Source organism: Eleutherodactylus coqui, chromosome 1 (assembly GCF_035609145.1).
Source record: "Eleutherodactylus coqui strain aEleCoq1 chromosome 1, aEleCoq1.hap1, whole genome shotgun sequence".
Lineage (NCBI taxonomy): Eukaryota > Metazoa > Chordata > Amphibia > Anura > Eleutherodactylidae > Eleutherodactylus > Eleutherodactylus coqui.
In genome coordinates this window covers 151,930,649-152,074,827 of record NC_089837.1, presented here as the reverse complement: position 1 = coordinate 152,074,827, position 144,179 = coordinate 151,930,649, and the positions used below count along the sequence as shown (strand labels likewise).

Here is a 144,179-nt window from a genome sequence, read left to right as displayed (position 1 = left end):
CCTGGATCTCCTCATAAGGGAGCTAGCTTTGGCTAGTTAACATCTACATTCCCTAAACAAAGTGGGACCACAAGGATCTCTTTATGAGGATTAAGCCATACCTTTTTATGAGCTGTCAGGTGATCTTTGGAGGTGACTTTAAGACAGTCATGAGGATCCATGACAGGGGAGGCTCCCTGGATAGGCTTGCTTACGATAGCATTGTGCTTAATAACATAGCTAGTGAAGCCTGGTAGATGTCCACTTCTGGCATACCCCAGGCCACTTGAGGGTCAGCTATTATAAAAGGTAAACATAGGTCTAGGATAGACAGTTTTTTGTGTTTTGTTTTGTTTTTTCTTTTGAAGGAGGAAGCCATCTCTTCACCAGTGTTCATTGTTGAGATGGAATTCTCAAACCACAGTTTGATTTTGTTTTCTTTGAATGTTCCAGAGATTTGTATGCAGGGGGTGAGACTTTCCCGCTGCTGAACGGTTGGGTTGGCTATCCTTTTGGGCTTGGGTCTGGTGTCCATCAGGGCTGTCCTCTGAACCACTTGATATATGTGTTTGCCTTTGATCCTTTCCTTAAAAGGATTGATTGTGGACCTATGGTGGGGTTGGGATGGATCGGGAGGTGTTAGAAGCCACCGAGGGTGGTAGCATATGCTGCTGATGTAACCGCCTTTGTGTCCAGAGGTGGATTGCTACTTGGAAGCATCTGGGTCCAACATCAACCGGGATAAGTGTGAAAGTCTCTGTTTAGGAAAGGGAGATTCTTCTTTTGATCTCCTGGACATTCTTTCAGTACCCCAGGACTCAGCTAAAGTTCTTGCCATTAAATTTGGCCAGGAAAATTACCCCATACAAAACTTGGTGGATAGGCTTGATGGTGCATGATGCTGGTCTTTGACCCTTTGGGAACGGGTTAATCTGATCAAAACATACCTGCTCCCTTTATTCATCTACCTGAGCAGTGTATGCATTTATTCTGAACCTCTCTGGACTCGTGTCTACAACCTGTTCTTCCTAATCTTGTGGAGGAATAGGTTGAGCCTAATTAGGAAAGATGTCATGTACCACTCAAGGAGACTAGGTAGGTTATCTATGATTTAGCCCATGGTGTTTCTTGTAAACACCTTTGTTAAAACTAACATAGGCAACCTCTGGCAAAAAGGACTCCTCCATGGGTATTCTCCTGTCAGGGATGGTTTTGGCCTTTCTTCCAAGAATGGGAGGGCCTGTAGTACCTTCGATCACCACACAGCTTATGCTACCGTGCTTCTGAAAATGATCTGTCAGTGGGGTCTGGGAATACGAGAGATCAGGACTCTGTCAAGGAAGCTCCTCAACAAGAGGGTCCTGTTGACCTATTTCCAAAAGCCCCTGGCACTCAAAGACTGCCCAATGTTGAGATCTGAGGGTAGGGTTACATTTATTCTAACAGAATCCCCTTGAAGTTTTGGGACTTGGCTTGGTGCTGTTTCCATGGGAGACTGTATGTAAGGGGTAACTTAAAGTACAGATGCTCTGGGGATAGAGGCTGTTCCCGTGTAGAGTGTGGTGGGGTGCTGGAAAGCATGGAGCTTCAGTGCCCCTTTAATACAGAGGTTTACAATCAGGTGGGAGCCTCCATTGGTTAGCCTAGACTGGCAGGCCTTTCCTATGCGAAATGGGCCTATGGGGCATTCAGAGATCTTGGTGGTAGGGACCAGTGCACTTTATTCCTAGTCAGCTTAGTGGTAAGGTTTCATCTTTGGAACGCACAGTGTTTACTGTCAGCAGAACAGAAAGTCCTCCCCATGGATGAGGTGAATAGAAACATCTTGGATGACCTGGTAAAGGTGCGCACGCTGGATTATGCAAGGTTAGCACAGATAAGGTGTCTCTCATGGGGAGGATTTGTCCTACATTAGGAATAGTTTCTTTTATTGTTGGGGTCATTACATGGTCAGAGTAGGGAGAATAAGGAATAGTTATTCTGAGGGTCATTTTTAGGGAAAGAGTAGGGAAATTTTAGGAACAGATAATAATAATCTTAATTTGAGTAGTGCCAACTTATTCCACAGTGCTTAAGCATAGGGATAGGTTCCTTTAATAATCGGTGCAGGGATCATCATATCCAGTCTTGGTGGAGGGCTCTATGTGACACTGATACCGTTTTGTTTTAGATCAAATATGAAGAAGTATGGCTGCAGGTAACTGAACATAGGCTTTCAGGTATCATGTTGTGTAATTTAAAATGTTATAGTTGTAGGCGTTAAGTTGTATTAGGGCTAATACCCATGGATGGATTTCTGCCACGTTTATATGCTGCGGCATTATCCTGCAGCTGTCTAGTTTTATTGAACCTAATAGCTTTCTGCATTTTAATGTTCACTCTGCGAAATTACACCGCAGAATTCCGCAGCATGAAAGAAATCGTGTCATGCTCTAATTGCCGTGGAAAAACGTGCGGCCTGCTTCCATTGTAGTCAATGGAAGCCGTTCGTCATGCGATACTTCCGCTGTTAGCAAAGCGGAAGTAACATATGATTACGCATCACCACCGGCCACGTCATCGCTTACTGCTGGCGTATCATGTGCTGTACTGAGGTGAGTATGGGGTCTTTGGGGGTGGGCGCCGTGTCAGACTCCGCTGTGATATTCCGCTGGCGGAGTCTGACATGGCCGTGGGAGGGGGAATTTATGCCCTAGCCATACTTTACTTATCCCAGACAATGAACACTGGGCACAGACTGTTGGTACAGGCATGGCCCTTTCTGAACAGAGACATTCTGCATGGACTTGGGATGTAGGTGTGTCTCCCAAACTGCACCATATGGGTGGGGTGTGTGGTGGCTTGGGTTTAACCCCTTAACGACTGCCCCATCGGGAAACTACGTCCTCAGTAAGTGGGCTTTAATCCTAGAGGACGTAGTTTTTTGCATCCTCTTTGGATTAATGCCCACTTGCCTGAGGACGTGACAGCTCCATGCTGTCGGTGCCCGCAGGTAGCCGACAGCTATCCAATGGATAGTGCCGATCGCAATAAAGTAAATAAATGTTGTGAAAAACTCAGATATTCAGCTGCCATGATGGATTGGATCCATCAGGGCAGCTGAAAATACTCACCCGGCTTGTCCGCGGTGTGCCACGAAGATCGGGTACTCCCGGACCCGCCGCCGACCTTCTGCGCATGCGTGCCAGACGATGACATCAGGCGCATGCAAAGAAGCCCGGGAGCCCCCGGCAAATTTGAAATCTCCTGGCTCCCGGCTCCTGAAGGTAGCCGGGAACCAGAAGGTGTTACCGGGGATCGCTGTGAGCGGTCCCCGGGCACGCGATCGCCGCTATCCATTGGATAGCGGCGATCGCGAAAAAGTTAAAAAAGTAAAAAAAAGTGTCAGTTTCACCTCCCCTTATGGATTGGATCCATGAGGGGAGGTGAAAATACTCACCTAAGTCCTCCCCGATGTCCCGGGACCCGAAATCCCCATCTGCGCATGCGCGCCCGATGTCAATCATCGGGCGCGTGCACAGAGGGGCTCGAGCCCCGGGAAATTTAAAATCCCTCTGCTCCTGGCTGCCATGTGTAGGCAGGAGCAGAAGGATGTCACTGGAGACATGATCACTGTCATCCAATGGATGACAGTGATCATGTAAAGTAAAAAAAAAAGTGTAAAAAAGTGAAAAAAAGTGAAAACAGTTTAAAAAAAAAGGGTAAAAGTAAAAAAAAAAGTTTTAAAAAGTTTTTAAAAAGTTAAAAAAGCTTGCATTTCATCTGCCCCCACAGATCATATCAGTGAGGGAGGATGAAATGACGTACCTAAGGCCCGTGGATTTATCCGCGGACCTTACCCCAGCTTCTGCGCACGTGCCCGTCGCCACAATGGCAGGTGCATGCGCAAAAGCAGTGGATTGCCAGGATAATTTAAAATCTCCCTGCTCCTGGCTACAAAACTTAGCCGAGAGCCTGGCGATTTTACGGGGGGCCGCAGTGAGCGGTTCCTGATCACGTGTTCGCTGTTATCCAATGGATAATGGCGATCACGTAAAAGTTAAAAAAAAGGTGAAGGTTCATCTCCCCTCACCAATGCGATCGGTGAGAGGAGATGAAACTTTTTACCGGAGGCCTCCGTATTTGCACACCGACGTGAACTTTCTCGGATTCTGCACATGTGACCGCCGGCAAAACACCGGACACATACGTAGGAGCCGGGGAGCCCAGGAAATTTAAAATCTCCTTGCTCCCAGCGACCAACGGTCGCCGAGAGCCTGGAGCAGTGACGGGTGGCCTCGTTGAGCGGTCCCCGGTCACATGAAAAAAAGGTAGCGATCTACCTTTAGCCGGTCTCACACGACCGGATAGGAATTACAGATTCCGCATGCGTCTGATCCGCGGTAATACGCAGATCAATCGCATTGGATTACACAATTCCGCTCACATTAGCGGGTTGGAATTGTGTAATCCACTCGCAGAAAAGAGAACGCAGCAGGTTCTATTTTACTGCGGATATCCGCAACATAGAGCCCATTGTGCTCCATGGTCGCGGATATACCCGCTGCCCATACGCAACTACAATGTGTACAGGCTGCGGGTACCCGTGTCATCGCTAAGCGACGGTGTGGGAAATGCAAACAAAAAAAAAGTACTGCGCATGACCGCCTGTTTGAGTAGGCAGTTATACGCAGTACATTACGCGGCTGTACACAGGGTCACGGACGGCTCACAGCTGCGTGAGCCTGGCGTTATTCAGACCGCTACCTGTAATACATAATTTACAAGAAGCCCCGGGAACGCTCTCCTTCATGCAGTTCCAGGAGCAGCTTGTTAAGCGCCCTCTGTGTGTGACCGCCGCACCTCGGCAAGCTTATGGAGCCTCACAGTGCGCCCCTTTCTACACCCCATACCCACTACTGAGGTCACAAAATACCCCCAAAAAGCATGAGAGGAGGGGGGATGCACGTTTTTATTGCCCGATGTACCCATCCGAACCAGCCTCGGAAATTACCCCTGTCTTAGGAAATACCACACAGTTCACATTATTACTTTTATCTAAGATTTGGGGAACGCCGAAAAGGGCGCGGAGGGGGGGGGGAATTTTTAGGGAGTCAATTTTTATTCCGTACAAATGAACAATGGGGCCTGGGATTTATTCAGTTGTGCCCTGCAATCCAACGGGTATTCCCTGCATTATAGGCCTTGCCATGTGTCCTTTAAGTAGATTAGGGCCACAAGGGGTATGTTTTTGAACACGGGATAAACGGGGGGATCCATTTTGGGGTGAAGGTCTTCCTTCCTATGTACGCTGTACAAAAAAACTGTTTTTAAATTGACAAAATTGACAAAAAAATGAAAATCGTAATTTTTTCCTTCTGCTTTGCTTAGATTTATTCAAATACTGTGGGGTCAAAATACGCAATACACCCCTAGATGAATTCGTTAAGGGGTCTAGTTTTTAAAATGGGGTCATTTGTGGGGGTTCTCTGTCGTTTTGGCCTCTCAAGGGCTCTATAAGTGGACAATGGGGCCTAAATCACCTTCATGCTAAATTTCTGTTTTGAAAGCCACCGATTACTCCTTACATTTTGGGCCCCGTTGTGCATCTACATGTAAGATTAGGGCCACAATGGGTATGTCTCTGAACACGGGACAAACAGGGGTATCTATTTTGTGGTGCAAGTCTTCATTCATGTGTGTGCTGTACAAAAAAAGCAGTTTTTAAAACGACAGAATTGCCAAAAAAACGAAAAACACATTTTTTTCCTTTTGCTTTGCTTGCATTCATTCAAAAACTGTGGGGTCAAAATGGGCAGTACACACCTAGATAAATTCGTTAAGGGGTCTAGTTTTCAAAATGGGGTCACTTGTGGGGGTTCTCTTTGGTTTTGGCCGCTCAAGAGCTCTACAAATGTGCTATGGGGCCTAAAACGCCTTCAAGCAAAATTTATGTTCTGAAAACCACCGACTACTCCTTTCATTTTGGGCCCCGTTGTGCATCCACACATAAGATTAGGGCCACAGTGGGTATGTCTCTGAACACGAGACAAACAGGGGTATCCATTTTGGGGTGCAAGTCTTCATTCATGCCTGTGCTGTCCAAAAAAACAGTTTTTAAAACGACAGAATTGCCAAAAAAACGAAAATCACATTTTTTTCCTTTTGCTTTGCTTGAATTCATTCAAAAACTATTGGGTCAAAATGGGCAGTACACCCCTAGATAAATTCGTTAAGGGGTCTAGTTTTCAAAAAGGGGTCATTTGTGAGGGTTCTCTTTGGTTTTGACCACTCAAGAGCTCTACAAAAGTGCTATGGGGCCTAAAACGCCTTCAAGCAAAATTTATGTTCTGAAAGACACCGACTACTCCTTTCCTTTTAGGCCCTGTTGTGCATCCAGACATAAGATTAGGGCCACAATGGGTATGTCTCTGAACACGAGAGAAACGGGGGTATCCATTTTGGGGTGTAAATCCTCATTTTCATGGGCACTATAGGAAAAAAATATGTCTTTAAAATGACATATTTGCAAAACTATGACATTTTATTTTTTATCCTCTAAATTGAATTAATTCCTGAAAAAAACTGGTGGGGTCAAAACACTCATGACGCCCCTCAGTGAATACATTAAGGGGTGTAGTTTTTAAAATGGGGTCATTTGGGGGGGTATCTATTATTCTGACACTCATGAGCCTTTGCAAACTTGGCTTGGTGCAGGAAAACAAAGTGTTCCTCAAAATGCTGAAAAGTAATGTTAAATTTGTACGTCCTATAAATGGTTAAAAAAAACTCAAAAATTTTTCAAGTGTGCATTCAGAATAAAGTAAACAGATGGAAATATATATCTTATCAAAAATTTGTACAGTATGTTTGGACATATTTGAGATATTACAGTTGAAAATGTGAACAAATGACAATTTTTTCAAAATTTTTCCAATATTGGTACTTTTATTAAATATACACAAATTATATCGGTCTCTTTTTACAACCAAAATGAAGTACAATATGTGGCAAAAAAACAATGTCAGAATCACTTGGATATGTAAAGCCTTTATGGAGTCATGCTACGTTGAACAACGCATGTCAGATTTACAAAATTTGGCTCCGTCACTAAGGCGCAAACAGGCTTCGTCACAAAGGGGTTAATAATAGGAACAGCAAAGTTTTATTTTTAAGTATGTTGTAAAAAAAAAAAATAAAGTAAAAAATGTAAAAATTATATAATGTAAAAAAATTGGTAATGAAATATTAAGATTATGTTGTAATTTTTCTTTAAGTTGTTAAGGTTTCTATTTGGACCAAATATAGGTCTGAATTTGGGTCAGACTGGATCTTTGAGTTTGAATAATGATACGTTATTGTCCAATTTTTCTGTTTTATGTGTTTTTCTAGTTGTTCTTGTACGTGATGCGATGATGGGTATGAGGGAGTGATTATAGTGTAGTGTGTGTGTATTAGGGCTTATACCCACGAACATATCGGTAAAAGGTTGCAGGTCTACCCACAGTGTTTTACTGATTTTGTAAACAGCAGCTCTGCTGGCAGAGAGCTGGCAAAGACCGCATGAGGGCGAGCACCCACTGGCGTTTGCGTTTCCCGCGGTTTTTCCGCCCGCTTTCCGCAGCGTTTTTCGCGGCGTTTTCGCGGCGTTTTCGCGGCTTTTCCATTAATTTCCATGGAGAAAAATAAGGACACATATGCAACTGACAGCTCCTATGTTAAAAACGCAAACGCAACGCAAAAAAAACGCCAGTGGACAGGAACACATGTTATCTCTATGCCTGTGCAGGAAAAACGCAAAACGCAAAACGCAAAACGCAGGTAAAAAAACGCCAGTGGGTGCTCGCCCTAAGGCTGCAATTGCACTGTGCATGCCCGCATATCACATGGACATGCACTGTGTGACTTTAAAAATTGCCACTCTTTCAGAGTGGGGATGCATATGATAACACCGCCCATACACAATGTATTGCATATGGACAGCGTTGTATATGCTGCCTATATCAATGTATAAGGCTGACGCTGCGTGGTATGCAAAGAAATAGAGCCTGCTGCAAACTATTTCTTGTGCGTATGTGCATGGATCAATGAAAGTCCATTGACTTTTATTGACTCTATTCACCACGTATCATGCTTCCGTGCAATGCACACATGATGTGTAGTGAGCAAAAGGTCGTGGACATGAGCCCTTTAGTCTGGACTAGACGGGCCTTTGGTTTCCATTTTTTCCTGAAGTACGTAAGGTAATGTTAGTTGCCTTGTGCCTTAGTTTAGTTTGCATTTAGTATTGTGGCAAGTTGGGGGTCACTCGCCTGCGGATCGCTGACCTCTCAGACAGGAAAATGGCATGCCACACATGTAGAAATGGTTCATGCGACATGGATTCTCTTTAAGACTGGCATCTGCCAACATTTATTTCACAGCAAACAGCATACACAAACACAGTCCATGTGCAATCCTGGGTTCACCACCCACTAGGTCACCGTCACTACCCCGCCCGGGAGTCTGAAAGGTGTCTTTCTCCATCAGACATGCGGCTGACCCAAAACTGGTCCGCACGGATCAGGCTCCCAGTTCCTGACACGGCATCTATACCACTTCCACTGGTCCACACTGGACCTCAGGCTTTCAGCCCTTCCAGCTCACCTGAGCTGTAACTTCCCCCTTGCTTTTGGCAGGAACTGGCTTTTATCTAGTTACTGCTCCACCCCTTGGTGTTACTGCACTACTACTGTTTACGTAATAATTTTGTGTAAGTTTTTTTGTGTTTATATGCTATGTGAGCTATGTCTCTGTTCTTATGTTTTTTTAATCACATAATAAAAAGATCTCCAAAATCTTCCAGGACTTTTTTTGAAACCAAGTCTTGGTGGTCTTTGAATTGTTCTTAAAATTATGGTTCTGTTGGGAGGTCCAATGATGCCCAAGCTTTAGCTTCCTCACAGAAAGCATGGCATTTTCTCCTAGGGTTTCCTGAAACTTGATTATTCCATCCTGCCCGCCATGTGCTGCAGGCTTTCAGTGCCAGATGAAGCAAGGCAGCCCCAGAGCATCACAGAACCATCACCATGCTTCACTGTAGGCAGGGTGTTCTATTCGGAATATGCTTTGTTTTTCCTCCTCCAGCCCTACTGATTATCAACTTGAAGAAGTTCCACTTTTTTATCATTCCTCAGCACAGAATCCAAATACTTCTGAGCTTCTCTATATGGTTTTGAGCATAATGAAGGCTTTACTTATGCTTTTTGGTCAGTAGAGGTGTACATCTTGGAGTTCAGCCATAAAGACCTTCAGCATTTAGTATGTACCTTGCTGCCACCAAATCTGGGTGCTAGTCTTTTGCAGTCATTCAAGGGTTTTTTACCACCTGCCTCCTCAAGAATCTGGTGACAGCTGGTGATAGCTTCCTTCATCAGCCACATGTAGGTAGGCCAGTGTTTGACTTTGAAATTGATAACTATACTGTATCTCTAAGAACATTCAGTGCCTTTGCTATCTTTTTGCATCTTTTTCTTGATTGTTTAAAGGAGATGTCCCGAGGCAGCAAGTGGGGTTATACACTTCTGTATGGCCATAATAATGCACTTTGTAATATACATTGTGCATTAATTATGAGCCATACAGAAGTTATAAAAAGTTTTTTACTTACCTGCTCCGTTGCTAGCGTCCTGGTCTCCATGGTGCCGACTAATTTTTGGCCTCCGATGGCCAAATTAGCCGCGCTTGCGCAGTCCGGGTCTTCTGCTGTTCTCTATGGGGCTCCGTGTAGCTCCGCCCCGTCACGTGCCGATTCCAGCCAATCAGGAGGCTGGAATCGGCAGTGGACCGCACAGAAGAGCTGCGGTCCACGAAGATAGAGGATCCCGGCGGCCATCTTCAGCGGTAAGTATTGAAGTCACCGGACCGCCGGGATTCAGGTAAGCGCTGTGCGGGTGGTTTTTTTAACCCCTGCATCGGGGTTGTCTCGCGCCGAACGGGGGGGGGGGTTTAAAAAAAAAAAAACCCGTTTCGGCGCGGGACATCTCCTTTAAGCAATGATCTCTTATCTTAAAGGGGTTTTCCAGCTTGCCTTAATTTCTATGAGAGCCGTGCCTGCAGTTACAAGCACTGGCCACTACACAGAGGTCGGCACAAAGACTTCCCCTTCCTCCACTCTGACCTCTCTGTATTTGCGGCGCTGAGAGCATGCGCCTGCTCAACTGATCCATCAGGGTCCCAAGCGACGGACCCCAGTCAATCAAAAATTGATGACCTATCCTGAGGATAGGTAATCAGTAATATACTCCCTAGAAAACCCCTTTACCTTTTTGGACCACTCACTTGACTTTGCTGTATTTCTTACATGCAATCCAATGTTGCAGTTAACAAAGTGCTAGTTAGTTAGTTAGTCAGTCTACAAAGCAGTAGGTATTTGAAGGGATTCTATCACCATGTTCAATGCTGTCTGAACCATAGGCAAGAGGCGAGAGAGCAGGCATTCTGCATGATGTGGACAGGAAGAGGCTGGTACAGATCACTTCCGTGATTTGGAGCTCAGCTCCGAGTAATAGTAACATAACATAATATGGTAGGCCAAAAATAAACATGGCGGCACTAGCCAATTTTCCCCATTTAAGGTAAAAAATTACGTCTTGACTGCAATCTAGCAATCAGAATAATTTCTGGATTAACAAGCCTTCTGAAGGAATTAGTGATTATAACTAGAGATGAGCGAGCATACTCGTCCGAGCTTGATACTCGTTCGAGTATTAGGGTGTTCGAGATGCTCGTTACTCGTAACGAGTACCACGCGGTGTTCGGGTTACTTTCATTTTCTTCCCTGAGAAATTTGCACGCTTTTCTGGCCAATAGAAAGACAGGGAAGGCATTACAACTTCCCCCTGCAACGTTCAAGCCCTATACCACCCCCCTGCAGTGAGTGGCTGGCGAGATTAGGTGTCACCCGAGTATTAAAAATCTGCCCTTCTCTATATGCGCTCAATGGGGCCGGCGGCAGCAGCGCCGACCCCATTGAGAACATATAGAAGACAAATCATTCTTCTCTGCCACAGCTGTAACAGCTGTGGCAGAGAAGAACGATGTTTGCCCATTGAATTCAATGGAGCCGGCAATACAGCAGGTTCCACTGAAAGCAATGGGCTGCCGGCGATCGCGGGATGAATTTTCGGGAAGGGCTTAAATATATAAGCCCTTCCCTGCAATTCATCCAGAAATGTGTTACAATAAAAATATATACCGGTGTATAAGGCGACGGGGCGTATAAGACGACCCCCCAACTGTCACCTTATACGCCGGCAATACAGTGGAGCAAAGAATAAAAATCATTACTCACTTCTCCTGGCGTTCTGCGGTGCTGCTGCAGGCTGTCGCTCCCTCCTGGTCCCCGGCAGAGCATTGTTTTCTCTACGAAGGGCTTTAAATCCCCACCTCCAGAAACACACGTGCCTTCAGCCAATCACAGCCAATGACAATGATGTCATTGAATGGCTGTGATTGGCTGAAGGCACGTGTGTTTCTGGAGGCGGGGATTTCAACCACTGCGTCCAGAAAGCAATGCTCTGCCGGGGACCAGGAGGGAGCGACAGCCTGCAGCAGCACCACAGAACGCCCGGTGAAGTGAGTAATGATTTTTATTCTTTGCTCCGCTGTATTCCCGGCGTATAAGGTGACAGTTGGGGGGTCGTCTTATATGCCCCGTCGCCTTATACGCCGGTATATATTTTTATTGTAACACATTTCTGGATGAATTGCAGGGAAGGGCTTATATATTTAAGCCCTTCCCGAAAATTCATCCCGCGATCGCCGGCAGCCCATTGCTTTCAGTGGAACCTGCTGTATTGCTGGCTCCATTGAATTTAATGGGCAAACATCGTTCTTCTCTGCCACAGCTGTTACAGCTATGGCAGAGGAGAACGATCTTTATGCTGACAGTGCGGGGGGGGGGCCACTCTTGCCGCTATTGTGGCTTAATAGTGGGACCTGGGAACTTGAGATGCAGCCCAACATGTAGCCCCTCGCCTGCCCTATCCGTTTCTGTGTCGTTCCCATCACTTTCTTGAATTGCCCAGATTTTCACAAACGAAAACCTTAGCGAGCATCGGCGATATACAAAAATGCTGGGGTCGCCCATTGACTTCAATGGGGTTCGTTACTCGAAACGAACCCTCGAGCATCGCGAAAAGTTCGTCCCGAGTAACGAGCACCCGAGCATTTTGGTGCTCGCTCATCTCTATTAGTTATTCCTTATATATTTAAAAAAATCCATCTCTAATTATAACGTGTAACGATGCAACGCTCAAAGAACGCGTCCAGGCCTCTCTAAAATTATTTAGCGAGCTTGCGATCACCACATCCTCAGGCAGAAAATTCCATAGTCTCACTTCTATAACAGTATGTTCAGTCCCACATGGGTGTATGTTTACAGTGTTTAACGTGTGCTCTGTATGCCTGTCTAATACGTGGGAATTTGTAATCCATTACATTACGTAATATGCAAAACACAAAAAAGAGCACAGCATGTTCTATTTTGCCGCGTATATATGCGAGATAGAACCCATTGTTCTCTATGGGTATATATATATATATATATATATATATATATATATATATATATATATATATATATATATATATATATATATATGGCAAATGATAACTATCAATTATAATTGAGGCTCAAAGGGGTTGTCCCGCGAAACAAAGTTGGGGTATACACTTCTGTATGGCCATATTAATGCACTTTGTAATGTACATTGTGTATTAATTATGAGCCATACAGAAGTTATTCACTTACCTGTTCCGTTGCTAGCGTCCCTGTCTCCATGGTGCCGTCTAATTTTCAGCGTCTAATCACCCGATTAGACGCGCTTGCGCAGTCCGGTCTTCTCCCTTCTGAATGGGGCCGCTCATGCCAGAGAGCTGCTCCTCGTAGCTCCGCCCCGTCACGTGTGCCGATTCCAGCCAATCAGGAGGCTGGAATCGGCAATGGACCGCACAGAAGACCTGCGGTCCACCGAGGGAGAAGATCCCGACGGCCATCTTCACCAGGTAAGTAAGAAGTCACCGGAGCGCGGGGATTCGGGTAAGTACTATCCGTTTTGTTTTTTTTAAACCCCTGCATCGGGTTTGTCTCGCGACGAGCGGGGGGGCTATTGAAAAAAAAGAAAAAAACATTTCGGCGCGGGACAACCCCTTTAAACACATCATCTGAAAAGGGTGCTGGAAGAAGGGGACCTGAGTTATAATATGCCGAATATATTATACATTATCCTCTAGAGGACAACCTTTGCTATTGCCTTTTTCTGTTAAGTGAATATGAAATGTAGAGCAACTGGGTAAAGAGGTGCATTGTGGATGACTTTTCTCTCATCAGCATGAGCTGTATTTTAAAAACTAAAGTACCATGTATACTCGAATATTAGCTGACCTGAGTATAAGCCGAGTCAATACGTTGTACCACAAAAAACTGGTAAAACTTATTGACTTGAGTATAAGCCTGGCTATACTCGAGTATATATTAGGTTAAAAAAAAACGCAATACTCACCTCCCAGCCGGCGTTTGTGTTCCCACCGTGATGCTCTACCCGGCGGTGCGGCAAACTGCTTCAGACTTCTCCCCACTGTCATCTCCCTGGCTCGGTTTTGAATTCCTTCACAGTCAGCGCTGTGTAAGTAAGCGCTGTGATTGGAATGAGCACCTGCCAATCACAACCGGCTCTCGATAAACCAATTACAGCCATTCAGTGATGTAATTCACTGAATGGCTGTGAATGATCGAGCGGCAGCAGTGATTGGCTGGCGCTCGATCCAATCACATCATGTTTGTTTGTTTTTTTACCTCACTCGAGTCCCCCCCCACCCCAAATTTTCAGGGACGAGCTAGCAGTTACTCGAAAAAGGCAATGCTCTCTCGAGCAAATCGCCTTACCAAGTATGCTCGCTCATCTCTAGTAGCATGCCATCCCACCAATGTTGTTGCTGAATTCATTTGTAGTTCATAAAGACTTCATAAATAGGTTTTATACCAAACAAATCCACAACTCTAATATGTACAAACCATTGTATATACTACTCATCACATTCAAGATAGGAATGACTTGGAGAAATCTATTTTCTTGCAAGATGCAATTAAAGTTTTTAATACCATTAAATAGGATTCTCTCAAATTTTATCCACAGGGTACAAATCTTATATTTCTCCCCTAAAGCCAGAATTAAAATTTAATGGTCTATTGTCTGACTTTTGTGTTATATCTAGAAGAACCAAAAATGTGTATTTTCCATATTTTTCCCCAGATGATTTTTGGTTATATATAACAGACATCAGTTATCTGTACCTATAATTCTGATTATTATTAATAGCTTTGAGGACTTTTGGGGCTTGAGAATTAACTGGTCAAATCATCATTATTGATGCTGTAAAGGAATGAGAAATATTTGTTTGAGGATAAAATTATGATTTTGGTTTCCTCAGTTTTAAATGGTATTAGTGTAATATGTCAGGCAGTGGGGGGAGGGGGGGGGGTGCAGTGATGTGTGTGTGTGTGCAATGTCAGGAGACCCGGCTGTCAGAAGTCCCCGGGGGGGAGGGGGAGGGGGAGGGGGGGTGCAGTGATGTGTGTGTGTGTGTGCAATGTCAGGAGACCCGGCTGTCAGAAGTCCTGGGGGGAGGGGGGAGGGGGAGGGGGGGTGCAGTGATGTGTGTGTGTGTGTGTGTGTGTGTGCAATGTCAGGAGACCCGGCTGTCAGAAGTCCCGGGGGGAGGGGGGAGGTGCTGTTAGTGTACTTGTGTGTGGGCACTGTAAAGGGGGACTCTGTGGGAGAGGTCACAGGGGGGGCACTGTATAGGGACGCTGTGGATGGGGGGCATGTGTAGGGGGGGTACTGCGGAGGGCACTGTGGGGGGGGGGAATACTGGGGGGGCACTGTTGAGGGGGGACTGTGGAGAATGCTGTGGTTGGGGGGAATGAGGGGGGCTACTTTGGAGGGCACTGTAGGGGTGACACTGGGGGGCATGTGTAGGGGGTACTGTAGAGGGCACTGTTTGTGGCACTGTGGGGGATCATTAGGGGGGCACTGTGGGGGGGGTCATTGTGAGGGGGGGTCGCTGTGGGAGGGGCACTATGAGGGCATGTGTGTGTGGGGAAATGTTTTGTTTCACTTTAGCAGGGTGGGGGGGCAGTAGGTAGCCTTGCAGTGGGGGGCTGCAGGAGAGTTCTCTCTGGGCTCTCCCCAGCCCCTCTCCATTCACTATACACTGTGCTGCTGTTTACACTCATGCCAGGATTTTATCCTGACATGAGTGTATAACGCAGTCTCCCCTGGCCACACCCCCTCTGATTATAGTATGCAGCAGGGGGCGGGGCCTGGGCGGGGAGAGACTGTAGATCAGTTCAATAGAGGTGGGCGTGTCTTGGGCGGGGCTAGGACGTGAGCTGAGGGAGGCCATGAAATCCTGCCTTTTCATGTCTCTTACTACCATGGGGAGCGCGCACACAGAAGAGGGAGAGCGCAGAGCATGTGAGAAGGCAGCACAGAGGCGCCATCTTTGAAAGCTGCAGTGAAGATCAGATTCTAAGGTAACAAACTGACATTGCAGCTGATCTGCCGGCCGGTTTGAGCCCCTGTATGCTGTCTGTTACTATCCTTACTAAAAGGGAAGCAGCAGCATTATAAAAATTTTTACCCTGTGTGGCCGGACAACCCCTTTAAGGAGAGCACCTAGAAGGTGTGTGGAGACACCTAGGAGGTGAGTGAGGAAACGTATATGGTCACGCTTGTTCCTCTGGGAAATATATGCAAATAAGGAAGATCGAGCAACACCTCTACAGTGAGAGGCCTGAAATGGACCCCAAGGCTTGGCTAAGGTACAAGCACTATTGTGGGGGGGATACAGACCAGTGATTACAGGAGAAGCTGGGACTACTTAAAGTAAGTTACCCTGACTAGGCTGTTGGCAGAGATATACAAGAGACATTCCCTGGGCTGGTGCAGAGATATACAAGCTGGAGAAACTGTAGATTCTATAAGTACTGTGATTGCTGTGGTAAAGATTGACTGCAACTGGTTACCAAATGTGTAGTTTCTACCTTGTCTGTCCTGCCACAATATTGTATCTTGATGCCCCTGGGGCCAAGAGTGTAAGGTTCTAGCAGCCAGCATAGCTTTGTCCCAGCGCTGCAGCCTTCGGCTGGAGGAAACTTTTCTTCTTAGTCTGACATTATTATTTGTAAATACTGCCATGTTTCCGCTGTAACATGACAGTATTAACTTATAATAATGTCAGACTAGGGGAAAAAAGCTTCCTTCAGCCGTAGGCTACAGCGCTGGGAGTAAGCAATGCACAGGCTGCAGAAAGCAGTGTCAGCGGACCAGTCTTCCCCTGTTGGACGTATCGGGTAACACAGATGCGCTCTGTGTGCTGTGTTCCGCAAGCCAGGGTCCCGGCAAGCGGCTCACACATGCGTGACAGCCACTGCCTGTGTGGTCCCCCACAAATGACCCCATTTTGAAAACTGGATCCCTTAACCAATTCATCAACCAAAGATGTACTGGGAATTTTGACCCCACAGTTTTTGAATGGATCTGAGCAAATCAGAAGGAAAAAAAATTACAATTTTCATTTTTGGGCAATTGTGTTATTTTAAAAAGTTTTATTTGTACAGCACACATATGAATGAAGACTTTCATCCCAAAATGGATACCCCTGTTTGTCCTGTGTTCAGAAACATACCCATTGTGGCCCTAATCTTATGTCCATATGCAAAACGGGGCCCAAACCAAACAAAGCATTAAAATTCAGCTGTTTTTTAACTTTTACATGATGGCCATTATCCATTGGATAACGGCAATCACGTGACCACTGACCACTCACCACTCACCGGAGCCCTCAGTCACTGCTCCAGGCTCTCGACTACCATTAGTAGCCACGTGCAAGGAGATTTTAAATCTCTTAGGCCCTCCCCAGCTTTTGCACTTGTGTCTATTGTTTTGCTGACGGGCGCATGTGTCGCACTTGGGGAAAGGTCCGCAGAGGCCTTATGTAAGTAATATCATCTCCCCTCACGGATGGGATCTTACTTTTACATGATGACCGTTAACTAATGTATAATGGCGATCACATGACCGCGTATCACGGCCCCCTGTGAAATCTCCTGGCTCTCTCAGCTACATTTGGTAGCCAAGAGCCGTGAGATTTTAAATTACCCCGGCAATCCGCGGCTTTCGCGCATGCATCCGCTATTTTGGCGACGGGCACAAGCACAGAAGTCGGGGGAAGGTCCGCTGATAAATCCAGGGGCCTCAGGAATGTAATTTCATCTCCCTGCTCTTGGCTCGGCATACAGCGACTCCCGGTGACATCTCCCTGCTCAGCTACTTATGCTAGCCGGGAGCAGTGTGATTTTAAATTTGCCAGGCTTCCTGGCCTTTTGCGCATGTGGCTCATGTTTTACGTTTGATGCGCATGTGCAGAAGATGACGTCAGGTTCTGGAAGGACCAGAACGCCGTGGGACATCACAGGACAGGCGTGAGTACTTTCAGCTCCCCTCATGGATCCAATCCGTGAGGCAAGCTGAATCTTGACCGGGATATAATGGAGTCGTCTCCACTGTAGCCATTCCCCCTTGAAAAACCTCCCTCAACCCACTTACCTAAAGTAACCACTGACACCATTTCATTTTTGGATAGTTTTGGCCACAGCAGCCATATTTATTGACAAACAACATTAACATAAAACAACATTTTATAACCCTCTGGAAAAACTGGGGAGAGATCCTTGGAGCCCTGTACCACTCTGTCACCTCACCACCAGGGAAATAGTTGTAACTGCCGCCTGTCGCATAATAACCAACTCGGGCGACCCTATTTTCCAACACACGCCTCCCGCCGCAAACCAACAAACTCGCCTTACGCTGGCTAGCCACACCCACCAACTTTGCATGGCACTGACCTGGCAAAGCAAAGAGGCGACAGATCCACCACTTAAAGAATCAAAGGGGAAGGTAGCTATCCAGCCCCTGCCTTCCCCCCACCATACTTTTCTGCTGACTCTAAGGACCCCTCCCCTAACCGCCACAGCCAGCACGGCTTGACCCCCTCAAGCCTGTGCCACCCTCCACAACACTAGACCTTGTTCAAAGCCCTCTTGAATTCGATCTCCAGTAATTACCTGTGCCTGCCTCCAAATCTAAATACCTAACCGTCACCCTGCCCTTGTGACCCATACAACAAGAAAACCACCCTGTTTAGCTTTATCTTGGCCTTATTCACACCCTTCACCGACCTCACTCCCCTCCAACTCCTCCTAGGGCCTCTCTCCAACCATACAATTACCAGGCCCCAGTATGACGTTAGCAGCCACCGCATGTCACATTTAATATCCCTCGAGAGGTCCCTGAATGGTCTCCTGCCTAAATCGTTCCCCCCCATGTGCAAAAATAGTATATCCGGCACTCTATCCAGACTCACCATCCTCTCCACTTCTTTTAACATCCTGCACCACCACATCCCCCTCAAGCCCATCCACCAAATGACCGCCTCGCTCCTTCCAAACCTTCACTGCCTCCCTTCCGGTCTAACTGCTGCTCTTACTGTCCCCCACAAAACATAGGAGTGCCCCCAAAATCCCCACTAATGCAGGCTGATGACCTTTAACAAAAACAGAAACACAGAATAATTAATTACCCCGCAAACACCACCTATCCTCACTACTCCTGTAGTCTTCCCACGCCCGTACGGGGCACATCCGCACCCCTTGAACCGGCTGCCTAACTAAAAAATTCTTTGCAACCTTCCTCAAGCCTCTCAACTAACCCCCCCCCCCCCCAAAAAAAAAACCCGCCACTCTACTGATCACTCCTCCTCTGAAACCATACCAAGCCAACTCAACAAGGCTCCCCCCACCCTGTCATCCTCAGAGTCCGCAGCTCCACACAGTAATATCCAGACCTCCCACTCATGCCATGCCGCATCGTATGCCACCCTCGTACCCGAGCCAGTGACCCTCATCAGGTATCCAACTGCACTCTTACAACATTCCAGAGCCAAACCGTGCAGGTCTTCCACTGCACGTCGGCTTCCGTCTTCCCCTGCACGTTGGCTTCCAGAGCCAGCATCCTGAACCGCTCCCACTGTAAACTAGAGAGAGCATCCGCAAGAGAGTTTTCCACCCCCAGGACGTGCACTGCCACTATTCGCACGTTCAATGATAATGCTTCTAGCTCCAGATGGCGCCGCAAAGTCACCACTGGGGAAGATGAGGCCATAAGCGTGTTATCTAACTGAACCACTTTCAGGTTACCATAAAACCTCACCTTCCTGCTCTGGAAGTGAGCACCCCAAAGCACCACGGCCCCCACTATTGGAAAAAAGATCCAATAACACCAGTTTTTGTACCAAGCCAGCCTGTTTCCAAGCCTCGGGCCACTCCTCTGTCCTTGGAAATATGCACCAAACCCAGCACTGCCCGCTGCATCCGTATATAACTCCAAATCAGCATTCTCACTTATTCCCTCCATTCTTACCAATTTGCCATTATACCTTTCCAGGAAGGAGGCCCACACAGCCAGGTCACCTTTGTGACCTTTTCCCAGCCGTGGCTGCTGCCAATCTCCTACATAAGACACAGCCCATGGGCAATATCTTGCACGCGCAGTAAAATTTTCCCAGCTGCGACTGCAGCCCTCGCAAGGAAATTTTCTTTTCCTTTGGGCCTTTTCCACCTCCTTCTTTAAATCCTACAACTTTCCTTGGGCAATCGGCAAACCCATTGCCTCGGTGTCAATGGTTATGCCCAAAAACTTAAACATGTAGTAGGCTCCTCCCTCTTATTTGGGTCAGTGGCACCCCAAAACGCTGAGTAGTCCATTAAAACGTAGTCACCAAAGACGCACACCAGCGACCCGTTCACCCCAAGCACAAACGCTTCAAAAAATATGCGCATGAGATGGAACATCCCATGGGCAAACAACGATCAGCCAAATAACTTCCTTCCCAAAATATTCCAATATCCTAGTGCTCTCCGGCGCCACCAGTAGTAAGCGAAAGGCCAATGCGATATCTACCTTTTCCAGTAAAGCCTTGTGTCCATATGTCAGCACCCAACGCAATGCGGCTTCAAAGGACACATAAACCACCGAACAAATGTCAGGGTCTCTGCCATCATTTACGGATGCCCCTTTGGGGTAGGTCAAGTGATGAATTAACTGATACAATTAAATGATAGGAGCTTGAATGCTTAGAGATAAAACTTTCCTCCATCTTTATTTAATACGTGCCCATCATAACAAGAGAAATACAAACGTCCTGAGGACGCGTTTCGACCTTTTCAGGTCTTTTATTTGAAGATGAATTAACTGAAGCTTGTTTGGTTCCTTCCTTTATGTCTACACCAGTGGGGACACCACCAAATCCTCTTAAGGGGGGTTCCTAAACGGACCCAACATACAGCCTAAGCTAACCTCCTTACCCAGTTTCTCTAACACCACACTCGGGTACTCAAGTGCCGAGTGCAGATTTTCCGTGGAAAATGTGCAGGGGGCGGGATAAGAAACCCCTCGCTAAAAACCCTTAAACAATAACACCTTTTTTCCCCTGTCCAATATGTATTTAGAAACGACACGATCTCTGCCAATTTCACCAGAGTCCTCTCTTTTCTCAAAAACCGTGCCCCCTTTTTTCTGTTTGAAGCATTTTGATGCTTCATGCGACCCTGCGCTACAATTGAAGTAGGCATGCTTAAACTTGCATTGAACTGCCAACAAAAGCCAAATTTGTTTTCCCCCACCTGTCCCCCTTGACCCCTTGCCACGGATGTGGATGCTGAGCCAAAAGACCTGGCTCTCCCCTGCAAGGGCAGCTCAAAACACACTGGGGCCATTACTCTCAGCCCCAACCCAATATTCTCTTGATCCCATTGAATCAATTGATGGACCACTTTCCTCTGCCTGAACAGCTCATAATAGCGCAGCTAGGTCTGACCCCATAAATCCAATAAGCTTCCCCGATCTACTTCAAGTAGCAGAAAGAGGCTGGAACAATTTTCTGGCACCTTTTCATCTATGACGCTAGCCAAAATGGCAAAAACCTGTAACCAGTTTGTGAATGTCCACCTGCCCTTTTCCTTTTCCTCCTTTTTGTACTCTGTCGTTTTTCCCTTGTCCAACTGAATTTTTAAGGGCAAGAGGGAGAATATCTCAGCGTATTCATCGCTCCAAATTTTTTTCCGTACCTCCTACTTCAAATGAGCCGCCAAGAGCCACTCGAAGCAAACATATACCTTGCCTTTTGCCCTATTATCCAGGCAGATCCCGTTCCCACCATTCTCCATCTGGACCGCTACTGCGACTCCCACCCCACTGGCGGAGCTTCTGCCAGGGACACTCTCCCTGCTAGACGACCCACCATCCGGCAGGTTTAATGCCGTAACCAGCCCTGGGGTGGGCCAAGCGTCCATCACACCCACCACCTGCTCTACCCCAGTCCCACCAGCCCAGCTTCTTACAGAAAACTCTCCCTGCTGGATGATGCGCTCCCCGCAGGCGACGACGTTCCCCCTAACTTCTGGCACTGTAAGAACTCCCACATACACCCCACTAAGGCCCTCAGCTGCTCACCAATGTCTGGTGCAGCCGCAAGCGCCTCCCCTCCCCTGAAAAATCCCCCCCAAATACCTGCCGCAGGTGCCAACTGACTAAGCACATTACACATACCAAGCATAGATGGTATCTTTCCTGGCTGCTCAGGGGCTACGAACCCACCAGCCACCAATCCGTCTTCTAGATGATCCATCCGGTCCTCATCGCTGCTTCTCCCTGGCTGCAACTGCTCCACTGTATTCGCAGCTGCCGCTGACCTTTTGAGTGCCGATCTGCACCGGGCCACCGCTGTCGCTCCTGTCTCCCGCCCGCTGACCTTTTCTCCAAGCCTGCCTCCACCTCTGTCTCCCTCTGTACAGTGGCCACTAGCTCCTGCTAGATCAGCCACGTGGCAGGAAGGGGGGGGCTCTTGACCCCAGAAACTCCCATGGGGAGGGCCACCCCCCACCTTATCTCTTCTCTCTGACAACTGTCCGGCGCTAGGCTCTGCCCCCTCGCAGCACAGGGCCCAGTAGTGGACGCAGCGCGTGGAATTTCTCCCGTGCCTGCCTCCCCCTGCTCAGTGGAGAGAGAGGGCCTAACCAGGGGGCCCTGGGATGGACTCCTGATGTGGCGCCTGCAGGAAGGCATATGCCTGGGGCTCAGCTATGCCAGCGCACACGCCCTCCCCTGCCTCCTCTTTCTCACTAGCCGGCTCTTGGCTCATCCTGCAGCCCACCTCTTCAGGCTCTTATGTCTTTTTTCTTCCTCCCTCTTCCACCGGACCTCAGGAACTTCTTCTTTCTCTTGGGACTTCTGCTGCTGCCAGACCCACTGACTTCAATCTTCTTTCTGCAGTTTTCTCACAATCTTCTCTCTTCTTCCATGGCTCTGTCCTTCTTTCTCCTGGTTCTTTAGCCACTGGTCTGGCTACTCCTCTCTTCCTCTCACACTTTCCTGTAAAAACTCCACTCCCTTAGCTTCCAGCATTCCCCTGGGTTAGTTAACCCCTTCACTCCCCGTTAACCCTGTCATGCTGCCTACGCTTATTGCCCTCTGTGCTCAGCTCCGGTATTTCTTTAAGTTTATTTCACTTTCTGTTTACTTTTATGCGATCGCCCTTGCATGACCAGGGGTTGCATTTATGGTCCCCCATGACAGCTCCAGGTTGTTGCCTACCTCTGGCAGCTGACAGCAGGGAGCTGTCACATTCACAGCCCCAGCGGCTTTAATCCCCAGGGTGAGCGTGTTTTTACAGCACTGAGGATTAAAGTCCACAAAGCTAGGACCCTGACTCCTAGACGTCCCTACTCACCTGTTGAGGATGGAAATCCAGGGTCATATGCACCAAGCCATGCAGATATACAGGGGTGAACATAAGCTGGAAACCAGAGACAGTCCTGAGCGGAGATCACAGTTAAAGAATGGACAGATAAGCAAAACTCAGCAGCAAGCACACAGGAAGCTGGGAACACACCAAGGCACAGCTAAAACTGGTTTAGGGAACACAACAACTGAATACAAACTAGAAGGCTGCACCAGCAGCTTGCATGCAGTCATACAGGAAATGACAACACCAGAGTACCCTGAGAAAGGTCTGGGGGGTTAAAATAGGAGGATGATTGCGAATTACCTCCAGCTGAATGGAGAAGCCAGACACAGTAATCCTGCGGATGCTGGAGCAAAGTGAAGCAGACTCAGGAGGCAGCACGATGCCCACGTCTGCCAGACCTGACAATATGAATGGCTAGTAAAGTAAATAATAAATAATAAAGGTATATGTTAGGTATTATTAGAATATTATTATATTATATTTTATTGTAGATGGTTTATGCTGATCATCATCAAAATACCTACCTAAACTGTGATTCACCTAAGTTCTACAAAAAAGTTACACAGTAACATAGTATGTTAGGCTGAAGGGAGACAATGTCCATGAAGTTAAGCCTGTTTTCACCCCTCCTTGTTGGTCCAACGGAAGGCAAAAAAAACTATGAGGCAGAAGCCAATTAGCCCAGCTGGTTTCATATTTTATTTAGGCACAGTAATGTATGCCCATCCCACTGACTGCATATAAATCATACATGCAAATATAAAAATAAAACACTAAAGCTATACCAGTGATAACATTTGGCAGTCCAGCTTTATTGTAAGTATATTTATACCTGCCCATAATTTATTTGTCCATATGCCAGAGTTAATTCTAGTACTTTTCCTATAGACTAGTCAGTTGGCATCTGCAGTGACCTATTTTCTACTGTTTATTCTAATGAGGGTAAGTTGTTGCAGCTTAAACAAGCAACAATTGAGGAATTGATATTGAGAGCACATGTCCTAAAGGGCCATAACAGCAGGTACATATGTATTGTGGGAAGTCCAAAATTGGGTTCTGTAACTGTTAACAATCATACAAGACGGTCCAAAATAAAGAAACTAAGGGACACATTTATAAAAGCATTTGCACCACTGTCTAGCATAATATAAAAAAAAAAAATAAAAAAATAAAAATCGCAAAACTTTTCTACAAATGGGTATTGCAAATTTGTTTGGAAAGTTTGGGGCATTGCAAATGCCAGGCTTGGTAAATTTCCCCCAACGTGTCTAATTATCTTCTGGAGATAATTCCTCTGTACATTCAGAATTCAATAGAGCATATAATAATTATGAGATTTTTTTTTTGTCAAATTCATAGGAAATCGACCAAAAAGACTCCATAAAGCATCTGCATGAAATAGGTGATATATGGAAATACAGTGAAAGTCTTATGTACCAATCAGCCACTGCAAAAGCAAACAGTCTTGGTGTGCAGTGAAAGAGGTATAGGGGCGAGGGACAAGAACATTATTTTTCCACTATATAAGGTTATAAGGCACTTGTCAGGCCTCACATGGAATACTGCGCACAGTTCTGGACACCGGTGCTCAGGTAAGATGTTGCAGGGCTTGAGAGGGTTCAAAGAAGGGTCACTAAATTAATAAATGGAATGAGGGGACTGAAATACCCAGAGGAGCTATCAAAATTGGGATTATTCACCCTAGAAAAAAGACGGCTAAGAGGCGACCAAATAACTATGTATAAATACATGAGGGGACAATACAGGGATCTCTCCCATGATCTGTTTATACCCAGGACTACAACGGTAACAAGAGGGCATCCACTACGTCTAGAAGAAAGCAGGTTTCATCACCAACAGAGAAGGGGGTTCTTTACTGTAAGAGCAATGATACTGTGGAACACTCTGCTCAAGGATGTGGTGATGGCAAAATCCATAGGCGTGTTTAAGAGGGGACTAGATATCTTTCTAGAGAGCTATGATATTACAGAATATAGAAATTAGGTGACCAGTGGGTTGTTGAACTGGGTCTTGGAGTTATATATACATCACAGAAGGGGAAATATAAAAAAAAATTAAAAACAATCACAGAAAGCGGCCAATACTTACTGAGTAAGGAGTGCATATAGATGCATCCTCTCACCATGCAGATAGCAGACCACCAAATGAGGGAGCGAATTACACCTGTGCAGGACACCGATGAGACAGCCACTCACACAGCCTCTTAATATAGAGGGGGGTAGCTGCTTGGTGTATACTCCCACACAGAGTGGATACAAAGTGCCAGACCATTCTGATACATGTAGTTCACCATGCAGACCAGCAACCAATTAATGACGCCGGGTCTTGGACTTAGATAAAAACTCAAATGTTGATCCAGGGATTATTCTGACTGCCATTATGGAGTCAGGAAGGAATTTTTTTCCCCATATGGGCTAAATTGGCTTCTGCCTGAACTAGATGGACATTGTCTTCATTTAGCCCAACATACTATGTTACTGTGTTACCTCTATGGTAGTCCTATTACCAGTCCATTTAAAATGAATTTATAAGACAACCATATGCAGAAGTCCTAGAAACACATTTATCGTTCTGTTAAATTAGATTTAACCACATGTACAGTATCTGTAAATTAGTGTCCTTCAGTGTAGTTACAATATAATGAGACCCAACTACAATACATTATTCTTTCCCAAACTGACAATTGACGTAAGAAGCAGAGTGTAATATTCCGGTACCTGAGCTGTGCCTCTGACTGAGAGATAATAGGACAATTATGTTAGCATTATGCTAGGTGTTGTTTTAATTAAACACTTTGATTTTGCTCTACCCTTGCAAGTATGGAAGATTATGGCAGGCATGATGGGAAAGTTTTACATTGTAGTTTAAAGAAAGTGCAGCCTGTTCTTGTTGCATCATCATGAACGTAATTGATCCTTCCTCATTAATAATAGCAGTATGGTAATGCTACTTACGTGTTTGTTATCTGTAGCTTTGTTCATTCTTGGAGAAGTCAGAATAGTTTTTTTATTCTTCACTGTCCTTTAAATTCCATTGTCTCAAAGCAAATAATACAAGATATGTTGCAAATGAATGAGCGCATGACTATGCTGTAGGATCAGTGCGACCTTCAAACAGAGCACTGCAATTATACTTATTAAAAAAAAAAATCAGTGATCTTCCATCTTCAAGTAAAATAAAATAAAATGAATACAGTTACATTAGGGTATTTCACACAGCCTATTTCTGCCATGCCATTTTTTAAGTGTTCCATTAGTTTTAATGGAAATCCACACCATAGTCAATACAGTGCAGTATTTTTCCATACATGGATTAAGCACAACATATTACTTCCTAAGGCCACCTACACACAAGCAAGCGTAATATCGTGCCGTGAACATGTGATTTCACATGCAATAGTAGGGTTTTCCATTGATTTCAATGAGAAACCTTGCATCGCACTTGCATGCACATCGCACGGCATGCATGAGCCATGAGATGCATTGAAGGTCCTGATGAGAATCCATGGGCGACGTGTTCCAAGGAACTCAACAAGATAGAAGATGCCATGAAAACATTGCTTGTGTATGACTCCATTCAAAAAGTTTTAAGGCCATGTGAAGGCAGCCTCATGCAGATTCAGTGGTGAATCAGTGCAGAATCCTCAATGGGTCATCTGCAATATGTGAACGGATCTGTGGTCTACTGAAGTGTAATACCACAATAGAAATCCATGGTTCAGCTTTGAATTTTTTTCCACGGATTTTGAGGTGGAATCTGCGCAGAAAAATCTGATGCAGATTACATTGTCTGAGTATACCCTTAAAGGGACCCTGGGAGGAGTTTTTGACTTTTTTTTTTTGCGTGGGGGGTTGTAATAAGAGATCCATCAAAAAATCTTCAAGTATTTCAACGTGACCAAGATAACATGATTTACACTGCTATTTATCCCAAATTTCTTCAGATTATGCTATACCTATCTCCATTGTTAGGATACCTCTATGTATGATATACAGATGACAGTTGGCTAAGCAGACCAATTTCAGCAGCATTGCCTAACTATCTTTAAGCAGGTGTCAGAAGAAAGAAGGATCCTTTAGTCCCATGGGAGTTATAACAAGGCAAATAAGACCACTGACTTTACCTTATCGAAATAAACATGCAAACCAAGCCAAGCTTACATGTTCATGGGTAAAACTAGAAGAAAAGCTGTTGGAAGAATGAGCCATCTAGAGTGTATGGCCAACTTTGTTCTATGAGCTCCTCACTTAGCCATCTCAATCAAATATCACCAAGCATTTCATTTCATATAAAATTGTCAGTGCAAGCTAAAAACAAATTACAAAGTCATATAAAACTGTGCTGCACCTCTTATTGCTGATCAAGTTATATTAAAGAGTGCCATTGCTGTGATTCATGTTTTATCTCTTGCCACATCGTTAAAAGCTAATTTTTAAAGTTATCATAGTGCCTCTCTAAACAATGCCATCAGAGTACGTACTCTGATACAGATCTAAGCACCACTGGCAGAGGTCTCCTACAGTACTCGCCCTCTCTGAGGTAGTGAGAACTGACTTAGGGCACAGTAAGAGGTGGAGCAGATCCCTCAATTGTCTGCAGCCTGATACTCGCTGCTAGAGGTACATGGCTGTCATTATTGTCACGTCCGTGCAGCACACGACCACTAAGCTCAGCACGGATGCAGAGTGATGATAACCACGACAGTAGTTGACCGACTGACAAACAGTGCGCACCACAACCGAAGCACGTAACCCAGAAGTAAGGCCCGTGCGACACATAAGTACAACACTCTGCATGGTGACAGGGAACGTACATACAGTAGAATATAACCATGAACCAAGCTATGCGGGATGGTAGCACCACTCCAGGGAAAGGGAAGGAAGCCTGGCCCTAACCTAATTGGGAGGGTGGTGGGTCTCTGCCTAATGGGGGGGGACATCACCTCTATTAAGGCGTCCCAGCAGTCTTCTTTTTGGACCCTGATTGTCCTTATAGGAACCCCTGAAGAGATGCACCGACACGCAAAGAAAAAACAAATCAAAAGCAACAAAACAAACTGGAAAGGAACCAGCAGCTATTTATCTGCCGGTAGAAAACCACCCAGCACAGTGGAGCTCCAACTCCAAATTCTCCACTATGGAACAGAATAAGCAGCACTGCTCACCAGGAGGGGTGAGAATATTTAGCCACTCTGCACCTGAAACAATGGCAGAGTGAATGGAAAACCACACCTCCACCCTACTCTCAGACATGGCTAATCCAGCATGCATCCATGCAACAAGGCAGACAGCACCGACAAACCCTGCACATGATGCATTAACCCTTGACCTGCTTAACCAGGCAACTGGTCTTAGCCTGTGTTGAAGCCACCATGCAACGACGTTGTCGTGACCGACAAGCCGCGACAATTATATAAAGGGAAGAGAGTACTGTGGCTATATGTATATAGGAAAGTGAGAGCTGTGGCTGGTATTATGTGTGTATATACATTGATATGACCAAAGTCATCAGACAAGAACTAATATTGTGTAGGACCCCCTCTAGCCCAGTGAAGTGCAGCAACTTGACGTGGCATCGATTCCACAAGTGTATGGAAGACACCTAGAAGGATGTTGAGTCATACCATCTGGATAGCCACCCACAGCTCTACCCACAGATTCCTCATGTGCAAATGGACCTCTCCACCACATGCCATAAATGCTGGACTGGGCTCACATGGGGTGAACATACAAGCCACATCATTTGCAGGAACTCTTTAGATTGTGCCCCAAACCAGTTCTGGAGAACTTGGGCACAAGTTGGATGGTGCATTATTTTGCTGAAATATCCCATCATTGTGGCAGATATAAAATCCATGAAGGGCTACAAAATGGTCACTAAGCAATGAAATGTAGCAGGCATCAGTCAATGAAATTTTTAGACAGATCAGTAAACCCAACCCATGCCATAAGAATACATACCACACTTCTATGGAACCATCACCAGCCTACACAATGCCTTGTTGACAACTGGAGTAGATAGTTTCATGGGGTCTGCACCACACACAAACCCAACCAAAACAATTGACACCATGACTCATCAGGCCATGCTACATGTTGCCAGTCATATAGGATCCAGTTAGCAACATCACAAACTCATATGAGGCATTGTGTCCAGTTCTGTGGTAACTGAGGCACTTCTGCTCCCACATCCTATGGAATCTAAATAATGCTGCACTGTATGGAACCTTCTGCATTGAGTGTAATTTCTGCTGGAGTTGCTTGTCTTTTCACATGAACAATTCTAGTCAGATGCATCCAGTCATGATCGTGGGGTCGTAATGCCTTCTATGACATCTTCCCATTACATATATGACACTGTGAATCAAGGAATGTTAAATGCCTGCACAACTTTGGAAATCTGTCTGGCACCCACTATCATGCCTTCTTCCGACCCCAATAATTCACGCCACCCCACTGTGGTCCCAGTCATTGTTGTGACAGATGATGTCACAGGAAATTAGGGGGCTACTGCAGCTAATAAGAGGTTGCAACATCACTCCTCATTCACCTCACATCAATGCTTATATCCCGAGTGCCATGATGCCAAGAGTTCAAGAACTTGATGCTGCAGCTGTCACCCTATTTCCTTTGATATCATCTGTCACAATCACTGGGACCACAGCAGGGCTGCAGTGTTGGATCCCAGCAGCCGGAGGAGTAACTATAATTCACATTTTATTTTAACATAGGGGGTTGCATTGAATTGGGGGTGTCTAGTAACAGGACAACCCTTTTAATTAAAATCTATTTAGGGCGCCACTGGCAAGACATCAAATTTCTACATATAACAACCAGGCCGATTTTCTTTACTCACTGTGAATGAACTATACTTTACAATCTTGGCTTCATATCTGTATCAAACAAAGTTTTTAACTATACACATAAAGAACAGTTACAGGAAATAGACCATGTGAAATTGGGTAATTCTGCTAGTTAATACATTTTAGGACTGCCTCCTTTTCTAGCTGTTTTAGGCCTTCTGTTCACGGCCGAGGCGGAATATCGCTAGCGATATTCCGCTACGAAGGACGAGGGGGGAGGGCTGACAGGTCTCATCGGTGAGCCTATCTAACAGATAGGCTCGCAGCAGAGAATCGCAGCAATCACAGCATGCCGTGATTTAAATCCTGCGAGCTGAGAATCGCTATGATTCTCCGCTTGTAGATGCCGGCACTGTGATGAGGTTTGCAGAGCGTGATCCGTGGGCGATTTATCGCTCGTGGACAGGCAGCCTTAGTAAAGTGTCTAGCAAGGAGCAAAAAGGGTCTAAAACAAGTAACATATCTGATGTATAGCATGTACACTGCCATTTGGTTTACTGTGTGTCAGAATTGCAATAGTAAATCTGTCCCAATATAGGCATCATTGTATCTAGAATCAGATGATGGCATCAGTCCGATGCTGAATGCATCATTATACTAATAAAGTAACAAGAAAACTAACTCCACCGTTGTTTGTGGTTTACCTCCATCCTGCCAGCATTCTGTCACAACAATCATCAAGCCGCAGAGATGTAAGTTGACTATCATTTTAATATAGAGGGTCCTATTGAAGCGGCGTTGTCCTGTAAGCAGAGAACCACTTTAATATTTCTTTATATATTCCGATTGTTGTCAATACGTTGAGAATGGTAGAGATCCCAGAGAACTGAAACCTAGTCTAAAACTTTCCAAAGCACCTGATTAGCCTATGCATCTACTCCATTGTATGTCCTTTCGTAACATAATTGCTGAACAACATGTTTATTGCATCACCAATACATTGTGCTTCCATCACAATATTAATTTGGACAAAATGTACATTTGCTTCACTCTTTGTGTCTTCCTAATACTCACGAGAGGCGTAACTTGAAGCTCCTGGCCCCAATGCAAAACTTGTAACAGGGCTCCCAATTATAATAATTCATTCATAGTACTGGGCTCTCTATATGGAGAAGAGAGGCCTTATGGGCCCTCTAAGGCTCCTGGGCCCGGGTGCAACCGCATCCTCTGCAACCCCTACAGTTACACCAGCGCTTAGAACCTTAGAACCCTATTATGTCCACTAGTTTTGTTTATGAAACAGAAAAAAAACAAAAGCCCCACTTACATGAAAGATAATTGCTCAAAATTCGTTCAAAAGATAGGTGAGAATGATAGTTTGAGCGATCATTTTGCATAAGCTGCTAATGGGCAGTAATGCTCATCATTAGCTTATTAGCTTCATTTGCATGTTAATGAGCCTCCAGAGATGTTTGCAGGTGGTCTGTTCTCTGCATACAGCTCCTTTGTTCTCCCGCAGGACTGCGGCTGAATACAATGTTATCAGCACCCCAATGGAGAAACACAGCGTGTGGTCCCTGCTATCAGCACTCTGGCCAAAGGATGGATTTTAAGCTCAACTAAAAATCATTGTTCGGCCGGAAAGCAAACGATGGTAGCATTTACACGCAATGATTATCACCCAAATTGGCATTGTTTGAGTGAATTTCAAGTGATAGTCATACATCCAAAAAGAAAAGACACAGAAATACACACAAGTATAAAAACACATAAAAAAATCGCCACATAATATGAGTCTCTGAGAGCATAACAGAAATCAATATAGATGTATATCATTAGGTATATTCAGGGCATTAGCCATTAATGCATATCTAGTATAAACCCCATCCAGGAGGAAAAACCAAAGTGCGTATCACAGATAATTCAAAAAGTTTTAAATACCTATAAAAATACTACAAAGCTCTCCAGAGTTCCACCATAATGTGGGAAACAGACCCCATGCTCTTTGAAAAATGTACCATATTTTCCGGCGCATAAGATGACTTTTTAACCCTGGAAAATCTTCTCAAAAGTCGTGGGTCGTCTTATAGGTCAGACTGGAGAATCTGCGGTTGCCGCATACTCTGGGGGGAGCTTAAAAACGGCCGCGGCCGCATCCCCGCTGTATGTGGCGACCGTATGAAAGCAGCAAGGGTGGCGCTAAGGTTCGGGGTGGAAATCTATACTCACCTCCCACTACGTATCGTCCTCCCGAAGGTCTGCGGCACTGCTGCAGGCTGTCGCTCCCTCCTCCATGCCGAGAGAGCATTGCTTTCTGGATGTGGTGCTTGAATGCCCCGCCTCCAGAAAGCTAATGCTGTGATTGGCTAACTCAGCGTGTTGTCAGCCAATGAAAGCCGGCGCTGGGTTAACCAATCACAGCCATTCAATGACAGCAATGCTCTGTCGGCATGAAGGAGGGAGCGACAGCCTGCAGCAGTGCTGCAGATCATCGAAGAACACCGCTGGAGGGGAGTATTGATTTTTTTTTCTATATTTCAACTAAAAAAGGTGGGGTTTGTCTTATACGCCTGAAAATACGATACATCAAAAATGGAGGCAAACAGAAGATAACCTTTAATTCAGTCACCCAGTGGATATAATATGAATAAAGAATCCTGTTTGATTTCCATTTTTTTTGTGAGAGCAATATTATTTCGGTTCAAAGAAATGAAAATCAAATGAACAGAATTGACCTGAGCAAGACCGAAGCTCAGGAAATCCCATTGAAATCAATGGAACTTAAAAAATATTTTTTTCCCCTATGTTGCAGTTCCTCAGACAGAAATGCAAAACTGAAATCAAAACCAGTGATGTAAACAAGCCCCAACCTGTCACATGAATGGAATGTCATGAGCTTTAATTTTATTTATGTAATCTGAGGGGAGGGCTTTCCCTTTTCCATTACCATTTAAAAGTGCTATGTAACATAGTATCTTTAATCTGATAAATGCTTCTGTCCGTTGCCAAAATGTATCATTAAACTAATTACAGTAGGTATACAAAGTCTACGCCCCTTGTTATAATCCCATGTTTTTGTCTTGTTAATAAATTTGACAAAGATGAAACATTTTACATTTATTTCCACCTCCAATGTGACCCATTAGATGTACAATTCCACTAAAAACAAACTGAAATCTTTTAGGGTGAAAATATAAAAATAGCCAAACTAAAATATAATGTGGTTTCATAAGTGTGAACACCCTCTTATATTTAGGGATGTGGTTGTGTTCAGCATCAGCCAATCACATTTACACTCACGTTAATAATAGTCAGTACTCCGCTGCCATTATTTACAGTGACTCCGATTTCCCCCATATACGGTTCAGCTCTTCTAGTAGGATTGTCAATAAAAGCCATAAAGATCTTACAGCACATCAAAGGTATCTGATTGTTGAAAGGTATCAGTGGGGAGAAGACTACCAAAACTTTCCAAGGCATTACATATACCATGGAATACAGTGAAGACGGACATCAAGAAGTGTATGACATTTGGTACAACAGTGACATTATCAAGAACTGGACGGCCCTCAAATATTGGTGGAAAAATTAGAACAACATTGGTCTTTTCTAAGAAAAATATCCAAGCCCGGCTATGTTTTGCCACAACCTACATCAAATCTGACAAAAGTATGTGTAAGAACGTTTTATGTCTGATGAGAATGAGGTCGAACCTTTTTGCCATAATTCCATAAGGTAGGTTTGATGCAAAACCAACCACTGCACATCACCACAAGAACACCGTATCTACAGTGATAATGGTGGAGGCAGTATTATGTTTTGGGCTGTTTGCTGTTGGAACTCAGGTGTTAGTCAAGATGGAGGGAATTATGAACAGTTTCAATCAGTCCATTTGGCATAAAACTTTCAGGCCTCTGCTAAAACCATGAAAATATAATCCATCCTCAGCACAACGACTGAAAGCATACCTCCAAATCAACAAAAGAATGGCTTCACTAGAAGATGGTCAAAGTTATGGAATGGCACAGACCTGAAACTTACTGAAAGGCCAAATGCCCACAGCCGTATTTGCACTGCGGGATCCAGAGCGAGTGTTTACCTCCGGATCCCGCAGCAAATACTCACCCATAGGACATGCAAGGAAAATGCCCACAAGCGGAAATCAACTGTGATTTTCAGCTCGTGGGGGAAAATCGGAGCATGTCCTATTCTAGCGTGGGCCTTGCATGGACAGCTTCCATTGCAGTCAATAAAAAAGGCCGTCCGTCCCGCTGTCAGTCATGGCAGATTCGGGTCCTCGCCGGTGCAACTCTTTGCACTGTGCATATATGGCGGCGCACCAGCCGGCACATCCTCAGAGCAGAGAGGGAATACGACTGACAGGTACGCAGGGGTCAATGCCAGGGCACAGGGTCAGACTCTGCTGCGAGATTTTGCAGTCAGATTCCAACCCGGCCGTGGACATTCAGCTAAAATCTGTGAGTTAACCTAAAGATGCCAGATTTTGAAAGGAAGTGTGGGCAAAGTTTGCCAAGTCAAGAAGTGCCATACTGATAGACACCTACCCAATAAGGGTGAATGCTGTCATATGTCATAAGTCAATGGGTACATCAACAAAACTATTAGTTTTAAGGTGTGCATATTTATGAATCACCCAAAATGATTTAAGTTTTTTAATGGTACCGTACAGATAATGGGTCACATTGAAAGTGGAAAAAAAACCTAAAAATTATTCATGTTTGTACAATTTGACATCAGTCATAGTCAATAAGTGACCTGCTTTTGATGTTCCTTCTTATACTGATCGTCATCCAACACTGCATATCCTCCAGGTTCCAGAGCAGTGGCAATTTGTTAACAAGCACTGTAAAGTTGTGCTAGAGTCCATACAACAGTTTTATATTAGATATCTCATCATCTTGCATTCTTGACAAAACTATATTAGGCTCTCCTTACACTTGCACTTGGTGTTTCCATTGTTCAGTTGAGTCTTAGGAAAATGATGAAGGTGCTGGATTCAGCTCAAGACTGATGGCGTATGCGTAAAACACTGTGGGTGGACCATACAATCTGCTGGCAGACACGGCATATGGGGTGTGAGTGCACTGCTAATGGCCGCTCGCACATACACATGCACAGTGTAACTTCTCTTTTTCAAGTTCCCCGCTCTGTTCAGAGCAGTGATGCACAAGGAAACGTTGCCCATATGCAATGCACTGCATATGAACAGAGTATTATAAACTGCCCATACAAGGTATATGGCTTACACGGAGAAATAGAGCATGCTGCAATTTATTTCTCTTGCGTATCCATACGCAGTATCTACACGCAGGTGTGCATGGATCAATGAAAGTCCATAGACTCCATTCACCGCGGATTACCAGCGAGATATACGCGTGCATAATATGCGGTGACAATACTCCCACGTGAACAAGCCCTGACACAAACGCCACCAGCTGGAATCCATAGATTATGATCAGGTCCATGAGATTCCAGTCATACTGCCTGGCATGCTGTGCTATATTGTAATAGTTTTGCAGCCGCAGTCTCCAATACATGTCAACACACATGTCCACACAGCATTAAGCAATAGGAGTGTCACTGAGAATAGTGTTTAATGGCTACAGATTGTGTGCCCCATTGGATATTAAATTCCTTAGCTCAAACACACACACTAGGGAGAAGGACATAGGAAGCCAATGAACCTATTAGTTTATATTTTTCGACTGGGGGCTGCTACCAGCCAACATTTCTAAGCATTGCTTTTATGTAATAAAAGACTTAGAACAGATGGGAAATTAATCCTATTCTTTTGTGAAGTATTTTAATATTCTTTTAAACCAATTTAAGACTTAGAACTGTGAAATAAATAATCAACGGGTAAGTGCAACTTTATAATCTCTGGAACATTTTTGTCTAGCAAGACACACTAGACCCGTATTGACACAATAAGAGTGTAAAGAATTGCTAAATCCACAGATTTAGACATCCTAATAGGAAGAGTAAAGTGAGACCAAATGCAGGTCTAAATTGTAGTCAATGAATGTAAGATCTCACTGCAAAAGTTTAGTGAGACAATTCTACAACATATGAATGGTTGAACCTCCATGGTCTTTTCAGCTTAGGCTGTGGTAGGTTCACACTATGTTTTTGTATCCTCTTAGGCCGAATTCAGACGAGTGTTTTTTTGCGCGCACCTATGTACGCAAGAAACAAAATTGCGTCTATTAGAACCATTAATTCCCTATAAAGTGTTCACATGTCCGTTTCTTACAGGAGCAAAATACTCGCACCTGCAAAAAAAAAAAAAAAAAAGACATGCATGCACCGGCAAGGTCTGTGCTGCGCATAACATCGGGTGAAGTTACAGGGTGTCCCCTAATTACTGAACACTGTGACAGCACTGTCACAGTGTTTAGTGATGAGGAGACTGCAGCGGGGATGAAAAAAAAATCCCCTGCCACAGCTGTCACAGCTATGGTAGAGGATTGCAATGTTCTCCCATTGTTTTCAATGGGGCCGGCTGCTGCCCCATTGAAAGCATTGGGATGAAGGCAACCCCCACTGTGATTTTCGGGGAACGGCTTGAAATATAAGCCCTTCCCTGAAAATAAGCCCAAGCTGCTTGAAAAAATAAAATAAAAATATACATCTACTCTCTGACGCTGTCCAGCACCGGCGCGTCTTCTCCTGGCTCCCCGACACTCTTCTGAAAAATGTTCTCCTGGCCGGGGATATAAAAATCTCGTCTCCAGAAAGCGCCGGGTCTGATTCGCTGAGCGCTGTGTAAATAAAGGTAGCCGAGAGTCTGGAGATGTCACGGGGGCTGCCGTGAGTGGTCCCTGGTCATGTGATGGCCATTATCCATTGGATAATGGCGATCATGTAAAAGAAAAAAAAAGTTGAAGTTTCATTTTCCCTCACCCACGCGATCGGTGAGAGGAGATGAAACTTCTTACCTGAGGCCTCATCATTTGAATCCCGATGTGATCCTCCTCCACAGACCTACATGGCGGACGCATGTGCAAATGTCGAGGATGGCCCGGATCAATCAAATGTACTGGATTACACAATTCCGCTCACAAAACATAATCCACTCGCAGAAAACAACGCAGCAGGTTTTATTTTACCACGGTATATCCGCACATACCCGCAGCCCATATGTAACTACATTGTGTAGGGCTGCGGGTACCCGCGTCATCGCTAAGCGAAGGCGCAGGAAAAATAAACAAAAAAAGGTGTACTGCGCATGACCGCCTGTGTGAGTATGCAGTTATGCACAGTACATTACATGACCGTACGTAGTATCACGGCCGGCTCATAGCTGGGATCCGCAAGCAGATCCCACATCTGGCTGTGTGAGCCCGGCATTATTCAGACCGCTACCAGTAATACGTATTTTACAAGAAGCCCCGGGAACGCTCGCCTTCCTGCAGTTTCAGGAGCAGCTTGTTGAGCGCCTTCTATGTGAGGAAGCTTATGAATCCTCACAGAGTGCCACTTTCTACACCTCATCCCTGCCACTAGGGTCAAGAAGTACCCCCCAAAAAAGCATGGGAGGAGGAGGGATACCCGGTTTTATTGCTGCATGTGTCCATCCTAACGAGCCTCCGTAATTACCCCCGTCTTTTGACAAACCACGCAGTTTACATTATTACTTTTATCTAAGATTTAGGGAACACCGAAAAGGGGGGGGGGGTTATTTTTAGGGAGTCAATTTTTTTTCCGCACAAGTGGGCAACGGGGCCTGGAATTTATTCAGTTGTGCCCTGAAATCCAGTGGGTGTTCCCTCTATTATAGGCCAAGCCATGTGTCCTACAAGTAGATTATGGCCACAATAGGTAGATTTCTGAACACAGGACAAGCAGGGGTATCCATTTATATGTGTGCTGTACAAAAAAACTGTTTTTAAATTGACACAATTGCCAAAAAATGAAAATCATAATTTTTTTTCTTCATTCAAAAACTATGGAGTCAAAATACGCATTACGCCCCTAGAGAAAGTCGTTTATAGGTCTAGTTTTCAAAATGGGGTCATTTGTGGGGGTTTAATATCGCTTTGGCCACTCAAGGGCTCTACAAGTGTGCAATGGGGCCTAAAACACCTTCAAGCAAACTTTCTGTTCTGAAAGCCACGGGCTGCTTCTTTCGGTTTCGACCCGTTGTGCATACAGACAAAATATTAGGGCCACAACAGGTAGGTTTCCGAATACAGATCACAAAGGGGTATCCATTTTGGGGTGTAAATCCTCATTTTTATCTGCACTGTAGATAAAAAAAAAACTGCCTTTAAAATTACGTCTTTGCAAAAATCAGAAATTTTATTTTTTCTTCTCTAAATTGCTTTATTTCCTGAAAAAATATAGGTTAAAAATACTCCCGATCCCCCCTCTGTGAATATATTAAGGAGTGTAGTTTTTAAAATGGAGTCATTTGTGGGAGCATCTATCATTCTGATTCCCATGAGCCTTTGCAAATTTGGCTTGGTGTAGGAAAACAAAGTATTCCTCAAAATGTTGAAAATCAATGTTAAATTTGTACGTCTCCTAAATGGTTAAAAAAAAATTAAAGTTTTTCAAATGAGCTTCCAGAATAAAGTAAACAGATGGAAATATATATAGCTTATCAATTTTTTTCACTGTATGTTTGCACATATTTGAGATATTGCAATTAAAAATGTGAAAAAAAATAATTTTTTGAAACTTTTTCCAATTTTGACGCTTTTAATAAATATACACAAATTCTAAAAATCGGTCTATTTTTACCACCTAAATGAAGTACAAAATGTGGCAAAAAAAATGTCAGAACCACTTGGATATGCAAAACCTTTACGGAGTTATTCTATGTCAAAGTAACATGTCAGATTTCCAAAATTTGGCTCCGTCACTAAGGGGTTAACACCTTCATTCTTTGCCTGATTCTGGTAAATCCCTTTTAAGTTATCAGAACAGGGTAAATGTCAAGGTAATGTTTGCCATGTCTGTAATTCAAGCAAAAGTTTATGATAGACTTAATGGGAAGAACATCCTTTCTAGTCTATAGTGGTTCTAAGGGAAAGAATAGAAGAGTTAAACCGCTTTCAGACGAGTGTCTTGTTACTCTGGACTTGTTCTGCGTTTTGAAGACTATAATACGGAGCCGATTTAAATCCATAAATCCATTTAGATGACCATATTTTTCATGGCTTACTTTTAAGAATACAACATGTGCTACTTTTGACCGCTGTTGCCTCAGTCTTTGTATCCATCGGTATTATTTTCTATTGGGAAAATACACATCAGTCTGAAACTGGCCTTAAGGCCCCTTTGCATGGACAATAGCAATTTGGATGTGAGAAAATCGCTGTTGAGGCTATCGCTTGCAATTTTCTCGCATCAGAGATACGATTTTCTTGCAGAAATTCTAACATCACATGTGATCCTGATTTTCTTGTGCGATTTTATAGCGTGAGAGAATTATCTCTCAGGCAGATGTGAAGTGAACGGTCTCTGACCCATTTTTTTGCATAGATCTCCATAGCAGGCAGAGTTTTCTCGCATAGCATGTGTGTCACTAGTGGCTGCTACGGGATGCTAGAAAATCGCAGACTCCATAGGGAAACACTGGCTACAAAAAGCGCAAATCGTGGCAGTATAGAGATTTTGTTACCTATCTCGCATGCTTCAAAACATTGCATGTGTAGAAAATTGCACAAGGAAATTTCCAGTGCGGAAGAATCGTGGACATTCATAGTGGTCAGTGAACTAGGTAATACACCAAGTCTAAGGTGCTGATGGGGTTAATGGGAATAGGGTGCGGGGGTCCAGGTGTTGGCTCATCTTTTCCAAGTAGCAGGGAGTGCATAGGAAAACCAAAACTAGCTCAGCCTTCGTGTAGTGCACAGATCTCAGTAGGACCTGAGAGGGTGAAGCCACATACAAAAATAAACTTGCTCATCCAGCTCATAGGAGGTGCTAATTACAATCCATATTTATATTCCATCAAATGAAAAAATACACATGCCAGGAACCCATTAGGAAATCCCCAATGCATTACAGAAGCAATATGCATCCTTAGTCATGATTAATCTGCGGCATTTTATACAGTACAGCCCATTCGCTCTGCCAGCAGAGAGCCGTACGTACGGGCTGCAAATGGCACGGACATGCAGTGTGTTTTTGCTTTTTTTTTTTTTTTTTTTAAATTCCTTGTTGTGTTCAGAGCAGGGATGCGTATGGAAATGCTGCCTATAGGCAACGCATGCATATGGATAGCGCTTCCATACAAGAGCTGCATATGACATACAGAGAAACAGCGAATAGAGCATGCGGTCATTTATTTCTCCTGTGTATTGATATGCAGTGCCCACACCCAGGTGTGCATAGAAGAATGAAAGGGTATTAGTGTATTTTGACGCCACCAGCCTTAGGGGCTAAGGAGAAGGGAATACCCAAAGATTCTCATTGGCAGACACAGATATGCTCCCGCTGTCTGCCCACCCTGCCCTGCCGCTGATTAATACAGCCGGTCTCCAGCTAATAGCCGTGGCCGCTGGCTCCCCTGCTCCTGCCATGGTCAGACCTCTGAAGCCGCCGGCTCCCCTGCTCCGGCCGCACCCCCCTTCCTGCCACTGACTGCCGCGCAGGGTCCTCTGAAGTCCGAAAGTATGTGTATTTGTCTGTAAAGCCTGAAGGTGTATCTATGCAACCAGTTAGAAGCTTCCCTCAACCTAGGGGCATATTCCTGAGGGTGTGTATGCATCTGCCAGTGAGAATCTTTTGGGAGTTCCCTTCTCCTCAGCCAATCTCCACCCGTCAGGCTGGTGGCGTCAAGATACACTAATACCGAATGAAAGTCCATTGACTTTTATTGCCTCCATTCACCGCGTATCATGCGTGAATCCAACACATGCGTGATACATGGTAAAAACACAGTCGTGGACATGAGCCCAAGAGCATTGCCAATTTCTTGTAGTCTACCAGCATGCGTATTTTTTATTTTGTTCCAATAAAGATACAGATTTTAGTTAGTATCGCTTGTGTGCTGAATCAACAAGTTTATATTTGTTGCTCTGGAACATATTATTACAATACTGAGGTCTTCCAAAGAATCGCCAAGTGTTCCCATATGATCGGCAGTATGACTTGTATACCACAATCAATAGTAATCATACTTTGTATAAGGAAAACAAAAATGATAGAGCAATTGCTGATGCTGTTCAAGTAAGTATTTTGTATCAAAAGTTATAAATCTTCGCCATTAACCCTTTCCAATCCAATTTTGGATTCAGGGTTTTCTAGGGAGCTCGCTTTCTGACATTATACAACAGCACCATCTGCTGGCTAAAGCCAGTACTGCAGTATGCGATGTGCTAGAGAGGCTCAAACAGTGAAGTGGCCCGCAATACACTGCAACAAATACCCTGTCGGACGTCTTTCAACATCGCAGCTATACAGGCTTCAATTAGAATGTCGGAAGACGGCCAACAGTGGATTGAAAATGTTAAATGGGTTTTCTGAAACTTATAAGTGTACACAATAAAATAAATAAATACGCATAAGACTAGATGGTGAATCACTATAGCAGGAGAGTACCTTTTTTTTGGTTTGTTTTATTTTTCATACTTCTAAGCCTGTGATTTTTTTTTTTTTTTTTGCTTAAATCCTAGAAAACCCCTTTAGTGCTGCTGTTAAAGAAACATCTTGTTCGCGTAAGGGGTTATCAAATAGTTATGTATAAATACATTAGGGGTTAATACAAGGATCTCTCCCATGATCTGTTTATACCCAGGACTGCGTCGGTAACAAGAGCGCATCCTCTATGTCTAGAAGAAAGCAGGTTTCATCACCAACACAGAAGGGGTTCTTTACTGTAAGAGCAGTGAGACTGGAACTCTCTGCCTGAGGAAGTGGTGATGGCAAAATCCATAGAGGAGTTTAAGAGGGGACTAGATGCAATTCTAGAGCGCTGATATTACAGAATACAGACATTAGGTGACCAGCAGGGTTGTTGATCCGGGTCTTGGAGTTAGGTAGAAACCTTCAAAACGCTGATCCAGGGATTATTCAGACTGCCAGTATGGAGGAGTCGGGAAGGAATTTTTCTCCCAAATGTGCCTTAATGGCTTCTGCCTCTTTGGGGGTTTTTTGCCTTCCTCTGGATCAACAAGGGGAGGTGGACACAAGCTGAACTAGATGGATGTTGTCTACTTTCAGCCTAATATATTATGTTACAGTACATGTGCACACCATTCAACTTTTTTGTATTTTTTAATAAAAAAAAACAAAACGAAAAAACCTTCCATATAATTTAGCTTTATTGATGGTCTGACACACACCTGGATGACATTACATATACCATTCACAAACATCTACATCTATATGTACAGATACAATACATTATTTTTACATAATTTCTGGTGGGAAAAAAAAATCTTCTAAAATGACCATTATTGTGTATTAGTTCAGGGCGTGTGTGAAAGCTACACACATGCACCCATAAGAAAAAAATGGGCAGTTATACAACCGTAGAAAGATATGTGGTGTTGACCATAATAGTTCATGGTAGGTTCGGCTTTATTCTCTAACATTGCAAGTGGGCAACTGACATTTAAAGACATTGCTATGAAAAATACCTCGAACCGTTTTAATAGCTGTAATAAAAAGCTGTATAGCCAATGCGAAGTAACAGTGCCAAAATACAACATTATAGAATGCTTTATGAACACCTACCCAACTTTCTTTAATTTGCAAACTCTGGTGAATTTATTTTGTCAATTTTTATGTAACTATTCCCCCAGTATATTGGGTGTGTAGATGTATATTTCTATTTGAAACTCCGGGAGTTCTTCGCATCTCGTGGTCATCATGTGATCAGTTCTGACCAGCTCAGATTTTCTTGGGTTTAGGTTCTCTCAAATGAGTCAGTTTCTTAGTTAGCACAATTTCTGTCTGATATGATGTGAATTGTACCACATATGCGCTTTAGAGAGGGACACAGACACTCCTATTACAGTTCCTGATGATCACACAACTCCTGTCACAGTTATAATAAAGGAGATCACAGCTCATCGTCCTGACTGTATACTTATGGTCTGTAGCTCATTCAGATGAATGCAGAATATAATGGCAGTGTTTTTCCTGTGGGAGAGATTATGCAGTCTCTAGCGGCCATGTAATCCTGTGCTGACACATCATGGGATTAATAGCATAGAATAGTGAAAGCATCCATATGGCATCTGATCAGCATTACCCATGAGGCTACACTGCACGGAAGTGACTGAAATATACATAGGAGACCTCCAGAGTGTGACAGGCAATCAGGCAAGGAGTGCAGAAATAATAAAAAAAAAAAAGGTGTTTTCACCAGAGTGGCCCTTTAAAAGGTAAAAATGGGATAGGAGTTGGCAAATTAAAGATGTTTGGTAATCAAGTTGGGGAGAACGGCTTTATGCAGTTGTTGTTAATCAAGTACTTTAAAGGATAGGCACACAGTGCATGTAATTTTTAAGGAACCTATGTGGAGATGTCTGCAGCAAATATTTGGTCTATTATGTAGGACCTCTCATCTATATTATTGGAAAGGTCTTAATATTGACATCTTCATGTAAACTATGACTTTTTAAGAGTACTTTTCTAATTTTCCAGTGATGGACGCATTAACTGTACTTGGTCAATATTACAAAACAGATCTATAAATGCTACATTCTGAAAGTTGCTTCTATCGTATGACCATTAAAATATCATATAGCCCAATTAATGCTAATTCCATTGAGGAAAATAAATGTAAACTTAAAAACAATTAAAATGCAAATACTCTAATGACCAGGGATGACCACTGATTTACCATGTGGAGCTTTGCAAGGTTTATATTAATTTGGGGGGGGGGGGGGGGGAAGGGAAACATGAACAGAAAGTATTTGAGTCTTAAAACTGGATACTAGACGGGGCTAAAATAAGGCCAATAAACTACTTGCCAATTGTGACATGTCATACGCTCTCACTGATCTCAAAGCTTGGGTTCACATAATCTCCCAGTTCACTTTTTTGTGCTTTGTCTGTAGGAAGTGCGACTTCTTTATGGCTGAGTGGAGGCCAGTCAGAGTCTTTTGATAATAAGTGTTGTAGCTTCTTATACGGACTCTTCGACCTATAGTTAGTCAAACGTTTCATCGAGTTCCAAAGTGTTCTGTTCTCAATTAGCATTTCCTGGAAAAGTAAAACAATGTTTTAATTAATGCAATATGCTCTTGTTAAAAAGAGATTTTAAGAGATTAAGGTCTCTGGTATTGAAGGCTACGTCAATTCAGGTGAAGGGCACCTAACTGCAACACTAGAGGCAGTCCATTAACAAACATTAGGCCTACTGTAGAAAAAAGCAAACCCATGTATCCAATGCCAGCCAACCCCTTTAACTGTATTAGAGAAAACCTGATTATTTTTTCTTTACTGTCGTTTCGCAAACTGACAAAATTCTCTTTATCAATAAGATTATATCACATACTTTCTTTTGGTTTGGTCATGACTATTGGGGGTTCAGGTAGTCTAAAAAAGTTACTAAAAAGTAAAAAAAAAAAGGTATGTTAGTGGCCCCCGTACGGGAGATCCGTGCGTATTGCTGCCTATAGGGATGCATTAGCATCCATAGGGCAGCTAAAAGCATGCAGATGAGATTTCTTTCCGGCATGCGGGTCACACACACACACACGGAAAGAAATCGCAGCATGCTCCATTTTGCTGCGGGTCTCTTATAGGGACGGCTCCCGCGGCTTCCATTGAAGCCTATGGAAGCAGTCGGTATCCGCGGCACAGCTGCAGCTGTGTATTTGCTGTGCTGCAGGAGAGCAGGAGTTCAAAAAAAGAAAGGCTGTGCGCAGTACATGTGCGCGGTACGCTGCCGGCGTGTCGAGGACATCCGCTGGCCGGAAGAAGATCCGGCCTGCACAGAGGGGAGCCCCGCAGCGTCCGGAGAGGTAAGTTTATTGTATATTCCCTCTCCATGGCTGCAGGCACGCACAAATTTCACTGCGGGATTCACCAAAGAAGTCTATGCGTGCAAGTGGGCATGAGGCCTAAGAATGTCCATGGCACGCGCAAATTTTTCATGCGGATTTCCGCATTGGATGCACTGCAAGTCATCATCAAATTGATTTTTTCTGCGTGGATGTACGCAGATGCACTGTGAAAAAAATCCTCAACCCCCACCTCCCAGCCTTTTCCCCCACTTTCCTAATTAAATTTAAAGGGGTTGTCCCGCGCCGAAACGGGTTTTTTTTTTTTCAATAGCCCCCCCGTTCGGCGCGAGACAAACCTGATGCAGGGATAAAAAAAAACAAAAACGGGTAGTACTTACCCGAATCCCCGTGCTCCGGTGACTTCTTACTTACCTTGTGAAGATGGCTGCCGGGATCTTCACCCTCGGTGGACCGCAGGTCTTCTGTGCGGTCCATTGCCGATTCCAGCCTCCTGATTGGCTGGAATCGGCACACGTGACGGGGCGGAGCTACGAGGAGCAGCTCTCTGGCACGAGCGGCCCCATTCAGAAGGGAGAAGACCGGACTGCGCAAGCGCGTCTAATCGGGCGATTAGACGCTGAAGATTAGACGGCACCATGGAAACGAGGACGCTAGCAACGGAACAGGTAAGTGAATAACTTCTGATAACTTCTGTATGGCTCATAATTAATGCACAATGTACATTACAAAGTGCATTAATATGGCCATACAGAAGTGTATACCCCAACTTGATTTCGCGGGACAACCCCTTTAACCTTCAAATCCACAGTGCATCCACAAATGTATTTGCGAATGCTCTGTGGATCATAAGCTTCCATAGAAATTAATGGAGTACATCCGCGCATGGTATCTGCAAATCAAATAAAATCAAATCTGCAGCTGGTAAATGAAGTGTGGAATGCCCAATGCTTCCCTACGGGCGGCTTGATTTGCGGATTTCAGGCACGGGTGCCACACGTGAATTCTCTGTGAACATTGGGCCTAAAGATCAAAGAATGGAAACATTTACAAATGTATCCTTCGTATATAATAAGTACATTTGATGAAAAGTGGCTAATGGTTTCCCCAAAATAAGTATAAGAGCCTGCATTGTATTAATAAGTATGTGATAATCAGTTCAGTATGAACCTATAAGTGCTTGGTGCAAGTTCAAGAATTGCTACTGATTGCAGAAAAAAAGTAGAACATAATTGTCATGGACTTCTAATTAATAGTATCTAAATATTCTGCAGTGTCAGTTCTGTAAAACGGTTCCTTGAGCATTCCTGCTCCATAGAAGAAACCAGCTCACGGACTAAGAGAAGCTATCCGCTTTCTTGAAGCAACCCCCGCAGTAACAGGCATAGGGGTACACATGACTTCCGTCTCCACAATGAGACCCCTACCAATCAGCAAGTTACCCCCTACCCTATAAATATGAGATAGGAGTGTTTTGAGAAAGGTAATTTTGGTACAACCCATTCCAAACATGCTAAGCAGAATGAAGGTGCATATATACAGTGGATATAAAATGTCTACACACCCCTGTTAAAATGCTTACTAGGTGTTATCAACCTCACGTTATGCATTGACACTGTCAGCACTGATTGGACAGACCACATTACTGCGAACCCCCTCCCCATCACATACAGTGGATATAAAAAGTCTTTACACCCCTGTTAAAATGCTATGTTTTTATCATGTTTTAAAAAATCTGTGTAGCTCATGTGTAGCGCCCTCTTCAGGTCAACCCACAGATTTTTAATGGTATTCAGGTCTGGGCTCTGGCTGGGCCATTCCAAAGCTTCCACCTTCTTCTGGTAGAGCCATTCTTCTGTTGATTTGGAGGAGGTATGCTTTGGGTCGTTGTTGTACTGAAATGTGAAATTCCTCTTCAGCTTCATCTTATTAGCAGAGGTCTGCAGGTTTTGTGCCAAAAAGGACTGATATTTGGAACGGTTCATAATCCCCTCCACCTTGACTAAAGCCCCAGTTCCAGCAGCAGAAAAACGTCCCCAAAACCCCATAACGCTGCCTCCACCAGGCCTCACTGTGGGTTTGGGGTTCTTTTGGTGAGGAGTAGTGTTGTCTCTGCACCCAATATACCTTTTTGGGTGTGGTGTCAAATTTAATCCACTTCTACATGACAGTCTTTACTGTGGTCTATAGGATATGTAACACCTTGGAAAATGTTTTGGTACCCTCCTCCTGACGGATACCATTCAACAATCAGATATTCTTCCCCCCTAAATTACTACAGTTTGTTTTTAAATGGAATTGTACAGATAATGGGTCACAAAGGTGACCCATAAAGGTGGAAATATACCTGAAACTCTTCATCTTTGTCAAATGTTTTTAACACGACACAAGTATGGCATATTAACAGGGGTGTGTAGACCTTTATTCCTAAAGATCTGGAGCAATAATAGACAACTTGGTATTGCCATTCCTCTTGTCAATATGGTGTGTCGCTATTCAATCTGTCCAATCAGTGCTGACCAGGTCAGTGCATAAGGTGAAGTTGATAACACCCAGTTGTCAATATGAATTACCAGGAGGAATAAAGAAGGGATAGCACAACACAGGGGTCAAATACTGATACTATTGTTCTATGGATAATACAAGTTTATAGTAAAACAGACATTTTAGAACAGCAGAAATGTCCTCTTCACATAATGCGGATTCTGCAAATATTTTGTTAAGGTCATGGCTTAGCTAGTTTCTTACCTCTGAAGCATATGAAAGTGCTAATATAATGAGCAGCATAATTATAATAGAACCTCTCCACAGGAGGGGGGTACATACAAGCTACAAGGGGGAAAAAAAGAACACATTACTTTCCATTCATCACAAATAGATTAGGAAATGTAAGCAAGTAAAAGAATGTAACTGCAGGTGTCCCCAACATACAGTGGTAAGCAAATAACTAGCAATGGAATCAGAACTTAGAACTGAAGTATGTAAATACTTACTTCCATAGCTCTGTATAAATTAGAAATATTTGCAAATAGTAGAAAAAGGCACACTGCGACCTGGACGAGAATCACAATCACAAATATATCTGAAAGAAAGAAAAATACGAATGACCGCTTTACCAAACTAAAGTTATTGGTTAACCTTACATTTCAGGCAAAGATTCAAAACTCAGTGTTGGCCACATTCCCTCTAACAGCAACTAGCTGTTCATTGTTTCATCTTCCTTATAAATTACCCAGAGGAGCATGCATGGCCGTATAAGTCCCCTTACTCACCTCCCAGGTGTCGTCTCACACCCTTTCTGGGTGCTCTCCTTCGGAGAGAGACTATGCCTCCCCCCACCCCAGACCCACTCACCCCATAGGTGTATCCACACACTTTTTGGGTGCTCTCCTTAAGGAGAGGTGACACCCTTCTTGACCCACGGCCCGATTTAGATGCCTAAAATTAATAGCTCTTAGGGTTGCATCTCATACAGCCAACCAGAACCCTGTTCTTCACCGATGAGGGGCAATAAGCTTGAAACACTGTCTACAGATGGATTGCTCTTCCTTTTGAAAGGGTTTTAGGTTTGGCTGACATGAACTAATTTCTCCCAAAGAGTATTGTCTGGAAATAAGTCGCTGAATCTCCTCCGTGGCCAAATGGTTCCATCCAGAGATGGAACCACACTGCGCCAGGCAGACCCCATTGACTATAATGGAGTCTGCCCACTTTCCCAGGGCTCTTCTGGTATTTTCAGCCGCATCTGTGACGGAAACTCTGTCCGGAGGTTCCAGCGCAGATATGAAACTGGCTTAAGACTTGATGATTTTCATGATATGTATAGAACACAAGCTCCGGTTTACTTTAAAAAGGAGAGACAATATGGTTTGCTTGTAATATGTGTGTTTTTGAAACAAGTCCAACTTTAAGATTACAGGAATCTGGGTATTAGAATGTTGTGTATTTAAGGACACCTGGGAAAGATGGAAGAAAAACTTTAGGTCAGCGTGTGTGAGCTGACCATTGAGGTGCTACTTGAGCCAAAGTAACAGCAACATAACCCCTAAATTGCTGGGTTGTATCTTTATTGTTTGGCTCAAAATAAATGTTAACACTGACTGAATTTCCAGAGTGAAAACTGTTAATAGCGGCAAATAGACCCCCACCCCAACAGTTGTGCACACTATTTTATGCTATTTGTTTACATGCAGTTTTAACACTTTTAGAATACCCGCACTTGCCTAAAAAGGTTTACTTACAATTGGTATAAGTAGGTTTTCTGAACGGTTGTCCTTTTGAGAATACAAAAGCAACAATTAAACAGTTTAAAGTTCCCAACAACCAAACAGTTGTGTTTTCATAACTTTGGTAGTCTGTCCTCATAGTCAGGTCCTGTTGCTGCAGGATATAATTGCTTCTAGATGTGTCATTTAAGTAACTCCCATTAGCTGGTCTGCAGGCGCTGTGTAGAGGGGAAAAAATGGACTGCTCCATGAAAGATGCAGATAACCAATAGTAACCATAAAGAACAATTTGCAGTAAAACCTGCCAGACACTTTTGAAAGAGACTCATGTCTTAACAGAACAAATGTTGGCTGTTACGTGTGCTGCTGCGATCTGTAGTTCTAAGCTTCCTAGCAGCAGAACCATCAAAGGGTTAATTGATTGAGCTGGCTGGGTGTGGTACTTCCTGCTGGCCAATCTCCTGGGTCTGTGCTCACATATAAACCCAGCTCCTGGTCAGTCTGTGTCTGGTGTTTAGGGTGAGCAGTCATGAATCGTTGTCTGTTGAAGTTTACCGTGTGACCCTGGTGAAACCCGTGTGCATACCCAGTCCTCCTTGGTCGCAATCGTGTGGGCCCCATGCTTAGTTTGCCCACACGATCGTAACACTGGCTTTCTCTATTTCCTGCAGTTGGGGCAACCGTCAGATGCAGGGGCCCGGGTGCAAAAGTTCAGCTGGGCCCCCTAGCTCCATCTGTACCTGTACCCATACCCATACCTAAACCGTGCTTATTTACATACATGATCTAGCCCCAGGACTTATTTCCCGGACTACATGAAAATCTATTATTTGCAGCTCCACTTTCACACAGCCATGAGAATCTTGAATGGGGTCATACACATGAGCGATTTCTTTTTCCTGCATTGCACAAAAATATTGTGGCATGTCCTATCTTTGGTTGTTCCCTTGGAACGCCTCTCATCGCCCATAGTTTTTAATGGGGCCAGCGTAGCATTGCATGGTGTACGAGGTGCACACAAGTGTGATGTGGTGCAAGGTTTACCCATTGAAAACAATGGGAGACACTCTGCGATCCTCCAATGCGGCTAAAAGCATAGCTACTTCCATGATGTGATGAGAGTTGGTTTTAACACGAAAAAAAAAACAAAAAAACGCAGCATGCTCTATTTTAGTGCGGATTCCACACTGACGGTTTCCATTGAACTCAATGGAAGCCGTACGGCCCATGTCCCTTGACATTGTGAAAAGTTCGCAGGTACCTGCGTCATCACCTAGAGACGGCCACAGAAAAGCAGGAATTTAAAATTAAAAACTATACTGCGCACGTCTGATGGCTCGCAGTGCGGACCATCCGTAGTACAGAAAGAAGAATGAAATGACAGGTACATGGGGATGCCGGCTGGGCACAGGGTCAGATTTTGCTGTGTGCTCACGCATACGGAATCCGACCCGGTTGTGTGCAGCAGGCCTAAGGCTGCATTCAAGTTTTTGTTGCATTTTTGAACGACAATTTAAAAAAAAATAAATAAAAATTAAAAACACATTAAACTGCATACACTATTAAAAACCGCATGTGGTTTCAAACAATACATGCGTTTTTCTTTTTAAACTGCATGCAGTTTTCTGATGAATTTTTAATTGTGTGTGTAAAGTGTGCAATCATACACAGTATACACCCAGGTTATACCAGCTGTACATATATTATCACACACAGTATATACCCAGGTTATACCAGCTGTACCTACACAATCATATACAGTATATACCCAGGTTATACCAGCTGTACCTACACAATCATATACAGTATATACCCAGGTTATACCAGCTGTACCTACACAATCATATACAGTATATACCCAGGTTATACCAGCTGTACATATGTAATCATATACAGTATATACCCAGGTTATACCAGCTGTACATATATCATTCTATACAGGAGATCTCCAGGTTACACCAGCATGGCTATATCAGTATATACAGGGAGAAGTATAAACATGTTCTGTATATAGGGATATCAGCCAAGCTGGTGTAAGGACAGGTTCACATCTGTGTTGGGACCTCTGGCCGGAGATTCCGTCACAGATCCGGCACCAAATACCGGAAGAGGCGCTTTTTTTGTCTGTCCAAAAGCTGGGAGGAAAGCAGACGGACCCGATTATAGTCAAGGGAGTCCCTCCGGCGCTGTTTGTTTCCGTCCAGAGACAGATCTGTTCGGCCAGGAGGTTGTTCCCCTTTACTGCTCCACAAACAGAACCAGAAAGCGGAATCCCCCAGTGCAGGTGTGCACCCACCCAAACCTGGGTATCTTCTGTATATAATATGTATTTACAGCTGATATAAAAATTATACATTCTGTAGCAATATGAACCATGCTGACATAAATTGGACCACGTTACACCAGAATGCTCTATATCACTATATACAGGATGTACATATATAATATATACAGGAGATCTCCAGGTTACACCAGATGTATATCCCCCTGAATCCCTGTATATAGTGATATGGACCATGCTGGTGTAACCTGGAGATCTCCTATATATAATTATATATGTACAGCTGGTATACCCTATATCAGCTATACATATTTAAGTGCACTCCCCGCTCTACTCACCTCTGGAGAGATGTCTGGGCAGCCTGTAAATGAAAGTCCTGTACCTTTGATCACATGATCTGATGAAATGACCGAAGCCGGCTCCCGTGATCCATGTTGCTATGCCGACTAAAGGTTCTTTTGTACTTTTACCGACCGTCCAGACATCGCTCCAGAGGTGAGTAGAGCCACACTAGTCCCTTCCCCTGGTACTCGCTGGCCGGCAGTGCACTGACCACTCACAACTGCAGTCTCTCAGTGGGAGGAGTGCGCAGTATGGGAGTCTGTAGCCTGTAATTGGCTGCCGGCTTCCTGGGTAACAGCCCTCCCTCTGCAAGTGCCAACCTCTGGCCCTGCCTCCCTCCTCTTCTCTCCTGACTCCTCCTGCAACCACACACTGTTGGCTGCACCAATCACGTGTCCAACAGTGCCGCTAATGCACACAAAGTGCATTTTGCATATGGCAGGGCCTCTGGGCCCCCCTCAGCATAGAAGCCCGGTCGCCATTGCGACCCTCTCACAGGATGCCATTGGTTGCATGCCTTAATGCACATAAGGCTGCTTTTACACCGTTGTTAGCCCTTAATTCAGGGTTTGTGTCTTTCTGCTTCATTTTTAGAGGAGAGAAACTGATATAAAACTGAAAAACAAATGGATGTTTTTTTCCTCCATTAATTTCAAATGGGGTTTCAAAAAAATAAAAGCAAAACAGAAGGGCTTCCTTTTACTGTCGTTCTATCAGGTTTCCTTCTTTTTTTGGACTGAAAAATAACGCTGGAGATGGCACTATTTCTCCCGTCCAAAAAAAACAGAATGAAAACAAAATAGACGCCTTTCCTTTTTTTTGAATCCAATGGGGGGAAAAAAATATAAAATAAAAAAAAAAAAAAAAAAAATCCTTTTTTCAGTTTCTCTCATCCAAAAATGTAGCAGAAAGACAGGAACCCTGAGCCAAGCCCTAATACAGGTGTGAAAGCAGCTTAAGGCCCCCCTCACACAGGTGCTTTTAACCGCGATTAGCGCTATGCTTTCAGCACCGGGCTAATCGTGGTACAACACTCCTATTGTTTTCAATGGGACAGCTCACACAGCTGCAGACAGCCTCTCGAACGCAGCGCTTTTTATTGCCGCGATTTTTGAGCGTTCAGCATTTTTAATTGCTGTGCATTGCCCACTGAAATGAATGGGAAGCATTTTCAGCACTGCTGAAAACGCAGCACAACCTGGTACCACCTTTCTGACAGCATTAAATGCCCTAACTACACTACATGAGTAAAAAAAAAAGCAATAAATCACCTAGCAGGCGCTGTCCAGCTCTCTCCCACTGTTCTCCGGCGCTCCTGCAGGCCTCCCGTGCAGTTGTCAGTGCAGACAGAGCATCTATTGCTGGTAACGGGTATTGAAAATCCCACCTCCAGCAAGAGATTGGTTCTCGAGTGCTGGCTCAGCCAATCAACCAATGCTCGATGTACCAACAATCACAGCCATTGAATGAATGGCTGTAATTGGTGCATCAAGTGCCAGCTCAGCCAATCAAGAACCAATCAGAGCAATCTCTTGCTGGAGGCGGGGTTTTCAATTCCAGTTACCAGCAATGGATGCTCTGTTGGTGCTGATCAGTGCATGGGAATCCTGCAGGAGTGCCAGAGAACAGTGGGAGGGACCTGGTCGGCACATGCTAGGTAAGTATTCCTTTTTTTTTGTCAAGCTTCCTTGGCTGCATTTTTTTTTTAGCTGTGCTGAAACGTCATAAACCCCCTCCCCCCCAAAAAAAACCCGCATAACAAAGCTGCTGAAACCGCAGTAAAACGCAGCGTTTCTGCAAGCACCTATGTCAGGGAGGCCTACGATTGCTGGCAGATCAATCTGCTGATCTGTATTTAGTGTGTACAATATGGACACCTCAGATACTTTGTTCTTTTCATCATTAGGTCTTGAAAGTTTGCTGTAACATAATATCTTTTTGTTGGCCATTAAACTGTATCATTTCTACAAGATTCTGTTTCTCTTACTGAGAGTAATAACATTTTGTTTTACTGGCTAACATGCTACCAAACTTTTTTCTTTTTGGAGAACTTTAGGCAACAGTTAAAAAAACCGGCCAGTGTTTTTTCTTTCCAACTAGTTACAGTTTGCAGTGCATGTCCTGTCTCTTTCTTCTGCAGATACCCAGCTCCAGTGTTTGATCGCTATTTGTTCGCAGCTCTAAGTGTGCACACACATGCCTGTGCTCTTAAAGGGGTCATAAACGCTCTTTTCTCCTTAGGGAGAGCAACTATATACTATAAACTAAGTGAGGAGACTCAAATGGCCACGCACGCTCCTCTGGGTAATATGCAAATAAGGGAGATGGAATAAATCCTCCACAGTGCCACCTATTGAAAGGCAGCATTCCTTCGAGTCAAAGTGGGACTTTTTATACAAGTCTTGTTACAATGACTGGGAATCAAAAGCAAAGCCAGACTCCATGTACATACAGCTGTTTCCGGGTTATTGCCCTTCATCAGTGTACAGTAGGAGTCTGGCTTTTGCTAGTGAGAGGCCCTGTCCCAGGTCTCTCACTAGCAAAAGCCAGACTCCTACTGTACACTGATGAAGGGCAATAACCCAGAAACAGCTGTATGTACATGGAGTCTGGCTTTGCTTTTGATTCCCAGTCATTGTAACAAGACTTGTATAAAAAGTCCCACTTTGACTCGAAGGAATGCTGCCTTTCAATAGGTGGCACTGTGGAGGATTTATTCCATCTCCCTTATTTGTGCTCTTAAAAGGACATGCTCAACTTGGAAACTCTTCTCCTGCCAATCATGAGGTATCCTTTGCTCAATTCACCCTCCCCCTCCTTTTCACTTTCATTTTCTATGCTTTCCCTTCCCTAAATTAATTATATATATATATATATATATATATATATATATATATATATATATATTAATATTACACACACACAAACACCTTTGGATGGAATGAGATGTTGAAGGGTGACTGTGTTGCTCATTGGGCTTTCTCTGAGGGGCCCTATGGCTTGGTGAATGGGGGGACTCGGACAGGAGTTCATTTGGCGGGACATGGGATAATGCTGAAATGTCCGTCTCCCCCCCCCCCCCTTTTTTTTTTTTTTTAAATACATGCACAGGAAAGTAAAACTTTCGTTGTGATGGAAGAAGACATCAAATCTAATAATGTTAAAAACGTAAGTGAAAATGTCTCTGTTATTGCAAACAGTTGAATACCAAATTTCTACATTTAATGTAATATGTATATGAAAGTTCAATAAAATGCATTTGAACACATCCTTGGCTATATGACACACCATTCCGCTATGGAGAGTGCCTAAGTTTGTGGTCCCACATTACTGAGACTACTTTCAGAGTAGCGGCCGGGAAACCCCAGAATGAAGCCTACAACCCAACTAATAGGGTTAAAGGCTGAAGACTGGGATTTCCTCAGGTGTTGCCTCTAGATTTGGCCCAAAGTCAAACCAGTGTGTGGCACAACCTACCAAATTGTGAATATGGTGATTGCTATAATATATTTCTTAAATCTCATCTGAAAGGACAGGTGTCTTTTTCTTACCTATAGATGTCACTTGCGTTGTACCACACCTGCTTTTGCACAATCACAAATCCACAAATTTGTACGATGAGACTGAGGATAATGTTAAGTATTACAGAGAGTAATAGAGGAGGAGAGATCAGTTGTGCTGGTGGTCTATAAGGAGCAAGCTTTGGATAAGCCTGATTCAAGCTCACTAAAAAAAACAAAAAAAAAAACATGTGAATTGTATATATGTGATAAGTGGCTTCACTGCGGTAACTTATTAAATAATCTAAAATATTCAGATCAAAACGGGACAAACATATATAAGGAGATTTCCACTGAGGTTTACACTACGTAAATAGTGGAATAATGAAGGACTAGAACGAGAGGAGCGAAGGTGGAACTTGTATAAAAAGGTAGAAAACCCAACATAGTTAGAACGTTCACCAAAGTCTTAGTATAGTCGAGGGTTGATTATGGCAAATACAATATTAAACTATACTGCCTATACAGTGTGAACTCTGAGGGCAGTGTATGGTTCTTCAGATAGCTGGTTCAATGCGATTCTGCCATACAATCGACTCTTCAGGAACCACAATAGAACCTCTCTATCACCATAGAAGTGCAAAACGAACAATGAACTACACTCTGCACATTAGTCCTTGTGGGGTAGAAGAAGAAAAAATCCCCCACTTAGGTAAAGAAATTCTTCAGATATGAGCTGCCTTAATGACAGCGGTAAAGGCAACCAGGTGGATACAAAAGGCCGTTCCCACTATGTTGTGTGGGTGTCCTTTTAGATATAGACTTCACTTAGTATCCACATGATCAGACCGATTAGTTGCCTTAGATCATAAAAACACCAGAGCTTGATAATCCCTGAACTGGCCAAAATGAGTATATAAGCCAGTATGGAAAAAAAAAAAAAAAAAAAGAAGAAGAAGAGTATCCCCCTAACATTAATACTACTACCCCAATGCCTACACTACTATCAGAACAAGGTCATAGACTGAGTAGCCAGGAATAGGAAAGGTAGTGGTGAGGTCCACCAAAATAACAAAGCAGCAGTCAAAGCCTATAGCCTCCAGTCTTGATGGTAGAGGAATATGTGATAAGTCCTTTAAATAGCTCTGTAGGCTGGGTTCACACAGGGCGGATTCCCGTCGGAAATCTCGTGGTTTGGCCGCAGCAAAAACCGCGAGATTTCCGCCGGGAGAACCGCCGCGGTTTAAGCCACGGCGGCTTTGAAGCGGCCTGGCCGCTTGCTTTTCCGTTGCGGCCGGCTCTCCCATAGACATAAAAACAAAAAAGAAAAGATAAACAGACATGCTCAATCTTTGAAAACCGGAGTTACCGCAGCGGATTAGCCGTCCCGTGTGGACGAGATTTCTGAGAAATCTCATCCACGTGGCTGGCTAATCCCGAGATTAGCGGCCGCGGGCGGATCTGCTTGCGGCAAAACCGCGACAAATCCACCCAGTGTGAACCCAGCCTTATAGCGCCATGAGATAATGTTTAACAACGTAGCTTTATATTGTATAAACACTGTTCATATGATATATTATGCATACAGTTGATTAGTCTATACTTCTATATAAATAGACAAGACAGAGTATGATGGAAATGATAGGAAGGTGCTACAATATAGATATATAAACACATGCTTCACTTACTTGTCACACTAATGATGGTAGTTATAGCCAAGTCTTGGAATAGAAACTGGTAGTTTGCATAAGTATTTAGTTGCTGTTTGTGGGAATAAAAAAAAAAAACCACATGAGATACAATGGCTTTAAAAACGACAACAGCGTGCAATACATTGTTATACATCGATTTGTATAGGAAATAATTTACAAGCAAGCAGAGAAATGTAATTGAAGTAGTTAATAAAATTGATGCTGACATTTTCTGCACATCATTTAACGTTAAATGTAACTTTGCCAGTAAAAAAAACCTGGACTAATGTCCCAATTAGACGGGATAACAGTCAGGTAAATGACTGCACAAACACTATCACCACCACTAAGATCGTTAGCACTTTCTGCAGAGCGTTTAGACAGATCACCGCTGGATCGCAGGCATCTCACTCAGTGCTTCACATTCTATGTAAAGCGTGAAGCATTTACACGCAACTATCCAGGAATATTTTTTATGCTGACTGCTAAAAAAATTGCTTACTATTCATCACTTCTTGTTATCACTGACCTTCATTTATATGGGATGATTATCGCTCAATTTCGTTAAGCCCCATTTAGACAGGACGAATGTTGGGAAAACGATGCCCGACACTCGTCCCCACACATACAGACTCCCGTGCTCCTGCAGAGGAGCTTGTATTGCTGGCTCACAGCTGGGCGGCAGAAGCAGATTTCAGTTCTCCACCCCTCTCCATTCAGTTAACATAGTGGCCGTTCAATACTGAACAGCTGCTATTTATACTGCACCGTCATAGTTAAACTCATCGTCATTGTTTATGCAGCATGGGAGCGTGTATGTGTGGGGACGAGTGTTGAGCATAGTTTGCCCAACATTCGTCCCGTCTAAATGGGGTTTTAGTTTGTAAAGGCCCTTAATGCAACAATGCAAGACAAGCAAATCTCTAAGAAATAAAAATTCCTTTCCCATGTACTCTCAGCCACCCATGGAGTTCAGGCACATGGGCTTCATCATGGCTCCGTATTGTACAGAGCCATAACATTGGATTCCACAGACCTGCGTGAGGCCTCTACTGTACCCCTGTATGCAGTCATTTCTATCAGATTTTGTACGAGCCTGACAATACAAAAATTGTGGCATGTTCCATCAGATGCCATAAATACAAAGGTATTCTCCCCTAAAAGCACTGACATACTCAGAAGTCATTCAGGCTCCCTACAATGGGTTCTGCTATGTGGGCCTGTCCTTAATAATAGCAGCTAAAACACATAGACGATCATCTACATGGAGAATATGATATGATCTTCAGCTAGTATATACGGATATTTTGATCTATATCCGTGTACTTTATATTAAGTAAATGTACTTCCACCTCAAAGAATTTGCAAGATATTCTACTTCCTCCATATGTCCCTAAAATGCAATCCCTTAACAATGGGAAGTGCAAGTAGGGTTTTGACAATATTCAATTCTTAATTGACAATTTACTTTTAGAATATGTGGCTTTTCGTAAGCCAATATCTGTACACTGTTTATAGCCATTATCTCAGAGCGGTTACACGTCATACCCAGTAAAGCAGCAGCACCCCAGTATATTGGATCATGCTATAAAGTGCCATGTACTTGAACACACAGAATGAGGTAATCAGAGCAGCTCTTCCCTCCCTGAAAGAAAGGAAAAGAATAAACCAGTGTAGAATAGGAAGTATATTTTTCTCCTGTTCATCCAAAAAAAAATAATTTTATAACGATTGCCAGGACAATTAGTAAGGCCCCCTGCACACAACCGGATTTGAATTGCGGAATCCGTGCTAGTGTCCCGCACGGATAATCTGCAGCATTCTGCACCAACTGCATGTCCGCTCAAAAGAGCAGATAGCTACTGCAATTTTCTGCTTGCTGAATAAAAAAGCGCAGCATGCTCCATTTTTAAGCAGATGGCTTCTATTGAAGACAATGTAAGCCGTTCAACCATCAGCCCTTCCACAATTCACAATGCAGAAAAGAAGCAGGAAAGGCAGGAGTTTAAATTTAAAAAAACTCTATATTACGCATGTCCAACGGCGAGCCATGCGGACCATTTGCAGTACAGATGAAGAGGCTTAATGACAGGTATGTACAGACACCAGCTAAGCACAGGGTCGGATTCTGCTGTGGGCTCCCGCATGAGGAATCCGACCTGTTCTTGTGCGGGCGGCCTTAGCAGGAAAGCCATCTGTATTGGTTGAAATGTGGGAAAGTACTCTACAGAAAATGGTGCAATCTTTAGGAAACTGTACTTTAAAAGATGCATACATTCAGGTGCTCTGAGATAGCTTTGCGTTACTCAGAGAAGAACTTTTGTGGAATGGACCCATTTCGCTGGTACTTTTATTTCAGTGAAGGAACTACAGATGGGTAGGGTGCCTAAGGGATTCAATTAATTCTATACCTCTCTGCACGCCTGTTTATTGACAGAGGATAAGAGGTTAATAATTTAATGATGCCAGTCTTCGGGTAATGAAATAAATACATCCGTATCATGCATCACTGTATGTTGGTGTTATCATGGCTTCCTTTAGTGATAGTATTTAGCCACTGTATAGCAGTATAGTTTGAGCATTGTATAGCATTGTCATTAGGACTATGGAAGGCAAAATTATTTGGGCTTTACATAGTGGTATTATTAAGGCAAGCTGTGTTGGTACATACTATCTAGGCATTGTACTGTGGTACTATTTATTACACAAGTGAAACAACATGGTAAGTCAAGTCTCAGAAATACTCACTTTAATAGTTGCGGGACACATTCAATATTTGGAGTATTTGATGTGAAAGGTGAAGCTACTGAGGCTTCTTGTTCAGACAGAGAAATTCCAACATGAGCCATTTTCAGAGCCTGAAATTAATATTACATGAAGCAAGTAATGAAAAATAGCACTTAAAAATTGAACTGAAGAAGAATTTTACAAAGTAAAACAAGGATGGTAAAATACTTACGCCGCAGTCATTTGCGCCATCACCACACATACCAACGTAATACCTAGAAACAGAAATAGAATTCTTATTCACAACTTTAACTTTGATATTACCAATATTACAGCAATAAAACAAAGGCAGGTGCAACACAATGCTCAATTTCAACAAGGCCAGTAGTTTAACCCTTTAGGGACATGCGCCCCCCCCCCCCCATTTTTGGTTTTTCCTCGCCCCCCACCTTTAAAAAAATCATAAGTCCTTTATTTATATATCGACAAAGCTGTAGGAGGGCTTGGTTTTTGAGGGGTAAGTTGTATTTTGCAATGGTACCATTTAAAGTACCATATTATGTACTGAAAAACTTTAAAAAATTCCCCTGCCCGCAGGAATTCTATCTTGCCAACCTTCTGAACCACTGGATAGAATTAACACACCCAAATAGAGACCCACTGATCCATCGTTTAGCAAAGGGGTCTTACAGCCCTTCTCTGGTAGAGGACCTCTGGTTCCCAGGAAAGAGGGGCAGTAGAGATCGCAGGAAAAAACCCCTTCTGGAGGGAGCGATGGAATCCTGGGACGCCCTAGGGAAAACCCTGGCTCCACCCCCCTCCCCCTGCACACCCCTGTCCGCCCTTTACAAATATATGAATCTCCCATTGGACCCGTGTACGACGCGGGTTTGGAGGATGCTCTCCGAAAAACGCTTCCAAGACGTACTCGCTCGCAAGCACGAGGCCCCTCTCACTACCCTGAATGACCTCCTCCCTAATCGCCCTCTCCCCTTTCTGGTATCGACCCACATAGTGAGAGTCCTAAATGATTTTCTGAAAATTTGCAGCTCTCTTAGGCCACTTACTCCCTTTGAAACCTGCGATTGGTAACCTCGCTTCCCCTTCTCTGAGGAAAATTTCCCATATCCGAAAGAACTTTATATCCCACCCTACTTACACGAAACCTGCCTTCCTCGTCTCCTGGGAGATAGAGTAATGCGAAGCTCTATCTGAAAGCGAGGCCAAATCAATACTAAAAACAGCCTTTGGGCTCTCCTCGTGTGTCACCGCCCAGGAGTCCCACTACAAACTCCTGGCGCGGTGGTACAGGACCCCGCAATGGCTACACGACCACAACCTGTTGGCGGGGGATGAGTGCTGGAGATGTGGGAGCTCCACAGGATCTTACCTACATATTTGGTGGGACTGCCCGGTCATTGCCCCCTTCTGGAGGGCTCTAGCCGAGGAGATGAAAAAGATCGCGCCTGACCTGGTGCTTTCCCCAGACGTGGTCCTCCTGTGGAGACCTACCCCAACCTTCCACCCGACTAAACATAGGCTGATTGCTCTCCTGATCGACACAGCCAGATCCCTTATCCCGGTGATGAGGAAACAGAAGGACCCTCCCACGCTAACTCTCTGGAGATCCAGAGTTGACTTGCTTGCAAACCTAGAGGAGCTCTCGAGCTGGGCCAGTGGAACGCATGATAGGTTCCTGGAGACCTGGGGACCCTGGCGTGTCATCAGGAGAGCAACCCAGAGTTGAGCGATCGAGGAAACGCACGCGGAGCAGGCGGTAAGTCCCCAGACTATAGCACTTCCACCTCCGTCGGTTGGGCCTCTTCTTCCTTGGAGGTGAACAGACCCCAGGGGGACCCCCCCTGCACCCTCTGATGTGGGGGGGGGGAACAACCCTCCCAGCATCCCTCCAAATCGCCAGCCCGGTCATGAATCATGAATCCTCCGTGGTGAGCACCAACCTTTCCCCATCCACTCCTAGCATTGTTGATCCGGGTCTTGCAGTCAGGTAGGAATTATCAAACTTTGATCCAGCAATTATTCTGACTGCCATGAGTTAGGAAGGAATTTTACCCCCAAATGGGCTAATTGGCTTCTTCCTCATAGGGGTTTTTTGCCTTCCTCTGGATCAACAAGGGGAGAGGGTGTTGAAACAGGCTGAACTAGATGGACATTGTCTTCATTAAACCTAACTTACTAGGTTACCTTTTTCAAAAATATTTAATTTTTTTAAATTATTTTTTGCAGCCATCTTCTGACAGCCATAACTTTTTTTTACATTTTTTTAGTCAACATAGCTGTGTGCGGGCTTGGTTTTTGTGGGACATCCTGTAGTTTCTGTTGGTACCATTCTTGAGTACATATTACTTTTGATTGCTTTTCATAACATTTTTTCTTGGAGACGAGGTGACCAAAAAAAGAACAATTCTGGCATTCATTTTTTCTTCGGACAACGTTATTTATTATAAATATGGCAAAAGTATTTTTTTTTACATTTTTTTTAATTAGTCAAACCTTTTAAAAATTATTTTTACTTTTTTTTTTAGTCCCCCAAGGGGACACGAACATGCAATGCTTTGATCGCTCTTGTAGTATGATGTAATGCCATGGCATTACATTATACTGTGATCTGATAGGCATTCTACTATGACAGCCTTTCATGACACCTGCATGGCAACCCGCGAGCTCATCCTGGAACATCAGCTGGGGGATTTAAATGCTGATGTCAAAATTGACAGCGGTATTTAAAAAGTCAACAGCTCCAATGAGCGGCGCGGTTTATCGGAACTGTTGTGGGCAGGTGTCGGCTATAAGGAACAGCCGCCGCTCACGTTGTATGAAGAGAGATCGCCATTTTTAATTTAGAGTAAAAATGTTTAATGACAGCTCTGTCTGACACTTGTAGTTACATCCAGAGCGTTTAGATACCTTTAGAGCTTGGATATAAGACATTATAAAATCTGTACCAATATCTGGATGCAATTTCAAAACAATCATATTAACATCTTGCAAACAGACAACATGGCATTTCAACACAATCCAAATGGGACCTACCCTAATTTTTGGAATTCCTCAACAAGGCTTGATTTTTGACCTGGAGACATTCTAGCAAATACTGTTCCATTTATGAGCATCTGAAACCAATCATTAGACAAGTTAGGCATATTGTGGCATATATAATATATTCACACATTTCACATCCCATGCCTACTAGCTACAAATGTCCCAAAGTGCATTGTAAACCTCTGCAGATTAAGAGCAAGTTATCCATATTTAAGATTTCCATCATTCCTTATACCGCCACAAAGAGTCATAAGTGTATGCTTTGGTCTATGGTGAGGAAAGGGAGTTTTAGTCTTGGAAATGTCACAACAACCTAGTAAAGTACAGTTTCACATGTATGAACAAATCCTCTTTATATGGAAGAGTAATATGTACCCAAGTCTATTCCTATCCCCAATTACAGATGTAAAAAATAGACCAGCTAGTTCATTAGGTTATGCCTATTGATCTATTTTAGCCATTCTATATTTTCCCATAAGCTCATGTAACCGGTTATGGTTCAAAAATTAGAAATCTGCTTACCTTTTGTAGCAAATTATTAAAATACTGCAAAATGACATCATAAGTGCTTCCAGTCATGGCAAAATAATAAGGTGGTTTTTCAAGGTCTGGTTTGCCATTATTCTGAATGTCAATACAAATGTCCTAGAATGACAGAAATGTCCAATTCCTCAGTTAAACTTTAGAAGAATTATGACATATTCTGAATAGGCAAAGTTAATACACACCATCCTACCTAAAGTAATTAGACGCCTGAACAAGAATCAAAAGTAGTATTTATTTAGACGTGTTGATAATTAGCGGGGCCTCCTTTGGCCCTAATGACATTGGATACGCTCTGTGGTAAACCTTCTATTAACGCCCGATACCCTTTAGGTAATATTTCTCTCAGTTCATTCTGCAAACATCTGGTGAGGTCTCTCAAAGAAAAAGAAGAAAAAAAAATGCAGTGCATATTTCCTGCCCCAACATTCCAGTTCATCCCAAAGATATTCAGTAGGGTTCAGGTTGGGCTCTGTGCCAGCCACTCCAAGTATGCAACCATCCACATAAGACAAGGCACGTTATCTTGTTGGAAGTATTACTGACCATTTCCAGAGTATTGCCATATTGTTGGCAACACATTACGGTCTTGAACGTAAGAGATACACTTCCGTGTTCATGTTTTTTGCCACTACAACCAATGAACCAAGACCGCACCACAAAAACATCCCCAAAGCATAACTGAACCTCAGCGGTATTTAATTGTTGGCACAACACACTCCGGAAAAAGGCATTCCCCAGGCATCCTCCACACCCAGGTACGGCCATCCGATTTGAAAATGGAGTAGTACAATTCATCACTCCAAAGAATGTTCTTCCATTGCTTAATTGTCCAATAACGGCGCTCCTTGCAACATTGTAGACAGGCCGATGCATCTTCTTTGAGAAAACTCACCAAATTTTTTAAAAAACGAATAGAAGGAAATACGAGCTGGAGTGTATCAGACGCTAGTAGAACATTTACCACCTAGAGTACCCAATGTCATTGGAGCCAACAAGGCCACACTAAGTATTAACGTATATAATTAAATACTGCTTTTTACACTTGCTCAGGTGTCCAATTACTTTTGGTTGGATAGTGTACTAATGAATCACAGGCAGTTTCATTCTGCCAGAATCTAATACGATAAGGCTACTAAATTTATATGTGGTTTACAAATGGAAACATCAGGCGAGACTCGAAGAGCTAAACATACAGCACATAGCCTAGGAGGGAGGAGAGGGGATAAGATTCAAGATACTTTGATATAATACATACAATACACATGTAAATTATTGTAAAAATAGTATAAAAAAAGTTTCACATTTTGAAAAAAAGAATCCTTAACAAAAAGATGCGATGACATCCTTTAATTTGGCATCAAATTATTCCAAACGTCTGATATATTCAACTGCAAAAATTGTGAAAGACCAAAAGCAGAAGACTGAGCAAACTGTAACCAATTCCTGGGATTTAAAAAAGTAGCAGATTTTGTGTTAACATTTCATCTTGGGCAAACATTTTCTTTTTCTAAAAAGTCTGATAATCTACCCTGTTTCCCTGAAAATGAGACCTACCCCAAAAATAAGACATGGCATGATTTTTAAGGATGCAGAATTATTTTTCAGGCTTTTTGAGTATGCTTGAAATATAAGCCCTGCTCCAAAAACAAGCCCTAGTTACAGTTAATAAAAAAAAAAGCCAATTTAAATATTGTCCAGGCAGCTATACATGTAAAAAAATGAAATCTTTTGGAGCAAAAATTAATATAAGGCACTTTCTTATTTTCGGGGAAACAGGGTAGAATATGCACTTATCAGGACCCACTGATGTTGGAAAAAAGAAAACAAGCATCTTAAACTGATATATACACCAAATTCTGCTGCAGTCACATTTGAGCATGTAGTACATGAAGGAAGTTTGGTCCTAATGGGAATCTGTAAATCCACATCAATCAAACAAAAGAGATATGTCTAAGCATTAATTCACCAGGATACTTATGTTCAGGTACGCCCAATGGACATCTGAGCACTAATTTATATAGTTTGAAAGTTTATTAAACTTTTTCTGTAAATTAACAAAGACTATTCCCTCCCACATCCGCCAAAAACACTGTTCGCGCCTGTTTTTTTGCCCACTTTTCTGACCCCTCACATAGTGTATAATTTGCCAGCCCTACTTCTCTTCCCCTGCTGTTGGGGTTCTATAAGGTCTTGTTCTCAGTCCTCTCCTTTTTTCCGAATCTACACGGCACCTATTGGGCAAACTATTAGCAAATTTGGCTTTCGGTAGCATCTCTATGCTGAGGACTCACAATTATACACTTCTTCCCATAAGATCACATCTTCACTACTACAAGACCTAAGTGATTGTCTGTCCACTGTTTCTATCACTATGTCATCTCTCTATAACAATCTCTCAAAAACTGATTTTCTTGTGTTTCCACCGCCTAAACCTGATATTCTCATCTCAGTGCGTGGTAGAAGTTTTAATACCTTGTGTCACATCTATCCCCTTATATTCTATAGACTCTTGAAACCAGGACCCTCACCCCTATTGTTAAAGCTATCTATCAGTTTGATACGGTATATTAATACTATATGTTATTTTGTATTTGTTACTTCTGATTTGTAAAGTGCTACAATACGTGGTGGGGCCATACAAAATAATCCTTGTCCTCCTCCTACTGGGAAGTAATAGCTAGAACTTTAGAAGGGTCTTTTCCAGGTCTATGATTCTGTTAGATTCCAAAATCTAAAAAAATATTATGGAAATATTTAAATTCTATAGAAATAAAACTAATATTTACTAATAATCCTATAAATACATTCTATTAAATAAACATAACTGTATGACAAAGCCACTTACCACCTCTTCAAAACTTTTCATTTTCATGCCCTCTACAACAGTCCATGTAATAGAGGCCAATCTAGAATCAGTGGGCTCTTTGGCATCTACCAGGATAACAGTGCTGCTTTCACTTATCATCCCAGAATTTTTAGCAACAGTTACAGCTGTCTGCAGATTGTCACCTGAGGGAGAAACATTACCGTATTATATAACTAGCCGATATACCCGGCGTCACCTAAGTTACTTTGATACCGGTGTTTAAATGTTGTTCACACTGAAAATTTTATGAAGTTTTGGTAATTTTAGAGGAACCGAGGAATAAAATATGTATACACATAGAGGAGCGTTAGATTCTCCTCAGGCTGCATGTACTAATGTCCCTCAACAGAATGTGCCACTCCTCCCACTCGCCTCACTTTTTAACCTTAAAAGGTAATGCTTATTTTTACTTAAATTTACCCCCAGACTGGATGTTGCAGCCCCTTTTTAGGCCTAAAGGCATGCTCCATCCCTGCAGTCCAGGGCCCCTTTTTTTCTGCTCAGTACATGCACACAGAGGTGACTTAGAATCTTTTAAGTACATACAAAGAGGAGCATTAGATTGTCCTCAGTATATACAAGTATAGGTGAAGTAGATTCTCCTCAGTATACAAATCATTTACTTAGGCTTTAAGGTTTCTAAGAAAAGAACTAGCTCATGTATCACGGATTGTTTCAATTCTAAGAACAAATGTAAGTGACCCCCTTTGTAATGTAACTAATATCACACAACTGAACCTCACAAACATGTAATTTGCCACGTCCATTCTTTACATCCTAAATGAGATAAGTAAAGGGGTTGCGACTCGATTATTCAATGCTAAATGCAAGAGTAAGTGCACCCCTATGAAATGTACTTAGTCTAATTCTCTAACTTCCTGGTGTCGTACAAACTTGAAATTTAACATAATATAACATACTTTTGCAATTAGCATTGATTAAATCGAGTTGTGACCACTTTACTTTTCTCAAATAGGACCAAAAGAATGGTCAAGTTGGAGAATCAGTGGCAAGTCAGTCACTCAGAGAGGGAGAGATATGAGATAGAGATTGTATATTGTAAAGCCCTATAGTATAACCAAAGTGTTCTTTAGCAAAACCGTGGAAAAAGCAATAAAAAAAAAAAAAAAAAATTAAAAAAAAAAAGGACAAAATGTAAATAAATGTCTTTCAAGACAAACACATTATCATCTTTTCACCTCTAGCACAGCATTTTCTTTCTACAGGCAACACTTGTAATGGCACCACTTAAAATGTTTGAAGCTCATAGCTTTTTTTTAATGAGCAAGAAAAAAAGCTGAACTGAAAGGGTAATACAAAATACCATATGAAAGAGTGGTGTGAGCTCAAAAAAACAAAATATAAAAAGTTCTATAAAATAAAATAAAAGTGTTACTTTATTTCTCTCAGTTGGTTTAGGCTGAGCTTTATAAATCAACAATTGAAATAGACAACTGCAATCTCCAGCCCAAGTTATAAAAGTTTAGTTATAAGACAGGGAAGAACAGATACAAAAACAAAAAACACGGTTACATGTAGTAATCTAATTGATGGAAACAGTAGGGGTGAGGGTCCTGCTCCAACGAGCTTACATACTACAGATCATGGGGTGATACAAAAGGAAAAGGAGCTGGAGATGTGCATGGTATGGCGAGGTGGAGGGTGTGGCTTGCTATACAGATAGACAATGGTCATACTTAAGCCGTGTGGTGGCTGAATCGGTATGACTGCAGGGAGTGGTTGATGGCGGCTAGTAGGGATTGCACTCAGTAGGACAGGGAGCATGTTATCATGCGGAGTACAGAGGGGTTTGGTTTAGGGGATGTGGTACGTATGACCCTATGAAGAGATGTGTTTTTAGAGCACACCTGAAGTTGTGCAAGTCAGGGATTGCCTGATTAGCTTTAGGTAGCGCATTCCAGAGAACTGGAGCTGCTCTGGAGAAGTCTTGGAGGCAGGAATGAGAAGTTAGGGGCATTTAATCTGATTTTGTTAGCGGAGCGGAGGGCGTGGACTGGGTGGTGGATTGAGATGAGGGAGGCAATGTAGGGCAGAGTGGTGCTATGGAGAGCTTTATGGATGAAGGTAGTGAGTTTGAATTTAATTCTATATTATACTGGCAGCCAGTGCAGTGACTGGTACAGGGCAGAGTTGTCCATGTAGCAGCTGGACAGGAAGAGGAGCTTGCCCGCAACATTCAGGATGGATTGGAGAGGGGAGAGTGTGGCGTGGGGGAGGCCGATCATCAGCAAGTTGTAATAAATCAAGCAGAGAGTGGATGAGGGCAACAGTGAGCGTTTTTTAGCATGTCCACGGTGAGAAAGGAGTGGATTCTCGCAATGTTCTTGAGGTGCAGCTGACATGTTCGAGCAAGAAATTGGATATAGGGGGAAAAGGAGAGATCAGAGTAGAATGTAACCCCAAGACAGCGAGCGTGCTGGGAGTTATGGTGGTGCCACACACTGAGATGAAGAGGTCAGGATGAGGCCGGTTAGCAGAGGGCAGAAACACCAGGTGGTCAGTTTTTGAGAGGTTCAGTTTTAGGTAGAGAAAGGACATAGTGTTAGAGACAGTAGACCGCTATTACACAGCCCTGGCACATTGTAGCCACAGTAATTCAGAATCATACCTGTAATCATTACAGTTCTGACCCTGGCATTGGACAGCTCCTTTAATACTGGTCTGGTTTCTAATTTAAGACGATTTTCCATGACAAGAAGACCAAGGAACGTAAGGTTGCATTCCACTTCATCCCTTGTTGTAAAAGGGAAAAATATTAAAATATACAAACAAGAGAGCTGGATTAGATGTAAAGACGACGACTTCGCAATGACCTACATGTATAAATCACAGGATGATTTGGACACGAAAAGTCTACTTTATAAAGTAGTCATACCCAGAGGTACTACATTATTTTCAGAAATTGCAAACAGAGAATATTATTACTTCTTATTTTTCTAACTGTCCTTGTGTACTGCAAGAACGGCAATATTCTATCTGTGTCAACTGTGGTGTGATGAGGCCAGTATACAATTTACTCTGAGTGATCCAAGTGAAAATACAAAACTTTCAGGGGTGCTAAAAGCTATGGGTAGCTGTAATAGACCAACATGCTGCTAGCTTTTCTTAAACTCCTTGTATCATCTGCTGCCCTACCTTACTTCTGTATGTCAATACAACCCTAGGCAAGAACAATAGCTTAATGATGACGGGACCTTTATCAAATACAAAGGATCAGAAAATGCCAAGACAAGCATATAGGAAGGGTCAATTTAAAAATTCTCTAATTTTGCTCATTCCTCAAGTGTGAATCTATTACAGATTCACAATCAGGAACAATAAGAACAAAGTTTTTTTTTGCGAGGGCTACTTCACACGATAGTGTTTATGCGCACACAACATTTGGACATACAATAAACACAGAGAATAGAACCCATTGATTTCATGATATCATGAGAGTGTTTCATGCGCAGAAAGAAGTAGTTCTTTCTCTATTACCCTGCGTGTTTGCACACCAAAAGCCCCAAAGAAGTTTATGAGAGGTGTGCAAATACGCAAGGGGAAACGTGAAACACCGTGCAAAACGCAGAGAAATGAACACATCTGGACCTCATTAGGCTCCTTAGCCTTTTAATCCATGGGAAGGGTGTGTTGTGCATGTGCAAACGGGCCCTGCGTGCATAAAAAGTACAGTAATACACTGTAGTAGACATGCATGCAAATGTACTTCAATCAACCTCGTTCATGCACAAATACACTTCGCTGCACACACACACACACACACACACACACACACACACGTGAAGCGGCCCTTACACAAAGTTTTATATAGCAAAATGATCAAAAAAGGAAATAACCTTACCGCTTTAAATCTTTGACATTTGCATTTTCACTTCTGTTCAATATTTTGTATGCCAGACCAATAACACGGAAGCCTTGCTTTGTGTAAAGCTCCAGCTCTTCCGAGAAGTTGGTAGGAACTGTTTGGTAAACCAGAATATTATAATTTCAGACAACATTTAAAAGTGCCAATTCACCGTTTTTGTAATTCATAGAGCACCTAACAAAACAAATACAGTAACAGCACTTATAATAGGGGCATCAACAACATGGCTACAAGGAGCCTGAATGTTCACAGCAAAGTCTGCTAAGTATCGCGGTATGTATTAAAACGAAGACTCTCCTTTGGGGAACCAAACCTTATATATCTGAAAATGAAACGAACAGTAACTCCCCAATTCATTCCACCACGAGTAGGATACTCAGGCAGGAACACTAACAAGTTTACAGGTCTGGTACATACAGTATATATAGGAAAGGTGGTCAATAGTCTAAAAATGGGTCATCCTATAACACAACTGCACATTACTATTGCTTGACTATCCCTTGATGCGAGAGAGATTACATGGCTGGTTCCTTTCTACTTTAACTCCGGTTTATACCTATTTAATCACATCCATTCACAACTGCTGGTACCAAAGGATCAACCTTTCTAGGGCAATTTTGTTTTGGAGAGAAACTACTAACTTGTATCTGGTTTGCAAAATGAAGCCACCATCTCTGGAGCGCCTTTCATGTAGACCGCATATTCATCACCATTGAGGATTTGGGTGATCACAGACATGCGCTGCAAGCCGGAGGAGAATGGGAATTGTTGCAGGATGACGATACCTTCAACAGTGACCTAGTAGCAATAAATTATGCCGCTGTTAATAAGACATATAGGTTCAAGCTCAGTGATCTTTCTATGCCAGTACTTTGTACTTAATCTTTATTTGTATAGCGCCAACATATTCCACAGCGCTTACATAGACAGGGGGAATACAGAAAGACAAAAGTACAAAAATTACAGAACCATGGTTACATATAGTAATCAGTTGATTGATACAATAGGGGTGAGGGTTCTGCTCCAACGAGCTTACATACTACAAATAATGGGGTGATACAGAAGGTAAAGGGGCTGGAGATGTGCACGGTATGGCGAGGTGGAGAGTGAGGGATGCTATACACATACAATGGTCAGACATTTAGCCGTGTGATGGCAGAATCGGTGTGACTGCAGGGGCGGTTTATGGTGGCTAGCAGGGATTGCAGTCAATAGGTCAGGGAGCATGTTATCAGGCGGAGTACAGAGGGGTTTGTTTAGGGAATGCGGTGTGCCTCCCTGAAGAGGTGCGTTTTTAGAGCACGCCTGGAGTTCTGCGAGTCCTGGATTGCCCGGATAGCCTTTGATAGTGCGTTCCAGAGGACCGGTGCTGCTCCGGAGAAGTCTTGGAGGCAGGAATGAGAGGTTCGAATTAAAGGGGCGCTCAGTCTGGTTTCGTTAGCAGAGCCGAGAGCCCTGGCTGGGTGATGCATTGAGATGAGGGAGGCAATGTATGGTGGTGCTGCCCTGTGGACGGCTTTATGATGAAGATAGTGAGTTTAAATTGAATTCTGTATTTAACAGGCAGCCAGTGCAATGACCAGAACAGGGCAGAGGCATCCAGGTAGCAGCTGGACAGGAAGAGCCTGGCTGCTGTATTCAGGATGGATTGGAGAGGGTAGAGTCTGGTGCAGGGGAGGCCGATCAGCAATGAGTTGCAATAATCGAGGCGGAAGTGGATGAGGGCAACAGTGAGCGTTTTTAGCGCATCCACGGTGGGAAAAGAGCGGATTATTGTGATGTTCTTGAGGTGCAGCTGACATGTTCGGGCCAGAGAACTAGTATGTATTTAAAATACTTGCTATAAGGATGCAAGTATACAAAATGACAAATAACGTAAGCAGGCAACTATTCTGAAAATGCTGTACCCTTGGGCTACGGTTATGTGAGCTTACTATGGATATGGTCTGTTGGTAACAGCATAAATAACTACTAGCAATACTGATCTCTAAATATTTTACCTTTTTTGCTTCAGGACCTGGTTTCACAGTCATGGTTTGCATAGACTGGACACTGTCACCTACTGCCTCTTCAATGTCCTTGGTAGAAAAAAAAAATAGCATATATTAAAATAGAAATTTCAAAAATCCATCACCAAGTAAATTAATCCTTATTTAGCTTGTAGGCCTGGTTTCTCCGAGAATTTTCCCCATAGAACATTACACTGTCATCATTTAATTTACGTCAATGTTAAAGGAGTAGTTAGCAACCAGTTTCAGGCTAATACTCTTGCAGCACAGGCTTCCACCTTTCACCTGGAATCATGTAATAAGAGACAAAAGAATTTACCCAGCATGTGAACTCAAACATTTTCAGGTCCAGCGGATCTCCTTGTACGCTCCCATCTAACACAATCAATGAATGGCAGGAAGCCATAGCTCCTAGCAGAGGCCCCCAAGAAAGTGATGAGCTACTTGTGGTTGGAATAATATCCTGAAATCTAAAATTAAGCAAGCATGTTAAATTATTAAATCTAGTATTCGGTCATTGAATAATCTTTTTAATACAAAACAGATAGAAATGCAAAATACAGAAGTATAAAACCTTCAAAAAGAGGAAAAATATCACAGGTTAAGGCTGGTTCCACATCTGCTTTGGGACCTCCAGTCAGAGCGCTTGAGATGATTCAATGCTGCTGTTTTGGGAAGGGATTTCACTTCTGTGTCTTCTGCACCCCTTGCCGCGGGGAAGTTTTGTATAAGGTAACTGGAGTGATTTTAGTATTTAGGAACGTTATTATGAAGACTTAGCCAGCCATGACTAAGAACGCTTAAAGGGGTTGTCCCGCGCCGAAACGGGTTTTTTTTTTTTTCAATAGCCCCCCCGTTCGGCGCGAGACAAACCCGATGCAGGGGTTAAAAAAACAAACCAGAGAGTGCTTACCTGAATCCCCGCGCTCCGGTGACTTCTTACTTACCTTGTGAAGATGGCCGCCGGGATCTTCACCCTCGGTGGACCGCAGGTCTTCTGTGCGGTCCATTGCCGATTCCAGCCTCCTGATTGGCTGGAATCGGCACATGACGGGGTGGAGCTACGAGGAGCCGCTCTCCGGCATGAGCGGCCCTATTCAGAAAAGAAGAAGACCGGACTGCGCAAGCGCGTCTAATCGGGCGATTAGACGCTGAAAATTAGACGGCACCATGGAGACGAGGACGCTAGCAACGGAACAGGTAAGTGAATAACTTCTGTATGGCTCATAATTAATGCACAATGTACATGACAAAGTGCATTAATATGGCCATACAGAAGTGTATACCCCCACTTTGTTTCGCGGGACAACCCCTTTAAGGCCCAATGCCCACGGATGGATTTTCGCTGCGAAATTCGTGGCCAGACACCTGCAGTGAAGTCCACAGCAATGTCTGTCCATAGACATGCTATGTTAAAAGTTTCTTCCCTGCCCACAAGCGGAAATAAACTGCAATTTTCAGCTCGCGAGGAAGAATCGTAGCATGCTCTATTTGGTGAGGAAAATCGCATTGACAGCTTCCATTGCAGTCAAGGGAAGCCATCCGTCTCGCGGCACTTCCGCAGTGAGCACTGCGCAAATATTGCGAGAATCCGCATCATGCCCTGCACTTCGCATGCGAGATGGCTCGCCGGCCGAGGCACTCATTGCAGATCTGGACAGGCGAGTATGGGTTTCTGCGGTTACTGTCGGAGAACCGGGCCTGATTCCGCTGCAAGATTTCACATTTGGAATCCGACCCAGCTGTGGGCAGGAGGCCTAAGTGCGTTTATCATGCATTTAAAAGTGCCTACATCTTACTAAGTTAACATGCTCACATGTACACAATGGAAGAAAGGTTACTGTAAGGCCGCCTGCAGACGAGCGGAAATCCCGCCGCGGGATTTCCCGCGGGATTTCCGCCGCTGAAAGTCTGCATAGGAGTGCATTACAATACGCACTCCTATGCAGACGGCCGCGGTTTGGCCGCGCGAAATCTCGCGCGGCAAACAAACCGCGGCATGTTCTAATTTTCTGCGGGGCACGCACTCACCTGGCCGCCGGCTCCGGTCTGCGCATGCGCTGGCTGCGCGGCAGCCGGCACATCAAAGAGTCGGGGCCGCCAGGCGCGGGTGAGTACGCGCTCGTCCCTGCAGGCTCTGGGGTCGGATCGCGCGGCGAGATTTCTCGCTGCCGGATCCGACCCGCTCGTCTGCAGGCGGCCTAAGGCAGCTCTCACATGCTCGCTAGGCAAAACACTGCGATTTTACTTTTGTTTTCGGGCGCAGGTTGCTGCGGCTGACAGCGGGTTTTAGTGCACCCCATTATTGTAATGGGTGAGGAGGTGTGCTAAATCGGAAAAAGAGCAGACAGCACTATAAATTCGGGCACTGGAAAGCACTGTAATCAAGCACGTTTGCAAGGCATCCTTAAAATCAATAGGAGTGTTCTACTGCGGCATTCAAAATCGCAGTAAAGAAACTGATGTGCGAGAGTGGCCTAAATAAGAATTTCTGCATCTTATGTAGCATGGTTTAGCACATGCCACATAAGTCATAGTGATATGCTAATAAGTCACAATCCATTTTACCAATAGAGTTGCCTAAATACCTTTGATAGGATAATGTATTTTGCATTAATATTGGGCCATCAGATTTTCAGTCCCACTGGTGTCCAATTACCAAAATTAAACCATATTTTCAAGGTTATGGATTCTCTAACTGTAACATAAAATGTACAATCTAAGTCCTTAGTCAGACGGGCGTTTTTTCGCGCGATTTGCGCATGCGCACACGTCCGGCGATTTTATAAAACCATTGCTTTGCAATGGTATCGGACACATGAGCGCTTTTTATGCGCTCGTCCGATAAATTATAGAACAGAAATCGCAGATCGCACCTATCTGCGATCTGCGATTCCTGTTCTCTTCTCTATATGCGCTCAATGGGGCCGGCGGCAGCAGCGCCGACCCCATTGAGAACATATAGTAGACAAATCATTCTTCTCTGCCACAGCTGTAACAGCTGTGGCAGAGAAGAACGATGTTTGCCCATTGAATTCAATGGAGCCGGCAATACAGCGGCGATCGCGGGATGAATTGTCGGGAAGGGCTTAAATATATAAGCCCTTCCCTGCAATTCATCCAGAAATGTGTAAAAATAAAAAAAATATATATACTCACCTTGTCCCGGCAGACGGAGTTCAGCGCGGCCGGCCGTGGGTGTGAGTGAGAGCTGCCCCTGATTGGCTCAGCGCAGAGACCAATCAGGGGCAGCTCTCAATCACACCCACTGCCGGCCGGCCGCGCTGAACTCCGTCTGCCGGGACAAGGTGAGTATATATTTATTTTTTATTTTTACACATTTCTGGATGAATTGCAGGGAAGGGCTTATATATTTAAGCCCTTGCCGACAATTCATCGTGAGCTCGCCCGCAGCGCATTGCTTTCAATGGAGCCAGCTGTATTGCCGGCTCCATTGAATTCAATGCGCTGGACAGCTCTGGCCCGTTTCTATTGAAACGCGGCTAGGAGCAGTTTTTTCGGGCGATTTTTCGGCCCCGGTCACGCTTTTTGGGTATGCGCATCTGTCATGCGATCCGCAAATCGCGGCAAAAAACGCCCGTGTGATTAAGGCCTAAAGCTCATAGCGACAGTACTCATTTTAACACCTACCGATATCCATTGGATGGAACAATTCCCCAAAGATCCAAGCCATCTTCTGTTAATGTTCCAGTCTAGCAAAAACAACAACATAGGCTCATATGTTACTTCTATGTTTTAAATGTAATGCTGGGTGCATAAATTTATGGGAGCAGTGGCAGGCAATAGAACAATGACCGTATGTACAAATGTACTTAAGGGCAATATTGTAGATTTTGTTTAGATGAAGTATTTGTAACTCCTGAAAAAACATGAAGGAACACTGTAGTATAAGACTCCTGTTTATTTCCATCATGGTTTCCGTCCGAAATGCCAGAAAGTAATGTAGTACATAAAATGATGGAAACCAGACTGAACCCATTATTGTCAATGAGTTCCAACAGACGCCACTGCTTTCTGTCATTTGATGGATCTGGCATGCCATTTTCTTATTTTCCTCTTCTATCACAGAAAAGAAGAATGGCACTTTTAAACCAAAATGTGAACAGAGCTTTAAGGGTCTTTTAAACAGGCCAATGATTACACTTGAATGCTCGTTTACCCAACTGGATTGGGCCATGTACATGTGTCAACAAACCAGCCAATGAACAAGCAAGCAATGCTCGCTGGTTGGTGGCACAGCTCCCTGTGTGAACAGGGAAGATGTGCAACCAATGAAAGATAGCTGTACAGAGATGAATAATTGTACTATAGTCCCAAAAAGCTGATCATCTGCCTGTCTAATCATAAGGAATGAGCACTGAACACTACTCATTGCCAGTTAATGGTCATCACCATGGGAAGATGAACTGCCTGAGTAAAAGGACTCCAATACACATCAATCGGTTATTACCTATATAATTAGCAAGTGCTGACATAAGAAAATAAATAAATAAAATTATATACACACACACACACACACACACACACACACACACACACACCTTGGCTTGTATCCATTTTACAATTTCCTTCCCTCATATATAGTCTCCGTTAAATTAGTACTTTTTTTGGTAGTAGTGATGGTGAGGGAAAACCAGCGCAGGATCCCTAACCTCTACTGTTAGTGATCCAGTTCTGTAGAGTGCCTTCTCTAGGCTACCGTATGCATTCTGACCTTTTCTTCCATCCTCCTGGTCACATGACCAGCACTCTGACAACGCTCTGTGTCCTGCAGTAATGGGGCAGATTTATGAAAACTGTCAAAGAAAAATGGTCTTTCTATGGCAACCAATGAAAGCTACAATTCTAGCAATGGGCAAGAATGACAGCTGATGTACATTAATCCGCCCCATTCCGCAAGGCAGAAGGTAATGTCAGAGGGCTGGTGATCTGACCTGGAGGTCAGAAGAAAAGTGCAGACTATAGAGTCCAGCAGGAATTAGCTACAAGATACAGAACAGGGTTCATCATAGCAGAGGTCAGTCACACTACTGGATTTCTTAAAGTAAAAAAAAACAGCCCTGCTTCTTTAACCAGTTCGTCTTCTGTGACCTACATGTACATCACAGGAGTGAAAATGTGATATGCAACGGTCAGCTGTGTCTTCTTTGAAACAGTTGACATCAAACCACAAACAGATGCAACTGGAGCTAGCTCCAACTGCAGCAGTTTTATAGCTAGTATGAGCTGTCAAATCCTGACCGAAGCATGCAAGCCATCAGTTGGAATAGGGTCCTCCTTATAACTCACCATTACCCACTGTGCTGCAGTCACAGGGTGCCAATAGTTGCCATAGTAGCCCTAAGACTAGTGAGGGCTCACTGGGCTACTATGTATTTGGCAGGGCTGTGCTGCAGAACCTAATATGTGAATAGTAACAATACAATATACCGCAATACTGAAGTATTTCAATATATTATAGAAGTGATCAAATGATCACAAAGTTCAAATCAAATTCCCTGAGAGTACCTTAAAAAAATAAAATGGCAGGGGTTCGTTCATATTGGAATATGCATATTTTGGCCGCATAATATGTAGTGTATTTACGTGACCATAATACACCTATTCCTTGCATGTTCCGGCCCTTCTGCACAATTTTTTTGCATGCGTAAATACGCAGCATAATACAAAACACTCAGAAGGGCCCATTAGTTATATGCACAAATATGCAGTGAATACGCAGGTTTCCTGTGTATTCATACAGGTCCATTGACTTCAAATGGCCTATTTTGGCATGTAAAACACAAAAATAGGACATGCCACATATAATTTCATGCGACAGAAAGTGGAGTAAAAAATGTGCTCATCTGAATAGCTCAATATAAAGCAAAGGGAATTCAGCACAGCATATTATACGTAATATACTGCGCAAAAACGTTCACGAGACTGAAGTCAAATTAATACACTTTTTCCCACAAAACCATTCAGGCTGTGCTCTCACATGCCGGACTCCCAGCGGAAATCTCGCGGTTTGGCCGTAGCGAAAGAACGAGAGATTTCCGCAGGGAGAAGCGCTGCTTCAAAACCTGCAGCACAAAGCGAACAATGATTTTTGTGCCTGCATAAAACAAATGACGAATGAAAATGAACGATTACATTCATCGTTTGGTCATTGGCTGCTTTTAGACAGAACAGTCGTCGTTCACTTTCACACATTTCAACGATTTTTTTGATCGATAACACTGTGCAACTATTTTTTTTTTATTTTCATGACAGAAAGTAATTGCTATGTTTCTGTAAAATTAAAACCTGCTGATTCCACCGGTAACATTGAATACTCGCAGCACGTATCACTTCAAGTTACGAACCATTTCCTTCATTTAAGTTGATAAGATTTTAGACGTGCCGTAATATAATTATTCACTGGGTTTTGGTGGAAAATGGCGCTTGGATCTTGACTTCCTCCTGTAAGAAACATTACTTTTCCTCTGTAAGAACCCGCAAAAGTCGCCCATCATATTGGAATTGTACTTCCCTTTTTTTAAAGGTCTGTCCGAAGTAGTAACAGTGACCCTTCTAGTACCCTCAGTAGTAATCGTGACCTCCATAGTGGCCACAGTAATAAGTGACCCCCGTAGCGGCCCCAGTAGTAACAGTGTCTTCTATAGTGGCCTGAGTAGTAATAGTGACTACTATAGTGGTCCCAGGGATGCTGCCCAGCCAGAGGCCAATAGCAACCCTCCCATTGGATCAGGAATAGGTAATCTGGCGTCATGAGGCACAGGTTTTATTGCAGAAGGTATATCTGGATACAGATTTTTATCTTTCTCTTACTGGAGAAACCTTTGGTCTTTGTCATACAGAAGTAACAGTCAGTATGGTGGTCTCTTTGTTCTCGCCATACCATTAGAATGACGAATGGCACTCTACTCTTGGCTTTCAGCCACTGTGTGAGATGAGTGTTACATGACACACAGATGTTGTGCAGTGCCACTTCTTATCTTGGTCACCAAGCTTTACTTGTGATAGGCAAACTTTACCAAGGATGTTATTTTCCTCCGCTGTGTCTTTGTTGTGAACTGTCCGCAGACATACTGTGTTTCCCCCAAAATAAGACAGTGTCTTATATTAATTTTTGTTCAAAAAGGTTTAACTTTTTTACATGTATAACTGCCTGGACACTATTTAAATTTACTTTTTTAATTAACTGTTAGCAGGGCTTAATTTTGGTGTAGGGCTTATATTTCAAGCATCCTCAAAAAGCCTGAAAAATTATTTTGCATCCTCAAAAATTCTGGAAAATCATGCTGTGTCTTATTTTCAGGGTATGTCTTATTTTCAGGGAAACAGGGTAGCAGAAATTGTCTGAGGTGTTCAAACATATCTGCCTCTCAGCCATATTGTTAAATTTTGAAAAATAGTCATTACATTCATTACAACTTACAGGTTGTTTCCGCCACGTGGAAACATACCCTATATGTTACATAAACCTACCCTTATAGTGTTCAGTCAGCGCACGGTGTGTAACAGCAATAGTAAAATAGTTGCGCAGTCACTTTTGTAAGGCCTCATGTCCACAGGGAAAAAAAATCAACCCCGCCACAGATTCTTCAGTCAAAATCCTGCAGCAGGTCCCTCCTTTCCTGCGGACATAAGGCCTAAAAAGAAGAATTACTTACCTGTCCGGACGCTGCGGATCTTCCCTCTGTCGCATCTGGATCTTCTTTCTGTGGCCCAGCGGATGTGAGTGCACGCATGCGCCGTGCACTCAATTTTTTTATTTTTTATTTTTTTTAACTCCTGCTCTTCCGGGCGGAGAGCAGAAATTCAGCTGCGGGTGTGCCGCGGATCCAGACGGCTTCCGTAGGCTTCAATAGAAGCCTCTGGGAGCCGTCCATGTGGGAGACCCGCAATAAAATGGAGCATGCTGCGGGTGATTTCCCGCACACGCAATCCACGCCTCAGGGGAAAAGGACATCCGCAGGTATTTACTTACCTGCGGGTGTCCAATGCATCCCTAGAGGGAGCGGATCACGAGTGTGGGTGATCGGCTCCGGATTCTAAATGTTATTTTAACTGTGGATATGAGGCCTTATTCTTTTTATTCAGCAAGGTTAATGGCGAGCCTACTGGATTAATTGTATAGGCATATTTCCAAAAAATAAAGTACAACGGCAATTGGATTACATTATTTCATTATTACATTGGATATCATATTTGAATTCAGGGCACTAAAGCTACTATGAGCCGCCTATCTGCTTACCTGTTACAAAAATTATGTTGCACAGTGTAACCGTTCCGTCTTAAAGGGCCTTAACCCTGTGCACAACACCATAGCACTGTTCATAAAAGCACAATTGTCTTACTATTTCAATTATTTGATCAAGCACATAGGTATGTGACGGTGGTTTCAAAAACAGCTCAAAGACAAACTAAATGGTTTTCATGTGGATTTACTACCTTTTCATAAAATGTGTTCCGGGAGATTTAACACTAGACATTCCAAAGATCACAGATATGGTAAGAAGTATTAGACATAATTAAAAAACTAATATTAACCGCTCTCCCCTGCTGAGAGCCCCTGTGGTATGGTATATGCACTGTACATAAGCATTTAGTAACCGGTAATACAAGGACTCCAATCACAACCTTAAGAAATAAATATGTAGGATTGGTATCAGAATGAAATGGGAAGAGAAGAGAGCTGGCTCTATTTAAGTAATAGCAGTCATTCCGAGGATTTCTGCAGACTAAGGGATTTCTGAGCTGTAGCGTATTTTTTCTCTATCACACAGCACATACCCATACAAATGGCCAATTAAGATCAGGACTTGATCGCGGCTATTCTTCTCTCACGCAATTTTTCAATACATAAGGTCAAGTATATATGCATACGGTTGTGTGAAAGAAACCTTAAGCCAGTTTTACACAACCGTATATGTCTGTAATATGGACGTATATTGATGAAACTGCATCAGTATTTCACCAGTATTTGCTTTTAGGGGTCTTATTTGTGAGCGATAATCGTGACCACAACCCACATCAGTACCTTATCAAAGCAGAATAAGTTGACAGAGCCACAGAGGTTAATACGTTGTGGGCTAATGCAGAAGATTCCAGATTTCTGAAGCCTCTTCTGAGCGTAGATGATTCCTGCTGTGAGGGCAGCTGGAAGAGCAGGAGGTACTGCAATAGTAATGACATCTAGAGCTTTCTTCACAACTTCTCCGGCGTCACTCTAGTGCAAATTGAAAAATAATACACAATTTAAGGGGGATTTCCCAGTTTCAGACATTTTTGACACTGTATTGTCTCCTTGCACCAATAAGTGCATTTCCTCACATGACCATATAGTTTATTGGCTCCATTTATTGAAGGGGTTTTCACCACTACTTAAAAATTCCTTCACATCCCCTTTGTCCACCCTGGTTGCTACTGACCAGGATATGTGACTGCTACAGCCAATCACTGGGCACAGCAGTGACCTTGCATAGCCAGTGATTGGCGGTAGCAGTCACATGTCCTGGTCAACAACAACTAGGAAGGACAAAGGGGCTGGGAAGCGATTTTAAGTTGGAGAAAATCCCTTTAAAGGTGTTGTGCAGTGAAAAAAAAAAAGTTCTAAAAGTGTGGATTGAATTAAAATAACTTCTACTCATCCTATTAATGTCCTGGAACCTCCATCCTCCTGCCACTCCGCTCTCATCAGATCACATTCTATACCATGGTGTGCAATCTAAGAATGTCACTGCTGTGGTTAATAACCTATTAGAAGGTAGCATTCCTGCAAGGTAATGTCTGACCTTCTATTGGACCTTGTAATGTGACTAGGAATATAAGCACAAGCCTTCTCTAGAAGGTAAAGATAATTATGCATAATCAGCTGTTTAAGGATTTTTGCCCCCAGTCTGTGTATAGTAGGTTGCTGGGCGAGTGGCCTCTGACGTGAGTCAGAAGGGCTACAGTTTCTCCCCTCCCGATCCACATCATAGGCCTCTCACCAGGTCAGCCAGGGGCTTAAGAGGTGACAGAGTAGAGTCTTAGGAGCTGTGGAACAGAGAGTCCAGGGAGCTGTTTGATACTCACCAGGCGCCCCGTTCCAGCGTTGTGTCCCTGCAAAATTGGCACTCAACAGCAGCAGAAAAACAAGCTGCTGTCGCGTGCCAACTTCACAGGGGCACTGTTCTAGAAAAGGGCACCCAGCGAGTATGAAACAGCTCTCTAGACTCCCTTACCTACATTGTGAGGCTCACAGGTGATGATAGGTTCCCTTTAACTTTTAAAAGGGCTATAAACTATAGCACTGCAGTTCTAGCTGAACCAGGGTCCTTTCACTTTAGTGGAGCAGTAACCACTCTTGCATATAGACAATAGCAGTGTTTATTCTCTGTAATGTTTATCACCCCTGTACTGTGACACATCTGCTCATTAGGTTTTGTTTTTATTGCCATATTTATTTCTTCTATGCCGTAACATCGCTGCACTTATTATGATTATACTACGACATTGCAGTGTTCATTACATCTGTACATTAGACCTGTATTAAGTTACTTTATTATCCCTATGATGTAACATTGGCTATTACCTGTGACATCACTAGGATTATAAGCACTTTTCTATAAAACCGTTTATTTCTGTTTGTTTTATTAAATACAGCAGTAATGTGATACTTAGTTTGATTTCTGACTGCTGAAATCCCTAAATACAAGAGTAAAAAGGTACATTAAGGCCCCCTGCACACTGGCGGAATATCTGCGGTGGGATTTCCAGCAGAATTTCCACCCGTGCCAGCCTGTATAGGATTGCATTACAAAATGCAATCCTAGGCAGACGGCCGCGATTTGTCCGCGTGAAAACACACGTGGAAAGCAAATCGCGGTGTGTTCTATTTCTGTGCGGGTCTCGCAGAGAAATGTTACTCGTGGTGCGCCGGCTCCGCGGCAGCCGGCACATCACAGAGACGGAGCTGTGGGAGCAGGCGAGAGCCGCGCTGGTCCCTGCAGGGACGCGGGTCAGATCCCACTGCGAGAATTCTCGCAGTGGATCCGACCCGGCCGTCTACAGGCGCCTTACACCTCTCTCTCCCTAATTAGTAGCATTGTCAGAAGTTTTACTGATGCAAGAGTCCTTTTGAATTACCATATATACTCGAGTATAAGCCTAGAACATTTTTTTATGCTGAAAAAGCCCCCTCGGCTTATACTCGAGTGAGGTTAAACACAAAAAAACCCGAATACTCACCTCCCAGCCGGCGTCTGTGTCCCCAGCGCAATGGTCTCCCTGGCGGTGCTGCTAGCTGCTTGAGAATTCTCCCCGCTGTCATCCCTCTACTCGACTTTGAATTCCCCCGCCGTCAGCGCTGTGTAAGCAAGTGCTGTGATTGGATCGAGCGCCAACCAATCACAGCTGGTGCTCGATCATTCACAGCCATTCAGTGAATGACATCACTGAATGGCTGTGATTAATTTATTGAGCGCCGGCTGTGATTGGCTGGCGCTCGATCCAATCACAGTGCTTACTTGCTGACAGCAGGGAGAATTCTCAAACAGCTTGCTGCACTGCCGGGGAGACCATCGAGACGCAGACGCCGGCTGTGAGGCGAGTATTGCGCTTTTTTTAACCTAGTATATACTCTAGTATAGCTAGGCTTATACTCGAGTAAATAAGTTTTACCAGTTTTTTGTGGTAAAACTTATTGACTCGGCTTATACTCGGGTCGGCTAATACTTGAGTATATACGGTAGCTTTTTTAGCAAGCCGTTTTAGGGCAAAACATAAATAAACATAAAACAGTGTAAGAGGGCACTACAAGCGCCAAGAATTATGCAGGCATTAATTAAGAATTTTGTAAATATTTGATTTTCATTTCCTACATTTAAAAAGCATCATACCCCCTTCAAAGAAAATACACAAACTGCATAGATCATCCCAATCAAGGACAAACCAATCAAGAAGCCAAGGAATATCAGTGCATCTCTATACAGCTTGTAGTTCACCGGCTTGGGGTACAGAATGGACCGTACCAGGTCACCTTTTGCTGTATTAAAACCTAAAATTAAAAAAGTTAAATAAAATCAGGAAAGGAAATAGTTGCAAGTTAAGCTAATTTGTCTAACAAGGGTGCCTGAGTAATGCTCACAATTTAGCTATTTGTGCTGCACTTGGACTTGCAACTTCAATGATAAGTGCAAATTTTTGTGCAAGTTTGCTTTTGCACATAACTTGTGACTTTTGTTTTGTACTCATCACTCAACTTTTCAAAAATTAGTGATAAAAAAAGGGCGGGGGTTTTAGTACAAAGGTTTTTAGACATAGTTCTGAAATGCGACTTTTTAGAAAAAGTCACCAAATGTGGTGTAATTTGATTCCAGGGAAGAAGTGGAGAAAAATAATTACACTACTATACCCAGCATACTAAACGGTTGATAATTGCAACCAAGTAATCAATACAACGCTACTTCCAGCAAATTGGACTTAAAAAATCAATTCCCATCAATTCCCTCTGTATTTTCGTTTAGGTTTAACATAGCAACCCAAGACCTTAAAGGGGTTCTGACATGAAAAAAAAAAAATTGTACTCACCTTGCCTGGCCTGATCGCCAGGCATGTCCCCTCCAGCCGGCATCTTCTTCTGTGCCTTTAAAGCAGAGCAGGAGCAGTCAAAAAGACCGCTTCCTGCTCTGGTCCGTCCGTCAGGCACTTCCGAGGTCAACGGACGGACCGCCACAGCAAGCACGTCACAAGCAGTGCTTGCTGTGGGCGGCCCGTCCGTCCGGCTGAACTCCGGAGTGCTGAGCATGCGCAGTGGAGACGCGGCCCGTCCTGACTCCTGTCAGAGGGCACCTCTCCACTGCGCATGCGCGCGATCCCGGAGCGGCGCGGCTGCTGGAGGAAGAAGACTGCCTGCCCGGAGGCATACTAGCACTTTCTGCTTAGGTTAAGCAGCGCTGCTGATTAGAGCCACCTGATTGGCTCTTCGGCACCACGTGACTGCACAGCGTGTACCAATCAGGTGGCTCTCGTCAGGCTGCTTAACCTAAGCAGAAAGTGCTAATATGCTGCCGGGAGATGACCCCCCGATGTCAACAACAACAGGAGAACAGGTAAGTATAAGATTTTTATGCTTTAGCAGCCATTAACCCATGGGTTCCCTGTGTCCATTAGGCAGACCAGGGAACAATGGCTGCTAAAGCATAAAAAAATTATTTGTGTCAGAACCCCTTTAAGGCCCTTTTACACAAAAGATTGAGCGATCTATTTGCGTAAAGTGTTAATGACCATTAACACGTTATCTCTAACCCTTTCCAGTCCAATATATATCCTGGTTTTCCTAGGGGGCTTACTCTTTTTCTGCCATTATACAACGGTGCTATATGCTGGCTAAAGCCGGTACTGCATGAGGTGACACGTTGGATAGGCTCCGACAGCAGAGAGGCTGGCAATATACAGTAGAAGAACCCCAGCGGATGTCTACCAACATTGGAGCTGTACAGCCTTAAATCATAATGTCTTCACAGGTCAGATAGTGGATTGGAAAGAGTTAATGGCATGTAAAAGGACCTGCAGGAGTTGTTTGCAGAGCCCAGTGTATGTTTAAACACACTTCCAGCTGTGTAAACCGCTGTTGGCAGATTCCAGGAGAACATCCTGCAGTCTACTGAAAGATGAGTGAAATACATTCAAATGGAATGCATTTGCGCAGTCTTTCAGCGGCTGAGTGATGGATTTTAAGTGAACCGAAATCCATCGTCCAAACGAAAAGCGCATGATGCCCGCATTTACATGTAACAAGTATTGCCCATTTTTGTCCGTTTGGACGAATTTTGACCGATAATCGTTGCATGCAAAAGAGCCTTTATTCTCATGACAAAAGATTGTAATCTGTGCAATCTAATTGTGATGTCGAAGGTTAAATTGCACAGATTACACCAGGTGCTAATGGCTAAATACAGCAGTGGAGCTGCCAGGGTGTCTTTGTCACAACTGCATCTAGTACAGCTCCAGTAGCTCACCGCAAAGAAAAAAAACTTTTACTGATTCATTAGCGTTCACTTCTTGGAAGTTGTACATGGCAGTATTCGTGCGGTACAAACTGTTATTCTGTAATTGGTAGCTCCCCCCCCCCATCCCCCCAAGTTTTGGTGTACAACACACTGCTACCACTGTGTTTCTCCGAGTACTTTTGTTGTACGTGTCCCAACATCTGGTACATTGTGCTTAACATATTACCTGTCCTCATTACAACAGCTTTCACAGTGTCTGAAGACTTGGTCTGGATGACTTGAGTCCCACAGAATAGTATGTGTCTCTTGTAATCATCCACACTGTGAACCTTCCACGGCTCAGTGTTGTCTACATTTGGCAGGGAAGTCTTAGTTACTGGAATACTTTCACCTTAAGGGGTAGAAAAGACAGGACTAAAGTAAACCACAGTCATTTCAAATGCTTATGTGTGCGATCTAATCATGTTGATTGCCTGCAATGGTAAAGGCAAGGTAAAGCCATTGTATTGCCTGCAATACAATAGATTAATATAGTGTGACTTCAGAATAGACATTAACGGGAATTTGTACCTAGCTTTTATCATATATATTTAAAGGGGTTGTCTCGCGAAAGCAAATGGGGTTAAGCACTTCTGTATGGCCATATTAATGCACTTTGTAATATACATCGTGCATTAAATATGAGCCATACAGAAGTTATTCACTTACCTTCCCTGCGCTGGCGTCCCCGTCTCCATGGCTCCGTCTAACTTCAGCGTCTAATCGCCCGATTAGATGCGCTTGCGCAGAAGGGTCTTCTGCCTTCGGGTCTGTCCGGCAGCAGCGGCGTTCTGGCTCCGCCCCCTTCTACGCGTCATCGCGTAGCTCCGCCCCGTGTGCCGATTCCAGCCTCCTGCTTAACCCCACTTGCTTTCGCGAGACAACCCCTTTAATGTCTATGGTATGCAGTCAGATTTCAGTGGACTCTTGCAGTCTGTCTCCTTACAGAATCTTCAAGAACACTACATATCTGTATGGTGTAAAAGGGAATCAGCAACCAAGTCAGAGAGAAAAAGCCCCCTTATATAGCTGGTTTTATTGAAGCAAGTCTAACCACATAGAATTGTATTCCTAAGAACGTTACCTGTAAGCATGCTTTCATTCACTATACACGCTCCACTGATAAGCAATGCATCACATGGGAGAAGCGAATTTCTTTCAACCACAATGACATCACCTGGAGCCAAGTGACGGGATTCTTCATGGAAGATACCTGTAATGATTTTAAAGCAAATACATTAAAAAGGACTAAGCCAGAGGCAAATACTAATTAGAACTTATGTCCGAGTTTGCAACTAGCATTTATAAACTCCCGAGGTCGCCCATCCACATTAGATATACCCCTTAGTGATGAGCCTATTTTACGTCTTAAGGACCAAGCAATTTTCATCAGTGCACTGCAAGAGCCAGAACTCGTTGGCATCTTACAGCTTGTAAGAGGAGTTCCCAGGAATGGCAGACATTGTAGTTAAACAGTGACACGAATATCATGCTAATCGCTCGCTGCATCAAGCAATTGGCAAGTTGATTGTGTTGTGTGAACGCACGCAGTGAAAGAACAAAATCAGTGATAAATCGCTGATCGAATCTTTCATGCAGACCTAAAAATCATGATAGGTCTGCCGCTGCATCCTTCCGTGTAAACAGGCAAGCGTTCATAAAAGCACAGGGGCGATCATCAACTCAAGTGTCCGACAGTCATCCCGTGTAAAAGGGCCCTTTTACACTGTACAATTCCTGTACAAACAATGATTAGATTGATTCACACAATAATTGTTAGGTATAAAATACGTGCAGCAACCGAACAATCAGTGATAAATTGTTAGATTATTGCCGATTGCAGCAAGTCCACTCGAAAGATGCAAATCTTTTAGTATAAACAGGCGTCTTAAAGACTTGCTGAATAGGAAGCAGTGGCAGAAGGGCCGACTAGAGGCGCGATTATGATCAATGAACTATCACAACTACTCAATTATTGCTCAGTGTAAATGCATGCCAAGCGAACATACAATGCCAGACTCCTCCTCCTCCTGCAGGCCAGTATGAAGAACACTGCTTCCAAGTGGACTGCGATACCAGCAAAAATGGTCAGCGCTGACACACAGCAACCCCCTCTGGCCATCGAACAAAAGGACTAGACAGACACACGATGCAGGTAGGGACAAAAGTGAGAACACATCCAGGATCTACTCTTACACACTCATATGGAACGTGGACAGATTTAAACAGATGTGTACGTGGCCTTAGGCCAGCTATGCATGTACGGAATTGCAGTTGGAGATTACAAAAAAAGAAAAAAAAATTGCAGCATGCTCCATTTTCATGTGCTGTTTGCACACACGGCTTCCATTGAAGTCAACGGAAGCCATCTGACCAAGGCTCTTACGCAATTGACAATGCGCACAGGTTGTGGATTTCGCCTAGTGACGGCACGGGGAAAATAAACATTTTTTAAAAATCTGTATTGCGCTCACTGCGATCATCCGCAGTGCAAATAAAAATAAAAAAATAAAAAAAAGACAGGCACGCAGAGACGCCGGCCAGGCACAGGGTTGGGTCCCGCTGCGGCTCCCGCATGCTGAATCCAACATATTCGTGTGCAGGCAGCCTAATGCCTTTCTACTACTAAAGACTGAATCTTATCTGATAGAACCGATGCAAATGAATGTCAGGTACCGGTAAAGCTAGACATGTCAGTCTGCAATATGAGACACGGATCATGATTCACACATTCAGAACAATTTGTTCTAGACATTGCTAAACAGATTAGTTTTTGCCTAGAACCAAAACTTGTTCCAGTGATATGTTATGCAGACAAGGAGTTCCTCTGTTTACAGCAGGCATAAAAATTGAGCAATGGAAGTCTACAAATCTTTTCAGTACGTCAATTCATCAGGCAATTAGCTTTAAACTTTTTGCTGCCATGACAATTTACATTTTTGACACTCAAAAAAACCCAAAATTATAATATAAAAATCATATTCTAGTCCATAACCATAGGTTTTCTAAAAGTAGAGACATGTCACATTGTGAAAATACCAGTCAACAGTTGACAGACACCAAAACTAATAAGAAAAATAAATAAAGCATAAAAACTTGTGCTTTTGGGGCTAACATTCTGAGATAAAGTACTTTGTGATGAGAGCGCTGTCCAGTCGGGATTAGCGACCGCATGCGGATTTGCAGCAGCGAAATTCCGCACGGAATTTCCGTGGCAAATCCGCCCCGTGTGAATCCAGCCTAAAGCCTACATACTGCAAGTAGAAAAAAAAAAAAAAAAAAAAAACTAGCCATTTTATCTGCTAAATAATTACTCCAATAGTAACATGCATTCCATGACGTGCTGGGGCGTAACTATAGAGGATGCAGGGGATGCAGTTGCACCCGGGCCCAGGAGCCTTAGGGGGCCCATAAGGCCTCTCTTCTCCATATAGGGAACCCAGTACTATGAGTAAAGCATTATAGTTGCGGGCCCTGTTACAAGTTTTGCATCGGGGGCCCGGAAGCCTCAAGTTACGCCTCTGATGACGTGGTCTACCTTTTGGGGTAATCATGCCTTTCAGAAATTGGGAATAGATTCCAGAAGGTGGCGATCATCTTCCACACTAGATTTGACCTAAGCCCACTACAACAGTGTCACAAATATATATATATATATATATATATATATATATATATATATATATATACATACATATGTGGAAGCAGATTTCACAGCGCTTTCCAGTGAGTTTGACGTCCAAGACAAAATAATTCATTGTTGTGTTCCTCCAACCACTCCCTAGTGAACGGGGCGCAACAACACAGAGTGTTGGCCTGTTGAAAGATAGCACTGTGATCGCGGAAGTCTTTCCAAAGATATGGGTACGGATGGTCAGCTATCAGGTCTCTAGATTATTCACCATTCAAGAATTGTGGCATCATAACCAACTGTCCTAAGCCATGCCAGAAAGCCGCTCACCCATGAGATACAGTTTCATGCTGTTTACACTACATGCCATTGGCTATTGAATTCCAGTCGACGCAAGGTAGGCTAGATTGTCATTATGGAAATTTGTCCACTCACCTAGCCTCCCTGCTGTTGTGTGGCTGGGTTAGTTGGCTCACAGAGCTGAGATACTAGACATGCCAACCAATGCTAGACTCTAGGGTCAACACCACGTGGCCTGCCGCTGTGTGATCTTCTGTTGGAGGTCTGTCCATGGTTCAACCAGTCTTATTAACTAGTACCATGGTTAATAAGTGCAACTGTTTCAGAAATCCTGGCACCACATCTTCAGGCACCACCAACGTCATCATGACTGCTAAATGTTACTTTCTGCTGCAAAGAAAAAAGGTCTGTACAATATCTGGGAGCAGATTGTGAAGCGGGCATTATGTGGGACCATGTTGCTGAGCACAAGATGCCAGCTGTTCCTAATGCAGTGAACAGTGTATAATATAAAGATTTTCCATAAACATGCAGACTGTTTGGCCAAGCATGCATGTTTATTTCAATGAAGAGACAGAGGAATAGGCTGTTGCCAGACACTTCTGGCAGCAGCTTATTTCTCACAGAAATAAAGAAAACAACAGACCCAGAGAATGTTATAGTGTCCCCAAACTCATTAGAAATTTTCCAATCATTTCCGCTGAGGTTGGGCAAGCTGCATTGCTTCCTACTCACACCCTGTTATTATCCTATTGTCTTTAGAATCATTACCAGACATTACTTGACATAATGTTTCTTTTAGGATGATCATTCAGTACCTGTCAAGGATAGTACAGCCTAGATAGAACAAACTGATTACAAACTCTGAGACTTCACATAGCTAATTTAAATTCTGCACAGTATAACTATGTACCATATAATGGACATAGCAAGAAAAAAAAAATATCACAGTGCTGCCCTAGGGTGCAGACAGATTAATTCTCCCGATTCATTAGTTCTCTACTGGTGGTGTGGAATACTGGTACTAACAACTACTAGACTATGCATATGGCATAGAAGAGGAATTAGTCAGTGATTGCTGGCTGAATGCAACTGGAGTCTTGCAGTTTTAACCCCTTAATGACGAGGACCCTTATTTTTTTTCCCATTTTAGTTTTTTCCTCCCCCCTTTAAAAAAAAATTGTAACTCCATCGATGTGTCTGTATGAAGGCCTGTTTTTTGCGGGATGAGTTGTATTTTTCAATGGTGCTATTTAATGTACCATATAATGCACTGAAAAACTTTTAAAAAATCCTAAGTGGAATAAAATGAAAAAATAATGACATTTTATCATCTCTCAGTGCGTCCTGTTTCTACGGCGCACAAACTGCAACAAACACGACATGATAACTTTATTCTATGGGTCAGTACAATTGCTACGATACCAAACTTGTATAAATTTTTTTTTTTTCCAAAGACATTTAATTTTTTTAAATTATTTTCGGCCGCCAACGTCTGCGCGCAATAACAGGCAGCCTATCAAGCCACACCACGGGGATGGCTTGTTAGGCAGTCTCTCAACGTAGCCCTGGAGCCTTTCAGAAGGACCCCAGGCTGCCATGACACCTGCATGGCTCCCCCGATCTCACTGCGGGGAGGCCGTACGAGACCCCCGAACATCGGATTTAAATGCCGCTGTCAGAATAGATAGCGGCATTTAAAGGGTTAATGGCTGCGATCGGCCGCTTGCAGCTTTTGCTCGCGGGTGTCAGCTGTAATAAACAGCTGACGCCCGCGCTGTATGAAGAGAGGTCGCCCCTCGACCTCTCTTCATAAATACCCTGATGCTCCAGGACATAAATTTACGTCCTGGAGCGGGAAGGGGTTAAACAGAGCCCAAGAGGCATAAAATACAATATTATACAGCTGCTAATGTTCACATACATACCAAGCTGCAAAGGCTTCTGGACTATGTAAGTGACATCAGCATTAGTCCAGTGTTTTTAACAGCGTGGAAACGTCACCATCTCCTATATCAGTGTTTCCCAACTCCAGTCCTCAGGGACCACCAACAGGTCATGTTTTCAGGATCTCCTATAGTAAGAACACCTGTGGCAATGTCTGAGGCACCGACAATAATTACATCACCTGTGCAATACTGAGGAAATCCTGAAAACATGACCTGTTGGGGTCCATGAGGACTGCAGTTGGAAACACTGTCCTTAGACATCTTTCTAAGGCCGGCCTCACAGGACCGTATCTTGCAGCATGCAGGCTGCAAGAAATCGTACATGGCAATGAGCGGCATGCGTATCTTGGCTGGTATGCGCGAGAAATAAGCGCCAATATAGAACATGCTGTGATTTTTCTTGCACGCGTATTTCACACAAGTTGTGTGAACAGCAACATGGTGGCCTATGGGAGATTTGTACATAAGTGTGGAATATGCTGTACAGATACACTCATGTGAGCCCGGTCTAAAAGGGAGTATATATCAAAAATGTTAGCAGTCATTGTAATAGTTTAGTTAAGGAAGCAACATGGGCTCGTATGCAGCTGCGTAGTGGGAGGAGTCTGTCAGTATCGGACACTTACAGGGTGGGACAGAAGGTATACCTGTCTTCTAAAAATCTCAAATTAAGGGTCGTGTCCTTGAAGCTGGCGCCACATTACGTGGGGCCCTTTGTCATCACACGTGTAGTGAACCCTCTCGCCTATGAACTGGGTTTGCCAGCTACATGGAGAGTTCACAAGGTTTTCCATAAGTCTTTATTGAAACCTTTTGTCCCTTCGATAATGCCCACCTCTGGTCTGGCCTCCCTCTCTCCGCCCCTGGGCGGAGGCTTATTTTTTTAAGGCTGGCAGTGAGGTCCATTCACTGCCAGTTATTAGTTTCTGTCAGTGTGCTAGCATCCTGCCTCTGTCAGTCTCCTGTTGTCAGCTTGTTTGCTATATCTGCCAGGTCATCCCATCTGCCTCGGTCTGTTTATATTTTCTGTTGGTTTGTTCGTCTGCCCTTCCTGTCGGTATTCTACCCCGTTCCATCTTGGTACGCCAGTGTCCCTCCTCGGTCCCTAGCGAGAATAGGGACCGCCGCCCAGTTGCCCGCCTGGGCTTAGCCAGGAGTGGAGGCAAGTAGGCAGGGACAGGGGTTGCGGGTAAGTTCTAGGGCAACCCAGGCTGGCGTATAATTGGGTAGGATACCGTAACAATATCAGAGCAAAAGGAGAATTTATTGTGGAAAACTAAACACAGAAAGATCTGTTTGCTGTGTCAGTGTAAGGCTGCCTGCCAACGGGCGAGTTGTCATTGCATTATGCGTGGCGATAATCTGGCTGCAAGTAACGCAGTGTGTGCTTTCCATAGGAGAACTATGCAAAGCGCAGCCCAACGTCCACGAGCGGAGAATCATAGCTATTCTCCGCTCGCGGGATTCAAACCGCAGCATGCTGCGATTTTCCGCAGTGAGCCTATCTAATAGAGAGGCTCACTGCAGAGACCTGTCAGTTCTCCCCCCTGCTCCCCCGTGGCGGAACATCGCTAGCGATATTCTGCCTCGGCCGTGGACAAGCGGCCTAAAGCAGCAGAAATTAGAACAATGCTTCTGTAGTGCCACCTATTGGATGGCAACATTCCTGGAAATCAAAGTCCAATCCTTTATACGGGTCTTTGGAACAATGACTGGGAATTGAAAACCAAGTCAAAATCCATACATATACAGAGTCATAGTTCCAAAAACCTGTATAAAGAGTATAACATTGATTTGCAGGAATGCTGCCATCTAATATGTGGTACTGCAGAGGTATTGTTTCATCTTCCTTATTTGCATATAGGTTTCCCAGAGGAGCATGCATGGCCTTATAAGTCTGTTTACTCATCTGCTAGGTTCTTTCCTTAAAAGGGTTTTGTCAAAAAAAAAAAAATAATAATAATTCTATACTCCCCTATTCCTCTTCCATGAGACTCCTTACGGTATCTTCTCCTCGCTGATCTTCTCCAGTCCCTTGGGTCAGCTCACCGCAAGTCAGCCGGCTTGTTATGAAGTGTGCATTCCTCGCATTCTTATTCCAGCAGGTCAGTGAAGGTCACGTCCTGTGCTGTAGCGTTCACTGGCTAGGAAGGAGTGCTGATCTACTGCAGAGATAGAGGACATAAGCAGTCTCTGCAATAGCTCAGCATTCCCTGCCAGACTAGCATAGTGACGTAGCATAGTGAATATACGCTTCGTCACAGGAAGCAGAAGAATAAACCAGCTGGAGCTGAGGAGACTTGTCCGGGACTGCAGGAGACAGAAGATCAGCTAGGAGAAGATCTGGTAAGTAAACTGATGGGGGAGCAATAGGTGAGTATAAAAGGTTTTGTTTTTTTAATGACAGAACCCCTTTAAGGAATGACGATACGCCTCCCGGCTGCAGTAATTTTCATGGTACAATGATTAAATCTTTATTTACATACAGTAAAACCAGAAAATCCCTTTAAATGTAGTGTTTTTTCACGGTAATGGAAAACTGTAAGCTGATATTTTTAAGCTGTGCATAATGCAAACAAATATTGGTTTACCCACAGAGGAGATCCCGCTATGGAACACGACTGATGTTTGCTTGCAACAACATTGTCCTACATTCAGATGGTTATTCAAATACTTTTTGTACTACAAGTAGTAAATAACTCTGTTGGTGATGCTTCCCTTCTTACTGCAGCACCTCTACAGATCTACAGGAAAGAACCCACAACCTCCTCTTTCCATTGATCAGGAGTTCAGATGTAAATATCACAGGTGAATCATAGAAGTCAAGAAAAGAATTTTAGTCAATTTAAAAGGGGCATACCACCTGCTTCTGTACACCTTGGTGATCATTACGGCCATGCAAATTAATGGTCACTCCTGTAACGTATGGGTTTGCCAGCTCCATTTTTAGACTAAGGGGAGCACAGAGTAGGCATTCTTCTTCTCTATGAAACTATTGGCAGCAGGGGCGTAACTATAGAGGATGCAGGGGATGCGGTTGCACCCGGGCCCAGGAGCCTTAGGGGGTCCATAAGGCCTCTCTTCTCCATATAAGAAACCCAGTACTATAAGTAAAGCATTATAGTTGGGGGCCTGGTACAAGTTTTGCATGGGGGCCCGGAAGCTTCAAGTTACACCTCTGATTGGCAGGATTCAGAAAGTTGCATCCCCTCCTAATATATACCCTGTCTAGACTTCATATTGAACAAAGGGTTAGCAGGGGCAGTGAAAGACCTGTGTAAGAGTATTATCGGATCATCCTACCCAGGAAGTGTTGTCTACAGAGATGCCCATGTTATAGACAGCTGCAACCCCACAACTGATGTGAGAAGATGCTCTGGGAATTGGTGATGATTAAACGGATGCAGTCTACCCTGGTTCAAACTTCTGAAGCACCATTATTCAAATTGCCACAACGTCTATTGTGCATAAACTGTTGCAGTAACAAAACAAAACATGGCATCTTGTTGATCTTACACACTAAGCAGAGCTCAGCTTACATAACCAAATGAAAAAAAGAGAATAGCAAAAACAAACAAAAAAACTCAAAAACATACTATTTACATATTATTCTACTTTGTACAACCTCCTCACTCAGGCGGTACTCTCTATAATTGGGGGTCCACCAGCTCAGCTTTTTATTCTGAATATTGATACTTGTTTCTTTGGGTTCCTGATGAAGCTACGTGATTTGTAGCGGAAACGCGTAGAACCTATGCACCTTTGAACCATAGAACTTCTTAGAACCTGATTGAGATTGGTCAGGATCCTTTCCGTTTTTCTTTCTTGCTGATTTTACCACAAGGAACATAGGGACTTGCCGTGGTCACAGCCACGCATCTCCACCATTCCTTTTTTTCTTGGCACATGCATCGATATCTGGGAATTAATGGTCCCTTATGTGGTGATATATGTCCAAGATAAGTGGATAATTAGACAGCGACATATATAAGAGGAAACTGTGCACTGTTTTTTGCAGCACAACCTCTTCCTTGATTAGTTTGTTAGCTGTCTCTCTATAAATAAGTATATACAAGCTAGGAACTTGACCTTTCTAAAGTGACCCCTGAAGGTTTCCCAGCCAATAAAAGACTGTATGGATACTGGGTTATAGGGCCTACTTACCCGTCAAGGGGGCTTTTTCTCGCAAAACCCTCTTCCCAGATACCGGATTTGATTTGGTCACGTTCTATTGAATCTTTGTGTGTATATCTGTCTGTTTTAGGATCCAAAAAATCCTTTTTATATCCATTCACACAGTATGTGCAGACTATGTGCGCAGCTAATTTGCAAGGGAGGGGGCCGATTGTCTATCCTGGCTCAGGGGCCACTAGGAGGGTCACCGACCCCCCTGTGGGCCAGTCCAAGCCTGTTAAAAGGCATAGAGGTTTAAAATTAATTTAGCCAAAATACATGGAAAAAAAAAAAAAAAAAAAAAAAGATTGTCCCGTCTCAACAATTCACATAAGACCCCTGAGAAGCTGTTATAGGATCACACTGCATAAAATACTTGAGCAATGCTCTGCGATGAAAAAGTCCCAGCAGTATAGCATAACAAGACAAATTCTACAGCCCTTACCATTAAAGAGAATGTATCACCTAATTTTTAAAACCAGGTAGGCCCAATGTCCACGGGCAAATTTGATTTGCAGAATCCACGCAGGAGATCTGCAAATCAAGCTGATGCTTGGGCATCCGTAAATGGATTTAAACGTGCGGATTTGATTTGCAGGCATTTTGGTCCGGAAAACAAATTGCAGTATGTCCCATTTTTGTGTGGTTCCTCCATGGACAGCTTCCATTGAAGTCAGTGGAAGCAGTCCAATCCGTAGCACACCCACAGCTGACACAGAGGACCTGCCGCAGATCCGCAGAAAAGCAGATTTAAAAAAGAAAATCCTGTACTGCGTATGTCTGATAGCGAACCGTGAGGACCATGCGCAGTACAGCGAACCTGGAAGTGAAGGGATCCTCGCAGACGCCGCTGCTGGGGAGTGCAGGTAAGCGGGGCTCACTGGCCATGGGCAGTGCTGGATTCTGTGCATGCCGTGTACATGAGGCCTTAGTGAAATATATCACATTTTTTAAATCAATTTTCCTTTTCTGATTGTAGTTCATTTTTTTCATTCTATTGTCTTTACATGACTTTAAGGACTGACAACTTGTCTTTGCTGCAGAGATATGCTTTACAGCAGAAATCATAGACTATTCACACAGAAAACAGAGGTCATTGTGCAGGGAGGGTGAGGAGGTGAGCTGTGCCAGACACCTATTGTGAATGGTGAATCCTGTGTTATCTATACATTAGGAACTATATTTCATTACAATGCTAACTAATAATAAAAAGTTTAATATAACCTGATTCACACAATAGGTCATTTTCTGACGACACATTGCCTTCAAAGCAAAAAGTTTCTTCTATTATAATCTCAGTTGCAGAATGTGGGACTCACACAGCTGATGTGGAGTCAATAAAGGCAGAGCGAGGGTCGGTTAGTGTCTGGATTTCCATTTGACATTCTGCAATTGTAATTTTGTAATAAAAGGAGAAAAACTTTTTGCCTAAATGGCAAGTGTGACAGCGTTCTTTGTCTATTGGATTAAAACTAATTTAGTACATAAATACTTCAAGGAAAGACCAAAAAAGCCCCAACACCTAAGGAAGTGTATCCCCTCCATAGGAAACTCACCTTTCTGTTTTCCATACACAGAAACCTTGATGTTATTATGAGATTCAACTAGTCTGTGCAGTTTAATTGATTGCTGTAAATTGGGGGAAGCAGATGTGTGTAAAGTGTTAGAAGAGCAAAGCAAGGTTGATCATGCATTAAATAGATTACATTGTATTGCAAGGGATTGCTAAAAAAGAAAAACCCTAGATTCTAGATTTGACAGATAGTAATAAATATTATTCATTTTGTATATAATTATATTATATACGTTGTGTGTTCAGTATTGGGTTTAGAATTACATTATGTTGGCTTAATTAATTATCACTTCAACCTATAATTAAAATTGTGCAACAAGAAACAAACATCTTACTTCCCTACAGCCAATGAGTTATTGTGTCACTAGATGCAGATGAGATCAAATGAGGTTAAATGTTAGTCTGCACGTAAAACCTTGTTGACCTAGATTCCAACGTCTGGTGTCACCACTGGCTTGGCTACATGGGATGCAGGGCTTTAAGTCATACCAAGGTCCTTCTATCGGTGAAGACTCCAGCCGGGCTCACAAGGACAGGTCAGATTCCGCAAACGGAAAATTACGAAGGATCGCAGATGCGTGCATTTGTTTGTACGCGTATGCACAGCGTATCATCTGCGCAGAAGATCGATCTCTTCCCCCTCCAGATAGGATATTCTCCTATCTAGCAATGAGCATTTTTGCCATGTATATTGCGTATGGGCTGCGGATTGCTCACATCCATAGACACCTATTGAAGCCATCTGCTTGGAATTCGCACGAAAATAGAGCATCCTGTGATTTTTCTTCCACTCGTGGAATATGCAATTCATACCGGCAAGTGTGAAGGAAAATTTGAAAATACATGCCTATCAATGCCCGCATTTTACCGCTGGTCATTTACGCAGGCAGATTGCGGATTCCAAAATTAAAATCCGTTTGTGCGAGACCCCCCTCAGTCTACTTAAAAGGAAAGCAGGACTATAAAATTTCATATGATGTTTGGGGCATCCCTAGTACCCATTTTGCATCCAGGGCCCGGGTGCTATAGCTCTGCAGGAGTTTATTGGATCTCTCCCACATGTACTTCTATTTATGCATTGTAACCTTTAAACTGGCTTCAGACTGGAACTTCGCTTTATATACATACAGGTGGGCATGTGCAATGTACAGTCTAATAGCCAGAAGTCAAATTATGAATTGAGAAGCAAATAAAGCAAAAAAAATAAAAAATAAAATTGCTTTTTTTTTTTTTACTTGAAAAAAAGTCTTGTTTCATTTTCATATGCGTATGATGTCACACTGCAAGTCATAAAATACACACCCTTTTACTAGAGAATAAACACATACCTGTCTTAAGGTGTACACAGACAGGCCTATGCAAATCAAGGACATAATTATAATGGCCACAGAATATTCAATGTATTCTTCAGCAAACCATAGGCAAACACTGAACAGCTGGAACACATAAAATGGACTAAGCACCTATAAAACAAAACAAAGAATTTACTAATCCACTGTTCAATTACCTTTAAATCTGTTCAATTATCATCAAATGTGACTCGAGGTGCAGTACTAGCTACTGCCTTAAAGGAGTTGTCACAAGGTTTTTAAACTTAGCTCCAAATATATGAAAACAATAGAAGCAGTTGTACTTGCTGTCCTCTCCTCCAGCACCCTAACTACTTGGTACCACAGAGGGCGTCCTATTTCTAACTGAAGTCACAGAAGCAGTCACTATTAGTAATTGGGGCACACAGAGGGTACTATTACTAGGTGGAGCCACAGAGGGAGTCACTAATACTACTACTTGGGGCCACAGAAGGGGATCAGTCTTACTACACTCATTGTCAAAAAGCTGTTTTAAGCAAGGAAAGGAGTCCTCGGAATCGAATGAAACTTTCTCTGTGTGATTCTAACGTTGACATACGTAGATAATTACAATATCAGAGCAAAAGGGTTCTATTGTGGAAAATGGAGCAGTTGAAGGGAGGCTCCCGTACATTGCTGTGCTGCAAGATGTGATACTGGCGGGCATAGAGACAAACAGGTTCCATATGTCATCTTGTAGTATAGCAGTCCACACTTATTGTTTTTGAGCCTCTAGATCATGCAAACTTGTAGGCTGTCAAACTTGGCGTCCCAGATGGTCCCATACATGTTTCATTAGTAATAAATCTGGCAACCGGGCAGGCCACAGAAGCGTGACAATGTTGTGGGGCACACGCCTGTAATACACTTGCTGTATGCAGCCGAGCATTATCCTGCTAGAAAGTGCGGCTTAGAAGCCGCCATTTGAGGAACACATGTGGCTGCAGGAGGTCCTGAACATAACGCTGAGCTGTCATGGTCCCTCGTACCACTACTAGGGGTGACTGACTGTCATATGTGATGGCCCCCTAGACCATCATACCAGCAGGGGGCAGTGTGCTGTTCCACAGCAAAGGCAGAATTGAGGCGCTCACCCCTAAGCTCTCCATACATGAACAAGGCCCTTGTCAATACCCAAACTAAACCTGGATTCATCACTGAAGACAACCCAGTTTCACTCTATAGTAGTCCAGTTTCATCGTTCACGACGCCACTGCAAACGGAGGTGACATTGGGTGGGTGTCAAATGCATCACACATAATGGGCAACGAGTCCAAATGTCCTTTAGCCAATCGCCTGAAAATGGTTCCGACAGACAAAGGGGCCTCTAATGATTGTGCCATATGTCTCTGGATGGCAGACAACGAAACAGTTGGAGTTGCTCGTCCTTGTCAGACGGTGGTGTGTTGTGGGTGTTCTGAGCCCAGTTGCCTTATATGTGCGTGACCTTTAGGAACCCACTAGTCTCAACAGCTCTGGTTAGAACTGCCCAGGTAGTGGGCAATTGTTCATCTGATAATCCAGCTTCTCACAGTCGAATAATGCTCCCCTTCTCAAACTCTGTTAACTTGGTGAAATGTTCGATTGCATTGTGGAGCCGTATAGTGGTCAACAAGCTCAACACAAGTGGAAAGAGAGGTCCACTGCACAGAAGTGGTCTCTGTGAGCTTTTTTTTTTATATGCAAAGAATGAAACCAAATTTTAGGGTCTCAGGTGGCAAGACCATTCATCTAATCACGCCACAACTATAATCATTTGCATATCTGGTGGCACAATATCGTTCCTTAATCTCCCAGGAGACTAAGGGGGCAGTGTGCGGCGAAGAACATCACCCAAGCTAGTATGGAAACAATGTGGTGATCATGACTAAAAGACTGGTGACAGGGCACTTCGATGTCTGAAAACAAAAAATTCATGTTCCAAGCAAGAGAGAAGATCTACTGACTAACAGATAAACTAATGGTTTTGTGGGAATGCAGTGTGACAACTTCGAAAGTCGAGAAAACATTAAGCATATTTGAATAAACCTAATCTGAGGACACCATCGGGATTGGACCCCTGTTCTTCCACTACCTATTTATATATACCACGCTGGCTTGGACTAGGGGTGCACTCACCAGAAGCACCCCTGTAAAGGAAAACCTATATTACTCTATCACTGGGAAAGATTTTATCTTGCTCACCGGAGTGCTGGGCTTTTTCTAGTTCATGTTTAGATCTCTTTCCTTCAGATATACTTGTATATTTGGAGTCCCCATATGACGCTCTCCATGATGTGGAGGTCTTAAAAAGACCAGGGACCCTGGGTCACCCCCTAGAAGTATTCATTGATTCTGACGTACCGGTATTCCCTAGGGAAAATTCGGATACGTCAGGGTGAGTTGATATTAATATATTCTCCATCACTATATTGCACCATCTGATATATCCCCTCCCTCCCCTGGAGCGCTGCCTTCTGAATTTTCTCATTTGCATATCTGCCGAGTTTTGCAACAAAACAACAACTCCTAGGTGCTTTATTTATTTTTTTTTATTTTTTTTTTACATAGTGTGTATGTTATGAACTTGGTTCTGGTGCAATATTTATATACGTTAAGAGTAGAGGTATACTGTGGAACTAGCTGAACACAGCCAAGCCATGCCCACCCTCAACAGCCAATGGCCACAGAATTTTGCCGGTAATTTGCAGCCATTGTTGGGTTTCGTGCAGCCAGCCACACTGTGCATTTCTACCCCAAGGGTGCATCCACATGGAGTGAATTTGCTGTGAATATTTTACAGTAGAAGTATCTGCAGCAAGTCTGCACCAAAAATCCGTGTCAAAATACACATCCTTTGGTGCGTATTTTTAAAGTAAATTTTGGTGTAAATCTGCAGATCTGCACAAAAATCCATGTTAAAATCTACACAAAATTGTGCAGATTTTGGTGTAGATTTTTTTCCGCTACAGAATACTGTTCTGTGGTCAGTTAATCAAAATGTTAAATTCATTTTGGGAACTACAGATGCCGTATCCTGCTCAACCAAGAGCAGAGGGAGCATCCAGCCTATTCTCAATGCACAGTTCAAAAGCCTGCATTTCTGATGGTATGGGAGAGCATTTCAAGATGTGTAAGCAACATCAATGCTGAACAACGTATACCCCCATCCAAACAACGTCTCTTTAAGGGAAGGGCTTGCATGTTTCAGCAAGATCATGCTAAAATACATGCTGCACCCATCACAACAGCCTGGCTTCCCAGAAGATTCTGGGGGCTGAACCGGCCGCCTGCAGTCCAGACCTTCACTAGCAGAAAACATTTGGCGCATTATGAAATTTAAAAAAGCCATTAGACTAGAATGTAACAACATTCCTCACTCAAAACTCGAGAAATTGGTCTCCTCACTCTCCAGAAGTTTACAGACTATCATAAAGTAAAGAAGGAATGCTACACAATGGTAGACATGGCCCTGTCCAAAAGTTTGTGAGATATGTTGCTGCCATGAATTTCTAAAGGAGTTAGTTGAATGAAATGGATACGTCTCACTTTCACCTTCCGATATGTTCCGTGTTCTATGGTGAATAAAATATGCTTCTATGAGATTTCTAAATCATTTCATTCTTTACTTTTAGTTACAGCATCCCAACATTTTTGGAATTGGGGGTTGTATCTTTCTCTCTGTATTATATCAGCATCATATCTACGAGATTTCTCATACGGAGAACAATAAGAAAAATATTTAACCCAGTAAGTGAGCCGACAACACCTGATCTGTCGAATTCTTTGATCTAACATCACCTTTGATGTAATGTATTCACTGGCACAAATACAAGGAATTGAGAGGTGAAGATCTAGCATTATTTAACTACGAAACAGGCTGGGAAGAATATGTGAAACACCCACAATAATTAAGGGTTCGGCTTTAGTAAGTGTCTGCTCTTATTAATGGTTATTAAATATATTCTCACCTCTTTAAAGAGCAATTTCCATATTGGAACGATGCCAACATCAATTATGTTGGGGCCACAGATAAGCCTCCTGCAAGGACAGCAAATTTTCACTTTGTGTTTTAATGCATAGCCTTGCTAGATACAAGCATATGCACAACATTCAACTGGGAATATATCCAAGAGAATACAAAAAGTCACATAGCTCTCCAACAGACATATATAAAAGAAACCATATTGGACTCACAACTGTTCACATTAGCATTATGGTTTCCATTTATAACAGAACCACTCTCATGGCTCTCTAATGCACTCACATAAACTCTAAGATACCATATCGGCAGTACTGGGATTCGTCGGTACTATTCCTGCAGTCAAAAATACAGAAATAATAAATAAATCTTTATTTGTATAGTGCCAACTTATTCCGCAGTATGATGGAAACACCTCATGATAGTGTGAACAGAGCCTATTAATGGACAAAATGCAAAGCTTTCTATCATGACATTCAGCCGTTTCGGAACAGCTGGCATTAAGAACCATTTACCTGACATCTTGCTCCGCTTTTAAAAATCCATTCCCAAAATTGTCATGTATAGATAGACAAGTGTAATGATCTTCCAAGATCCTGGATTATGAACAAATAATGCAAAAAAAATAGTTAATATGAGAATTACCATACAATTATATGCCAAATGCTTTCCACAAACATACCCAGATTTGGTAAACTGTTTCCTATAGTCATCCCATATGTAACGGATTTTCTGAACTCGTATATATCGAACCTACAAAGAAATAAAATACGATATTGAAGGAAGTCTTTGTCTATGTACAGTATTTGAATAAAGCAATAAAAAAATACCTAGAGCCAGTGAGGGTCAAGTTCTGCCCCTCTTCCTCTGACTACAGACTGAGCTGCAGGTTTAAAGCGGTTTGTAGCCTGCGAATGGATTTATGACCACAGACCGGCATGGTACTGTTAGTAGAAAGGCGGTGCAGCAGAGGCGAACTGTTTTAGGAGTGTGTCATCCTGCATTTGTATTCTGAATCAGAGTATTTTTTGGGGAATGAAGTGGTTGCTGTAAGCGTTAACTTGGTCATATACATTAGTTACAAAATGATCCAAATCTCTTTAGCATTTCAATGGCAGAATAAGGGACAAAAGTAGACTTTATTTTATCCAGTTGGCTAAAAAATAAATAAATAAAAAAAAAAAAAAAAAAAATTTAAAAATTGGACACAGTAAAAGAATTCACACTACATTGTCAATCATTAATCAGAGCAATGTGAATGATAGTCATCTGGTTAAATAAGCCATAACCATGAGGATTTTGTTTTACCCCTATCTAGTGGCCCGTTAACTGACAGACAAGAGATCTCACTGTGCTATTCATTTGAACTTCCTGGGAACTGTTGTATTCCATGTAGTCCAGAAATCTATTGAATGCTTTTAAATCCCAAATCTGCTGCCTCAGGCTGTAAGCGTACAGTAAAAGGTCATCATGTTACTTGCTCATCATTGGTAATCTTCTACTGTACTCATCTAAGAGCTCTTTCACATAGGATCCAGCAAGAATCTGACCAGTTATTATCGTTCAGTGTAAACCCACTTCTCAGTCCTAGTGCAGTTGGCACATGCTGAAAATTGAACATATTGTTCCGTGCAAACAGACAGTTGTTCACTTCTGAACTGGCTGCTTACGGTGAATGGAAGAGGGTGGTCTGGAACAATTCCCCACCCGCTCTGCATTCAGTAATTTAGCAATGCTCGTTTCTGTGTAAAGGCAGAGGAACAATTGCCTGTTGAGCATCTGTTGCCCGACAGATCGGCCCATGTAAAAAAAAAAAACTACAACAATCTTAATTCTAGAGAACACTTAAGAGGTCTTCCAGGAATGGTCCTTGATGGCGTGTTCTACATCAATGTGTAATCAGTGCTGTTCAGTCGAAGATCAGAACCCACCTGTCAGATACTGATGACCTATCTCAAGAATAAGTCACCTATGAAAATTCCTGTAAAGTGCCTTTAGCCTAAAAACCATGCACATATTAAGGGCATTTCACACAGGCCGATGTCATTCAGTGCACTGGATAAAACTGAACAATGTATCGGACCGTGTAAACAGGCAGTTGTGCACTTATAAATGTCTGCCTGTTTACTTAGAATGGAGGTGCATGGGTCGGAATGATTCCTAGTCGCTCCATCTCCATTCACTCAGCAATGTGTAAAAGCATTGTTATGATGATCTGTGTGGCATCCGTGCCCGACAGGCTGTTCCGTGTAAAAGGGCTCTTACTTGAGTTATGTCATTTGGATCCAGAATATCCAGACTTAAAACATCAGTGCTGCTAAGTTTGTCTGATACAGTTACTGCATTTGTACTGCTAACTGGGTAAATTTGAAGACGTCGCGTTTGGTGATCTGAATCTGGTGAAAAGTGTTGATGATCTCTAATGGTGAATCGCTGCTGCTAGCAAACTCCTCATTAGCATACCAACCGAAGGCTGCATTTTGCAGGAAACTTACATTTTTGCCATTAATAGTATACTGTTTAAGCAACAGTCTATGCACACGACAAAGCTCTGCTCTCATTGGAGGATATTTGTTAGTACAACATAGATCCATCATCTACAAGCCATTTGAATATACTACTATATACAATAAGTGAGTTGCACAGATTAGATTTCCTTTGCTAAACATTGTAGGGTGGTTTCATATTTGGAGTTGGAACCTCCCATTGCAGATCCGACTTAAAAAAACTGGTAAAAAAGTGCTCTACGTAGAACTTTTTCTTCCGTGTAAAAGTCAAGCAGCTGAGTGGAAACGGAACTGACCCCATTATAGTCAATGAAGTCCGTTCGGCACTGTTTAGTTCTGTCCTGAGACAGAGCTGTTCAGCCACAGGGATTCCCCTGTCCTGCTCCCCGAACAGAGCAGAAAAGCAGAACAACGGGGGTGAAACTCCCTTAAAGTCAGGCTGCAAAATGTTGAGTGCTGACCTACATTTACCAGTGGTTATCTGCAAATGAATCTGTTAACTAGAAAGCTGATCTTCACATTCACACACACTTGGTTACACCTAATTTATAATATACTGTATAATAGGATTAACCCACATCTAATGGCATTGCAGTTCACACACACTATTCTTCCTCTAATTGTAGACAACATTCAACTCATACATTCTGCTCCCCCCCCCCCCCCTCCCTCAAAAAGTGCTGTGGAGTATGTTGCCACTATATAAAGACAAGAATATGGTGGGATGGTGGGGTGGTGGTGGTGGGGGGGGGGGGGGGTACATCCTTTCCCATGAAAACCTACTCTAGAGTGCTATTAGAGGTGCTAACTGGCAGGCAATAATAAAATCCAAAGTATCTAGAAAACAATTTGAAAAAACAAAAAAAAAAAACCATTCTATTTTTTTGTGTACCTTACTACTTACATGAGGAAGGCAGAGATACAAACGTAGCCCATAAATCTTGAATAATTTCAATAATGAATCATTACAGCATGTTTCAGATTCATTCCAGCTTGCAATCAAATGAAATCTCCAGTAATGTTTTTTATAATATTTAATAAAATTAAAGCGCATGTTCGTACATTGGGAAGAAAATCTGCTTAAAAATCCATTAAAAAAAAAATCTGCATCTGTGTTTTTACAGCAGAATTCACTTACTGTATTGCAATGAATTAATTCCGCTGTGGAAATCTGTTATTTCCGCAACAAACATACTGTGGATACAAAATCTGCATCATACTAACATAGTATGTTAGGCTGAAGAGAGACAATGTCCATCTAATTCAGCCTGTGTCCATCCCCCTTGTTGATCCAGGGGAAGGCAAAAAAAAACCCCCGATGAGGCAGAAGCCAATTTAATGCATTTGAAGGTGGGGGGGGGGGGGAATTCTTCCGGACTCCATAATGGCAGTCAGAATACTCCCTGGATGAAAGTTTGAAAGTTCCTACCTGACTCCAAGTCCAGCAGTCGGAAGATCCCCGGATCAACAACCCCGCTGGTTATTTAATATCTATATCCGATAATATAGCGCTCTAGAAAGGCATCTAGTTCCCTCTTAAACTCCTCTAGGGATTTTGCCATCACCACGTCCTCAGGCAGAGAGTTCCACAGTCTCACTGCTCTTATGGTGAATAACCCCCTTCTGTGTTGGTGATGGAACCTTCGTTCCTCTAGATGTACAGGATGCCCTCTTGTTACCGTCATTGTCCTGGGTATAAACAGATCATGGGAGAGATCCTTGTATTGTCCCCTCATGTATTTATACATAATTATTTGATCGCCTCTTAGCCGTCTTTTTTTCAAGGTGAATAATCCCAGTTTTGTTAGCCTCTCTGGGTATTCCAGTCCTCCCATTCCATTTATTAGTTTAGTTGCCCTTCTTTGAACCCCATCAAGCAGTGCAATGTCTTTCCTGAGTACCGGTGTCCAGAACATTACACAGTTCATCATTACTGTATTCCGCTGTGATTTTTTTCCGTTGAAAGTAAAGGTTAAAACCCCATTCAATTACATTGTACTGTATATTACTGTAAAATTTCAGCGTGAAATCCAGACTCAAAATTCTGCAGCAACTGCAATGTGTGAACTCACCCCAATTCACCATCTTTCAGCTTTTTTTCCCCTCCTCCTTTTCGCTCTCAATTGCATATACTGAAAAAGTGCTAGTGGCCCTTGCATGAACAGCAATGGATATTACACATATACTTACATCTCCAACCACTGGGACCTTCAAAAATCACGAGACAGGCCCCCAAATAGAGTGATCGTTAATGGTCATAGTGGTCAGATAATAACCAATTAGATTGTTGTCCTCTATTCTATAGGTAGGGGATAACATTTGGTGGAAGAACGCCCATAAAAAGGTTTTACATTTACGGGTTAAATTTTATATTAAAAAATTATATTAGACTCAATTGTTTAAATTAGGCCAGGCTCACATGACCATGTTGCATTCCGCGAGCGAATAACTGCAGTGTATGACCACCAAACTGAATTGCATATGAACACCTATGCGTATGGTTTTCTGCACAAATGTACAGTGTATGGACAGCGCATCGTCCACGCGGAAGAACGAATGCAAGCAGGGAATGACATCAGGAAGTTTTCCAGCCCCCTGGAAACACCCTTCCAACACTCAGGCGACCGCCCAGGCAACATTCTTTTGTGCGGTTGCAGCGAGAGCTGTTTCGAGAGCCTTCAGAACGGGATGCTGCTCTCTTGGCTTGGCTGGTTTATACTACTTGTTTTGGAAGTAGTATAAACCACTTAAAAAAACAAAACAAAAAGCAATACTTATTACTGTTGAGGAAGAGCCCAGAAGAATAAGCGGAGGTTGCAGACAGGAGTCTAGATGGTGTGTTGCTCCCCAGACTCCATCCTGCATTGTCTGCCCACAAATTACTTTTTTTTTTTTTTTATACGATTTGTTATCTAGTCTTCTAGCAACGATGCGTATGGTCGCGGGTTTGCATGCACGATAGGGATGAAGGTTATGTATGCACTGCATTTCAAATGCATCAATAGGAATCCATGGGGTTCATATGCACGGAGTTCACGATAAAACAGTGCATGCTGCTATTTTTCTTCCGCTCGCACAATACGTAGTTCCTACACGCAAATGTGAGCGAAACTGTGTAAGTCCATGAATTTGGTTGCCCACATATTACCATGTATCACATGCTCGAATGGTGATCGCGGTACCCGCAATTCAAATCCGGCCGTGTGAGCCCGGCCTTGACCATATAGGACTAAATAGGTACTTATTAGCATCTGTGTGACAGTCCCATTATAGTCAATAGGAAATACAACAAGACCTCAGACTTCAGGGATCTCTGAGGCAGGGTTACCAACTGTCCAGAAATTCCTGGACAGTTCCTAAAAATAGGATGGTTTTCCAGTTTTCTGACATAACATCTGTAGAATCGATTTAGTGGCCTGTCAGGTTATTCAGGATTCTGCTTTTTAATAATAGGTAATCCCTTATTAGCGTCATAAGGTAAATATTGTGTTCTATTTTTAGATGCAAGATCCACTAGAATCAATTTCCTATGCTTGTCTGATTACTAGGTACTCAACGATAATTATATAGGCCTATGCTAGGTTCACAGCGGGGTGCAATGTACGTCACAAACATGCATCAAGAAGTATTTGCAACATATAATCACCCATGGGAACTTAAGGTTTGCCACTGTATAGGCATCCTTTGTCTGCCACTAGGGGCAGAAAAATAAAAAATTATACAGTTTATTATGTTGGTGGGATGCCTGTATACAGAAAAGTGCAGCAAACTATGCTTTCCTATACAGTTTTAAAGGATTTTTTAAAGTTATACCAACACTCTAGGCATCCTTTGGGTCCATAGATATGTTGGGCATATGTGTAACCCCCCTTCACAGTATAGACACTCAAAAGTATAGTCCTTATTGGTAATTATTAAAACACACAGGGCTCAGCCTGACACGAACATACATATACGACATTCATAGAGTGGTCTTGACAAAACTGGGGAATGCCAAATAGAAAATTTTGAAAAGGATGAAGGGGGGAATTTTAAAGATAGAGAAATCCTTACAATAGCACTCAAATAACAGTAAGAACTGACCTGGTTTATAAATGATGAGTCAGTAAGAAATTTGACACGTCAGTAATGAGTAGGTCTGTCCCTCTAGAAGATCTCAGGTTAAATCCAGTTACCTGATGAACAGACTGGATATATCGCGATTCCATAGCTGTTGAGACTACTAGCGGTAAAGGGATGAAACAGGTTCGTACAGTAAATCCCTAGTACTATAATAATAGGAGAAGGTCCCTTTGTTGAAACTCCACTATGACTAATAAAAGCCAAATAAAATGAAACACCGGGAATCACGCAAAAACTGTTCAATGATTCTCCGTCTTAATTTATTTCAATCAATTTTATGGTTCAAAAACAGGATTTCATGGTTCAACACATTTCCCTATTTTTATATAGTTCATCAGGAATCAGATACCTCAATTTAGATAGAATCAGTCTTGTAGAAAGCTAAACAATAGCTTTAAGCTAGGGTGATAAATGTAGATAGTAAAGGATAAAGAGTGTCCTCTACCCTCTGCCAGTAATAAGGTGCTAATGGCCAGTTGTCGGCAATGACCAACTTTTTGAACCTGTCCCCAATTTGCAAACAAGTCTAAAGGCCCATTTATACGGGACAAATGTCGGGCAAACGATGCCTTACACTCATCCCCGCACATACTCTCTCATGCTGCTGCACAGGAGTGAGCATCACTGTCTCACAGAAAGGCGGCAGGAGGAGATTTCTCTCCTTGCGCTCCCCCGCCCCTCTACATTAACTTACCATAGAGGCCGCTCAGTACTAGACAGCTGCTTTTTACACGGAAGCCACTTTAAGTGGCTACATAGCGGTATTCACATAGCTAAGTGAGATCCAGATGGTGCGGCCAGAAGCCCATAAGGAAGCTCCCTAGCTTCAGTGCTTGCAGAGTGTTTGCCCAAGTGAGTGTACTCCCTGGAGCTGCAACAAAGGAGCAGCTGTGTTCCATCAAATAGCAAGACTTCACCTCAAATCTGCACAAATGCACTCTCAACTACACCTCGTGATTAGCAGGGAAGCCAGGAGATCAGATGGGATTCTTTACAACACCACCATCACCATTTGCATAGCCACATGGCATCTGCGGCCTCCTCTCCTTCCTCCAGCCTAACAAAACAAAGGCAGTAAAAGGACTCTCCTGATGGGCAACCTGATGCAAGGCTGAGTGACCAACCATATTTTAAAGGATATACCCTCTCAAACAGAGAATATTTTTGAAAACATTCCAGTAACCAACACATCTAGCACAGAGACCACCATGAAAGCCATGCTGAAAGCTTTGTATATGTCTGTGCCATCTAACTTTGCCAAACTCGTTCAGCTTATAAACATGGCTATTGCTAAGGCACAGAAAAGCATTACTCATACGGTAACTAAATTGAGAGAATTTTCAACGTCCTATAATAACCTTATTAATGCACACTTCAAGCTAGAATCAGAACTCAGAGGGTCATAATTGTGTTAAATTTCGAAGGATCCCAGAAATCAATGCTTCGGAGCTGAAGCAATAATCACAAAATTTTATGACAAACATTGCTCCTGGAGTATACCCTACAGGATTTTATAATAGATAGGGCACAAAGACGCCCCTACCCTAAGCACCTGACGGATCATGTACCAAGAAACGTTCTAGTACGCATCCATTTCTTTCATGTGAAAGAGAAACTACTGGAGGCTGCCAGAAAAATGAGCCACTACCCGAGCCATCATTGTATACAGACCTATCTGCTGCAACCTTGGCACAAAAGGTGTCAACTATTCCCTGTGACTACAAAGCTCAGCCCTTAGAAACCAGCTTCTACGTAGCCAAAATGTAAAACGTTAGCCCCAGATATTTTTTCTGCACAAAAAACATTTTTTAATGAAAAATGCACATTGGCAAGCACGATATCGGGTTGAGTTTCTTGGCCAGATATCATGTTCATCCATGTGAATGTAGCCTAAACATAGCAGGTTAGGCAGAAAAATGAAATATGTTCATCCAGTTTAGTCTATTTCCACCTCAATGTTGATCCAGACAAAGGCAAAAAAAAAAAACCCAATGAGGCAGAAGTCAATTTTCCCAATTTAAGGGGAAAAAAAAAAAATCCTTCTTGACTCCAATCTGGCAATCAGAATAATCCCTGGACCAACAACCCCTCTGAATTAAATTAGTGACTATATATTGTATCGCTCAAGAAAGGCATCCAGGGCTCTCAAACTCTTATCAAGTTTGCCATCACCATGTTCTCAGGCAGAGATCCATAGTCTCACTGCTCTTACCGTAAAGAACCCCCTTCTATGCTGGTGAAGAAATCTTCTTTCATCTAGACGTAGAGGATACCTCCTTGTTACAGTCAGTCCTGGGTATAAATAGATTATGGGAGAGATCTCTGTACTGACCCCTGATATATTTATACATAGTTATTAGGTCGTTCCTCAGTCGTCTATTTTCTAAACTAAATAACCCCAATTTTGATAATCTCTCTGGGTATTGTAGTCCATCCATCCAGTCATTCCGTTTATTACTTTAGTTGCCCGCCTTTGTACCCGCTTGAGCTCTAATATGTCCTTCTTGAGTCACGGTGACCAAAACTGTATACAATATTCCATGTGTGTTGCCCTTATACCTCTTGATGCACCCCTACTTGCCTTGGTAGCAGCTGCCTGACATTTTTTGTTCCAGTAAAGCTTACATTTAACTAAAATTCCCAAGTCCTTTTCCAAGTCAGCTTTGCCCAGTGGTTTCCCATTTAGTGTATTACGATGACATGCATTTTCCTTTCCATGTACATAACCTTACATTTATCAGTGTTAAAGTTTATCTGTCACTTTTCTGACCAAGTCCCCACTAATACAGATCCATTTGCCACCACATTCTGTCCTTTCTTGTGTAAATTATTTTACATTGTTTTGTATAATCTGAAAATATTGATATGTTACTGCACATTTCTTCTACCAGGCCATTAATAAATATATTAAAAAGAACAGCGTCCAGTACTGCCCCCTGTGGTACACCACTAGTAACGGTGACCCAATCAGAGTATGTACCATTAATAACCCCCCTCTGCTTTCTATCACTGACCAGTTACTTACCCACTTATATACATTCTCACTCAAACCATGAATTCCCATTTGATATAGCAAACTTTTATATGGCTCAGTATCAAACGCTTTGGAAAAGTCCAGATAGACAAGATCCAGTGACTCTCCACAGTCCAGTCTAGAACTTACCTCCCTCCTCGTAAAAGCTGATCAGATAGGTTTGATAAGAGCAACCCCTAAAAAACCCATGCTGATTAGGAGTTATGCATTCATTTCCCCTGAGGTACTCCAGGATAGCATCTCTAAGAAACCCTTCAAACATTTTACCTACATTAGAAGACTTACCAGTCTGTAGATTCCAGGTTCACTTTTTGATCCCTTTTTGAATATCGGCACCACATTAGCTATGCACCAATCCAGTGGAACAGATCCAGTCACTATAAAGTCCTTGAAGGGGTTGTCTCGCGGCAAACCTCAAAATTTTACCTTACCCCATTCCGCCTGTCACCCCCCTGGCATAAAATAGCAAATTAAAGCGGTTTTTAAACCGCTTGCTACTTACCGATCCGACGAAATAAGGACTTTAAAAAAAATCTTCTCCCCAAGATGGCCACCGGTCCTTTCCCAGGGATGCACTGCGGTTTTCTCCCATGGTGCACCGCAGGTCTTCTCCCATGGTGCACCATGGGCTCTGTGCGTTCCATTGCCGATTCCAGCCTCCTGATTGGCTGGAATCGGCACACGTGATGGGGCGAAGCTACGCAATGATGCGTAGAAGGGGGCGGAGCCAGAACGCCGCTCGTGCCTGGACCGAGCAGAAGGGGAGAAGACCGCACAGCGCAAGCGCGTCTAAAAAAGCAAGAAGACAGCGAAATTAGACGGAGTCATGGAGACGTGGACGCTAGCAACGGAGCAGGTAAGTGAATAACTTCTGTATGGCTCATATTTAATGCACGATGTACATTACAAAGTGCATTAATATGGCCATACAGAAGTGTATAACCCCACTTGCTTTCGCGAGACAACCCCTTTAAATGTAGTAACAATGGTCTGTCTATCATATTACTTGATTCCCTTAAAACCCGGGGGTGTATGCCATCGGGACCCAACAATTTGTCCATTTTAAATCTTTATAAGTCAGCTCTACACTTTTTTTCTGGGTTAACCTGGTGACATTTAGTGGAAAGTTTACTTTATCACTCTGTATCTCCTCTAACATTTCATTTTCCCCTGTGGATACACTGGAGGAAAAAAAAAAAAATATTTAATAGATTTGCTTTCTTTTCATCACCCTCTATAAAATTTTTCCTAAATTTACTAAAGCATTAACAATTTCAGTATTCATCTTTTTACTATTTATATAAAATTGAAGAACTCATGGGGTGGGAGTCTCGAGAGGACCCCCAGGTTCGCAATGTTCTTGGCGGCCCCTCGGTGCCTTCCTTTCAAGAATTAAGATCTAGGTTTGGTGATCTGAATCTCTCCTGGTTAGAATTTCACCAACTTCGCTCTTTTCTTAATACTCAAGGGGATAGAAAATACTTTTCTAACAACCCTCACACCTTTTGAGAGTCTTTTTTTAGGAGGGTCCCCTCCGACACACATAGTATCCCTAATATATGCTGATCCAAGAAACATATACCACGGATCCTGGTTTCAAATGGGCTTGGGAACAGGAAATTGGAGTCATGATTTCACAGAATGAGTGGCGGAAGGCAGCCATCTTTACTCAATCTGTCTATGGCCTGTGCTGCACAGGAGAAAAAAATTACAAAATTCTTACAAGATGGTATAGGTATCCAACCGCCTCCATGCTATGTTCCCTTCGGTGTCTGAGAGGTGTTGGCGCTGTGGAACCGATAGGGGTACAATGATGCACATCTAGTGGAGCTGTGACTTGTTGAGACCTTTTTGGGACAAGGTATTCTCCACATATAACTTAATCAGCTGGGGAAATATTAACAATAATACACAAATTGCTCTCCTATCCATACTGCCGGGCTCAATAGGTTCACAGAAAAAGGGTTTATTCAGGTTCTGCCTAGCAGCAGCAAGAGCAGTCATCCCGCGCCATTGGCGTTCCACATAAATTCCTTCCATGACTGAGTGGCTACAGGAAATGTCTCATCTGTGCCTTATGGAGGAATTAATCTGAAAAATTTCTGTCGGTATGGCAATTGTGGATCGACTTTGAATCTTCTTCAGAGTTTCGAGAGCTATTTTCCTAGTTGCTCTCTCCCCGCGGGGATAAGACGGGTTATTAGAAGGTAGTAATCCGGATATTAAACACTCCCGGGGGTGGCCCTGGATTTCCCCCCTCCCCTTTCCTCCCGCTTCCCTCAACCAACTATCTACCCCTTCTTTTACCCATCCTTTTTATTCACTTATTTAGAAGTATAATTTATTTTTATTTATTCATTTTACCCTCTTGCTCTTCCTCTTCCCATAACTCATCTTCTCTCTTTTTATCTCTCTTCTCTATATCTCATTTTTGTTTTCATTGTTGCAAGAGGATAAGGCCTCGGGATTCTACCCGAAGAATACAGACTGCAAACATTTTTTTTTTCTCAAATTGCATGTTCAGGTATTATTATTATTGGGGTCACCCTCTAGGCCCCTCCAAGAGTTTTATTTAGATGGATATTTTCAAGTAGAGGCCAATTTATTTATGTCATTTCTTTTGTTGGTATACATGTTTTATAGGTCCTGTGAGACCTTTTTGAGATTTGTATGTTTTATAACCTTACCTATCCTATTGAAAATTTTAATAAAAACGGATTGAACATATAAATTGAAGAACTGTTTATGTTTAGTTTTATTCTTCTTGGCAATAGGTTTCTCTCGCTACATCTTTGCTGCTTTTATATGCCATTTAATTTTTTTTCCCTTATAGGTTTTTAGTGTTTATTCACTCCCCTCCTGTTTAAGTAGTTAAACACTCTGAGGTTTATTGCCCTCTTCACATCTATATTGAGCCACATTAGTTTTCTTCTATTCCTAACCCTTCTATTCCTGTAAAAAAGGTATGAGCGTCTCACAGTAAGTATTTAAAAGGTTTTTAAAAATTCCCCATTTATTGTCTGTACTCTCATTTTTGAGGACATTATCCCAAACTGATCAAACTTTGCCTTCCTAAAGTATAGTATTTTTGTAGCTCCCCTATAAAGCTCTCTTTTGGAAATTTATTATATTATAGTCACCATTTCCCAGGTGCCCCCCAACCTGTACCCTTGTTATTCGGTCTGTTGGTTAATATTAAGTCCAAAATGGCCATCACTCTAGTTGGGTCCTGAAGTCAACCCCCCCCCCCCTCCCACTTTCAATTTTTTAAGATAACTTCTGAGCAGACCATAACCCTGTAAGTTCACCTCCCAGTCACAGCTTTCATTCAACCAAGTCTCAGTTATTCCCACTGTGTCGTAGTTTTCCTCAGACCATTATTACTATCAGCTTGTAAACCTTATTGGTCAGACTTGTAGCATGAGTCACCATACAGTTTATGCTTTGGTCATTTTTAATTTATGTCCTTATTAAAACTACTCTGCTTTATCTAATTGTACTATCCCCTCCCACCGCTACACCCCCATCTATATTAGTCTATACTGTCAATCCCTCTCACTCGGTTTATGCCCCGACCGAATAGCAGTGGAGTTTCACCCACAAAATTATTTGAATTCTCTCTAAATGTAAGCAGGGCCAACTTCTTATCTGTAATGTTTGTCTCAGATATTAACAGGGACACAACCTCAAATGTATGTAGACACTCCCTGCTTAATGTGGACCTCAAATTATGGGCAAAACTACTCGCCCAACGAATTTCCCCCTTTCTCACTAAGCTTATTCACCCAGACCAAGTAGGTTTTGTACAAAATAGGGAGGGCAAACTTAACATGTCCAGAATAATTAATGCTGTCCATTACACTAAAACAAATACAAGTCCCATTTGTACTTCTCAGGACAGTTGCTGAAAAGGCCTTTAACAGCGATTTGGAATTTCACGAGATGCTCCCTTAAGACAATTGGACTCCCTGATCAATTCATCGGGGCTAAATTCACACTAAACTCGGAAGCTTTAGCTAGATTTATATCAATGGAGCGCTGTCGAGACCTTTTAATATTAGCAATGGTACTAAACAGGGCTGCTCTGTCTCTTCTACATTATTTGTCTAGTGATGGGAGACCTTGTTAAGAAAGAAAGAAAAAAAAGAAAAAAGCCCGGACACTCGGATATGCAGGGACTTAAAATAGGCAACACCCATAGGTCCTCTGTCCACGGGCGTTGTGATATTCCGCGGCGGATCTCCGCCGTGGGAGCCGCCGCCAGGGAGCAGGAGCCTGCAGACGGATCTCCGCTGTCAGCCTATCTGACAGATAGGATGACAGCGGAGAATCGCAATGATTCTCCACTCATTGACAGGGGGCCGGTGCTTTGGAAACGCTATGGAAAGCTTCAAACGGCGTGATTCGCCGGCGATTTACCGCCAGCAAAATCACGCCCGTGGATAGGGGGGCCATACTGCAGCTGCCTTCGCAGACGATCTCCTTATCCTTATATCAAACCCAAAAGAAGCTCTCCTGGCAATCCCTAAGATCTTTTGGGTGACCTTTCCAACTTCAAGTTCAACCTGGATAAATCAGAAGCTTGGAATATTACTGTACCAGTGAACACCATAGTAAATCTACAGAATAATAATCATAATCTTTATTCATATAGCGCCAACATATTCTGCAGAGCTTACAAACACAGGGGAATACAGAAAGACAATAGTATAAATAGTATGGTTACATATAATAATCAGTTGAAACAATAGGGGTGAGGGTCCTGCTCCAACGAGCTTACATTCTACGAATGGTGGGGTGATACAGAAGAGATACTGGAGATGTGCGCGGTATGGCGAGGTGGAGAGTGATTGATGCTATACACAAACAATGGTCAGATGTTCAGCCGTGTGCCGGCAAAATCGTTATGACTGCAGGGGCAGTTTATGGTGGCTAGCAGGGATTGCAGTCAATAGGTTAGGGAGCATGTTATCAGGCGGCGTACAAAAAGGTTTGGTTTAGTAAATATGGTATGCCTTCTTGAAGAGGTGCATTTTTAGAGCACGCCTAAAGTTTTGAGAGTCCTGGATTGCCCAGATAGCCTTTGGTAGTGCGTTCCAGAGGACTAGTGCTGCTCTGGAGAAGTCTTGGAGACGGGAATGAGAAGTTCGAATTAAAGGGGCGCTCAGTCTGATTTCCTTAGCAGAGCAGAGAACCGGGGCTGGGTGATGGATTGAGATGAGGGAGGCAATGTAGGGTGGCACTGCGCTGTAGATCAAATTGAATTTTGTATTTAACGGGCAGCCAGTGCAGTGACTGGTACAGGGCAGAGGCGTCCGAGTAGCGGATGGACAGGAAGAGAAGCCTAGCTGCCGCGTTTAGGATGGATTGGAGAGGGTAGACCCTGCGGCAAAGGAGGCCGGTCAGCAATAAGTTGCAATAATCGAGGCAGGAGTGGATTAGGGCAAAAGTGACCGTTTTTAGCAAGTCCATGGTGAGAAAAGGGCAGATTCTTGCAATGTTCTTGAGGTGCAGCTGACATGTTTGGGCCAGAGATTGGATGTAGGGGAGAGAATGGCATTGAATATGACCCCAAGGCAGCGGGCGTGCTGTCTGGAAGTTATGGTGGAAGAGAGATGGAGGCTGTCTGAGATGGAGATGTCAGGATGAGGTTGGTTAGTATAGGGCTGAAAAACCAGTAGGTCAGTTTTAGAAAGGTTTAGCTTTAGGTAGAGAGAGGGCATGGTGTTAGAGACAGCGGACAGACAGTCGGTGATGTTTTGTAGGAAATGTGCAGAGATGTCACGGGAAGAGGTGTATAGCTGGGTGTTATCAGCATAGAGGTGGTATTGGAGGCCAAATCTCCTGATGGTTTGTGCAATGGGGGCTGTGTAGATGAAGAGGAGGGGGCCAAGGACTGAGCCCTGGGGGACCCCAACAGCAAGGGGAAGAGGAGGGGAGAGAGCCAGCAAAGAAGACACTGAAGGAGTGGTCAAATAGGAAGGAGGAGAACCAAGAGAGCAATGTCCTTTAGGCCGATGGAGCGAAGCATACTGAGGAGTAGTTTGGGGTCAACAGTACTGAATGCTGCGGAGAGGTTGAGAAGGCTCAGTAGTGAGTAATCGCCCCTCGATTTGGCTGTCAGGAGGTCGTTTGTAAGGGCAATTTCTGTCGAGTGTAGGAGTCAGAAGCCAGACTGTAGGGGGGGGTGGGTCAAAAAGAGAGTTCTCTGATAGGTAGTTTACAAGGCAGGAGTAAACTAGGCATTCCAATAGTTTGGAGATGAAGGGGAGATTAGAGATGGGTCGGTAGTTGGCAGCATCAGTCGCATCAGGAGTGGGCTTCTTTAGCAGTGGGGATATGATGGCTGTTTGAATGAAGAGGGAAAGATGCCAGAGGTGTGAGGATTGCTAGCACAGGTGGTGGGGCGAGCAGAAGAAAGCAATTTGGAGACTTCTTTCTCTGCTGTTGGTGTGAGTACAGACAGTGAGCAGGAGCTAGATGCAGTACTGACAAGACTAGGGTCGGGGATGGTCTGGGATTGGGAAGTAATTTCCTGATGGATGCCATCAATTTTCTTTTTGAAGTAAGCAGCCAGCTCTTCAGCACTGAGATCCGTCACTGATGGCTGCAGTTTAGGGCTGAAAGGGAGTGAAAAGCATCAAAGAGACGTTTAGGGTTGTGCGATAGTGAGGAGATGAGAGAGGTGAAACTGACTTGTTTGGCGTGGTGGAGGGTGAGGTTGTAGGTTTTGAGTATGAATTTGTAGTGGAGAAAGTCGGCAGCACAGGGGCCAGTGGAGCGGAGAGTCTGGGAACGGCGGCAGCAGATGGAGCCACGATCACTACAGTGAGTGACCTGCCGGCCAGGATGGAGCAGACTGCAGTGCAACAAAGTGCCCGCACGGACAACTCAGGATCCGCAGGGACAGCTGCAGCGTGTGTGGACTAGATGAGAGGTCAGTGCAGTGGTGTCAGGCTGAGTAGGAAGGAGGACGGACCCATGTCAGGGGGGCAGCAATAGTGTGTCATGTGGGGTGGGCAGCAATGGTGTGTCAGGATGGGGGGCAGCAATGGTGTATTTAACAGTTTACGTGCCCCGGTCTATGCGACCGCAGTATATAAAGGGCTCCCTCTGTGACCATCAGACCCCCCACAATCTGATCAGGGGGTCCTGATGTGTTTCTGTGGCACCCAAAGGCTTAAAATATAGCCTCCGAGTCTGCCAGCTTAGGCTATGAGGCTCAGACTCTGTCTGAGCCTCATAGCCTGTCTAATACTCTGCTATGCCTCAGCATAGCAGAGTATAAGAAATAAAAAAAGAAAAAAAAAAGAAAAAAGATTATGCAAGTCCCCTAAAAGGGACAAAAAAAATAAAAAAAAATAAAAAAAATTGTACAAAAAAAAAAAAGGTAATTCCAACCCTACCTATTATATACTGCAAACTAAAGCCTTCTTCCTAAAAAAAAAGTCCCAGCACAACTCTAAAACATAAATACACCATTCTTATCATGGTTGGGCAGGAAGAACCTGCTTACCTCCTATATACTGGCATATATAACATACATACTACAAACAGTTCCAATAGATGCTCCTGGATCTTCTCCAATTAAATACATAAACTATTTAGGGATTTTGTCTGGAGCAAACAGAAACCACACATTGCCTTCTCATATTGATTCAAAAAAGACCTCAAGGAGGTTTTGGCCTCCCAAAAATATCTCTATATTACAAGCCAATATATATTTCCAGATGGATCTCGTTAGTGGACACCAAGACTGGCTCTCCCACAATTAACTTAAAAAGATCCCTACTTAACTCCATCAACTCCTTCCTCCTATGATCTAATGATTGGGCTAAGTGCTCTGAGAGCGCTCAGAAAGCAATCTCGGAAGGTACGATTATGGTCCTCCGATCCTTACGTTTTTGAAACCCCAGATCACCTTAAAATTTTCACCAATGACTACCCATTTCTATCAGTCCATCCCCAAAAAAGAAAAGAAAAAAAAAAACCATCTATATAAAAAGGACTGCTCTTAAAATCATCTCTTAACAAAACATGGCCCTCAGAGAATGGGAAAGTGACTGGGTGGGGGAGGGGGGGGGGTTCCTTTAATAAAAAGAGACAAACAATTTTAAGTCTCATAGATTCACTATATGCGTCCATATCCAGGAAATTTCCTATAAACTGCTAACCAGGTGGTACAAAACCCCAGACACACTATGTAGAGCAGGTCTTGTGCTGTCTGACACCTGCTGGAGGTGTGAATCACATAAATGCACACTCCTCCACATTTGGTGGGAGTGCACTAGCATTAGAAATTTTTGGCTAACAATCTTCAAACTTATAAACAGAATTTGCGGGACTTTCTTCTCACACTTCCCAGAAGAAGTACTATTCTGGAAACCTTCAACACAATTTAGGCCCTCAAAACACTCTACCATATTAATCTTCACGGCAAGGCTGCTCATTTCCATACTATGGAAGAATAAAAGAGGCTCCCTCAGTACTGCAGATCTATAGGTTTGAGGAAATTACTGCCTGGGAGTTGGGCACCAGAACAAAATTTCTGAACTCATGGAGACCATGTACTTAAAGGGGTTGTCCCGCGGCAGCAAGTGGGTCTATAGACTTCTGTATGGCCATAATAATGCACTTTGTAATGTACATTGTGCATTAATTATGAGCCATACAGAAGTTATAAAAAGTTTTTTACTTACCTACTCCGTTGTTAGCGTCCTCGTTTCCATGGAGCCGACTAATTTTCGCCCTCCGATGGCCAAATTAGCCGCGCTTGCGCAGTCCGGGTCTTCTGCAGTCTTCTATGGGGCTCCGTGTAGCTCCGCCCCGTCACGTGCCGATTCCAGCCAATCAGGAGGCTGGAATCGGCAATGGACCGCACAGAAGAGCTGCGGTCCACGGAGCAAGAGGATTCCGGCGGCCATCTTCACCGGTAAGTATTGAAGTCACCGGAGCGCGGGGATTAAGGTAAGCGCTCCGGTAAGCTTCCTTTAGGTCCCTGCATCGGGGTTGTCTCGCGCCGAACGGGGGGGGGGGTTGAAAAAAAAAAAAACCCGTTTCGGCGCGGGACAACCCCTTTAAACATACAGCTAAGTTCAGATTTGAAACAACATACACCCGCTATTGTCATTCCTTTACCTTCTCACAGGGAACTCGTCATATATATTCTCCCACCCTTTTGTTTAATTAGTTTATTCATACTGGTTTCGTAATATACGTCTATCCGTCAGAGGCTCTAGAAGAATATCTTCTTTAAGGAAGTTAATGTACCGACTTGAACGGATTTGGACTCTCAAACTGCTTATTTTATGACATGGCAAGGACCTACAAGTCCAATAGCTTGTTTGTTACCTGGACCTTATGTTTAGAAATAAGCAGTATGGAACCATAATCAACACTCAATAAAAAAAGATTGTTTAAATTTAATGTCGATATGTCCAATCTTTAGGCGACATATGGTGAAGGGAGGAGCTCATTGACGCAAGGCAAGCAACAGTTCTGATAGCTACTCGCAAATTAACATGTTCATACTTGATAGAAATCTCTTACTACTCTTCCAGGAATCGCCAAGAGACAAAATCCCCTACTCTGATCATACTGCCATCTCCTTAACTTTAGCGGAACAATACAACCAAGCGCCAACACATTTATGATGTGATTTTTTTATTATCTCAATTGACACATAGGAGTAATCTAGAAAGAGAGTTGAGGAAATACTTCACCTTCAACGCATCCACAGATGTTAACCCCCATATTTTATGGAACGCTCAAAGCTTATGTAAAAGGGCTCATTTATTAGGTTGGGGGATTATGTGAAAAAAATAAAAATAAAAATAAAAATTTGAGCCCAGACTTTTAGATGAGTCGATTGAAAAAATTAGGATACTTGAAGCAAAAAATAAACTAAAAACACAAAACCACAGCAAACGGAGGAGCTCTTTTCTTTTAATGCAGGCAAAAAACTCTGACACAACATACTTCAAAATTATGGAGAGGAAATTGAAGTGTTAAAGCCCAATATATATATATAAATACAGTAGCAGGAGTACTGAATTATATCAACTCTCTACCGGCTGGCAAATCACCAGGCCCAGATGGGCTTACTAACAACAAAAAGTTTCAAAATACTTCATCCCCGCACACGTGTAAAACCTTTTAGTTAGCAATTCTAGAAGGTTCCTTCCCGAAGAAAAACAAGCAAGCCATAGCAGTTACCCTTCCTAAACCGGGGAAAATCCCAGATGTCCTGCAAAAATTCCACTCTATTTCACTACTAAATACAGATATCAGAATATATGCAAAAATATTAGCTTCTAGACTGACACCCACCTTGCCATTGCTGATCAAGGGAGAGCAAGTTGGACTTGTGAAAGGTCGTCAGGCACCGGATAATACTTGGAGGGTTTTAAGCCTAGCACATTATTATGACTCTGAAGAGCCCTGCAGTTTTTCCTTGCACTGGATGCTAAAAATGTGTTTGAGCGTATTAGCTGGTCGAGAGTCTATATAACCTTGGATGTGCGCCAACATTCTGCTATCGCATACCTGAATATCTCCAGGTGGGCTTCCCCCAGTATCTCCACACTCGCTCAATTATTGCATGGAGACTATTGTGCCAGATGAGCAGTTATCAGCTTATCAATTGACCTTAGGAGACTATTAGGCCTCATGTCTACGGGCAAATTATTTTTCCCGCACGCGGATCCGCGCTCCATAGGGATGCATTAGACACCCGCAGGTAGTTAAATACCTGCGGATGTCATTTTTCCCTGCAGGCGCAGGTCCCGCGTGCAGGAAAAAAATCCGGACATGCTCCATTTAGGTGCGGGTCTCCCGCGGGGACGGCTCCCGCAGGCTTCAATTGAAGCCTATGGAAGCCGTCCGGATCTGCAGGAGACCCGCGCTTGAATTAAACTCAGCTGCTCCGGGCCGTGCAGGTCTTCCCCTCTTCGCGGCCGGATCTTCTTTCTTCGGCCCGGCGGATAGGCCCGACGCATGCACGCGGCACGCAGCCGGTGTGCTGAGCACATCCGCCGGGCTGAAGAAAGAAGATCCGGCTGCGAAGAGGGGAAGACCTGCATGGCCTGCAGCAGGAGAGTTTATTCTTATTTTCAGCCCTCATGTCCGCGGGGCAGGAGGGACCCGCTACGGATTCTCCATGGAGAATCCGTAGCGGGCCTGATTTTCCCCGTGGACATGAGGCCTAACAAATACAACATTTCTTAGGTACTCAATCCCTCAACATTTCTGTGCAACCTGAACATATTTTCAAAAGGAATCAAAAAAAGGGCTTTGCACATGTATTATATGATCATGCACATTTCCAAAAAAAGCATATTCACTGAAGGAACGGCAGAAGGAGCTGGATCAAGAATTTAGGGATAAAGATTGGAGCCAAGCTTTTCACTTGACACTAAGCACTCAAATGTAGCTCACATGTGGAGACTATAATAATACTTACATTGCGTTGATATTACACACCAGTCAGCTTGGCCCAAATGAACCCCAACTGTGTGGCTGATTGCTAGAGAGGTTGTGGCAATAGGGGAATATGTTATGAAGCTGCCCTCTCCTTCAGCCATACTAGGATTCAGTATTTCATTCATTATCCTCTTTGGTTGGTCACAGAGTTTCAAAAACTCCACCTTCAATATTGGCTCACACATTACATCGAGATTTCAAACACTGGGATGTAAAATCTAAGCATTATCAAATCTGGTCACATTGGGGCACTGGAAAAGCTTATAGCACAAAAAAAGGACACGGTTCAGCTCCCCTCATGCATGCGTTTAAGAAATGGATAGGAGAATTCCAACAGGATGCACTGAGAAACCCGACGCCCTGGACTCCACATACAGCATTTTGGTTTTGTTTAAGTTTTTTTTTTTTTTTAATTCTGGGGCTTTTAAGGGCCATTGCTATAATAATGTTTTGCTTGACTTTCATAGATTGCCTGTTCCTTTTGTGAAGGATAGAAAATGTGCTTTTATTGCACAAAAGTAGTAGTTTAAGAAAGAAAAAAAAAAATTCTATATAAACTGGGTATCACAGTAAGCGTGCTGATCCAGATAACATACCTTTTTCATTTTTACCAAAACGTTGAACGCCGTAAAGGCAAAACCCAAAAGAACAATGGTAGAAATTATGGAGGATTTTCCACCTCTCCTCCAAAAAATGTAATAAGTTTTACTAATTATATATATATATATATATATATATATATATATATATATATATATATATATATATATATATCCCAAAGTAGAGGCATTAAAATAATCAACACTTCCCTCTTCTCAATAGGGAAAAAAAAAAAAAAAAAACTCATACAGCTATGCCAACAAGATCAAAATTTGCTTGCTCCTTAAGGCACAAAACAGGCTGGTCATAAAAAGGTTAACCAGTTCACGTGAGAAGTCCAAGTTGCTGTGGAGTATACTTGTTCCTGGCCGCTACTTATGGTTTCTGTGCGATATTTGGAAATCGCAGACGCAGGGGAGTAATGAAAAATATACCGCTTTCACTGGCTAAACTCGTATTAAAATGTAACTTTTATTGATAAATACTAAAATCTCAAGAAGTGCGGCTTATAACAACAGACAACATTAATAATAGTCTACGATGGCGGGCACCTATTAAAATAAACGGAAAAGACCGTCTAGATAAGTCCTAGTGTGTCAAGCTCACAATACCTGTGTGTGGATAAGGAAGACCTTGGTGACACATAGGAAAAACAAGGGTTCCAAGGGAACAAGAGGGTGCCAGAGAACCAATGAGAATCAATTAAAATAATGCCTGCCCGTATCCTAAAACATATATGAGCTTGACCACTACGGAACAAGAGTAAGCACCAAAATTAAGTGAATACTAATGGGAAAGACAGGACCAAGAGGATGCAAGGTCTCTGTAAACCCTGATATAGAGGAATTAAACCAGATACAGAGCTCTAAAGTGCATATAGGCTCAGTGTGGTTAGATGTAAAATCTGGATAATTCCTAAATAAAGACAAAGTCCATGTGGCTCAACAGGAAAGTTCTTCTGTGGCTCAATAGGAAAGTTCTTCTGTGGCTCAATAGGAAAGTTCTTCTGTGGCTCAACGCATTTCTGTCGCGTAAGCGACTCATCAGGAGCCCTTCTAATGAATGAACCATAGATTTGTACGATGTAGGCGAATCTGAAAAATGACCAACCAATGAGCCCTCGAGGTAACCCAGGGGTAAATTTGAAAAGTCAGGACAGTGACTAGTAGGTACTAAGCCGTCACAATGGATCCTAGGAATAGCCTAGAAAATGTTTAGGATTAGGGACAATGCCCAATTCTGCTAGGAAAAGATTCTCAGAGTGGGTTCCGTTTCTGTATAAAACATAGCATGTCACCCTGTGGGCTAGGTTGGTCCAAAAGGATTTATAGGTGCTTGCAAAATAAAAACCTACACTATTCACTCAAAAAAATAAATCTTTGCAAGTAGTAAGATTTGTTGTCAATAGTAGCAAACCCTAGCAGCATGCCCAGCCCATGTGCGGTATTTGAAGTACAATCCCTAGTGAGGTTTAGACTGTTTGCAGAGGGAGGACGACACCGGCTGCATTATTTTATCACACAGGTGTTAATAGTGCTCTGCCAATTTTAGCACATTGCTTAAAAAGGTGAACCTGTTTTGTACCCACTTGTACTAAGACTACGTAAAGTATTTGTCTTTCCAAGCCACTCTACTATATAGTGGCTTAGGTCACTGAAGCCGTTATGATTAACCCCTCCACTGCCCTAGCCCATCAGAGATGGTAATATTACCTCGGTCTTCCCTAGACCACCAAAGATGTCACCATTACAACATTCACTGCCCCAGACTACTATGTAACTGTAAATCCCTTCACTGCCAGGGAGGGAGGGGAAGGGAAGGGAAGGAAGTTGTTAATTGCAAGTATTTTAACTACAAGGAGCACTGGCATAACTATAGGGGATGCGGTTGCACCCAGGCCGAGCATTAGGGGGGCCCCGTAAGGTCTCTTGTCTCCATACAGGGAGCCTAGTACTATAAATAAAGTATTATAGTTGGGGGCCCAGTTACAAGTTTTGCATTGGGGCCCAGAAGCTTCAAGTTACGCCTCTGAGAGTTGTAGTAGAGTAACAAGTGTGATGAACAAAGTGAAGTTACTACATTTTTAAAGAGGTAACACTTTAGCCTAGTGCAAAATGTCAGAAGATACAATTTCATAGACCATTTACCATCATATAAGAACTAAGCAGTAAGGACATGGACTCAAACTTGAAAGTGCCACTTACTATACGTATGCTTTCAAAGTTTGGAAAAGTCAGCTGGAACAGCCTATGTTTGCATCTTCCATGAGCATCAAAGAAAACGTTGTGCACCAACTCACCAGTGTTACATCAGGACATTACGTTTTAAAACAAAACTTGGAACCTCTTCTTAAAGTATCCAGTTTTAAGCACTTTTAGCTGACAATACAAGTACCCTCAGACTGCTGCAAACTACGGTAGCCGATTTTGCCATGCAGGAGAAGTTTAGAATTCCATTGAGGGCATTCCGATTTTTGACAGCTCTCCATTCTGGTGGGACCTTCTTTAAAGGTACCTATATGTTTTTTTAGGGCATGTGAACAGTGATGCCTTCATAAAATAATCCTTTAGAATATGCTCCATATTACAAATATACCCTACAGTGGCATGTAACATCCATATACTCCCATGTTTAAAAAAAATAAAACAGGGCCCGTTTTTCCCGTCCCACCTTTCCCTGATCAATCCGCGACCACCCTTTGTAATCCGTTTTATTAATATTGCAAATATTACCTACTACATGGAAGATTTGGAAACCCTTTGCTGTTGCACCTGAAACCTACCTACGCTTGTTCCTTTCTGTACCCTCCCCAAATCTTATAAATAAAGCATTTAAAACAAACAAAAACAGGGCGTTCCGCAGTTGCAAGAAGAAGTGAATCCTTTGGAATTACCTGGATTTCTGAACTGGTTACTAATAAAACAGTCTGATTGTTTAATTGTGGCTTACATAACAACTACAAGGAACTGAAGCCAACGTATACACTGGTGGGGACTGTATGTAAGGCTACGTTCACACGTGGTGTTCGTTGCAGTTTGCAACGGCAATTAAAAACTGCATAAAAAAAACAAACAAACCATGCACTGGCTGTGATTGGTTCTCAAGCATCATGGCTCAGCCAACCACTGCAGCACTTGATGAACCAATAACAGCCATTGCATTGAATGAATGACTGATTGGCTGAGAGATGGTGCTTGAGAACCAGTCACAGCCAGTGCTTCCTGGAGGTGGGCATTTTAAACCTGCAAACCAGAAAGCTCTTGCTCAAAACTACAAGCAAGTCTGCCGTAGCTGAAGAGGAAACGTGCGGCAGACCTGACAGCGGCTGTTGTGGGAGGTTTTTCTTTTTTCAATTTTAATGCAGCCAGGGCTTATTTTTGAAATAGGGATTTATTTCAATTCCCCCAAAGTCCCGTCAAACGACCGCTACACAATGTCGATATTGACATGAGAAAACGCAGCGATATCGCACAGATCACAGATGTAATATCGCTGTGATTTTCTCACGGCAATATCACTGTCGCCCAAATGAAAAGCCTAAAACCACATTTAAAAAAAAATAAAAAATTTTTTAAACAAAAACATATGGTTTTTCAGAGGTTTTTGAAGACTGCATGCGGTTTTTGATGTCTTTTGCCTGAAATAGCCAAATTCGATAAATCAGATCCCCTAGCTTTTCACCCTTCAGTTAACACGGTCAATAACTACCGCGACATCTAAAACGTTAGACGTACAGAGGCCTCTTTCTGTCACAGCATTGGAGGATGCCAAGCCGATGTCAAAACAGCTTCAAATAATTGCAATATCACAAACGCGAGAAATTTATGGGAGCTAAAATTATACCTTTGTCAAGTAGGACGATTGCCCTAAAAAAAGAGTGTTCCTCCACAGAAACCTGTTCTTCCTTAACCTAGAATTGCCCTTTCCCCCCAAAGTGTTTCTATTCTGCAGTATGCTAAGGTCAACATGGAAGAAAGCCAACAGGAGTTCTGAGCAAATAGTAGATAAATAGATACTGTATATCGGGCTCAGGTAAGCGGAGAACATAAAAACTTACAAAAAATAAAATGATCAACGATTTAAACAAGCATATGAAGCATACATGTCCACATCATAATATTAGCCAAAGGTGACCCTTGATAGTTCATCCACACAACTATATACAAATTTCTTCAATATAGAAGATATATTTACATTGTACAGTCTATATGCTGTGCGGTCATGGAAGGTCTATGGAGTGGACTGGGAGCAGCCCACTCCATACGTGGGGGCTATTAGCCATCTTTGACAGCCTCCAACAAATGCCATGATTGGAGAGTCTAAACAGTAAGCTGGAGTGTCGGTGGTCCTGCAGCATGCCCCTCAGATTTAATCGCAGCGTGCCGATGAGCTAGAACGGCAGCCTGGAGCCTAGTAAAGGCTCCCAGGGTTGCCATGCATAGATGTCCATCAAGGCATACATAGGGGCTGTCTGGTTAGTAGATGAAATTACAAGTTTTCACCAATCACTCTGAACCCCACCTATCCAGAGAACGGGCACCTGTGTCCCCACTATTTCACAGTGCAGGATCTCTTCTCCCATTTCTCTAATGTAGTTGTGAATGGGCCACTGGTGCAGCTGCAGTTTAATTCATTTAAATTGGGCTGATGAAAATAGCTGAGCCCAGTGATCTGTCTGCCTCATTGAAATGAATGGAGCCGAGGCCGCGCATGTGCATACAACGTGACTTGGGTGTCCAATGTCAACACTTATGCTTGATTAAATCATAGATCAATTTTGTTTTTTGTAAGTTTATTGTAAACTTACCTGAGCTCTATACACAGCATCTATAGATTACTCTGAGATCACGTCAGCTTTATTACATCTGGAACACTCAAGAATAGAAAATGTGTTTAATAGACAAGGCCACTATAGGATATAAAGTAACGACAAGTTTCCAATGTAGTGTCACTCTTTCAGGGCGATTAGCTGACTTGACAAGAAGGGACTTATAGGTATTTATAACAGGGATATATATAGGGAGGAAATCTCCCAAAGGGCTCAGTCACACGGGTGCATCCAGGCGCCGATGCGCCCGTGTTACTGCAGAATAGGAAGGCCGCCCTGCAGGTGCGGCAACTCTCCCCACCTCTGGAAGATAGAACATATGACTGGCTCTATTGCCGGTCATGTGTTCTTTCTTCCGGCGGTGCGGAGAGGCGTTTGCACCTGCAGTTCGACCGTCTTCTTCGGGCAGTCACACGGGTGCAACGGCGCCCGTGTGACTGAGCCCAAAAGGTGAGCAATTTATGGGAGCTGAAATTATATGTAGTTTTATATGGCAATTTTTTAAGTAAATTAATAAAAGTTTTATTTTAAATCTGCCAAAATCCAGTGACGACTATATAATTATAAGGCAGATAATTAATTATAGGAGTTGGTGGCTCCCCACTGAACAATATAGCTTGTCTACATCTATTACACTTTTGTAGTATGTTATATGGTACATTAAGTGGTGCTATTAAAATAAAAATAAAAAAAATACAACTTCATAAAAAAAACAAGCCATAATATGGCTGGCTCTTGGAAGCTTGGGGTCAGAAACATAAAAAAAAAATGAAGGACTGCGGCACCAAGAGCATAATATGCAGTAAGAAAACAAAAAACAACACTCCCTTCCTCCCCATACGGGTGGCCCTTGGAAGCTTGGGGACAAAGAGACACACACACACACAACATAGTGTGAATAGCTCATAAATGCAGTCAGATCTCACCAAATTCCTTAAAAAATAAAGAACGGTTTCTAACGGAAACAGTGAAAAGACAATTACTGGTTTGTATTGATGTATAAATTATTTATTTTCAACATAGTTCCAAGAATGCTACCAAACTTACCTGTAGTTCAGGCTTAATCACCGACTTATTAATGACCGAATCCACGTCTTGTGTGACGGCACGGAACGATTTGTATTCAGGGTCAGATAGTTGAATTGAGCGTACCTTCTTCCATGCATGTTCTTTGAATGCATCCTAGAGAATAAACAGCAACAGATCAATTCAAGGACCCCCATCACCAAGGCACATTGAAAAAAGTAACATAAAACACATTCTACGCTGTATTTATGGAATTTCAGTACTGGACTTTCTTAGCTTAAGGGGGTTCTCTGAGAGAACAGCACTGAGGTTAATCAATATTCGATCAGTGGAGATCCAACATCCGAGTCACCCACGGGCCAACATAGTGAAAGAGGAGGATGCTTGCATTAATGTCGTGTTTTTTCATTGTTTGCATAGGCACAGGAGACTAGCTGTATTAACAGGAACCGCTGGTCATGTGGATGGGCACTGTGCCAATATAAACAATGATGGGAGTCATAGCACTCATATGAGCGCTTTGGTGCCTTCACTGTATCAATTGGTGAGGGTCCTAGAGATTACACTTCCATCAGTCAAATGTTGATTACCCATTGCAGTAGGCCATTAGTGTTAAAACCTTGGAGTTCCAACTTAGAGTACGGTATGTATTAAGAAAAATAAAAATCCAAAAAAGACCAAACAAGAGGCCAAAATGTGTCAGTTCTGATGTTAGAACAATGTGTTATTTAGCATTTTTTATTTTCTTTAATACTTTTGATGATAAAACAATTTAAATGAAAATAGAAAATGTCAGGGAAGAATACAGCTATTCAGCCACTGGAGGTGTTATGAAAGGTGACTTGGCTTAAAAGGGAAGGAGAAAAAGAAGGAAGGTGTAACAAATGTTCTCAAATAATTTGAAGGGAAAAAACAATCAGTACTCAGTTCTCTGCCAGACCTTGTTACATCACTGACCGCCTGTAATAAAGAAAGATCAGCGAGGAACTGAAGAGATGAGTAGTTTTATTTTTGTTTTGCTTATTTTGGAACATTTGTTCTCTTTCTTTCTTCCAAAGTTTCAGATAAGCACAGTAAAGGCTGGAGAGAGAACTTTTTTGTAGCCATGACACAAATAGTCCATGGGGAGATATTGAGTTGTAGTCCATTTTGTCAAATGCACTGGCAAATAGAAAACGTAGTGCCAATGTTTCAAAATTGGTAAAAAAAACAAAAACAAAAACAAAAAAAATCCTTGTGGAAATTATACAACAGCAAGTCCATTGCAGGTAAAATGTTTGAAGGTTTTTTTTTTATCAGAAATTATATAAACAAAAAAACAAACAAAAAAAAAAAGATAAAGTTGTAGTTTATAGTCACTGAGTGGCTTCCCAATTAACATCTTGCAGGTGGAGGTGCTGAGCGAACACAGAACCCAATGCGGTGGCGAGCATGGTGTCAGAACACTGACAGGAAGGGAACAGAAGTGTTTAGTGGAAGACATTGGAGAAGACTGTCCTGTGACGTAGGTGGTGCCACTATGTACGAGCAGAGCCGGGCCAAGTACTGCCACTGTGCAGCGTGATGGTGAGCTGTAGGCAAAGGAGCAAGGAGAGGTGTAGTCCAGCGAATTGCTCAGACTGCCGATAGGCTAGAGTTAGACCAGGAGATCCATAGTGTCGAGCTGTGCTGCAGTTAATTGATTTGTTGGCACTGGGAAAGAAGAGACCAAAATAACACAGAAGGATAAGCAAAAGTAGTCACTTCAGTGCAACGCAACTCTGGTGAATCCTCAGAAGTACTTTGAGGCCAATGACTGTGCAGAAATTGTCATGCCACTGCTGGAAGAATATAAACTTTTGAACTGCAAAAGGTGTGCGGCATTTGACACAGGAGACCCCCTTACAAACCATTCAGATTAGTTACTAGACCTTGGATTTTCAAAAGCATTTTATACCATATGCATAAAGGGTTGATACATAAAAAGGATAGAACACAAAAACGTGTTTTCATTAATGGAACAATATAACCCTTTAGTGACGCAGCTCCTCCCCCCCCCCCCCCCCCCCCCCCCATTTTCACTTTTTCTCCTCCCTTTAAAAAAAAAAAAAAAATCGTAACTCCTTTATTTATCCATCGATGTCGCTGTACGAGGGCTTGTTTTTTGCGGGACGAGTTGTATTTTTCAAATGGTGCTATTTATTGTACTGAAAAATGACAGCTGAGAGCTGCCCCTGATTGGCTCAGTGCAGGGACCAATCAGAGGCAGCACTCACTCACCCATTCATGAATTCATGAATGGGTGAGTGAGAGCTGCCTCTGATTGGTGAGGCTGTGACCAATCAGAGGCAGCTCATTCAGCAGGCGGGGATTTTAAATCCCCGGCTGCTGAATACTACTCACAGCAGTTCAGGAGAACTGTCGGCCGTCCGTGGCTGAACTCTGTCTGCCGGGACAAGGTGAGTATATATATTTTTTTTTTTACTTTTTACACATTTCTGGATGAATTTCAGGGAAGGGCTTATATTTTTAAGCCCTTCCCGAAAATTCATCCCGCGCTCGCCGGCAGCTCATTGCTTTCAATGGAGCCGGCTGTATTGCCGGCTCCATTGAATTCAATGGTCAGTGCTCGTTTAATCGAGATGAGTACCGCGTGGTGCTCGTCTTGAGTAACGAGCATCTCGAGCACCCTAATACTCGAACTAGCATCAAGCTCGGACGAGTATGCCCGCTCATCTCTAAAAATGACATTATAAATTTATTCTACTGTGTCTACCCAAAAATAAGACTGTCTTATATTTCGTTTTTGCCCCAAAAAGAGTACAGTGTCTTATTTTCAGGGGGGCTTATACTTACCTTGTCCATGGCATCCCGATGCCTCCGATGGCATCCGGCGGCGTCGCTGCGTCCTCCTCGTCTCAGAGCTGCCTTCTGCTGGAGACAGGGCTTTAAATACCCTGCCTCCAGTAAAGCGAGCGCTGGCAGCCAATCACAGCCGGCACTCGATGTGCCAATCACAGCCATTCAATGGATGACTGATTGGCTGCAAGCGCTCGATGAGCCAATCAACGCGCTCGCTTTGCTGGAGGCGGGGTATTCAAAGCCCTGTCTCCAGCAGAAGATCAGCTGTGAGACGAGGAGGATGCCGCACCGCTGGAGACCATCAGGACACCGCGGAGCAGGTGATTATTGGGGTTTTTTTTTGGGGGGGGGGGGGGGGGGGGGGGGTTGGCACCTGAAATTGGTCCTATTTTCGTGGGAGGCCTTATATTTAAAGCCTCCCCCGAAAAGCCGATAGGTCCTACCCCGATAGTAAGACCTATTTTCAGGGAAACACAGTATGGTTCAGTACGATTACTACGATACCAATCTTATAGTTTTTTTTTTTTGCTGTACTACTTTTTAAAATTATTTTCTGTCTTTATTTTCTGCGCACAATAATTTTTTTATTTTTCTGTCAACAGTTATACGAGGGCTCATTTTGTGCGGTATGTCCTGTCGTTTCGGATGGTACCATTTTTGAATACAAACAACTTTTTGATCGCTTTTTATTACATTTTTTCTTGGAGATAGGATGCCCCCAAAAAAGCGCATTTCTGGCACTCTTATTTTATTTATTTATCTTTTTGTTTCGGACGTCGTTCACCGTGCGGGGTAAATAATCCATTACTTTGATAGATCAGACTTTTACGGACGCAGTGATACCAAACACATTTTTGCTTTATTATTTAGATTTGTTTTATTGCAAATATGGCAAAAGGGGGTTTTTTTGGACTTTTACTTTTTTTTTTTAAATAAAACTTTATTTTTTTTTTTACACTTTCTTTTAGTCCCAAGGGGGAAGAGGGGGGGGGACCACAACCAGCAATGCTTTGATTACTCCTGTAGTTTGATGTAATAGCATTACATCATACCGCATTCTGACAGGCAGCCTACCAAGCCACCCCACGGGGACAGCTTGATGGGCAGTCTGCCAAGACAGCCATGGGGCCTTTCAGAAGGCCCCCGGCTGCCATGACACCTGCACGGCTCTCCCAAGCATATTTGCTTTTTACACCCCATCTCTACACCATTCGCAACCTGATTGTTTGTTTGAATTTACTCATTCACGGTGATTGGTTATTTAGGTTGGCTCGAGTAGAGGTGGTGTTGAATAGGGATATATGCCTCCCCTGATCTCACCGCAGGGGGGCCGTACGGGACCCCTGAACGTCAGGGGGTTTAAATGCCACCGTCGGAATTGACAGCGGCATTTAAAGGGTTAATAGTCGTGCGGCCGATTGCAGCTATTGTCCGCGGCTGTCAGCTGTAATAAACAGCTGACGCCCGCACTGCATGGAGGGAGATAGCGGCGCTATCTCCCTCCATACACGTCCTGCAATGGCAGGATGTAAAAAGGCTTTTGGGCCTTCACTAAGGGGTTAAAGATTGGGTCACAACTACCAAGAAAATACCTCAGGAGTCAGTAATGAGTTTCTATCTGAAGAAATGTTTAATTATGAACTTGTAAATGGCTCTTTCATCATATGGATTCGAATGGCTCTGTCTCAGGATGGAACTGAACAGCGACGAATGGTCCCCATTGACTATAATGGGGTTACTTTGGTCTCCGCTCAGCTGCCCGACTTTTAAATGGGGAAAAAAAAGGCGCTGCATGCAGTGCTTTCTCTTCCAGTATTTTGACCCAGATCTGCAGCGGAGCATCCAACTAGAGGTTCCAACACAGTGAACCAGCTACGTTGAAAAACCATCCTTTTATACAGCTCAACATGAGGCAGATAAGAAATCGAAAATCAAGGAGATCTGAGATTATTTAACTGCAATTTACACAGCCTGATTCAGAGAGTATAGAGGATGAATGATCATTCTTTCGATTGTTGGCCCACATACAATTTTATCACAAATTGGCAGATCATACCCTATTTGCATAGAGAAATGTCCTGCAAAAAGATTCCCCCACAAACAAGCGTTGTTGGTGCTGTCAGTCACATGCTTAGAGGATTGGGCGATTGAACATCCGAATAAACATTTGTTTAAGGTCATCCCTTTTCTAACATAAAGAAATAGGTTATATTATGCAGAGATTTTTTGCCTCCGATTGAAACACTATAGACAGATAAGTCAAAAAAGTGTAACTTGTGTCGTTCAAAGAAGAAAAAAAAATGGTGATCTTATACACAACTCTCATGGGGGGAAAAAATGCTGCAGATTCTGACACTTGCTTTTTTTTTTTTGTGCTAAAGCCACAAGTGGATTCAAGTGGACTGTAAAATATAGAGGACGGACTTCGCCATCCTGTTGGATCCACTTCAGGTTTTGGTTCAAAAAATTAGCATCAAAAACTGCCACAAAAATCTGAATTTATGTGTATGGAGTTTATAGGTTCTCCCAGTGTTTACATGAGTTTCTTCCTCCCGCACTCTAAAAAAAAAAACTTAGGTGAGCTCAGATTGTTAGCCACAATTTGGACATTAAGGCCGCCTGCACACGGGCCGAAATCCCGCGGCGGGATTTCCCGCGGGATTTCCGCCACTGAAAGTTTGCATAGGAGTGCATTACAATACGCACTCCTATGCAGACGGCCGCGGTTTGGCCACGCAAAATCTCGTGCGGCAAACAAACCGCGACATGTCCTATTTTTGTGCGGGGCTCGCAGAGCCTCGCACAGAAACGTCACTCACCCGGCCGCCGACTACGGTCTGCGCATGCGCCGGCTGCGCGGCAGCTGGCACATGAAAGAGCCGGGGCCGCCAGGCACGGGTGAGTACGCGCTCGTCCCTGCAGGCTCTCGGGTCGGGTCCTGCGGCGAGAATTCTCGCTGCCGGATCCGACCCGCTCGTCTGCAGGCGGCCTAAATAGATAAATCCATAGCAATAAAACAGAAGGGTGTCACAGGCCTCTACCAAGGAACTCTTTATTTTAAAGAAAATAAACAAACTGTAACAAACATAATAAACCAAGTTCACCAAAGTATAGAACAAATTAAAAAAAACTTCTGAAAGTTTTTTTGTTGTTTAATTGGCCTTGCAAATGTGAACAGACAAAAGAGCCTATATTACAAGTTACTGAAGAATAAGGGTACCTTCACATATTGCGTATCTGCAACAAATGCTCTGGAAATTAGCAACAGTCAAATTCTTACCCGAGTGGTGCGACTTTTGCAGCGTTTTTTGTTACAGATCTGCCGCGGATTTTAATTCGTGTATTTCATAAGGCTGAAATTTTTGAATCTGCAGTGTTCTTAAAACACGCTGCGGATTTGGGGCAGAAATTATCAGTTTGATGTGAAGATTTTTAAAATCACCTCCACATGGCTCATACCGTAAATGCTGCAGAATATCCTAGCCTGTGTGCGGGCAGCCTAAACCAGATTTCAGGTTGCACTCACAGAGAAGTATACCAAAGCCTGCAGTCTAATAGTCGGTGCACTTAGTTAGTCAATGTATTTATTTTTATAATCTATGTATTACATTTATTAGATGAAAACTTACTGTGGTTCTGAGTAACACAACATCAGCTTCTCGCAAGGTGCAGGGGATGCAGTTAGCCCATATGTGCCATTCTGGTTTCCAGTAGAATATAAGCAACAGGAACCCAAGGGAGAATATATATCCACATATGCACAAAGCTTTTCGATAGATGCTGGTCCTGTATCCAAATATGTCCTAGAAAAGAATTTTATGAAACATCAAAAGTTTTTCTTCCATTAACGTAATCCTTTAATGCAATTTGCCTACCCATAGAATTATGTGCGGCTGTCCTCAAAAACTGTGATATGTGCAAGTCTGTCTAGTTTCTTTCTTTGCAATCTATTGGTATCTCAAGTCTTGAAATGCATTTAGGATGCATATTAATTAGCAAACATTTTTCACACTACATGAACTATTAGAGGATTATGGTCACTGAAAAACCCAACATCTTCTCCCAAAACTATTGCCCTGTAGCCAAAAGCTCATAGACCCTGGTGCGAAAGTCCAGCTTGGGCCCCACAGTCCTCTTTGTGGCTGCTGGCACAGAACTTTCCACTGCATCACTGAATCTTTTAAGTGGGCTATCAATACAGCAATATTAGCCAAGGATATTGTTTGCAGTCACCATATAATAGTCAGCTCTACACAGTAATAATGCTTACAGAGCAGGTACCTCCAGCGATGACAGGTGACATCATCTTGAATTGGTGATGTCCATTTTTCCTTTTCTGCTCTATCCCATCCACAGAGAATTCTTACACCTACTATTTGTCTCTTCACACTCTCCCCATTCTGCCACTACCCCTTCCCCTCAGTGCTACATATATAGAGTACTAATTTTGCCTTGTGACCCCCCATAAGTTACTGATGGCCCCCTCTGCCGCCACAAACACTGATAGTGACCCTTTTTCCAGCTACGACTAACCCCCGCCCTGCAAGTCTGACAGTATAGTCCCACATGTTGCTGCTGGAGCTGCAATACTCATCTCCCTCTAGTTTCCTGTTCTCAATGCAGGAGGAGTCAGAAAACGATTTGGGCAGCAACCCGAGTTCCCATTGAGCGGTCACACATATACACTGCCATTACATTATTTTCAACGGAAGAACCAGAGATTTCAGAGTTTAGGTACCTGGCGTCTCCAATACTTTGATGAAATGAATAGATAGCCGGTGCATGTGCGCAACCATCCCACCATTCATGTAGGGATCTTTGTAACCCCTGTTCTTGCGATCAGTGCGGTTCCCATTGGTCGGACCGCCACCAGTCAGAAAGCCATCACCTAACCTGTAGCTCACTGTGCTATTCTGTTTCTATAAGTCCCAACCACTGCATTCTGTTAGGCCTATGGAATTGGGGCCAAGACTAGAAATAGATACGGGTCCTACCTGTGTAACCCACACCTGTCAGAGTTTTAGGGCATATCCTGTGGTGGGAACCAAGCCCTACTTTTATAGTAGTAATTGCATCCAAACAATATTCATAGCAGTAAAGAGGAAGGTTTGTTCCCTCTGGCAAAATATAGTGATTCAGGAGTTACAGGGACAGATTCATCCTAAACTAGTCCGGGCTGTTTCTGCGCCAGAAAGAGGAAACGTAACTCAAAGAGAAATTAAAAGAAAAGAAGTCCTAAACAGAATTTTTCTTTGTTCAAGTACAAAGTCTACTACAAAAATGTAGTTTCTATAGCAATGCCTAATAGGTTTAAATGCTTAATAGAAATCAACTTTTTCACACCACTAACAAAATACACTCTAGGTCAAGCAGAACAGATTTAAATGGCCTTGGCATTTACTCACATCAGTCTTCACCCTTCTGACATCCTCAAGCTGACTTGGATCATGCCAAGCTGGCATACGCAAGATGCCCTGTGTAAGTGTACATTTGTGTGTCTGAGCAAATGTTGTAGCCTACCAGAAGTTAAATGGAAAAAGTCCAAGTAGTCTCTGTATTTCTATTTTGCACCTATTTTACTCCCATTTTCTTAATTATCAGACATATTCTATTGCGGGCTCATGTCCCTCTGTAACTTTATAGGAGGAACAATAAAACAGCAACATGTTTCCAGTTCTCTAAACTATTCTGTAATATTCTAAGTTTATCAGTATATAGTAACATGTAGTTCAAGAAGAGACAGATATAGCAGAGTTTGTCCAGTTGTATTTGCTCCTCAAGAAATCTGTTGAGACAAATTATATTCAGGCTACTTTCACACCTGCGTTAGGGATCAGTTTAGGGTTTCTGTCTGCTCCGTTTTTGGAGGAGACAAACTGAAAAAAAAAAGATTTTTTTCCCCCAATGATTTCAATGGGATGTAAAAAACCTGCAAAACGGAAAGGCTTTGAATTGCTTCCATTCCATTTTTTGGGGAAAAAAATAGCGCAATCTGAAGTGAAGGGGGAGGGGGGGGGGGGACGAATGGGCACTTTTTCTGTTTGATTTCAGTTTGTCTCCTCCAAAAACAGAGCAGAGACAGAAACCCTGAACTGATCTGTAATGCAGGTGTGAAAGCAGCCTAACTTAGTAGGTTTGATGATTCGGCGTTCTATAAGCCACAGGTAACAAGTCAAGGTGCTGTGAGAAGTTGTACCACATGACAAACTCAGCTCTGCTAAATCTGCGTATATATTACTCTTTAACCTATGTAGTATGAAGTAACTCTTGAATGCCAAGCCATCGACCGCTTGTTTACAAACACAGAGGGTGCCGCTGTGCAAATGGATTAAACTAGCAGAACTTACCATTTCATTTTCCTCCCCCTGGTTAAGCAAGGCATGGTGATTTTTCATGAGTGCTTTCCCCATCAACCCCAGGAAAGTGTTCCTTCAGAGTAGTGAGATGCCTATACACCTTGCTGGACAGTCAGAGATACAGATAAGCTTCTCCTAAGAAACTAAAAAGCTGGCTCCACCTTCTGGAGCAGCCAGGTGATGTAACCCTTTCCATACAGGTAACTTTGTGTTCACAGCAAAAGTCGTCAAGATCAAACTGAAATGCTAACTTGCGTGAACGAATAGTGCATGGTCATGTGCGGATTGCTACCTTGTGTCAGTTCTTTTCATATTCTGGCCCTGCTTGATAGTTAAAATTGGGAAATTGCACTACAAAAACTTTTCATGTAGCCCCAGCTGCAGGGCTTATTCACACAAATGCATTTGCGCTGCGTATTAAGCGTTTAAACTTTGTGCACAAAATGCGCAGAGAATAGAACCCATTGATTACGAGTTCGTTCCCATGAGCGTATTTTGTTTGTGCAAAAAAATACGCAGCATGCTCTATTTTCGTGTATATTATGCACAAACATACCATATTAAACTAATTAAACTTCATAGTTTCATTGAAATCAATGGGAGCAACACCCATGTATGTTTACACCCATGTGAAGCCAGCCTCAGGGCTACTTCACACTGACGAGCGCTATATGGCCACGAGGAACTCGCGGCAATATGGCATATTTGCTCATACGATTTCTAGGCACCAGCGATGCTTTTTCCTGGAAAATAATCTCGCATTGCTGCCTTTTGCGATTTTGTCGCACGATTGGCAAAAGTACGTGTTTCTAGTGTTACAAATGCATCGTACGAACACCACGAGTTTGTACATTGCAATGCAATAAATCGGAGGCTCAATAGAGAAACAAGGGCTATTTTCGTGCATAATATGTACCAAAATAGCACTTTTTTTATTGCGTGACCAAAATACGCGTGCAAAACATGCACATGTGACTGAACCCATTGAAATCAATGGGTTCTGTTCACTGCGTATTGCACGCGCAGATTTTGAAATTCGCTTCCTCATGCTCAGCTATCCACTGAAGGTCACAGATTTTTTAACTCATGGAAATGTGCAAGAGGTGCTTGCAAAAAAAACCAAAAAACTAACTACAGCTTATTGTAGATTGATCTGTTGAATTGATTTCCAGCAATATTTTATTGCACAGGGGCTTCACATGTTTTTTTTTTTTTTTTTAGCGTGGTTCTTTAACCCCTTAGGCCTGTGTCACACAGGTGTATTTGCGTAACTTTTTTCAAAAGGCAGTGAATAGAAACCATTGATTGCAATGGGTTTATTCACATCAGCATATATTTCATTTATCTAAAATAGTAAGCAGAATCCTGAAAGTTTGCGCAGAAAAATAACACATATTGGACTGTGTTAGGGCTTATTCACACGTCTGTATATCGGCCAGGTTTACACACCCCAGCCGATATAGGGTATCCCTTTCTGCAGGGGGAGGAGGCGGGCCGGGCCAGGAGCAGTGCACTGAGCTCCCGCCCCCTCTCTGCCCCCTCACCACTGTTTTCAATGGGAGGGGGCGGAGCAGGGTGGGACTTAGCTCCGCCCCCACCCTCCCAGACACATAGCCCATTGCGCAAATATGCACATAAATGCACAGGATTTAAATATACTTTATTTTTTACTCATTTTAATAATTAACAAAAAATCACTTATATTTTTACAGTCCCTGAAATGGACATACGATCATTTGATTGCTCATAAAGTATAATGCAATGCCATATTATTGTATTTTACTGTTTTCTAACAGGCAGTCAGAATAGGCGATCATTCATGGCAGCCCAGGGAGCCTTCAGAAGGCGCCCAACAGCTATGATGACTGAATGACATTTGCGAACTCATCCCAAGGAGGCCATTTGGGACCCCCGAACATTGATCAGGGAATTTAAATGTTGCTGTCAGAATGGACAATGGCATCTAAAGGGTTAAAAGGCATGATTAGCAAAAATGCTGATCACGGCTGTTGCGGGTGTCAGCTGTCAAAGAAGCTAGCACCTGCCTTGTATGGAGCGAGATCAGCTCAAGAAGCCGTTCTATACAAATCATAGATTCCCATGATGCAAATAAACATCCTGGTGCACTAAATGGGTAAACTAGGGACCTCATGGTACTCCTGAGGTTCAACCAGTCAGATAGTGCCAAACTAAGTGTCCACTTTTGCCTTTCGTGCTACTATGGGTCTCTGGCAGGCTACTTCCAGCCACAGCCTATTCTGCCTATATGCTACCTGTGGGGTTGTTGCTACTTAGTTTGGACGTTGCCCTGCCTCTTCATGGGTCCTCATGGGCAATACCCCATTTTAATGGGTCCCAACTACCGACAGCCGAAAACATGTGGCTTACATGTCAAACCATACTCTGAGCACACAAGAATACAGTCCCAAACCACTAGGTGGACAACACGATCTTAATTCATGTTCATAATTTCGATCACTGCTGTTTAAACCCTTAGATGCTGTGGTGCACGTTGCATCTAAGGGGTTTTACATGGGAACTGAAAATCTCATCAGCAGCCTTGCAATGTGATCGAAAGGTGTCGATATGTTGTCATGGCAGCTGGGGGGCCTAATGAAGACCCCAGGTCTGCTATTGTAGTACAGGTAGTATTAGTCCATACCAGAGGCAGAACTTAACTGGATTCCGCTGAAAGACTCAAAATATCGCAATAGAGTATTGTAAAGTACTGCAATATATTAGACTAGTGGGACTAAACAAAATAAAATCAAGGTTAAACAGTTTTTTCTCAGCAATACTTGATTGGCGGTGGTCCGCCGCTCATTACCCCCAGCAATCAGCCTGCTGTCAGTGTAGACCAGGGGTGTCAAACTCATTTTCACAGAGGGCCACATCAGCCTGATGTTTGTCTTCAAGGGCTGACTGTAATTGTAAGGCTGCCTGTCCACGGGCGATTGTTCATTGCGTTACTCGTGGCGATAATCCGTTGCGATGGAAAGCGCAGCCGCGGTGTCCACGAGTGGAGAATCATAGCGATTCTCTGCTAGCGGGATCTAAATCACGGCATGCCATGATGAGCCTATCTGTTAGATAGGCTCACCGCAGAGAACTGACAGCCCACTGACCCCCACAGTGACCTCAGCAGTAATAGTTTTTTAAACAATTTCTTTTTATTGAAATAATGGTATAACAGTGCCGGATATAAGGACATGCATATCAGCCACGCAGGGCCAGTTTGAGAATAACCATTCAGTTGCAGACATCAGAATAAATATAACGCTTCTGTCATGTATGGCATACTTCCGGCCAGGTAACGGGGGGGGGGGGGGACAATCAGGGGTATAGGTGGGGTGGGGGGGGGGTAAGGATGCGAGGTGTAATTAGAAACACACCTAGGGGAACCGGGTGTGGTGATCAGGTGGGGTAGATTTAGGAAAAACAATTAGGGAAAACAATTTGGGAGAACAAACAGCAAGATGTTGTCTTTATATTGTGGTGTGAACATAGGCAGATCCTTTATTTTAGGTTGTGGCGAGATCTGGATCGTCCTGAAAGCAGATCCATGGGGTCCAAAGGGCCGTGAAGTCGTCCCTGGTGTTGGCCTCCCACGCCAGAATCTCCTCAAACCGGAAGATTTGCGCTATCCTGTCTAACCACTGGCGGATTTGTGGAATCTCCTTCTCTTTCCAGAAGAGGGGTATCAGGAGCTTAGCTGCCGTTAAAAGGATTGTAGGCAAACTTTTTTTTGAGGGTTTGAAATGGTTTGTGGGGAGCCAGATAAGTATCTCCTCCGGTCTAAAGGAGTAAGAGGTATGGCATATTTTGTTGATAATGTTTGTGACTGACCGCCAGTAGGGCTTAATTTTTGAACATTCCCACCAAATATGGAGGGCTGTCCCTTTTTCTTCCTCACATCTCCAGCAAACGTCTGTGGATGTCGGGTTTGTTTTGGAAGTTGTGACTGGGGTTCTATACCACCTGGTCAACAGCTTGTAAGAGTTTTCCTGTATGCGAACGCATTTTGAGAACCCGTGGGAATTCCTCAGGACTTTTAGGGTATCTTCTCGACTGAGAGTAAGTCCCAGTTCTCTTTCCCATTCCCTCAAAAACCAGGGCCTTTCTGAGGCTTTTTGCAACAGAAGTTCTTTTAGTTCAATAGATTTTTATTTATTTAGTCTATCAGTGATATACAATAAATGCAATTTAGTGAAACTAGGTATAAAGTAAACAGTGTTGACATACAAGGTATTTGTCTTCATTTTTCAGATTACAATTTCGCTCTTCTTGAGGTATCTTGTTTTAACTGTAAAAACACTTTTATGTAACTCTTATAACGTTTATCAATAGCATACTAATTACTTAAACATAGGTAAGTATGTTGATCTGAAAAAGAACAAAAAAGGAAAGAACCCAGAGTGGGCTATGTTTTAGAACAGGTTTCGAGTTGATTGCTGTTGGTAACTTTCTCAAACTTTTTGTTAACACTTATTATTATAACTAAACCTTAGAGGTTTGTTTGTGCCTCAGATGCGTTCTGGATGCCGGGAGTTCTCACCCACTCCTGTAGCATGGGTCTTGTTGATACTATTCTTACTTCGCATCTTCGGTTTTGCTAATAAGGAGAGAGGA

At 43.1% G+C, this 144,179-nt stretch overlaps 1 protein-coding gene across 1 annotated transcript; it reads right to left on the bottom strand.

Annotated features, from left to right (window-relative positions):
- Positions 1-41,967: 41,967 nt before the first annotated feature.
- LOC136626934 (probable cation-transporting ATPase 13A4) lies at positions 41,968-139,679 on the bottom strand. The gene is made up of 30 exons (XM_066601894.1): positions 139,542-139,679; positions 136,824-136,997; positions 130,375-130,509; positions 103,438-103,508; positions 103,271-103,351; positions 102,745-102,814; positions 98,774-98,908; positions 97,429-97,501; positions 86,904-87,032; positions 86,007-86,171; positions 83,669-83,826; positions 80,827-81,015; positions 75,429-75,490; positions 72,097-72,247; positions 71,769-71,846; positions 70,410-70,566; positions 69,745-69,862; positions 68,512-68,636; positions 65,862-66,025; positions 62,993-63,115; positions 62,462-62,541; positions 59,640-59,682; positions 59,429-59,538; positions 58,229-58,325; positions 56,678-56,750; positions 55,041-55,215; positions 48,882-49,084; positions 47,634-47,722; positions 47,389-47,469; positions 41,968-43,876 (listed from the first exon to the last, which is right to left on the bottom strand). The coding sequence occupies exons 1-30, from the start codon at positions 139,602-139,604 to the stop codon at positions 43,658-43,660; spliced, it is 3,591 nt and encodes a 1,196-aa protein (XP_066457991.1). The 5' UTR covers positions 139,605-139,679; the 3' UTR covers positions 41,968-43,657.
- Positions 139,680-144,179: the final 4,500 nt, after the last annotated feature.

Excerpts from the sequence above, each read along its gene's own strand:
- LOC136626934 (XM_066601894.1), bottom strand. The coding sequence starts at position 139,604 with ATGGGGAAAGCACTCATGAAAAATCACCATGCCTTGCTTAACCAGGGG. Across the intron at positions 63,116-65,861 it reads TGAAAAGTTTTGAAGAGGTG|GACATTTGTATTGACATTCA; the intron begins GTAAGTGGCTTT and ends CTGTCATTCTAG. Across the intron at positions 55,216-56,677 it reads TACCATCATTAGTGTGACAA|TGAGCTTGAATCAGGCTTAT; the intron begins GTAAGTGAAGCA and ends TGTTTTTTTTAG.